Source organism: Ranitomeya variabilis, chromosome 2 (genome assembly GCF_051348905.1).
Source record: "Ranitomeya variabilis isolate aRanVar5 chromosome 2, aRanVar5.hap1, whole genome shotgun sequence".
Taxonomy (NCBI): domain Eukaryota; kingdom Metazoa; phylum Chordata; class Amphibia; order Anura; family Dendrobatidae; genus Ranitomeya; species Ranitomeya variabilis.
The window spans coordinates 546,576,818-546,720,996 of NC_135233.1; positions in this window are offsets into that span (position 1 = coordinate 546,576,818).

A 144,179-nucleotide genomic window follows, 5' to 3' on the forward strand; every position below is an offset into this window, starting at 1 on the left:
TATTAATAAAGCCATGATAGACTACGCTGTACAACGCTACAAGCTAACCAGTCGACACTTCTTTTGCGAGAAAAGCCATCCCAACCCTCCACCAGCATGTAAAAGACCGCATTGTCCATGCACTCTGGCAATCTGTGAGTACAAAGGTGCACCTGACAACAGACGCATGGAACTGTAGGCATGGCCACGGAAGGTTACGTGTCCATTACGGTGCAATGGGTTAATGTGGTGGATGCATGGTCCACAGGGGACAGCCTACTAAGTCTGTCTGCAGTCCCTAATTCAAATTGTCCTCCAATGTCTAAATCTGAGCTTCAACCTTCTGGCTCTCATTAAGTACTGTTTTTTAAAAAATTGGTGGTTACGGCCTACTAACGGTGTCTGCCGCTCCCTGGTGTTGTCCTCTACTGTATAAATCTGAGCTTCAACCTTCTGGCTCTCATTAAGTGCTTTTTTAAAAAAATTTGGTGGTTGGGGCATACTAACGGTGTCTGCCGCTCCCTGGTGTTGTCCTCTACTGTATAAATCTGAGCTTCAACCTTCTGGCTCTCATTAAGTGCTTTTTTTAAAAAATTTGGTGGTTGGGGCATACTAACGGTGTCTGCCGCTCCCTGGTGTTGTCCACTACTGTATAAATCTGAGCTTCAACCTTCTGGCTCTCATTAAGTGCTTTTTAAAAAAAATTTGGTGGTTGGGGCATACTAACGGTGTCTGCCGCTCCCTGGTGTTGTCCTCTACTGTATAAATCTGAGCTTCAACCTTCTGGCTCTCATTAAGTGCTTTTTAAAAAAAATTGGGTGGTTGGGGCATACTAACGGTGTCTGCCGCTCCCTGGTGTTGTCCTCTACTGTATAAATCTGAGCTTCAACCTTCTGGCTCTCATTAAGTGCTTTTTAAAAAAAAATGGTGGTTAGGGCCTACTAACGGTGTCTGCCGCTCCCTGGTGTTTTCCTCCACTGTATAAAGCTGAGCTTCAACCTTCTGGCTCTCATTAAGTGCTTTCTTTAAATAAATTGGTGGTTAGGGCCTACTAACGGTGTCTGCCGCTCCCTGGTGTTGTCCTCCACTGTATAAATCTGAGCTTCAACCTTCTGGCTCTCATTAAGTGCTTTTTAAAAAAAATTTGGTGGTTGGGGCATACTAACGGTGTCTGCCGCTCCCTGGTGTTGTCCTCTACTCTATAAATCTGAGCTTCAACCTTCTGGCTCTCATTAAGTGCTTTTTTAAAAAAATTTGGTGGTTGGGGCATACTAACGGTGTCTGCCGCTCCCTGGTGTTGTCCTCTACTGTATAAATCTGAGCTTCAACCTTCTGGCTCTCATTAAGTGCTGTTTTTTAAAAAATTGGTGGTTAGGGCCTACTAACGGTGTCTGCCGCTCCCTGGTGTTGTCCTCCACTGTCTATATCTGAGCTTCAACCTTCTGGCTCTCATTAAGTGCTTTCTTTAAATAAATTGGTGGTTAGGGCCTACTAACGGTGTCTGCCGCTCCTTGGTGTTGTCCTCCTCCTGAGTGTTCTCCTCCTCCTTGGTGTTCTCCTCCAGGTTGCCTTGTCTGAGCTTCAACCTTCTGGCTCTCATTAAATGCTTTTTAAAAAAAAAATGGTGGTTAGGGCCTACTAACGGTGTCTGCCGCTCCCTGGTGTTGTCCTCCACTGTATAAAGCTGAGCTTCAACCTTCTGGCTCTCATTAAGTGCTTTCTTTAAATAAATTGGTGGTTACGGCCTACTAACGGTGTCTGCCGCTCCCTGGTGTTGTCCTCCACTGTATAAATCAGAGCTTCAACCTTCTGGCTCTCATTAAGTGCAGTTTTTTAAAAAATTGGTGGTTACGGCCTACTAACGGTGTCTGCCGCTCCTGGGTGTTGTCCTCCACTGTATAAATCTGAGCTTCAACCTTCTGGCTCTCATTAAGTGCTTTCTTTAAATAAATTGGTGGTTACGGCCTACTAACGGTGTCTGCCGCTCCCTGGTGTTGTCCTCCACTGTCTAAATCTGAGCTTCAACCTTCTGGCTCTCATTAAGTGCTTTCTTTAAATAAATTGGTGGTTAGGGCCTACTAACGGTGTCTGCCACTCCTGGGTGTTGTCCTCCTCCTGAGTGTTCTCCTCCTCCTTGGTGTTCTCCTCCAGGTTGCCTTGTCTGAGCTTCAACCTTCTGGCTCTCATTAAGTGCTTTTTTAACAAAAAATTGGTGGTTAGGGCCTACTAACGGTGTCTGCCGCTCCCTGGTGTTGTCCTCCACTGTATAAAGCTGAGCTTCAGTCTTTAGACTTTTGGCCTATAGTAGCAGATATTAAACTGCATTTGGCCTACTAGTGTGGTTGGGCCCTTAAAACAGTGTCTGCTGCTCCTGGGTTTGCTACTCCACTGAACAAAGCAAAGCCGCCTGTTTAGTCCTGTTACCAATTTTGAACTGCATTTAGCCTACTTTATTCTTTGGCCCTATATCTGTGTTTCCTCCTCATCCTGCCCATTGCCAAGCCACTGCTAGATGAGTCTGCTGGTACTTTGACCTAGACCACTACATTCCCCTTGCACTCTACACAGCCAGAATCTGACCCTGCTGAAAGAAAGGTTCCCCTTCCCGCATGTTATACCACCTTACACAGGGACAAAGAGGAAGGTGCAGATGAAAGTGCAGGTTCCTTCATCAGGTGGGGCATACTCGTTGGCGACATCACTGGCACAGGGCCCCTCAGAGTGCGCAAAAGTGTCGCTGCTGGTGGGAGGCGCCCCCGCCGTGCAAACACACCGCTGTACTTTGAGGGGCCCTGTGCCAGTGCCAATGCGAACGAGTGGGCCTCCCTGCTTGCTCAGGATCACAGCACTTGCAAAGTTGAAATACTTACCTCTCACTGCTCCACCGCCGTGACGTAGTCCACGTTTCCTGGGCCCACTAAAACCTTGAACCAGCCCTACCCCCCACAACTTTTGCCAAATGACCCCCAATTTCCAATGCCCAACTATTATTATAAAGTTAATTAAGATTGACAAGCTTCAGAAACAAGAATGGATGTTTTTGGCATTAAAATGGGCACTGTAGGTGTTTTCCTGGCCTCCACTCACTGCCGACTATGCTTCCCCATTGACTTGCATTGGGTTTCGTGTTTCGGTCGATCCCCGACTTTTAGTGATAATCGGCCGACTGCACTCGACTCGACTTTGGACAAAGTCGGGTTTCGCAAAACCCGACTCGATCTTAAAAAAATGAAAGTCGCTCAACCCTAGTCAGGACGCAACAACCCTGACATGGTGCTGTGCTGACCAAAGATGTCACACCTGTTCCAAGACCAATGCGGATGATATGGGGATTCCAGATCCAAGGCGAGCCAATGTAAGTCCAGGTCTTTAAAGGTGACACTGCACAGATATTAAAGCTACATTTCATCTATGAACTTTGTTTTTTTATCAACATTTGAATTTATGGACTTTGATTGACACATGACACACAGTCTTTATAAAATCTACATGCTATCATCTATTTCAAAAGAATTATAATAAAGATTGTTTTAAAAGAACCAAGAAGAAGACATCAAGATGAAGACCAGATGACATCAGATGATGATCAGACCTGAGATGCTTCAATTATGTGTAGGGAAGTATATATATATTATATGAATATTAGTCACGGCTTACCATAACATGAATTTACATAACATTATATTATTGAGTACGTATAACAATATTATTATTATCTACATTAAATTATTTTGCCAAAGAAGAAGAAGAAGAGAAGAAAGAAGACCTTATTAATATATTTACTTTGAGGGTTCCAATCAATGTCTGTCACCCTCAAAAGGGGGAATTGTTAAATATTAATTATTAATTGAATTATTCTTATTCAGTACTGAGCACATTGCTTCTTGCTGACATTACAATAAGCTATTTCTGTGTATGTAGCTCAGAGTATAAGTCAACACCATATAAAGGGAACACATGATCTGTAGGACACATATATAAACACAGCTCTTAGGAGGTGGAGGGGCCTTGTCACGTGGGGGCTGTCACCTCCTGCCTTCACCATGATTCTCCATGGACATCAGACAAGTCACACAAGGAAGGAACAGCTGGTAGCCATGATGATTTCAGATTTCATACAGACGGCTTTTACCATTCAGAACTTTGGGAAAGATGAGTAACAAGCGCTGATATTTACACATGGACAATCTGTTCGTAACTATTTTATCTATTTTTATGTTTTGCTGCAATATGTTTTTTCTGTGGACAATTCAATAAGCCACTACACTTGTTATGAGAATATCATGACATTTTTCTTTAAGAATAACGCACCTGGTAAAGTCCTGATTAAATAAATGTGCGAAATAAGCATATTTAACAGAGCCAAAGGAGCAGGCAGACGATGCGCTACCCATTCAATTGCTCTCAAAATCCTAGAGCAACTGTCCGACCCAACCGGGCCGACGGCAAAAAATCGTCTAGATAATGCAAAACAGAATCGCAACCTGAAACATCCCGCACCACTCATTCTAAAAAGGAACTAAAAAGCTTCAAACAAAGCACAGGATAACGAACAGCCCATAGGCAAACATCTATCTACAAAAAAACGATCTTCCCAAAAACAACCTAGAAGTCTAACGCTACTCGGATGAACTGGCAACAAACGAAAAGCAGATTCTATATCCGTTTTAGCTAGGAGGGCCCCTTTACCACATTTTTGCACCCAATTCACAGCCTCATCAAAAGATGCGTACACAACCAAGCAAAGCTCAGGATGAATACCATCGTTCACAGACAAATCGCTAGGGTATGAAAAGTGCTGGATCAGACGAAATTTACCCACCTCTTTTTAAGGCACAACCCCCAATGGGAAAACGACTAAATCATCAAAAGGAGCCCTTTCAAAGGGGCCCGCCGTGCGACCCAATGCCACCTCCTTTTGCAATTTTTCAGAGACCACATCAGCGTGTAACAAAGCCCGATATCTTTTTGGTCCCATCTAATGGCAGGCCGAACAGCTTTTCTCTGCCTAAACTTCTCATGCCTGAGCCAGGCCTGACAGCCATACACCCTGTGTGCCTCACTGATGGATTCCATATAACAGAATAGCCCCGTACAATTCTCGGGGCCGATAACACTGGCCAAAATGGCAAAAGCCTGAAGCCAATTAACAAAAGTCTTAGGAATCAAACACCACCGCCGTTTTTCTTCCTCCTCTTTTTTGCTACCCTCTTTCTTCCCTTTATCCAAATTAAATTTTTCCAAGGGGAGCAAAGAGAAAATCTCCACATATTCGTCATTTGCTATCTTGTCCTTAACCTCCTTTTTAAGATATGCCCCCAACGGACCCTCAAAACACACGTATACCTCCCGTGCGCCCTATCGTCCAAGAAGATCCTGCACTCCTCCTTTTCCGTTTGCACTGAAACAGATACTGTCTCCGCAACCACAGCTGGCGCCACTGCTGCACTAACAGGCCCTGGCTGTGAGCCCAACCACGCTCCCAAATGTCTCTGTGCACCCATCCCATGCTCTAACCTGACCAACAAATCCTGCACATTAACTAAAAGCTCATGGACCCCCACCGCTTCACCACCACCTGCCTGTCATGATATGTACTTTTGCCCTGTCCTGTATTTGAATAATATGCCATTTGATGTATGTAAGGGTACCGTCACACAGTGCAATTTTGATCGCTACGACGGCACGATCCGTGACGTCGCAGCGATCGTATGATTATCGCTCCAGCGTCATAGACTGCGGTCACACGTTGCAATCACGGCGCTGGAGCGATGCCGAAGTCCCCGGGTAACCAGGGTAAACATCGGGTTACTAAGCGCAGGGCTGCGCTTAGTAACCCGATGTTTACCGTGGTTACCAGCGTAAAAGTAAAAAAAAAAAAACCGTACATGCTCACCATCTGATGTCCGTCCGGTCCCTTGCCGTCCGCTTCCTGCTCTGACAGATCCGGCCGTACAGTGAGAGCAGAGTGCAGCGGTGACGTCACCGCTGTGATCTGCTCTCACTTTCCGGCCGGCAGACAGTCAGAGCGGGAAGCAGACGGCAAGGGACCGGACGGACATCAGATGGTGAGCATGTACGTTTTTGTTTTTTTTACTTTTACGCTGGTAACCACGGTAAACATTGGGTTACTAAGCGCGGCCCTGCGCTTAGTTACCCAATGTTTACCCTGGTTACCAGCGAACGCATCGCTGGATCGCTGTCACACACAACGATCCAGCGATGTCAGCGGGTGATCAAGCGACGAAAGAAAGCTCCAAACGATCTGCTACGACGTACGATTCTCAGCAGGATCCCTGATCGCTGCTGCGTGTCAGACACTGCGATATCGTAACGATATCGCTAGAACGTCACGAATCGTACCGTCGTAGCGATCAAAATTGCACTGTGTGACAGTACCCTAACTGTTCTCTGGTTTCTATTAGCTGTAATTTATGTATTTTCTTGTGCTGGGAGTTCACCTGTAACAATATGTCTCCTTCCCCCAATACTTGCAGCCCTAAGCTATAATGTAATTAAGCTTTGTCATCATCACTAGTGAAGGAATAGCCATTCTTCCTCATAGCAGGTGGCTAGTCAAATGTACATACTACATAGACTAAGTGGAGCCGACCATTCTAGAATCTTCTGATGGACCCAACCATTGAATAGAAGGTGTGACCCCTAACCCCCTTCATGGGTGGATCCCAGGAGCTCAGACAATCCATTCTTATTTTGAGATCAGATGTGAGTTGATCCTTGAAGGAGAAGTAGTGGGGATTCTTAGCTGAGGCAAGACCCCACGTCCATCTGTGACTGCGGAAGCGAACGGGGCGAGACTTGAGCTGAGGACATATCTCGTCATTCGCGAGATTGTTTTGGGATCCCTTGGACTCGTGTGGACTATTGCTTTGTTAGCTGGCACAAGGATTATCGGGAGGTGCCCCCGAATCTGTTCCGTTGGACTAATTGTGGACTCTGTAGATCTGCCTGCATGTGTTGTTCCAGCGTTCTTGATAATAAATCTGTTGAATCATCCCTTGGCCTGTTGTCCCTTCTTGCTCTGTTGTACACCCCGTCACAAACTGGTTGGCAGCAGAGGGATCAGAGCAGAAGGAATGGAGGACAAAGGCCCATCAACATCGGGAACCAGCACCGCAGAGTACAAGAACTGGACTGCGATGAACCTACAAACAAAGGCCCGTGAACTGGGAGTCAGCTACAAGGGACTCTCCAAGGAGCAGCTTATTGAGGCTTTGGAAGGAGTTCGCCTGCAAGATGACGCTGGGGAAGGATCCTCACAGCAAATGGAGGAAAGACTGCAGCCGGAGGTAAATACCCAAAAAAGTCAGTGGGCTGTGTGGTACGAGGAGGAGATGGCATTGCTGGGAGAAGAGGCCATCATAGATGATAAGAGGAAGGCCATTCACAGAGCTCAGGAGATGGAGGCCATTCACAGAGCCGAGGAGAGGGAGGCCATTCACAGAGCCAAGGAGAGGGAGAGGGAGGCCATTCACAGAGCTCAGGAGATGGCATTGCTGGAGAGGCAGATCGCTTTGGAAGCAGCTAGAAGCTCCAGACAGACTGTGACCCCAGCACCCACCATGAGGGAACTCCCCAGAGTGTCCCGCAAAGACTTTAAGCCCTTTAATGAGGCTGCAGGCGACATTGAGGGCTTCTTCCAGGACTTTGAGCATCAGTGTCGATTAATGGAAGTCCCGGAAAGGGAGCGAGTCAGACATCTTGTGGGACTCTTAGAGGGTGGAGCTGCCAAAGCCTATAGAGCTATGGACCCTTGGGGAACTGTGAGTATGCGGAGATTAAACAGACTATTCTAGAACATTATACTGTGACGCCAGACACTTACAGTACTCAGTTTCGTACTTTAGCCTGTGATGGGGAAGTGTCTTTTAAGATATATGCTCATAGACTCAAACAAATATGTCATCGCTGGCTGGAGGCAGAGGAGGCCTTAACCTGGGAGACCTTCCTCCAGGTTATCCTAAAAGAGCAGATTTACTTCAAGTGCCCTGCTGAGATCCGAAAATGGGTGCTTGAGAGGAGACCAGCGATAGTGGAAGAAGCTGCATCTCTCGCTGATGAGGCTCTCACTATCAAGCCTCAGTTGAGGGTTCTGTTGGAGGATGGAGAGAGGCCTACCAGCTCCACAACATCGGTGGCCCCCAGTCCTTCTGTCCCCATTGTTCCTCGTTCCTCTAAGCCACCACCTCATGCTGATACCCGTGTAAATGTGCCTCCAGTTGCTTCTACTGCATTTTCTGGAATACGACGAGGAGAGGAAGTAGCAGAGCGCAGGTGTTATGGTTGTGGGCATCCAGGGCATCTGCAGACCTCATGCCCAGCCAGCCCATGGAGGAGTCGTCCTCAAACCCCTACAGCACCTTCAGGTGGGAGCCGGCCTCCAGGTTCCCTTACCCCTTGCCCAAGAGGATGCCTTGGATGGAGTGAGACCCAGCACAGATGCTATCGATGTGGGCAGCCGGGTCATCTGCAAGCCTCCTGCCCAGCTGTTCAAATGAGGATTGATCCTGTACCCAGTCGTATTATTAATTATGTACAGCCAAGTGCCATGGAGGAAGATGTGTCACCACTACGTGAGGACTGGCCTAGTGCCTCACCCACCCATGTTGCACCACTAGGAGTTTATGGTGTGCGACCTGCAGCTATGACGACTTCTGCTCATTGAGGTAAGCACTTGCAGGAGGTCGTGCTGGATGGACAGAGACTTATTGGATTTTGTGACTCAGGGGCTTTCCTCACACTGGCTGATCCCCGAGTGGTTCGGCCGGAGGCAATTCATAGAGGACCTGGGATTGTCATTAAAGTGGCTGGTGGACAATGGAGGACTATTCCCACAGCCACTGTGGATCTGAACTTTGGTTTTGGGGTCAGGCGATGTGTGGTTGGGGTGATGCGTGGTCTGCCTGCAGATGTTCTCCTGGGCAATGATGTGGGAGAGCTATGATGCCAATTTGTGGCTGCATGAAGCCACATGTAAGTTACGCTCTGCCTGTGTGTACTTAACCAGCAACCTGTAGAGGTCCCTAGTACGTACACAAATTGGGAGGGGATGGGATTGTCATGATATGTACTTTTGCCCTGTCCTGTATTTGAATAATATGCCATTTGATGTATGTAACTGTTCTCTGGTTTCCATTAGCTGTAATTTATGTATTTTCTTGTGCTGGGAGTTCACCTGTAACAATATGTCTCCTTCCCCCAATACTTGCAGCCCTAAGCTATAATGTAATTAAGCTTTGTCATCATCACTAGTGAAGGAATAGCCATTCTTCCTCACAGCAGGTGGCTAGTCAAATGTACATACTACATAGACTAAGTGGGGCCGACCAGTCTAGAATCTTCTGATGGACCCAATCATTGAATAGAAGGTGTGACCCCTACCCCCCTTCATGGGCGGATCCCAGGAGCTCAGACAATCCATTCTTATTTTGAGATCAGATGTGAGTTGATCCTTGAAGGAGAAGGAGTGGGGATTCTTAGCTGAGGCAAGACCCCACGTCCATCTGTGACTGCGGAAGCGAACGGGGCGAGACTTGAGCTGAGGACATATCTCGTCGTTCGTGAGATTGTTTTGGGATCCCTTGGACTCGTGTGGACTATTTCTTTGTTAGCTGGCACAAGGATTATCAGGAGATGCCCCCGAATCTGTTCCGTTGGACTAATTGTGGACTCTGTAGATCTGCCTGCATGTGTTGTTCCAGCGTTCTTGATAATAAATCTGTTGAATCATCCCTTGGCCTGTTGTCCCTTCTTGCTCTGTCGTACACCCCGTCACACTGCCTCCCTCACCGTCCCTGGTACACTAAATGTCCCTCGACCACCACTTACTGCAGGTGACAGCACATCTGGGTAACATAAACTTGACACGCACATATAATTACCGGGCTGCAAGGGATCTGTGGTCCCTCCAGCTGGAGTGTTGGCATCCAGACGTCCGCATACAGTGATATCCGCCACCGACCCGTCAGTCCCTTGATGCTGGCACTGGCCCTCAGGCAGAGAGTCCTGCAATGCCGCAGAACCAGGAAACAGGGGATCTTGACTCCAAATCCCAGGGGATGGTGGAGCCTGCGTGGATGAGCCTGCAGCGCACCGGCCCCCGCCGGTCCCAGTGCCAGCCGAAAAAGAAGTCCCTCTAGCTGGAGCAGGGAGATCGCCGGTCAGCGACGCAGAGGCCAGCCCGGCGCGATCAGTCCTGTGGCCGCCCGACCCTCCAGTCACCGCTGCTTCACCAGACGCCGCTGAAGACGCTGAGGCAGGCCGCGCGGTAGGAACATCACCGCCGCGGCCTCCCGTTCTCCCAGGCCCCTGACGCTTCACCAGACCCCGCTGAAGACGCTGAGGCAGGCCGCACGGTAGGAACATCACTGCCGCGGCCTCCCATTCCCCAGGCCCCTGATGCTGCCCCTGATGCTTTGTTAGGTCCTTTGAAGGAATAAGTGGTGTGCAAGTCTTTGTATTGACCACACATGTATTTATACGTATAAACGATATTGCATCTGAGGTTACTTTTTTCTTAGCTAAACTAGCCTAATTTTTCAACCTTCTCATTACAGGAATGAGCTTCCATCCCATGTAATAATTTAGTTGCGCACCAATTAGCCGACTTTAGCTTTCAATTATTCATTTTTACTCGTGTGCATATAGTGCTCCCTTTTCCCCGCTTCTGAAGCTTCCGTACAAGGCTGTGGTGTGGATGAGTATCAAATACCTTCCTCCGGGGTCCTCTTGCACTCAAAGATATAGGATAGGGAATTAAGATTGTGAGCCCCAATGGGGACAGTGATGATGATGTGATTTAATGGGTAAAATAAATAACTATCACATCGGCCAAAAGGTCAAAATTCAGATTTCCACTTACTTAGTAGTTTATTTATTTATTTTTTTTATTAAAATTATTTTTTAAAATCTTTAGTATGAGGCTTGTTTTTCTTAAATAGGCAGACACATACTAGTGATAGGTACTCTATTAGGGCTCACACTCATCTGCGTTTATAAAATCAGTCCGATATTGGTCCTGAAAAAGTAGGACGAGTGTCATGCAAATGTCATGCAAGTACAATGTGATTTTTCTCACTTAGCATCCATATGACTTCTATATAACATGCATATGCAATGAGTTTTAACATCAGCTTTCATAAACAGGAATTATTTGTGTAATTTCAAGCTAGCTTACTAATAAACCAATCTTAGATACAGATAGATAGATAGATAGATAGATAATAGATGGATAGATATGGGATATATATAGATCAGAGAATGTGTAGTTTAGTCTGCATGATTTTAGAAAGAAAAAAATGGTGTGGGGTCCCTCTACTTTTTGGGGGCTGATGTTTATATACAGGGAATGAGGCAATAAACATGGAACTTACCAGGCTATTTATAAGCTCACAGCTGTCTACTTACCTGTCTACTTAGCCTTTGTTGGTTAAAAAATTGGGAGCCCCCCCAAAAAAGTACCATGGGTTCCCCCTTATAATTAATAACCAGCAAAGGCTAGGCAGACAGCTGTGGGCTGATATTAATAAGCTAGGAAGAGGCCATATATTGGCCTCCTCCCAGACTAAAAATATCAGCACTAAGCCATCCTAGAAATGGCGCATCCATAAGAGTCACCAAATCTGGCACTTAGCATCGCTATGCCCATTTGCCCTCGTGTTGTGGCAAGTGGGGTAATAGGGTTAGGGTTGATGTCAGCTGTTTTAAGGCTGCTGACATCATGCCTAGGGGTTAGTAATGGAAAGGCATCTATAAGACACCCCTATTACTAAAACCATAGTCATATTGTAAAAAATACACAACCATAATAAAGTCCTTTAACTGACAGAAAGACACAGACTCCTTTATTTGAAATAAATACTCCTTGTCCCTCTTTTTCTAATTTATTACTGTAAATAAAAAAATAATAAACCATCATATTCTTCACCCATCCACTGAGAATCCCTATGTGATGCTGTCCCACGAAGAAATCCAGCTCTGCTATATCTGTGTTTTTTGTTGAGCGGTGGCTTGATTCAGTGATGTCAGTGAGGTGACTGGGGTCTATGTACTCTGGTGACATTTCTCACATCATAACTACACACTTCAGGAGTATTGTCACTCCCCTGTCTCAATGTATTCTAGCTGGTTTGCTGAGTGGTCGCATTATGCCACCGCTCAGCAAACCATTTGGATGTAGCAGAGCTGGAGTTCTTCCTGGGACAAAAGGATTGTCGTCGGACAGGTGAGGAATATGGTGGTTTATTATTTTAGATTTTACATAAATAAATGGGAAAAAGAGGGTGGAAAGTGTTGATTTCAAATAAGAGTCTGTGACTTTATTTCAATTAAAGGACTATTATTCCAGCTGTGTATTTTTTTTAAATATGACTATGGGGTTAGTAATGGGGTCATCTTTCCATTACCCCTGGGCTTGATGTTAGTGGCCATAAAACAGCTCACATCAACCCCAATCCTATTACCTCACTTGCTACCGCACCAGGGCAAGTGTGATGAGTAAAGTTAAGTGCCAGATTTGGAGCATCTTAGAGATGCGCCATTTCTGGGATGGCTGAGGGCTGATGTTCTTAGTCTGAGAGGGGGCCAATATCCATGGCCTCTTCCTAGCCTATTAATATCAGCCCACAGCCGTCTGCTTAGCATTTGGTGTTATTAATTATAAGGGGACCTCATGTCATTTTTTTTGGGGGGGGCATTTTAATAACCGATAAAAGCTAAGTAGACAGCTGTGAGCTGATATTAATAGCCTGGTAAGCTCCATGTGCATTAGCCCCACCTTAACCTATAAACATCAGACCCCAGCTGTCGGCTTTCCCTCTGCTGGTTAACAAAATTGTGGGGGTCCTAAGCCATTTTTGGGGGGGATATTTTTTAATCATTGTTAAAACATGTTAAACAACTTCAAAATATTTGTCACTGAAATACACATGAAGAGAAAATATAAGGTTCTTATATCTGAAGCAAACTCATCACTCATATAGACCTACTCAGGTATCTTAAGTACCCCTTTCTGTAAATCTGTAAACATAATTTATGTTTAAATGTAGCCATTTTAACTACAGATATGCTGTATGGTAGATTGGCTCACTTGGCTACACATGGAGGTAGACATGGGAACACTGCGACTTGAAGAACGAACTTAGTTTATTAAATACGACATAAACCAAGGGTTAAGCACAAAGTAAACATGGCCCTCTGAGCAAAACAGCAAAGTAAACCAAAATGGTAGTTCTAGGTACAGTCCTTGTAGTAGTGGGGTCAGCCCGTTCAGGGTCAACACGCCCTAAACCACAGCACAAACCACTTCTCTGGAGTGTTCCGCTCCAGACACTCAACACACAGATGGCCTCTGCAGCCCAGCTATTTGATCCCAGACCATGTGACTCCTCACCCATGTGACTGATCATCTGACTGTGACATCACACAGGACCTGTCAGCACACGGCGGTGCGGACTCTGCAGGTGGAGATAAGTGGACACCCTCCCACCCACTCTATGGATGTCCACATAAAACCAGCCCATTTATGCAACTTTATCTTAAGCCTCACAAATCTATAGTGTGCTGGAGGAAAATATTTGGGCTTTATATCACTGACGCCATTAAGCATAGATACACATATCACCCCTCCAGTACTTAAGTCACAGCTGTAACACTACTCAAAATTTTCTGTTTGTGTAAAGAATGAAAGAAAAGAACAATGCTTTTTGTATTTAAAAAAAATATTTTAATAACAATACATAACAAAATTAAAAATAATATAGGCATATTCAGGTATGCCAAACCATCAGTTATATAAAACAAAAAGAAGTATAAAATAAAAAAAAAAACATTATAAATGAGAATAAGAATGTAGAGAACTCAAATCAGGACCAGGACTGGGTGTTTAAAAAAGGTGATGGAGCAGCAACAGGAGTGGAGACACATGAGGTAAGTGAGGGAATGGGACTAGAGGGTGGGAAGAACCCATTGTTTAGAGTGTTGGGTAGGAAAGGGTTTTCTGTCCCAAATATACCACCCACCTCCTGTTTTCAGGTGGCTTCTGTGGCTGTAGTTTCATATCAGCACAGAAATCCTCAGTTGGATATCTCACTCCACCATTGTCCTCTGGGATTTGCCCAACATTCCAACCACACAAAGGTGTTTGTGGCAGGACATGGAGGTGTGGGGGTTGTTGAGTGTCAAGATTATTGGACTGGAGGAGTTTGTGGTGGCTTTTTGGGTGGCTGGGACTGGAGGAAGTTGTGGTGTCTTTCAGGTGACTGGCATTGGGGGAGGTGGTGGTGTCTTTCGGGTGGCTGACATTGGAGGAGGTGGTGGTGTCTTCTGGGTGGCTGGCACTGGAGAAGGTGGTAGTGGCTTCTGGATGGCTGGCATTGAAGGAGGTGGTGTTGGCTGGTGGGACGCTGGTATTAAAGTTGGAGGGTGTTGCGCAGGTGGCTTGGCTGAGTGGCCTTCTTTGGGTCCAATGGCGTGTTTTCCTCTGGAAGCTGCCACCTTTCTAGGAATTAAGAAACTGGCATTGAACAATTTGGAGGTCTAGCAGCCAGGTGGAAGTAGTGGACCAGACTATGACAGAAATCTTCATTCTTATCATCACTCAACTTCCAAGTCACAAATGGCAGTGATGGTGTGTGGGGCTCTCCTTCGCCAGTACCATTGCTGGATGATGGGTGGATGGGGGAAGGTGTCAATGGTCTGCAGTGTGGTGGTGGTGTCCGCTGGCCCATCTTCTTCCTGGCCCTCAGTTCTGGCCTCCAGTTCCGAATCCTCCCCGGCCTCCAGCACTACCGAACTGGAGGTAGTTCCCTGATCTATAAGGTGAGCTATGATGGATAAAAAATTATGTTTTGAATGGAAAATCATAATGAAAATATTCCAAACAAAAAATGAAAAATGTAGCCTCTTATGCCCATAGATCTATCACTGGTGACAAAAATTGTCATAATAAAGATAAGGCCTTTTTTTCAGAGCAACACCACTGCCCTTGCTCCGCTGTTGATTCTCGTGGCGGAACTGGTCCCAGCAACTCCTCCATCGTCTTGTTACTAAACCAACTGGAAAGAAAAGTGGAAGATGTTAAAATAATAAAATAATCTGGGTAAAGGATGCTATATGAAATAACATGTATAGTGTGTGTTCTAAAATCAGTGCTACTTTGGCCGGGGTCACAGTTGCGAGTGTGATGCGACAAACTCGCGCGAGTGTCTCGCATCAATACCTGGCACTGCCACCACCACTCGGACCGGAGTGTGCGGCTGCATGTATCTCTATGCAGCTGCATGCTCCAGTCTGAGTGCTGGCGGCAATGCCGGGTATTGATGCGAGAGACTTGCGCGAGTCTTGCAAGTGTGACCCTGGCTTTATGGTTTTTATTTTTCTTTGTCTATGCAAAAACGTTTTTGAGGGTGGTTTTTTTTGGGAAACAAATTAACACATGTTTTTTTCTTTTAAAACATTTTTCCTCGCCTACAAAATTGCACATATAGTGCCTTGCAAAAGTTTTTGCCCCTCCCTGAAGCTTTTCAAACCTTTTCCCACATATCATGGTTCATGGTTTTTATTGCAAAAAATAGTTTTTGCATCACCACATTTTGAGTTATAATTGTTCATATTTTGGCCCACAGAGTCATGTGAGGTATTGTTTTTTGTGGGACGAGTTGACGTTTTTATTGGTACCATTTTCGGGCGCATTACATTTTTTGATCACTTTTTCTTACAATTTTTGGGAGGCAGAATGAACAAAAAACAGCAATTCATGAATTTGTTTTGGGTGGGGTGTTTATACTGTTCCACGTGTGGTACAATTGATCAGGCAGCTTTATTGTTCGGGTCAGTACAATTACAGCGATACCTCATTTCTATCTTTTTTATGTTTTGACGCTTTTATGCTATAAAAACTATTTTATATAAAAAAATAATTGTTTTTGCATCGCTTTATTCTGAGAGCTATTACTTTTTTATTTTTTGCTGATGACGCTATATGGCAGCTCATTTTTTGGGGGACAAGATGACGTTTTCAGCGGTACCATGTTAATTTATATCTGTCTTTTTGATAGAGTGTTATTCCAATTTTTGTTTGGCGGTATGATGATAAAGCATTATTTTTTGCCTTTTTTTTGTATTATGTTTACTGAAGGGGTTAGGGACAGTTTTATAAGTTGGGTAGTTACGGACACTGCAATACTAAATATGTGTACTTTTATTGTTTTTTTTTATTTACCATAACAAGACTGTTGTGAATTAAAACAATGCAAAGGATTAAACAACTCCATTTGTGCACACAATGCCGTTTGACACCTGTGGAGCTGCTGAGGTCTTCCAAGGCGAAGCCGCTTTAGAAAAAAATCAGTGATGTTTTTTCAAAAACGGTTTTGCTGATGGTGCTGCTTCCATCTATCTTTGGTAGAGGCTTCACCTCTAGCTTCTGTTCCCTTTTCCCTCAATGATTAAGAGCAGGTGGCTTCAGAAGAATGAACACTTTACTACTTTTAACTGCTTCATGGTTTCTGAACCCTGAAATTGTTAAAATCGGTAACAAAAGACTGTACATGTGCACATACAGCTCAGGCCAAAATTAAGAGACCACTGCAACATTTTCAATTTGCCTGAGTTTTCTTTTTATAGGTATATTTTTGAGTAAAATGTAAATTCTTCTTTTATTCTATAAACTACTGACAACATGTCTCCAAAGTTCCAAGCAATATATTTTTTATTTATTTTCTGAAAATGAGAAATGGTCAAAATAACAAAAAAATGCATTGAATGCAGACATCAAATAATCTAAAATAACGAGTTCATAATCATTTAGAAACAACAATACTAATGTTTTACTTCAGGAAGAGTTCAGAAATCAATATTTCGTGGAATAGCGATGATTTTTAGTCACAGCTTTCATGCATCTTAGCATGCTTTACACCAGTCTTTCAGAATGCTTTTGGGTGACCTTATGCCACTCCTGGTACAAACATTTAAGCAGTTCTTATTTGTTTGATGGCTTGTGACTATCCATTTTCCTCTTAATTACATTCCAGAGGTTTTCAATGGGGTTCAGGTCTGGAGATTGGGCTGACCATGACAGTAATTTGATGTGGTGGTCCTTCATCCACATCTTGATTGACCTAGCTGTGTGGCATGGCACACTTTCCTGCTGGAAAAAAACAGTCCTCAGAGCTGGGGAATATTGCCTGAGCAGAAAGAATCAACTGTTTTTCTAGGATAACCTTGTATGCGGCTTGATTCATACATCCTTCGCAAAGAACAACCTGCCCAATTCCAGCCTTGCTGAAGCATCCCCAGATCATCACCGATCCTCCACCAAATTTCATAGTGGGTGCAAGACACTGTGGCTTGTACACCTCTCAAGGTCTCTGTCTAACCATTAGATGACCAGATGTTGGGCAAAGCTGAAAATTAGACTCATCAGAGAAGATTACTTTACTCCAGTCTACTATGGTCCAATCCTTATGGTCTTTGGCAAACTTCAGCCTGGCTCTCCTTTGCTTCTCATTGGTGAAAGGCTTTTTTCTAGCTTTACATGACTTGAGGCCTGCCTCTAGGAGCCTGTTACGAACTGTTCTTGCCATGCACTTCACCCCAGCTGCCAATTGCCATTCCTTTTGTAGTTTACTTGATGCCGTCCTCCGGTTGCCAAGTGACATTTGAATAAGATGACGGTCATCCCGATCAGTGGAGAGTCGTTTTCGCCCTCTGCCGGTCTGAAGCTTTGTTGCCCCATTGTCTGCTGCTTGACATTGTTTTAATGGACTGGCGTCTTAGAAATTTTAAAGATGGAGGCGACATGACTCTCACTGTGTCCCTCTGCTAGTAAAGCCAGAATTGAGTACTTCTTTTCCTCACTCAACACTTTTCTTTTCAACTCAATTGGCATGGTTAAAAGCTATTTTTTCATTCCTATTACTTTTGGGATATTACTAGCACTCGTTTTGCCATCCAGTTTGTCCTATTGCAAGAGGATTGCAAACACCACAGCAGTGTTTTTTTATACTTTCCTTCGTTAAATAAAATTTGGTTCAGGTGATCACCTAATCAAAAGCACATTAAGTAGAATGAGGTGTTCTCTGGTTGGAATTCAACTGACACTGGAATGGAATGGCTGTCAGACATGTAGAGAAGCAAATTTTTATGAAACTGTGCAGCGGTCTCTTAATTTTTGCTGTAAATGTCCAAATCCAACCTAGAGTTTGATAAAAAATATTGGTCATTTCCAGTCATCTAGGTGTGACATGTTGTGCATGAAGGTACAAGGAAAAAACATGGGTAGACCAAGGTAAATATCAAAGTATCAGGGTATACTCAAAACAGTATGCTTATAAAATGTAAAGATGTTACCCAACAGTTGTTACCCAAGAATACAAAAACCTAAGCAGATGTTGAAAAATTTTTTTTAATTAACCCTACTTTTCTCTCATTTCCATGAACAATCCAATGTAGAGGCATTGTGGTCCTCTAGTCATGCTTGTGTCAGGGAGAGACTAGGTGAGCGAGAGCTAATAACCCGGGCCCCTGTAGTTTCCCTCAGACTAGGGAAATCCTGACTGACCCTCTACCTGGAGTTTACACTGAAGGTGTGCATGTCCAGGCCTTGAACCTCACCCTGTCTCCTGAGCTCAGCCCTAGGCTGAAACCTCCGCCCACCACCCAGTGAATATGTTATTCCCCAATACCCACAGTTAGCACAGGCAAAAATAAATGAAAATATACACCACGCCGCAGTCACTCAGGAATAGACTGTAAATGTGCAGGGTAAAATAAATACAAATATAGGAAGGAGTAAATAAGACAAAGTAAAATACACCACCAGCAACGAATCTCCAACCACCAGCTCTCCTCACCAGACCGAGATAACAACGCACAAGACAGAAGCTATAATCGGCGACACCCAAAGATCAGGAGAACTATTTAAAGGCAGTGGGCATGGCCCAGCTTCCAATCCAAGGATTAGGTAAATTATCCCCGGAACAGCTAGATAAAATCTAGCAGACGCCAATGAGCAAATAGTGGTCAAAAGCGGAATTACCGCTGTCCGTCGGACGACCTGGTCTGAACAGCGTCCAACATTACAGTACCCCGCCTTCTACGAGGGACCCCAGGGCCCTCAAGGCTAATAGGACCCGGCTTGTCCGGATGACGGCGGTGAAACAACCTGACCAGCCGGTCAGCATGAACGTCCGAGGCTGGTACCCAGGACCTCTCCTCAGGCCCATAACCATGCCAATGTACCAAGTACTGTAAAGTGCGACGCACTACACGAGAGTCAACCACCTTGGAGACTTCAAACTCCAAATTACCATCCAGCAAGACTGGAGGTGGCATAGGCGCCATGTCCACAGAACCCACCACCTTCTTTAGAAGAGACCTGTGGAACACGCTGTGTATCTTATACACCGTAGGGAGCTCCAGTTGGTACGCTACTGGGTTAATGATGGCGGTGACCCTAAATGGACCAATAAACCGTGGACCCAATTTAAGGGACGGTATTTTGAGTCTTATGTTTTTTGTGGATAACCACACCCAGTCATCCACACTCAGGTCCGGACCTGGCACACCCGTACTGTCAGCCACACATTTGTACCTAGCACCCACACTCAACAGGCGCTGTTTAACTCTCCTCCAGACTGATGACAATTGTGTTCCTAACTGGTCCTCCTCCGGAACGCCGGAAGAGCCCCTCTGACTCAAGGTACAAAATTGAGGATGTAGCCCGTAAACACAAAAAAACGGAGACTCCCCAGATGACTCCTGGCGGTGATTATTGATGGCAAACTCAGCCAAAGGAAGAAAGGTAGACCACTCCTCCTGGTTATCAGAGACAAAGCAGCGTAAGTACTGTTCCAAATTTTGGTTCATACGCTCAGTCTGACCATTTGACTGAGGATGAAACGCCGAAGAATGAGATAACTTGATTCCCAGCCGTGAGCAAAATGCTCTCCAAAATTTTGCCACAAACTGAGGCCCCCTATCAGACACGATGTCAGATGGAACCCCATGAAGTCTGACCACCTCCTGCACAAATACCTGAGCCAGAGTCTTAGCGTTAGGCAACGCAGGCAAAGACACAAAGTGCAACATTTTAGAAAACCGATCAACAATCACCAAGATGACCGTGTTTCCAGCTGATGAGGGCAAATCAGTGATGAAATCCATGGAGATTTCTGTCCATGGCTTACTAGGTACCTCAAGAGGAAGTAGTGTGCCAACAGGATGGGAGCGAGGCGTCTTAGCCCTAGCGCACGTGGTACAAGCTGACACGTATGAGACCACGTCCTGTCGGATCTTGGGCCACCAAAACCGACGTGACACCAACTCCAAGGTACCTCTAACCCCTGTGTGACCAGCCAGGACAGCATCATGATGCTCCGCCAAAACCTTTAGGCGGAGATGAAGCGGTACAAAAGATTTGTTGACGGGAAGCTCAGATGGTACCTCCTCCTGAGCCTCGGCAATCTCAGCCTCAACCTCGGTAGTGGAGGATGGGTACTGGATCTTCCCGAGGTTCTTCCCCCAGAAAACACCTGGACAGAGCATCAGCCTTAGTGTTTTTAGACCCCGGTCTGTAAGTGACCACAAAATTGAACCGCGTGAAAAACAATGCCCAGCGAGCCTGCCTGGGGGACAGACGCTTGGCAGACTCCAAATACAGCAGATTCTTATGATCGGTAATAACAGTTACCTGATGTACCGACCCCTCCAAGAAGTGTCACCATTCCTCAAAGGCCAACTTAATTGCCAACAACTCCCTGTTGCCGATATCGTAGTTACCTTCGGCGGACGACAGTTTCTTGGAGAAATAGGCGCACTGACGTAAACCACTCAAAGATGAGCCTTGAGATAGTAAAGCCCCCACACCTACCTCAGACGCATCGACTTCCACAACAAAAGGTTTTGATACGTCTGGCTGCACAAGAATGGGGGCTGAAACAAAACTGTTCTTAAGAAATTCAAATGCGCGCACAGCAGCCTCAGGCCAAACGGAGAAATTGGTACCCTTTTTAGTCATGTCAGTTAGCGGTTTAGCAATGATGGAAAAATCCTTGATAAATTTCCTATAGTAGTTAGAAAACCCAAGGAACCGCTGAAGTGCTTTCAGGTTATCAGGACGTTCCCAACGCAGCACCGCCTGCACCTTAGCGGCGTCCATTTTAAAACCAGAAGCGGACAAAATATAACCCAAGAAAGGCAATTCTTGAACAGAAAATACACATTTTTCAAGTTTAGCATACAGCTTATTCTCTCTGAGAAGCTGTAACACCTGCCTGACATGATCTAAATGAGTATCACGGTCGTAAGAATATATGATAATGTCATCTAGGTACACGATAACGAATTTCCCCAAAACATGCGAGAACACATCAATGATTAAATGTTGGAACACTGCAGGTGCGTTACTCAACCCAAACGGCATCACCAAATTTTCAAAATGACCCTCAGGGCTATTAAAAGCTGTCTTCCACTCATCACCTTGACGGACTCTTATGAGGTTGTACGCCCCCCTGAGGTCAAGCTTGGTAAACCACTTAGCACCTGCCACCTGGTTGAACAAATCTGGTATCAGAGGCATAGGGTATGGATCACGAACCGTAATCTGGTTCAACTCCCTGAAATCCAAACATGGGCGTAATCCGCCATCTTTCTTCTTCACGAAGAAGAACTCTGCTGCCACCGGCGAGGATGACGGCCTGATGTGCCCTTTGCTCAAGCTTTCAGCAATGTAATCTTTTAACGCTTGTCTCTCCGGACCGGAGATGTTAAACTTCCTTGCTTTAGGCAATCTGGCTCCTGGTTTAAACCTGATAGAACAGTCATAAGGACGATGTGGCGGCAACTCTGAACAACCCTTCTCAGAGAACACATCCACAAAATCCTGAAGTGACTCCGGAATGCTTGAAGTCACTGCAGCAACACATGTGGCCAGGCAATTCTCCTGGCAGAACTCACTCCACCAAATTATGTCCTGAGTTTTCCAGTCAATTACCGGGTTGTGCATAGACAACCAAGGAAAACCCAAAACCACCTGAGCAGGAAGATTCCTGAGCACCTTACATGTAACCCGCTCGGAATGTAGAACTCCAATGTGGAGTTTCACCTCAGCCACAAATTCAGCAATCTCCCCCTGAGAGAGAGGAGCAGCATTGATGGTGACCACACGGATAGGATGAGACAGTTTTTCAATCCTAAAACCTGCTGTGCGCGCAAACTCCTCATCAATGAGATTTGTGGCTGATCCACTATCCACAAAAACAGTAATTGGCAGCTCACTGCCAGCAACAAAAACCTTAGCAGGGATCATGCACTGAGAAACCACCATGGAGGATATACATAAGCTCAGACTGGTCTCCTCCACACCCTCTGAGCTTAGAAGTTTTCCGCCGTTGCGTTTTTCTTAGGCAGCAGAGGACAGATGTTAATAAAATGACCCGTTTTACCACAGTAAAAACAGGCTCCCTGCTTCCTGAGCTCAGGGACTGGACGCTTCACATGTGACACCCCTGCGATTTGCATAGGCTCCATGGGCTCACTTGCAGCAACCTCACGTGAACCTAAACCCTCTCCCATAGGCGGTGTCACATGCTCCCCCTGATGCAAACGGCGATCAATGCGGACAACCAGACTCATGGTGGAATCTAGAGAAGCAGGAGTCTCGTACATCAGAAGGGCTTTTTTAACCCTTCCAGAAATCCCATGTATAAACTGACTCCGCAATGCTGGATCATTCCATTGTGTATCGAACGCCCAGTGATGAAATTCAGAACAGTAATCCTCTGCAACTCGTTCCCCCTGGCGAATAGAGCGTATCTTAGATTATGCTAGAGCCATTTTGTCAGGTTCATCGTAGATTTTCCCAAGACAGGAAAAAAAACTCTCCACAGAGTCAAATGCAGCAGAATCAGATGGCAAAGAAAACGCCCATGCTTGGGGATCCCCACTCAACAATGACAACACCAGGCCCACACGCTGATCCTCATTACCTGAAGATATCGGGCGCATACGGAAATATAGTTTGCAAGCTTCACGAAAAGAAACAAATTTACTGCGTTCCCCAGCAAATTTTTCAGGCAAAGGAAATTTAGAACAGGAAATTTAGGCTCAGCAACTCTTCCTGTTGCTCCAGCTTGCACATTAGACACTGCTAGTCCCTGTTGCTGTACTGCCTCCCTTAACTCCGTGACCTGTAGGGACAGCGCCTCCAACTGGCGGGTTATGGAAGTCATGGGATCCATGACAAAACACAAAAAAAAGAAACCCCTTTTTTTTGTGTGTGTGTTGTTGGGCCGATTATAATGTCAGGGAGAGACTAGGTGAGCGAGAGCTAATAACCCGGGCCCCTGCAGTTTCCCTCAGACTAGGGAAATCCTGACTGACCCTCTACCTGGAGTTTACACTGAAGGTGTGCATGTCCAGGCCTCGAACCTCACCCTGTCTCCTGAGCTCAGCCCTAGGCTGAAACCTCCGCCCACCACCCAGTGAAGACGTTATTCCCCAATACCCACAGTTAGCACAGACAAGGATAAAGGAAAATATACACCACGCCGCAGTCACTCAGGAATGCACTGTAAATGTGCAGGGCAAAATAAATACAAATATAGGAAGGAGTAAATAAGACAAAGTAAAATACACCACCAGCAACGAATCTCCAACCACCAGCTCTCCTCACCAGACCGAGATAACAACGCACAAGACAGAAGCTATAATCGGCGACGCCCAAAGATCAGGAGAACTATTTAAAGGCAGTGGGCATGGCCCAGCTTCCAATCCAAGGATTAGGTAAATTAACCCCGGAACAGCTAGATAAAATCTAGCAGACGCCAATGAGCAAATAGTGGTCAAAAGCGGAATTACCGCTGTCTGTCGGACGACCTGGTCTGAACAGCGTCCGACATGACAGCTTGTCAGTGAGCTCAGTGGTCATGTGCTACTGGCTTCATGGTCCCTATAAGATGAGCGGTGATGCCAGAAATACAGAGCGTGACCACTGATTGGTTGCAGAAATAACTTGTTGTCAGCAATTTATATAAAAACATCAGGAGCATGGCTAGATCGTCTGCGCAGTATCACTCTGGGATAGGAAAGATGAATATTTTGTTATTTCATTACATCTGCTGTGACAATTTTTTCTTTCTCCTTAAAAAAAAGGTTAAACTCAATGACATGGTCTACGAATATTCGAGATGTCAATGCAATTAAAAATTTATGGTGAAACTGAAATAAAAACAAATCAAATGGGCAATGACAAAGCTCTATCCTTCAAAGCTGATCTGACACCCACTCTTCAAGAAAACTGGAACCAGAATAATGTTGGTTACCATTACTACTTACATCAATGACGTCAGTCAGTCATAAATGTTAGAAAAGAAGAAACAACATACTAATTACAATTGTTTTTCATGATTTAATACTTTATTTCCGTCAGCTTTCATTAGATCTATATTCTGTCCTCCACCAATACCAATAATTTGAATAATTTGTTTGAATTAAATTTCATAAACCCGTAATGTCCAGCTTTTTTTTATGTTTTATGTTATATCTGTGATTTGTATATTTGTTACAAAGTAAAAAAGCACAGTGAACATCACCTAATTGTTGCTAATCTGTCATTTTTCGACAGAGTGTTACTTGGTATTAAATTGTGTTTTTTTTAGATTACATATTCTAGATTTTAGTTGCACTTTTGTGAAAGGTTTTGTTTTTAGTACAAGCTCTTGATGTATGATTTTGAGTACTTGGCACCTCTGTTGTGCTTCGGCTAACGACAACAGTCTAATCTTCTAGTTACAACCTCTCCATGAGCTTTATAAGGTCAGAGTGACCTTTAAAATATAGAAGGAACGTTTGAAACAATAAAACAGAAACCTCAGATGTTAGAGAATAATAGGGTTACTTAATAATGCACAGAAGGTGAACTAACTGTAAGTATACATCAATTTCTTAGACAAGGGCAGCACATTTGCAAGTAGCTGCAATATTTATGAATCTGTCCAAGGGATGCCATGACAGGCAGGGGCAAGAAGACTGTGGTGTCTGGTTTTAAACACTCCTGCACTGGTTAGAAGTATTTCATCATCGTATTAAACAGTGCAGATTTTTTCCTTGCTCACAATGCAAGGGTTTAATCCATTCAGGTAAAGCTCCTGGATTGTCACAGATCTTCAGTGTTGACCACTCCTCTCTGTTATAAAGGCTTGATTCTGCACCTAGGGATTGCCAGTGTTAGTTCTTACTGCCTGGTTCTGGAGTTGGAGGTGTAGTTTGTGGTTGGAGTTGACATTTGAAGATTGTTCAAGAGACTGCTGTTTTGAGTTTTCTTTGTGTGCACATCCACATCCTCTCCAATTTTGTTTCTCCTTTCTTAAACTCCCCTGTGTTCCACTCTGTTGTTAGTTGTGTGCATTTTGTATGGCTGGTATTCTCATTTATCCCTGTCCGTATTCCCTTGTTTGTTTGGTTACTGTGTTCCTATAAATTACAGCTTGCACTACCCTGGGTGGGAGAGGTGACAGATGAGGGTTGATATAAGAGTATAGCAAGGCATGTGAACCCGGCGTCTGCACCTTTAGAAGTAATCCAGAAGATGTGGATACACTACGGTGCCTCTAGTTCTAGGGATCTGGTTAGCTCCCATAGACCCAACAACATTGTAAAAGAACCTTTAATACTCTCTTCATTCACTCAGTGGTATAACTGGTTTTGACAGTGTCAGATTTTTACATCATGGCAGTAAAGCTGAATTAACCTGACAAGACACACAAGTCATGAAAATGTGTATACTTTATTTTTTCATACATTTTTGTAGAAACTAAAAAACTAGGCTAATAGCTACAAGATATGCTATACATTTCTGATAGGTGGACTAACACATCCTATGTATGTCAAGAACAAGGTTCGAGAACAGAAGAGCAAATGTGATCAAAGGACTGAATTCAAAGAGCCATTCACATTCACAGTCATCTTTATATTCTTCAATGGGTAGAACACACAGTCATTTATGGCATATCTTGTGGCATATACTGTACATGCAATATATGCTCTGTATGCACAGCATATATTCTATGTCATACACTGCACCTTCAGGTGCTTCTCATTATATAAAAGTTTACCCACATTAAATAGACCAATAAGTAAATATGGTGTACTGCCAAAAGATAATATATACCAAAAGAAAAGGGAAGTACTAACCAAATATAAAATATAAAATATTTTATTGGTGAAGATTAAAAACACCAATAGTAGAGAATATACATAATACACAAAAAATGGGGACAAGGCAGAGTAACCCCAAAGCAATCCAAAAATTGACCAAGAATATATCCCTAAGTAGATCATATACAAAAAATAGAGGACAATAAATATATATATTTCATATACACCAGCAGGTGTCAGTAGAGTTCCCACAAAGATATCTTAATCAATAGTCCTAAAAGTGGACAAACATCAAAAATTTATTAGTAAATAAAGTGTGCCAACACAATTTGGCTACAATAAAAATAGAAGAAAATACATATTCAGTTGTAATAAATATCGATAAAGTGCCAATGCATGTGCAAATGTTGAGTCTACATAGACTAGTATGAGGCAGAAAAGAAAATATATATCGATGAAGTGCATGTATAAATACAAAGTCTGTATAGACTAGTGTGAGGCAGAAACTGAATATACATAAAGTGCCAATGCATGTGCAAAATATGAAGTCTGTATAGACTAATATGGGGCAAATGAAGAGAGCTCTGAATCAATAAATACCTGCTGGTGGAAGGATTGCAATGGAGAGGAGAACCCCGACGCGCGTTTCGCAACGTAGCTTCTTCCTTCGTAGTCTGTTACCCGTCAGACTCCACTGAATACACCATATGGACTGTATCATCTATAATTGTTTCATCGATATTGTCTTTTATTATTGTTTTTCACCTTTTTAGGTGTGGTTGATTATCATCTACCATTCCATATTTTTGTATACACTTGTTTTTTTTTTATGTTTTATTATCACTACCACTTTCTTTCTCATTTTTCTTTTATATTTTTCATTCCATATTTATTTTATTCAATTTTTATTTTTATTTTTAGTTTTATTTCTGTATTTATTTACACTTAATTATTATATTTTTCTCCAACCTGATTCCTATTTTCACTTTATGTATATTTCCCTGTGTTGGGATTAATATTTATTATGTATTGTCACTCTTCACCATTGTTATTTAACACACACTCATCTTCACCTCTCTATGTCTACATTCAGGTTAGATATAGTCCCCTCTTTCTTTCACTCACATTCTTTTGGTGTTGTCACTAAGCCGGCACCACCTTTTTACATGTCATGACCTTACAGTTTCCAATTCATGCTCAGCATACATCTTTGTTACTTTCTTTCACATTATTTATTCAGCCTTTTCTTTTGTGCCTCTTGCTGCAGCGTAGTGCGCTTGCGCCCATCGGCCGCCTCAGGTTGCCGTGGTAACGTGTCCCGCAGCGTCGCCTTGCTCCCCACCTCTCTGACGCGTCGGAGTTGGGCGGGACTTGGTGACGTGGGACGCCGGACCTGCTGCTTCCTGTTTTGAGCTCAATGGACGCCAGCGCCAAGACAACCGCCGCATATATAAGATCTGCACTGTGTCCCCCAAACTAACATAACCCCCAGGAAGAAGCTACGTTGCGAAACGCGCGTCGGGGTTCTCCTCTCCATTGCAATCCTTCCACCAGCAGGTATTTATTGATTCAGAGCTCTCTTCATTTGCCCCATATTAGTCTATACAGACTTCATATTTTGCACATGCATTGGCACTTTATGTATATTCAGTTTCTGCCTCACACTAGTCTATACAGACTTTGTATTTATACATGCACTTTATCGATATATATTTTCTTTTCTGCCTCATACTAGTCTATGTAGACTCAACATTTGCACATGCATTGGCACTTTATCGATATTTATTACAACTGAATATGTATTTTCTTCTATTTTTATTGTAGCCAAATTGTGTTGGCACACTTTATTTACTAATAAATTTTTGATGTTTGTCCACTTTTAGGACTATTGATTAAGATATCTTTGTGGGAACTCTACTGACACCTGCTGGTGTATATGAAATATATATATTTATTGTCCTCTATTTTTTGTATATGATCTACTTAGGGATATATTCTTGGTCAATTTTTGGATTGCTTTGGGGTTACTCTGCCTTGTCCCCATTTTTTGTGTATTATGTATATTCTCTACTATTGGTGTTTTTAATCTTCACCAATAAAATATTTTATATTTTATATTTGGTTAGTACTTCCCTTTTCTTTTGGTATATATTATCTTTTGGCAGTACACCATATTTACTTATTGGTCTATTTAATGTGGGTAAACTGATTGATTTTCTGTGTTTTCACAGCCTCTTTGACCATGGATATTAAAGCTAGAGACCAGTTATGGCTCTCCAACATTGATACAATTTTCAAGGGTGAACATGTGCAGAGTACTGGTAATGAGAATGGGAGCATTGTTGAAATAAAAAACTCATTTAAATTTCTTATTAAAAAAAGAGCCCGCGTCTGGTGGAATAAGGCCTCCCTTGAAAACTATTTAATGAAGAGCCTGATACCCCGGGGTCTGAGAGTAAGGATCTTACCCTCCTTCCCTGTAGAAGATGCTTTCTTCCGCAATCGGTGGGAAGAGGCTTGTACTGTTTGTTCTAGATCTCTTATGGAGATCCTTATTGGCATGAATAAAAAAACTTTAGAAACCTTGGAAGGAGAAATTGAGACCCTTCAAGTAAAATTGACTAGTACTCTACCCCTCACTGAGATGGAGTCATTCAAAAGTGAGATTGATAAACTTCTGACAACATGGGTTAAAGAAATCCAAGATACAAAAACTAAAAAATTTCAGCGTGATCTAAATGACTTCCAGACTAATAATGTCTATAGATGGCAACAACCACATTCACTTCAGAGGGCCACGTCCAATTCGTCATTATCTTCAGTCGAGAGTACACCCGGATCTCACTCCTTCAAAGGGGGCTCTGGTAATAAGAACAAGCGTGGTGGTGGTCATAGATTTAGTCCATACCAACATAGGAGTTTGAGATCATCTAATAAATCCTCTAAATTACAGGTAATAAACCTTTCTGAAATTGAGCTATCCAAGGACCAAATTGATGTTCTCAGTATGGGTTTAACATTCTCTCCTGTGGCGTCTTTCGATTATTTTACAGCCCTAAAGGACCTGCACCTATTTGCTAGGAAGTTGGTCCTTAAAAAACTACATGATAGACCATCCTCCTCTAGTGAGTGGTCTCCTCAGGAACAAGAAACCATTGCTATACTGGAAGAACTGAGTGGTGAAACTCCAACTTCCTCCATTGTGAGTAAATTTTCGGTTTTGAAACCTAAAAAATTTCCATCCATCAGTCTTTACCCTGATATTGATTTGTTTGTACGTTTAGTCTCTGAGGAATTTCGTCGTATCCCTGGTGGTATACAGCATGACAACCTAACCAGGCAACAGAGGAAGGCTCTTAAAGAGCTAAGATCATTTGATAATATAATAATCAAACCCTCTGACAAAGGGGGTAACATTGTCTTGTGGCCTTCCCCAATGTATGAGAAGGAGGCATATAAGCAACTAAATGATCTCAAGTGCTATAAACGTTTGACTTTTAATCCCACCACTATCTACCAGAACCAATTGAGGGACCTGGTTGAACAAGCATTCTATAATGGTACCATATCCAAAGAGATCATGGATGGGTTGGTACCTGAGACACCACGCACACCCTGCTTGTATTTGCTTCCCAAAGTGCACAAGTCCATCACTAACCCCCCTGGACGTCCCATTGTCTCAGGGGGGGGTGGACTGTGTGAACAGGTCAATAAATTTCTTGACTACCACATAAAACCTATGGTGGAAGACCTTCCATCATACATCCAGGATACGGGTGATGTGCTTCGTAAATTGATGGACATCTCACTTGAGGCTGATATGTGGTTGGTGACTCTTGACGTAGAGTCGTTGTACACGTCAATCCGTCACAATGATGGGATTGAAGCAGTTAGAAGCTTTCTTCATATGTCCAGTAATGACAATGACCTGATTGAGTTCCTCCTTACACTTTTGGAGTATGCCCTTACTCACAACTTTTTTATGTTTAAGGAAGTCCTCTACCTCCAATTGCAGGGGACTGCTATGGGGGCTGCATTCGCGCCCTCATATGCAAACTTGTTCATGGGGTCATGGGAGCGTACAATTTTCCTCACTGATGTCATCCCCCTTATTGAGAAAGTGTGCACTTGGGTACGCTTTATAGATGACATTTTTGTCATCTGGCAAGGCTCTGAGGAGGACTTAGTTTCGTTCATTCAATCGTTGAACAACAACACATTAAATATCAAGCTTACTTGTAAATATAGCCAATCAAGCATTGATTTTTTGGACACTAAAATCTTCAAGGGTAAAGATGGATTTTTGCACACTGAAGTATTCAGGAAGGAGACCTCCGTGAACTCGGTGTTACATGCCAACTCATCACATCCTAGACCTTTAAAAGACAGCATTCCGTATGGGCAGTTCCTGAGATGTAGGAGGATTTGCTCCACTGAAACCTCATTCCAAACTCAGTCCTCCGATTTGGCAGAACGTTTCTCACAGAGGGGATACTCTAATCGGACTATTCATAGGGGTTGGTCCAAGGCCAGTAATAAGTCAAGATGTGACTTGTTAAAACAGAAACCAAGAAACTCTTTGAATACACCATCAACAGTGAGATTCATCTCCGATTATAACGAGAAATGGAAATCTATGAGACAGGTGCTCTCTAAATTCTGGCCCATCATTATGAGTGATCCCGTCTTGGCAAAGAGCATTCCTGCCGTACCAACTATAACATACAGGAGATCACGAAATCTGAAGGATATGCTGGTTCATAGCCAGTACAAAGGTATCACTGTACGTAATCCCTTCAATTCCAGAGGACCAAGCTGGGGTTTCTTCCCCTGTAAGAAATGCTTGGCCTGCAAAAATATGGATAGGGCCCAAGAATTCAAGGATACACAGGGTAAGATTTTTCGTATTACCCATAACATCACATGTGCCACGGACTGTGTGGTCTATTATGCTACATGCCCGTGCCACCTTATTTATATTGGCATGACCTCTAGACAACTGAGAATAAGAACCCGTGAACACGTCCGGGACATAACCAGTGCTTGTGGGGTGACTGATTTGACACTATTGAAGCCAATACCACGGCATTTTAAAGCTGCCCACAACTGTGATCCCAGTGCGTTTAGGGTAATCGGCATCGACAGAATACTGAAGGACTCTAGAGGTGGAAATTTCAAAACCAGACTGGCCCAGCTTGAGACCAAGTGGATCTCACGGATAGGCTCACTCCAACCTAGAGGCCTTAATGAAGTTATGAGCTTCGCTCCCTTTCTTTGATCACTATATTTCTCTTTGGAAATTTCATAGTGCTTTTTATTTATTTTTAACTACTTTGTCCTTTATAATGTAATTGTGTGGCTATATGCACACACACTTTTTAATTTGTTGTTTTGTTTTATTTATGTTGCTAATATTGTTTGTTGTCTTCTCTTTTTTAGAGTACCTTATATTCATGACATGTGATTATGATGTTGCCGGATGCTGCCACTCACCCTATTTTCTCCCTCCACGTGTTGTTACCCGTCAGACTCCACTGAATACACCATATGGACTGTATCATCTATAATTGTTTCATCGATATTGTCTTTTATTATTGTTTTTCACCTTTTTAGGTGTGGTTGATTATCATCTACCATTCCATATTTTTGTATACACTTGTTTTTTTTTATGTTTTATTATCACTACCACTTTCTTTCTCATTTTTCTTTTATATTTTTCATTCCATATTTATTTTATTCAATTTTTATTTTTAGTTTTAGTTTTATTTCTGTATTTATTTACACTTAATTATTATATTTTTCTCCAACCTGATTCCTATTTTCACTTTATGTATATTTCCCTGTGTTGGGATTAATATTTATTATGTATTGTCACTCTTCACCATTGTTATTTAACACACACTCATCTTCACCTCTCTATGTCTACATTCAGGTTAGATATAGTCCCCTCTTTCTTTCACTCACATTCTTTTGGTGTTGTCACTAAGCCGGCACCACCTTTTTACATGTCATGACCTTACAGTTTCCAATTCATGCTCAGCATACATCTTTGTTACTTTCTTTCACATTATTTATTCAGCCTTTTCTTTTGTGCCTCTTGCTGCAGCGTAGTGCGCTTGCGCCCATCGGCCGCCTCAGGTTGCCGTGGTAACGTGTCCCGCAGCGTCGCCTTGCTCCCCACCTCTCTGACGCGTCGGAGTTGGGCGGGACTTGGTGACGTGGGACGCCGGACCTGCTGCTTCCTGTTTTGAGCTCAATGGACGCCAGCGCCAAGACAACCGCCGCATATATAAGATCTGCACTGTGTCCCCCAAACTAACATAACCCCCAGGAAGAAGCTACGTTGCGAAACGCGCGTCGGGGTTCTCCTCTCCATTGCAATCCTTCCACCAGCAGGTATTTATTGATTCAGAGCTCTCTTCATTTGCCCCATATTAGTCTATACAGACTTCATATTTTGCACATGCATTGGCACTTTATGTATATTCAGTTTCTGCCTCACACTAGTCTATACAGACTTTGTATTTATACATGCACTTTATCGATATATATTTTCTTTTCTGCCTCATACTAGTCTATGTAGACTCAACATTTGCACATGCATTGGCACTTTATCGATATTTATTACAACTGAATATGTATTTTCTTCTATTTTTATTGTAGCCAAATTGTGTTGGCACACTTTATTTACTAATAAATTTTTGATGTTTGTCCACTTTTAGGACTATTGATTAAGATATCTTTGTGGGAACTCTACTGACACCTGCTGGTGTATATGAAATATATATATTTATTGTCCTCTATTTTTTGTATATGATCTACTTAGGGATATATTCTTGGTCAATTTTTGGATTGCTTTGGGGTTACTCTGCCTTGTCCCCATTTTTTGTGTATTATGTATATTCTCTACTATTGTTGTTTTTAATCTTCACCAATAAAATATTTTATATTTTATATTTGGTTAGTACTTCCCTTTTCTTTTGGTTTATATAAAAGGCGTGTAGACTTTTTACGTCCATTACGTCCATTGTATGTTTTGTTTTATCTCACAGGTTATGAAGCATTGGGCTAAAAGTTTTATACTTTTACATTTTACTTGCACCTGTCAATTAATCTAAAACAAGCCAGGTATTTTTGGTGTATTCTGTTTGTAGTTACATCTGTTAACCATTCTGCCATTATATCAGATACGCATTGTGATAGCAATAGTAATAGCAGTGCCATAGAATTCAAATAAATCACCCCTAGAAAGGCAGAAAAAATATCAATAGAAAACCAGATCAAAGAGGAAAAAACAATTTAAGATTCTTGTAAGAAGTTCGCCTGTCAACCCTACCCATTTACCATCCAATAAGTTCTTATAGAGATAAGTAATGCAGCACATTGAAAACATGCTTCATACATTCTCACATCAATGGTCTCTCCAAGCCTACTCAGATAGTTAATCCTATTCTTTACTGTCCTTTTACCCCTACCAGGGTCAGTTTTAGAATAAGTATGTGCGGCGCGCCCCCACACCGCCGCAGGGCCGAGGGGTACCCGGAGCCGGGCCTCTAGTTCTCAGTCTCGGGGTTGTCACGGTGGCTAGACCCGGTCCGTGGCCCTGTCCGTCAGTGGGGGACGTCCGGTGTAATAGGTGGTAGTAATAGTAGCGATGGAGCGGTGCAGTTGTGGGGTGTAAGTCGCGGTAAATAACGAGGACACCAGGTTGCAGTCTCTTTACCTCTTTACTGGAGATCTCTGAGTCCTCAGTCCAGAACACGGTTCACCAGGCTACGCAAGTCCGGCCGGTCCAATGGCACCTCCAGAGTTCTCCTCTCAGGTGGAAATCTGTGCCTTCCTTCTAGCGCTATGTGTTGTAGTCCTTCCCTGCTGTGCTTACGGAAAGTAACCCCACAACGGTTGTGTCTGTTTCTTAAGTTCCCTCACAACTCGATTTGATGTTCCTCTGTAATCCACCCCTTCCCTGTATTCAGGTTGGAATGGCACCCGTTTGTCAGGTAGGCCTGGAGTTCTTCCGGGACCCTAGAGTCGCCCCTCTCCCGCAATTGCCCCCCAAGACTTCATAGGTGATATGTGGTAGACAGCCCGCCTGAGACTGACTGTCCTGCCGCTGTTTGGAGTATGGCTTGAAGCTGTATTCTAATCCACTCCCTCGGCGTTCCGGCCACCGGTATTGCGCCTCAGCAGGGTGCTGCCTCTTTCAACAAAACCCCTGCTGGTATTCTCCTTCTGCTTGATCTCGTTTCTCACTCAGCACAATCTGTCTCGCTTCTAGTCCTTTCCTTGAGTCCCGCCGCTTCCAGGAGCCTGCGCGGACCCGTTACGTTCTTTCAATGCCAAGCCTCTGCCAGGATCCCACCCCTGGCAGAGACCCTACAGTCTCTCCCTTCACAACACCCCCTGCCACAGGGTGTTGCTCCGTTCAATCCCGTCAGCGTTCTCTCTAACTTTCTGCCTGACCCCCAGTTTACCCACTATGGTGGGGAGTGGCCTAATGAATAGCACCCTTAGCTCCCCCCGGAGGCCCAGCTGTGAAACATATTGGTGTCTGTGATACCTGATTGGAGGAACTCCTTCGGTGCCATCAAACGTACCATGGCTCCCCTTAGCGGCGAAGCCACAGTACTGCAACGACCAGAACTCTGGGGCGCTGCACTCCCCCCTGGTTAAACACAGTACTCCGGGACTGGGAAGAAAAACAACAATACAGATTAGTAAACAGACATACAATTTTGTTGAGTGCAAAACAATAAGTATACTTGAACATGCTTCCCTTTATGGGAGGTGAGGACACTTTTAACGTTACAAACATAGTCAACATTATAAATTACAGGCTATGCATAACTCCTGTTACCCAACCGGGTATTCTACTTAGTGCAAATTCGGGAACAATAAATTAACATTGCCTTTAAGAAACATACACTCTTAGTTTACCAAAGGCCTTCCTATAATCACATTACAGGGTAAGGTAACTTCACATTCTCCTACTTTGAACCTGCAGGACCGCCTGTCCCTATGGCACCAGACCTACTGCCTCTCCTTTCTTTTACAGGACCGCCCTGTTCATCCAGGGCCTACTGCCTTTCTCTACTATACATGGTATAGACATAACATTCCTTTCGTTTAAAGAACTCTGAGCCAGCTCTACTCGGCTCCTTTAAGGACTCACTCTCTAACCCCTACGGGTTCACTCTCTGTCCTTAGTAACAAAGTAACTTTCAATGGGGACGCGGGGTTTACCTTCTATCCTCACCTTCATTATTACTTCGCTTACTTTCAGCTATGCAGATCTCTATCTCTACCCCTACGGGCTCTCTGCATCTTTTCTTTCTGCAAAACATTATTTAGATTTCACATTTCAACAAATTCAACACATATAACTTAGCATGTAAAACAGTTACATTTCTTTTCAAGGCATCATTATGGCATTACTGTTCTGCACCAGTATCTCTCTCAAGTTCAGTTTCTCACATCCCCTTTAAGAGGAGACCAAGTCTTTCTAAGGTAGCTCGTCTTCTCAGCCTACCGGCCCATGCAAAGGTTCCGGCATGGTATCTTCGCAAAGTGTCGTTAACTAGAACCGGTAGGAAAGATATCTTCACAAAGTGTCTTTGGCTCAAACAAATAGGGCAAATATCTTCGCAAAGTGTCTTTGGCTAAAACCAGTAGGGAGCACCTTTAAGAAGGTGCAAACTATTTACAAGGGAAGTTCGAATCATGCACAGTCCATGATTTCTGCAGTTTGTATAACTTTTGTGCAACAACTTCAGAAAAGGAAAACAAACAAAGAGGATCCCGGGTCAACAGAGGGATCCATTAACCCTGGGCGGGTTTAACAGCAACTTAAAGGAATAAAAGACAAACAGTAACTATTTACATTTTCACAAAGTGACTCTTCTTTCAGAAGTTTCCATGAGGCGCCTCCTGGCGGGCGGACCCCTGCAATCCAGGTTTCAGGTCCACTCCCGCTGCCAGATACACCCCATGGGTTCGGGTCTGTTGCACGACCAGGTCGTGCGCGGCGATCAAGGTCTGTGTTCCCACTTCTCTCTGTGCTGGCACATCCGGAACATCGGTCACTCGAAGGGGCACCTCCTTAGGCACGACAGTGGTGGCGGCGATCGGGTGGCAGATCGCAAGTTCTGTGGTCAGGCAGGTGGGGCCGACCAGGGTGGTTACAGATCGGTCACACGGCGGCACTTTGGCCACAGGGGCTGGTTTCTCTTTCTTGTAGACGTTCAGAGCGAACCACCCCTTTTCCCCAAGGTGCCGGGTGTAGGTAACACTGTCTCCCGGATAGAGGTCTCGATCGGGGTGACCCTCTCTAAGGTGTGACTCGACATCCCGTCGGTTAACAAAGACCTCTGCGTATAGCCCCGGTTCTTTGATGAAGCCCCAGCCTCCTTGGAGTTTAAAGACGGTGATGATGCCCTGCCTGCGCGGGGCCTGGTGAGTGGTGGGGTCCTTACGGGCCCGGTCCTTGACCGCCAAATCTTTTTGATGATAGGCCTCCCGTTTAGCCTGATGTGTTTTCTCTTCCTCTCGCCACCGCTGTTCTAGCTGGATCTGGTATTCCTCCCAGCTTAGGGCCTGTACCATTTCTCCCTTCTGGGTCTCCACCCCGGGGAACCCCATGAGATTGGATCCAGGGTTCACCCAGCGGCACACCGTGCGCTCCGCGCTGACCTCACACGGCAAGGGAGTAGGGGTGATTGGGGCTCGCATATGGTGTTCCATGCCCGTGGCTTCCTCCCATGGTAACAGGCGCTGAAGTCTATGGGTCCCCGGGAGAGGTGGTGCTGCTACGGGACCCACTAACACACCCTCTGCTAGTGGGGTAGGGTCGGCGGACTCACCCACTGGTACGATTCCACCTTCCGCGACAGGTCCCGCTGGTTCTTCCGATGTCCGGGAATCCACTGCCGGTCCCACCTGATGCGGGGCCTGGACTCTTACATGCAGTTGGAGGAGCTGGTTATATAAATCCTCCATCTCGGCTCTCAGGAATTTGGTGTTATCCACGGAGGACAAGCTGCTGGGCTCAGCCGGGTAGTCAGGGGAGACTTCCACTTCAACCCCGCTGTCGGGTTCGGAGCTGCTGGCCATAGCGTCCTCCACGTGGGTCGCTTCCTGGTCTTTTTCCCGCTCTCTCCTGCGTGAGCAGTTTCGTTTTCTCTGCCTCCGCCCCCCATTAAGGATTAGGAGGCGGATCTCTGCTGCTGACGGACACGTCCTCACTGCACAGAAATATTTAGACTGGGCGGCCATTACTGTTCGCGCTCTCCAGCTCGGCTACGCCCACTCCACGCCCCTCTTCTCTTCCTGCGCTCTCCTCAGCGCTGCAATGGCGGCGGATTTTGGCGGCAAATGGCACAGCACAGTCTTTTCAATAAAGTACGGTTCAAGTACAGTAAATCACAGTCTCTAGGCACACATGACCTGATTCTTCAGGCTTAAGTAGATCCTGTTCGTGACGCCAAGTCTGCGGCGCGCCCCCACACCGCCGCAGGGCCGAGGGGTACCCGGAGCCGGGCCTCTAGTTCTCAGTCTTGGGGTTGTCACGGTGGCTAGACCCGGTCCGTGGCCCTGTCCATCAGTGGGGGACGTCCGGTGTAATAGGTGGTAGTAATAGTAGCGATGGAGCGGTGCAGTTGTGGGGTGTAAGTGCAGCGCCCCAGAGTCCTGGTCGTTGCAGTATCATGGCTCAGCCACTAAGGGGGGCCATGGTGCGTTCGATGGCACTGAAGGAGTTCTCTGAGCAGGTATCACAGTCACCAATACATTTCACAGCTGGGCCTCCGGGGGGAGCTAAGGGTGCTATTCATTAGGCCACTCCCCACCATAGTGGGTAAACTGGGGGTCAGGCAGGAAGTTAGAGAGAACGCTGACGGGATTGAATGGAGCAACACCCTGTGGCAGGGGGTGTTGTGAAGGGAGAGACTGTAGGGTCTCTGCCAGGGGTGGGATCCTGGCAGAGGCTTGGCATTGAAAGAACGTAACGGGTCCGCGCAGGCTCCTGGAAGCGGCGGGACTCAAGAAAGGACTAGAAGCGAGATAGATTGTGCTGAGTGAGAAACGAAGTCAAGCGAAAGGAGATACCAGTGAGGGTTGTGCTGAAAGAGGCAGCACCTTACTGAGGCGCACTACCGGTGGCCGGAACGCCGAGGAGGTAAAGAGTTTCAAGCCATACCTCAGACCTACAGCAGGGCAGTTAGCTTTAGGCGGACTGTCTCACGCATCACCCAGGAAGGCAAAGGGGGGTACCAACAGGAGAGGGGCGCAGATAGAGTCCCGGAAGATCTCCGAGCCTCCCCGTCATACGGGTGCGTTCCTACCATAGTATCTGGAGGGACGAGGAAGATCATTGCGAATTAAGTTGTTGTGAGGGAACACGAGAAACAGACACAACAGTTGTGGGGTACTTTCCGTAAGCACAGCAGGGAAGGACTGCAACACATAGCGCTAGAAGGAAGGCACCGATTTCCACCTGCAAGGAGAGCTCTGGAAGTGCCATTGGACCGGCCGGACTTGCGCAGCCTGGTGAGCCGTATTCTGGACTGAGGACCCAGAGAGCTTCAGTAAAGAGGTAAAGAGACTGCAACCTGGTGTCCTCGTTATTTACCGCGACCTGCACCCCACAACTACACCACTTATTGCACCGGACGTCCCCCACTGACAGACAGGGCCACGGACCGGGTCTAGCCACCGTGACAACCCCAGGACTGAGACCTAGAGGCCCGGCTCCGGGTACCCCTCGGCCCTGCGGCGGTGTGGGGGCGCTCCAAACTTGGCGTCACGAACAGGATCTACTTAAGCCTGAAGAATCGGGTCATGTGTGCCTAGAGACTGTGATTTGTTGTGCTTGGACTGTACTTTATTGAGAGAACTGTGTGCTACTGCTTGCCGTTGAGAGTTCGCGCCAAAATCCGCCGCCATTGCAGCGCTGAGAAGAGCGCAGGAAGAGAAGAGGGGCGTGGAGTGGGCGTAGACAAGCTGCAGAGCGCGAACAGCAATGGCCGCCCAGTCTAAGTATTTCTGTGTCCTGAGGACGTGCCCGTCAACAGCCGAGGTACGCCTCCTGATCCTGGTTGGAGGGTGGAGACCATGGGGACGGGGCCGCCCACGAAAGAGACCGCGGGAAGAAAACGCGGAAGAGGAAAAAAAGATGGCGACATCCAGAGTGCCACGCGGAGCTGACCCGGCTCGGCCTGAGGATACGCAGCCTGAGGTAGCCTCAGGGACGCCCACACTGCGGGGTTCGGCCTTGGCAGGGCCACCGATGGGACGACCCCCTCCGCCGATGTCCGCGGAGTGTGCGGCTGCAGCCGAGACCCGACAGCTGGCACGCCGCCTAAAGGTTGACACCCGTGTGCTAGCTCGGATGGGGCAGCCAACAGAAATCCGCCTGTCCCCAGTGTCCCTTGCTCCTTCCCACCTGGCCGCATCCGAAGATACACCACCGACGCCGGACTTGAAAATAATCCCGGATGCGGAACACTACCGGCGTCCGATGGCAGCCTGGCGGAGCCGGCCCCAGCCCGCTGAGCAGATTGACCTGGTAAGCCCCCCAGAGATCCCACCGTCGCACTGGGGTGTAGTGGTGGCCTTCAATCCCCAGTCTGGACGGGGAATAATCCAGGAGATCGGGGAGCCACTACAGGTCCGTGTGGATCGGATAGAGGTGGAACCAAGCAGCGGGAGGTTTGATTGCAACTTAGAGCCAGGTGATGCTGTCACCTACACGCGGTGGAGGAGGGCCGCGGGTGAGACGGGCTGGATAGCCCGAGGCGTGCAGCGATGCGTTGCCCTCCAGGCTGCTGCAGGAGCACCGGAAGACGATACTCCGGCGAGGAAAGCTGCAGAGCCCGGTCCCGCGGAACCATCAGAAGCTCGACCTCACCGTGCCCCGGGGGAACGTGTACGGTTACCGACCAAGAGGATCTCCCAGCGGGGGATTCTGGCACTGCTGGGACCGGAACGACGCCCTGGCTCACCAGAACGATCTGTTGGTTTGGTGAGGCCGGAGAGAAGACCCCCCGCCACATCTCAACGGTAAAGTAATACCACTGAAAAATGTACATAGTTACTGTTCTTCCAAGTTGCTGCTAAACCCGTTTAGGGTTAAAGGTGACCCCTTGTTGACCCGGGGCCACTATTGTTGTTCTCAAAGTTTTGCACAAGTTTAAAAAAAACTGCAGAAATCATGAACTGCGCATGATTCAAACTCTCCCTTGTAAAAAGTTGCACCTTCTTAAAGGTGCTCCCTACTGGTTTTAGCCAAAGACACTTTGCGAAGATATTTGCCCTATTGGTTTGAGCCAAAAGACACTTTGCGAAGATTCCTTCTCTACTGGTTTTAGTTAAAGACACTTTGCGAAGAAACCTTTCCTACTAGTCCTAGTTAAAGACACTTTGTAAAGATCCCGGGCTGGAACTTTGCATAAGACTGGTAGGCTGAGAAGACGAGCTACCTCAGAAAGACTTGGTCCCCTCTTAAAGGGGATGTGATGAAGTAAATTTGAAAGAGATACTGTTACCGAACAGTAATGTGATAATGATGCCTTGAAAAAGAAAATGTAACTGTTTTACATGCCGAGTTATATGTGTTGAAGTTGTTGAAATGTGAAATTTGAATAATGTTTTGTAGAAAGGAAAGATGCAGAGAGCCCGTAGGGGTAGATGTAGAAGCCTGCATAGTTGAAAGTAAAAGAAGTAATAATGAAGGTGAGGATAGAAGGTAAACCCCGCGTCCCCATTGAAAAGTTACTTTGTTACTAAGGACAGAGAGTGAACCCGTAGGGGTTAGGGAGTGAGTCCTTAAAGGAGCCGAGTAGAGCGGGCTCAGAGTTCTTTAAATGAAAGGAATGTTATGTCTATACTGTGTATAGTAGCGAAAGGCAGTAGGCCCTGGCTGAACAGGGCGGTCCTGTAAAAGAAAGGAGAGGCAGTAGGTCTGGTGCCGTAGGGACAGGCGGTCCTGCAGGTTCACAAGAAGGAGAATGTAAAGTTGAAATGCCTTATAATGTGATTATAGGAAGGCCTTTGATAGACTAAGAGTGTGAGTTTCTTAAAGGCAATGTTAAGTTATTGTTCCAAAAATTGCACTAAGTAGAATACCCGGTTGGGTAACAGAAGTTATTTATGCTCTGTAATTTATAATGTTGATTATGTTTGTAACGTTAAAAGTGTCCTCACCTCCCATAAAGGGAAGCCTACTTAAGTATACTTACTGTTATTTGCACTCAACAAAATTGTATGTCTTTTTGCTAACCTGTATTGTTGTTTTTCTTCCCAGTCCCGGAGTACTGTGTTTAACCAGGGGGGAGTGCAGCGCCCCAGAGTCCTGGTCGTTGCAGTATCATGGCTCAGCCACTAAGGGGGGCCATGGTGCGTTCGATGGCACTGAAGGAGTTCTCTGAGCAGGTATCACAGTCACCAATACATTTCACAGCTGGGCCTCCGGGGGGAGCTAAGGGTGCTATTCATTAGGCCACTCCCCACCATAGTGGGTAAACTGGGGGTCAGGCAGGAAGTTAGAGAGAACGCTGACGGGATTGAACGGAGCAACACCCTGTGGCAGGGGGTGTTGTGAAGGGAGAGACTGTAGGGTCTCTGCCAGGGGTGGGATCCTGGCAGAGGCTTGGCATTGAAAGAACGTAACGGGTCCGCGCAGGCTCCTGGAAGCGGCGGGACTCAAGAAAGGACTAGAAGCGAGATAGATTGTGCTGAGTGAGAAACGAAGTCAAGCGAAAGGAGATACCAGTGAGGGTTGTGCTGAAAGAGGCAGCACCTTACTGAGGCGCACTACCGGTGGCCGGAACGCCGAGGAGGTAAAGAGTTTCAAGCCATACCTCAGACCTACGGCAGGGCAGTTAGCTTTAGGCGGACTGTCTCACGCATCACCCAGGAAGGCAAAGGGGGGTACCAACAGGAGAGGGGCGCAGATAGAGTCCCGGAAGATCTCCGAGCCTCCCCGTCATACGGGTGCGTTCCTACCATAGTATCTGGAGGGACGAGGAAGATCATTGCGAATTAAGTTGTTGTGAGGGAACACGAGAAACAGACACAACAGTTGTGGGGTACTTTCCGTAAGCACAGCAGGGAAGGACTGCAACACATAGCGCTAGAAGGAAGGCACCGATTTCCACCTGCAAGGAGAGCTCTGGAAGTGCCATTGGACCGGCCGGACTTGCGCAGCCTGGTGAGCCGTATTCTGGACTGAGGACCCAGAGAGCTTCAGTAAAGAGGTAAAGAGACTGCAACCTGGTGTCCTCGTTATTTACCACGACCTGCACCCCACAACTACACCACTTATTGCACCGGACGTCCCCCACTGACAGACAGGGCCACGGACCGGGTCTAGCCACCGTGACAACCCCAGGACTGAGACCTAGAGGCCCGGCTCCGGGTACCCCTCGGCCCTGCGGCGGTGTGGGGGCGCTCCATAAGTCGCGGTAAATAACGAGGACACCAGGTTGCAGTCTCTTTACCTCTTTACTGGAGATCTCTGAGTCCTCAGTCCAGAACACGGTTCACCAGGCTACGCAAGTCCGGCCGGTCCAATGGCACCTCCAGAGTTCTCCTCTCAGGTGGAAATCTGTGCCTTCCTTCTAGCGCTATGTGTTGTAGTCCTTCCCTGCTGTGCTTACGGAAAGTAACCCCACAACGGTTGTGTCTGTTTCTTAAGTTCCCTCACAACTCGATTTGATGTTCCTCTGTAATCCACCCCTTCCCTGTATTCAGGTTGGAATGGCACCCGTTTGTCAGGTAGGCCTGGAGTTCTTCCGGGACCCTAGAGTCGCCCCTCTCCCGCAATTGCCCCCCAAGACTTCATAGGTGATATGTGGTAGACAGCCCGCCTGAGACTGACTGTCCTGCCGCTGTTTGGAGTATGGCTTGAAGCTGTATTCTAATCCACTCCCTCGGCGTTCCGGCCACCGGTATTGCGCCTCAGCAGGGTGCTGCCTCTTTCAACAAAACCCCTGCTGGTATTCTCCTTCTGCTTGATCTCGTTTCTCACTCAGCACAATCTGTCTCGCTTCTAGTCCTTTCCTTGAGTCCCGCCGCTTCCAGGAGCCTGCGCGGACCCGTTACGTTCTTTCAATGCCAAGCCTCTGCCAGGATCCCACCCCTGGCAGAGACCCTACAGTCTCTCCCTTCACAACACCCCCTGCCACAGGGTGTTGCTCCGTTCAATCCCGTCAGCGTTCTCTCTAACTTTCTGCCTGACCCCCAGTTTACCCACTATGGTGGGGAGTGGCCTAATGAATAGCACCCTTAGCTCCCCCCGGAGGCCCAGCTGTGAAACATATTGGTGTCTGTGATACCTGATTGGAGGAACTCCTTCGGTGCCATCGAACGTACCATGGCTCCCCTTAGCGGCGAAGCCACAGTACTGCAACGACCAGAACTCTGGGGCGCTGCATATGAACATGGGCTAAAATGAAAAGTGGGGCACCAAATGCTAACATATTGCACCATGACATAGAAAGGATACCTATATACGAAGTGACTTCAGATCATTAAATGAGCGCCAATTGACAGTATTCAAGTCATTTGGGGCTCGTTTAACGGCCTCTTTAAAGAGGATTATGAATAATGGTAGAGAAGAACGATCACAATAGATCACTCTGTTCCCATACATTTCATATTATCGGCAGCTCCTCAGCTGTGTACACTTGGTGGTTTGCTGCAGAGGACAATGATTTGGTTCCAGCACAAATTAACCAATCAATAATCAATGAAGCAATTATTCTCCTGATGCACAAACAGCCTCCACACATTGAATGTGTGATGTCCATCATGCTTAGATGGATGTCCCCACAGCCCACATATACAGTATCATGTGTCCCTATATACAGTAAGATGGCCCCCTCAGCTCCCAAGTCATAGTATGTTGCTACCTCAGCTCATCTATTCAGAGCATAATAGTTTCTGCAGCCCCTATATACAGTATAATGAGCCTTACAGCGTTCTATATACAGTATGATGTCCCCCACAGCTTTCTATAATCAGTACGATGGCCGCTACAACTCCCTACATACAGTGTGATAGCACTCACAGCTCTTTATATGCAGTAAGAGCTCCCACAACCTGCTACATACAGTATAATGACTATACATCTCCCTATTTTTAGAATGATGTTCCCCAGAGCTCCTTTTACGCTGTATGATGTCCCCTCTGCTCCCTATATTCTCACATCTCTCCTGTATACAGTATGTTAGCCTCACAGTTCTATACATGCAGTATGATGGCTCCCCCTATAATAATAATAATTTATATTGTACCAACATATTCCGCTTCACTTTACAATTCCGTGGCGATATGTGCAAACAAAATAAGACATTACAAGGCGTAATTCAGTAAATACCTAGAGAAGTGAGGGCCATGCTCGCAAGCTTGCAATAAATCTGTAAGGATTTAGAGGTGACACAAAGGAACTAGCAGCCACCACCAACCGTTTATACAAGCTGGTTGGACTGGACAACTGTTACAGAAAGTACTGCTTCAGTGGTGCAGTTTATAGACCAGGAGGAACGGAGTTACTATATTTTATTTACAACCCCTGGCAAAAATTATGGAATCACTGGCCTTGGAGGATGTTCTTTCAGTTGTTTAATTTTGTAGAAAAACAGCAGATCACAGACATGGCACAAAGCTAAAGTCATTTCAAATGGCAACTTTCTGGTTTTAAGAAACAGTAAAAGAAATCAAGAACAAAAAATGTGGTAGTCAGTAATGGTTACTTTTTTAGCCAAGCATAGGGGAAAAAGTATGGAGTTACTCAATTCTGAGGAAAAAAAATTATGGAATCATGAAGACCAAACAAACAAAATAACACTCCAGTCCATCACTAGTATTTTGTTGCAGCACCTCTCTGGCTTTTATAACAGCTTGCAGTCTCTGAGGCATGGACTTAATGAGTGTCAAACAATACTCTCCAATGAAGAGTCTTCATCAATCTGGCTCCAACTTTCTCTGATTGCTGTTGCCAGATCAGCTTTGCAGGTTGGAGCCTTGCCAGAGACCATTTTCTTCAATTTACACAAAGGATTTTCAATTGGATTGAGATCCGGACTATTTGCAGGCCATACGTTTATTTTACACTGGCAAATTGAGCGCCTAGATCATACCGGATTGGTCAGTACTTCAATCTTTTTCGCACATGGTTCATTCACAACCTCTAGGCTACTTGGGTACGATTGCCTTTCCCACTACACCGTCCATGTATCATGCGCACCCATACCGTACCATTTTTTGCCTCCTCAGTCTGGATAAAGAAGCCCTGGGCTATAGCCAACCTACAGCATCCCTGCATGATACCTCTACCCTGAGGACGGATCCCCAGATAGCATCCCTACATACACTGTCTATATATATAAGATTTTGGTTTGCTGTGGTTTATTCTGTATTATCCCTTGCAGGTTCACACAACTACGTCTTCTATCAGACTCCCCAGTCACACAGTATTCTCACTTTAACAACAAATTCTATTTGGGTATGTTCATTCGTCTTATCCGCCTTGATATCATATACTCTGTCTCTTGAAACTACTCTCTCTGACTTTAAGTCTTTCTGAGTTATCTACGCCATATATTAGATGTAATATATTTCTTAATTTTGGGGTATTCCCTACCATGGCTATAATTCATGACATGCATTCATTATTGTAAATATGTATGTGTATGTTTGTCCGATTTTGAAATTTTGTTTGTTCTTTCTGTTTATTACAGCGATATTGTGATCAAGGCCACGGGTTGGCCGAAACGTTACTTTTGCCTATCGCTTCACCACTAAAACTTTAGCTGAATAAATTTCTGATATAAGCAAATCCAAATATACGAGTGCAGTGATTCTTTTACCCTATATTTGCAGGCCATGATATTAACCTTATGTGTCTTTTTTCAAGGAATGTTTTCACAGTTTTTTGCTCTATGGCAGGATGCATTATCATCTTGAACAATGATTTCATCATCCTCAAACATCCTTTCAATTGATGGGATAAGAAAAGTGTCCAAAATGTCAACATAAACTTGTGCATTTATTGAAGATGTAATGACAGCCATCTCCCCAGTGCCTTTTCCTGACATGCAGCCCCATGTCATCAATGACTGTGAAAATTTGCATGTTCTCTTCAGGCAGTCATCTTTATAAATCTCATTGGAGCAATACCAAACAAAAGTTCCAGCATCATCACCTTGCCCAATGCAGATTCATGATTCATCACCGAGTATGACTTTCATCCAGTCATCCACAGTCCACGATTACTTTTCCTTAGCTCATTGTAACCTTGCTTTTTTCTGTTTAGTTGTTAATGATGGCTTTTGTTTAGCTTTTCTGTATGTAAATCTCATTTCCTTTAGGCGGTTTCTTACAGTTTGGTCACAGACATTGACTCCAATTGCCACCCATTTGTTCCTCATTTGTTTTGTTGTGCATTTCCTGTTTTGGAGACATATTGCTTTAAGTTTCTGGTCTTGACGCTTTGATGTCTTCCTTGTCTACCAGTATGTTTGCCTTTAACAACCTTCACATGTTGTTTGTATTTTGTCCAGATTTTAGACACAGCTGACTGTGAACAACCAACATCTCTTGCAACATCGCATGATGATTTACCCTATTTTAAGAGTTTGATAAACCTCTCCTTTGTTTCAATTGACATCTCTCGTGTTGGAGCCATGATTCATGTCAGTCCACTTGGTGCAACAGCTCTCCAAGGTGTGATCACTTCTTTTTAGATGCAGACTAACAAACAGATCTAATTTGATGCAGGTGTTATTTTTGGGTATGAAAACTTACAGGGTGATTCCATAATTTTTTCCTCAGAATTGAGTGATTCCATAATGTTTCCCCTATGCTTGGTTAAAAAAGTAACCATTACTGACTACCACATTGTTTGTTCTTGGTTTCTTTTAGTGTTTCTTAAAGCCAGAAATTTGCCATTTGATATGACTTTAGTTTTGTGCCATGTCTGTGATCTGCTTTTTTTCTACAAAATTAAACAACTAAAACATCCTCCAAGGCCTGTGATTCCATAATTTTTGCCAGGGGTTGTACTTAATCCAAAAATGTTACCGTGTTTATAAAAATATACAGAGATGTTACAAAATGATCAAAACAATACTGTATATTAGTGTTGAGCATTCCGATACCGCAAGTATCGGGTATTGGCCGATACTTGCGGTATCGGAATTCCGATACTGAGATCCGATACTTTTGTGGTATCGGGAATCGGTATCGGATCCATATTACTGTGTAAAATAAAGAATTAAAATAAAAAATATTGATATACTCACCTCTCCGGAGGCCCCTGGACATCACCGCTGGTAACCGGCAGCCTTCTTTGCTTAAAATGAGCGCGTTTAGGGCCTTCCATGATGTCACAGCTTCTGATTGGTCGCGTGCCGCTCATGTGACCGCCACGCGACCAATCACAAGCTGTGACATCATTCGCAGGCCCTAAACTCCTCATTCTAGGAATTTAGGACCTGAGAATGACGTCGCGGCTTGTGATTGGTCTCGTGGCGGTCACATGAGCGGCACGTGACCAATCAGAAGCCGTGACATCATGGAAGGCCCTAAACGTGCTCATTTTAAGCAAAGAAGGCTGCCGGTTACCAGCGGTGATGTCCAGGGGCCTCCGGAGAGGTGAGTATATCAATATTTTTTATTTTAATTCTTTATTTTACACAGTAATATGGATCCCAGGGCCTGAAGGAGAGTTTCCTCTCCTTCAGACCCTGGGAACCATCAGGATACCTTCCGATACTTGGTGTCCCATTGACTTGTATTGGTATCGGGTATCGGTATCGGCGATATCCGAGACTTTTCGGGTATCGGACGATACTATCCGATACCGATACTTTCAAGTATCGGACGGTATCGCTCAACACTACTGTATATACAATTACATAATAATAATAATAATAAAAAAAATAAAAGTATAAACAGAAGAAATGTACTAAACCTGATGTTGCAGGGTTAGCTCTGGCTTTTAAGGTGAGCTTTTTGCTTTTAGAAACGGATAGAACTACAGAACTGAATCTCCCAGGACTGACACTGATCATAGTTCCGTACTTGCTTTTATTAATACAGGTCATGCCCAAGTACCGCCCCTAGCAGGGCTAGTTAGGAATGTAGCTATTCTTTTCAGAAAATTATGCAATCCACAAGTTCTATGACATCTTCCCCCCATGAGGTCCCATGCGGGAGATATTACTGTCATTTTTCCTATCACAATTTTATCTATCCATAGAGAGGAAATATGGCATACATATTGCCCACCCCTTTGCCCAATATTAATTTAGAAGTGTTACTGTAACTGCCCAATGACATAAGGCAATGAATTACGTTTGCCACTTCGTTACGGCTCTGAAAATATGTTTTTCATTATATAATACACATACATTCATCTATAAATACTGATTTATAAAATAAAAATTTAAAACTTGTGTATGTCACGGTCAGCTGCGGCCACCAATGCGGCCCAGCCCATAGACGCCCCCAAGCCGACCAACCTCAGAAGGCGTGGGGCGGGCGTCCCCCAGGGACGCAATACGGACCCTTTAAACCGCAGAGGGGGACCCGGGCCTACCCCAACTAGGGGAGGGCAGAGACCAGGGTTCTGTGGCAGCTGAGCATGTGGACAAAGAAAGAGACACGTAGGACTTGATTACACCGTATAACTTCAGGTATAGAGAAAGTAAAGTTTACTAAAGTAAAGTCACACAGTACATAAACAAAACATGACGATGTCAGGCTCCCAATTCCATACCTCCAGAAGGGTAACACCCAGTGGACCCCAAGGCACCAACGGATCACCGAGGCACACATAGGCGGGACATCAGGACCCAGGCAGGACATCAGGGTACACAAGGACATCAGGGCGAAGGCAAGAGATCAGGATACAGACAGGACATCAGGACATCTGGGCTCAGGAAAGACCTCAGGACATCAGGACACAGGCAGGGCATCAGGACACAGGAATACTGGATAGACATCTGGGACACTGGCGTGGCAGCCCAGGTCATCAGCTGGGACACTGGCGTGGCAGCCCAGGTCATCAGTTAAATCAGGACATCAGACACAGGAAGGACATCAGGATACAGGCAGGGCATCGGGACATCAGGAATATATCAGGATAGACATCTGGGACACTGGCGTGGCAGCCCAGGTCCTCGGCTGGGACACTGGCGTGGCATTCCAGGGCATCAGTTACATCAGGACATAGGACACAGGAAGGACATCAGGGAACATGAGGTCATCAGGATGCAGGTAAGACATCAGGACACACGAGAATGTCAGGACATCAGGGTCCATGAGGTCATCAGGACACAGGCAGGACATCAGGGTACAGACAGGACATCAGGATATCTGGACCCAGGGTCACCGGCAGACATCAGACAGGAGTCGATTGGTTCCGGACATCCGACATGACCTACAGACACCACCAGTCATCAGGCTCAAAGCTCCAGGCAGCGGTCCTCAGGTTCCAGACTGCGGTCGGCAGGCTCCGGGCATCGGACCTAGGAAGGAACTCAAGCGTGATGGTGCAAGCACCGCTGTACTGGACGTGAGCCAGATGGGGTTAACGCCTCATGGTAGTCAGAGCACAGAGTAGTAGATGCTCAGCAGAAACACCGGTTTCAAGAGACTCAAAGTCACAGGGAGTGAGGCTTCAGATGCAGAGGGATTCCAGGAACATAATCACAGCAGACACAGTTCAGACAGGTTCAGGACAGGTACAGGATCAAGGATTTAGGCCTGGATATACCGCCTCCAGGACAGGTGCCAGAACAGGACAAAGGAGGAATCAAGGCAAGGACTTTGGTACCAAAACATAGACAGGAGAGGTGCAGGAACACAAACACACATAGACAAGTTCAAGAGCATTGTGAGTAGCTCAGGCCCTGCCCATATACAGGAGCTGCCCCTCAACAATTGGCTGGGGACAGCATTTTAAGTACACACACTAACCCTGATAAAAGCAGGGGAGGTGTGGCAGTGCACACCCTAAGCACAAACAGAAACCATTACAGCACAATCAGTGCAGGATCTGAGGCTCAGGGCACCTGACTGAGACTGCATGCACTGACCCACGTGGAAAGTCATGCACCAGCTGCAAATGACCTCACTATCCACAGACAGCTTCTACAGAGGAAACCAGGGGCCGCACATGAGGAAGGAAATGCAATAGAAAAGACCAAACCACCATGTACGGCTGCGCAGCAGAGCAGGGAACTGAGAAGACTCCATTCAGGTAATAGCCAACAGTATCCCAGCTCAGATTAGGGGGGAAAAGAGTAAAGGGTTAAAGCAAACATATGCATTGTCATGCCGAAAGCCAGAAACAGACAGAACGGCGTGACATTGTACTCATCAAGCTCTGGAACATAGAAAATCCACAGCGTAGTCAGTGTCCAAGCTTGAGCTGTGTGATGTGGTGACATCATCACGCCACTTACAGCAGAACACTGATATCCTGACTGAGTTCACCCGCTGTTTTATAGGCTGAAAGTTCCTTTAGGCCTGCAAAACAAAGAGCTGTAGAGCTTAACTGTACAGTATTAGAATACAGTGTACACTAATACAGTTAAATTGGCGATCGCTCTGGGTCAGCACCCCTTTTGTGGATGGAGTCCAATTGACCAGTTTGTCCACCTCTAACGCTATCCCTGGACACTACATATACCAAAGGTATTTAGAATTGTAACAATAAAATACAGGGAATTATACAGCTCTTTGTTCTTCACCATAGTGGAGTTTGGAGTGTGACTGTTTGAGGGTGTGCACAGGTGTCTTTTTTACTGACAACAAGTTCAAACAGGTGCCATTACTACAGGTAATGAGTGGAGGACAGAGGAGCCTCTTAAAGAAGAAGTTAGAGGTCTGTGAGAGCCAAAAATCTTGCATGTTTTTAGGTGGCCAAATACTTATTTTCCACCATAATTTGCAAAATAAATCTTGACAAATAAGACGAGGTGATTTTCTGTATTTATTTTCTTATGTTGACTCTCATAGTTGTGGTCTATCTATGATGTCAATTACAGGCTTCTCTCATCTTTTTAAGTGGGGGAGAACTTGCACAATTGGTGTCTGACTAAATACTTTTTTCCCCACTGTATATCCACAAAGTTAGTTACTATAAATGAGCAACTCTGCAAGGTTATAACTGAACCAACTAAACAAGCCTCTGTTAGTTGAAGCACAGGTGTTGAGAGCTGTGTTTCTTCAAATTGCAACCCATCTTGACCTTTCAATTATGTGTCAGGGAGATTTTATTACATTTTTGGAGAATCCATATAAAGATTGACCCTCTTACAACCATGTTATGCATGGCATTACGGTGTCTTGCTGATAGGGTTCACAGTGAAGGAGGATGGCATATGGTAGTGAGAACAGTTGTTCCCATGGATGGGTCTTAAATGGCCCATTTTTGAAAAAATAATTGGTAACAGTATGCTGTGAATATGTTTGATATATACCAGGAGATCTTTTTGATGTAAGGATCGGAGGCATTGTGCACAAAGCCTTTGGGGCCATTGGAAAGCATTGAGACCATAAGATCGGACTACACATGGATTATTTGTTGTCTGCTTCCATAGAAACATATACCCCTAACAATGAGACCTTTTCTAATACTGGTGATTACTAATTGCTTTCATCCAGTACCAACTTACTAGGCTGCAGCATTGCCCGCTATTGACAGCTGCTGACCTGCTTGTTCCAGCCACAACTCTCTTAATAACTATGTTCGGTGCCATACCATCTGATGCACATCCACAATAGCTGAGGAGGAATAATGAAAGAGGACTCTAAGTTATTTGCATTGCCTGATGATTAAACTTTTCTGTGTGGCTATTGCTTCTGACTTCATTTTTTTTACATTTACCATGACTGTGTTTATGTATCCTACATCCGATTCACCTTTTTTGTTGTCTATTACTAGTTGTTCTATTCCTGGTTCTGACCCCTGGAGCATCCACCTAATTTGTTCTCACTTCATCTCCAACATTCTGATCACTCCATTAGTGATGCACGTTAGTTCTGCTTCTAACCAGGACTGTGGAGCAAGAGAGCGAAAAATAGTGTTCTCCCCTAAAAGTGCACACTAGGCGCATGGTCCATAAAATGTACATGTTCTTTCATAGCACTGCATGTTGCCTGATTAATGCTGTTCTAATCAATACTATGGTCGAAAAATTAAAATCAACCTTTCCAAGGTGAACTTCTGCAATGGATCTTATCCTTGGACTTTGAAAAATAACCATGAACTACATTGTTTTCTTTCACATCTATGGGCCAATTTTTTTTTTTTTTACAATGAAAAAGACTGGAAAAGTTGATGTGATCAGTCTGTAAATGTACTATTAGATTAATTCATTAAAAAAAAGATTCAAATTCGTGTTTCAAATACTGTATATTCTGTAATTGAAGATGTTAATGAAAAGAAATTCTAATTTATTAAAGAAACACTAGACAAATACTATCCCAGCTATTCCTGCCATAAATTACTTCTTTGGTTTGACCTCGTTTTGTCTTATATTGCAATCTAAACTGGCAAATATAAAATGTAACCTGTCATGATCTCCATGGCCAGAGAACTAGCATAAGCCTTTATAAGAACAAGCTCTTGGAAGATGTAACTGTACTGACCATGAACTAAAACTACCGCATCATCTAGAAGTAGCCAGGTAGCATGTCCTACTTTTTATCCCTATATGCCCAGCGCCGGCCGGAGAACTAAATAATGCTAGCAGAGGGAAATATAAGACCTGACTCACCTCTAGAGAGATGCCCCAAAAGGAGACAGAAGCCCCCCACATATATTGGCGGTGAAATGAGATGAAACAACAAACGCAGCAGGAAAATAGCTTTAGCAAATTTGAGGTCCGCTTGCTAGATAGCAGAAGACAGAAAGCATACTTTCATGGTCAGTAGAAAACCCTAACAAAACACATCCAGAAATTACTTTAGGACTCTGACATTAACTCATAATACCAGAGTGGCAATTCCTGATCCACAAGAGCTTTCCAGACACAGTAACGAAACTGCAGCTGTGAACTGGAACCAAAATACAAAAACAAAACATGGACGAATGTCCAACTTATCTAGTAGATGTCTGGGAGCAGGAACAAGCACAGAGAGGCTTCTGATAACATTGTTGACCGGCAAGCATCTAACAGAGAAGCCAGGTTATATAGCGACACCCAGATCTAATCAGAACAGGTGAACAGGGAAGATGATGTCACAAGTTCAATTCCACCAGTAGCCACCGGGGGAGCCCAGAATCCAAATTCACAACAGTACCCCCCCCTCAAGGAGGGGGCACCGAACCCTCACCAGAACCACCAGGGCGATCAGGATGGGCCCTATGAAAGGCACGAACCAGATCAGAGGCATGAACATCAGATGCAGTGACCCAAGAATTATCCTCCTGGCCGTATCCCTTCCACTTGACCAGATACTGGAGTCTCCGTCTGGAAACACGGGAGTCTAGGATTTTTTCCACAACGTACTCCAACTCACCCTCAACCAACACCGGAGCAGGAGGCTCAACGGAAGGCACAACCGGTGCCTCATACCTGCGCAATAACGACCGATGAAAAACGTTATGAATAGAAAAGGATGCAGGGAGGTCCAAACGGAAGGAAACAGGGTTAAGAATCTCCAATATTTTATACGGACCGATGAACCGAGGCTTAAACTTAGGAGATGAGACCTTCATAGGGACAAAACGAGAAGACAACCACACCAAATCTCCAACACAAAGCCGAGGACCAACACGACGGTGACGGTTGGCAAAAAGCTGAGTCTTCTCCTGGGACAACTTTAAATTGTCCATCACCTGCCCCCAGATATGATGCAATCTCTCCACCACCGCATCCACTCCAGGACAATCCGAGGATTCCATCTGACCGGAGGAAAATCGAGGGTGGAACCCCGAATTACAGAAAAACGGGGACACCAAAGTGGCAGAGCTGGCCCGATTATTGAGGGCGAACTCCGCCAATGGCAAAAAAGCAACCCAATCATCCTGGTCAGCAGACACAAAACACCTCAGATATGACTCCAGGGTCTGATTAGTCCGCTCGGTCTGGCCATTAGTCTGAGGGTGAAAAGCAGACGAAAAAGACAAATCTATGCCCATCCTAGCACAGAATGCCCGCCAAAATCTAGACACGAATTGGGTTCCTCTGTCAGAAACGATATTCTCAGGAATACCATGCAAACGAACAACATTTTGAAAAAACAGGGGCACCAACTCGGAAGAAGAAGGCAATTTGGGCAGGGGAACCAAATGGACCATCTTAGAAAAACGGTCACACACCACCCAGATGACAGACATCTTCTGAGAAACAGGCAGATCTGAAATAAAATCCATCGAGATGTGTGTCCAAGGCCTCTTAGGAATAGGCAAGGGCAACAATAATCCACTAGCCCGAGAACAACAAGGCTAGGCCCGAGCACAAACGTCACAAGACTGCACAAAGCCTCGCACATCCCGTGACAGGGAAGGCCACCAGAAGGATCTTGCCACCAAATCCCTGGTACCAAAAATTCCAGGATGACCTGCCAATGCAGAAGAATGTACCTCAGAGATGACTCTACTGGTCCAATCATCAGGAACAAACAACCTATCAGGCGGACAACGATCCGGTCTATCCGCCTGAAACTCCTGCAAGGCCCGCCGCAGGTCTGGAGAAACGGCTGACAAGATAACTCCCTCCTTAAGAATACCTGTGGGGTCAGAGTTGCCGGGTGAATCAGGCTCAAAACTCCTAGAAAGGGCATCCGCCTTAACATTCTTAGAACCCGGTAGGTACGATACCACAAAATTAAACCGAGAGAAAAATAATGACCAGCGCGCCTGTCTAGGATTCAGGCGCCTGGCGGTCTCAAGATAGATCAAATTTTTGTGGTCAGTCAATACCACCACCTGATGTCTGGCCCCCTCGAGCCAATGGCGCCACTCCTCAAACGCCCACTTCATGGCCAAAAGCTCCCGATTCCCAACATCATAATTCCGCTCAGCGGGCGAAAATTTACGGGAAAAGAAGGCACAAGGCCTCATCACGGCGCAGTCAGAACTTTTCTGCGACAACACTGCCCCAGCCCCGATCTCAGACGCGTTGACCTCAACCTGAAAAGGAAGAGTCACATCAGGCTGACGCAACACAGGGGCAGAAGAAAAACGGCGCTTAAGCTCCTGAAAGGCCTCCACAGCATCAGGGGACCAATTAGCAACATCAGCACCCTGTCTAGTCAAATCGGTCAATGGCTTAACGACATCCGAAAAACCAGAAATAAATCGACGGTAAAAGTTGGCAAAGCCCAAAAATTTCTGAAGACTTTTAAGAGAAGAGGGCTGCGTCCAATCACAAATAGCTTGAACTTTGACAGGATCCATCTCAATGGAAGAGGGAGAAAAAATATATCCCAAAAAGGAAATTCTCTGAACCCCAAAAACGCACTTAGAACCCTTGACACACAGAGAATTAGACCGCAAAACCTGAAAAACCCTCTTAACTTGCCGGACATGAGAGTCCCAATCATCCGAAAAAATCAGAATATCATCCAGATACACTATCATAAATTTATCCAAAAAATCGCGGAAAATATCATGCATAAAGGACTGGAAGACTGAAGGGGCATTAGAAAGACCAAAAGGCATCACCAAATACTCAAAGTGGCCCTCGGGCGTATTAAATGCGGTTTTCCACTCATCCCCCTGCCTGATCCGCACCAAATTATACGCCCCACGGAGATCAATCTTAGAGAACCACTTGGCCCCCTTTATGCGAGCAAACAAATCAGTCAGCAACGGCAATGGGTATTGATATTTAACCGTGATTTTATTCAAAAGCCGATAATCAATACATGGTCTCAAAGAGCCGTCTTTTTTTGACACAAAGAAAAAACCGGCTCCTAAGGGAGATGACGATGGACGAATATGTCCCTTTTCCAAGGACTCCTTTATATATTCTCGCATAGCAGTATGTTCAGGCACAGACAGATTAAATAAACGACCCTTTGGGTATTTACTACCCGGAATTAAATCTATAGCACAATCGCACTCACGGTGCGGAGGTAGTGAACCCAGCTTGGGTTCTTCAAAGACGTCACGATAATCAGACAGGAACTCAGGGATTTCAGAGGGGATAGATGATGAAATGGACACCAAAGGTACGTCCCCATGAGTCCCCTTACATCCCCAGCTCAACACAGACATAGCTCTCCAGTCAAGGACTGGGTTGTGAGACTGCAGCCATGGCAATCCCAGCACCAAATCATCATGTAGATTATACAACACCAGAAAACGAATAGTCTCCTGGTGATCCGGATTAATACACATAGTCACTTGTGTCCAGTATTGTGGTTTATTATTAGCCAATGGGGTGGAGTCAATCCCCCTCAGAGGAATAAGAATCTCCAAAGGCTCTAAATCATACCCACAACGATTGGCAAAGGACCAATCCATAAGACTCAAAGCGGCGCCAGAGTCGATATAGGCGTCCGTAGTAATAGATGACAAAGAGCAAATCAGGGTCACAGACAAAATAAATTTAGACTGTAAAGTGCCAATGGAAACGGATTTATCAAGCTTTTTAGTACGCTTAGAGCATGCTGATATAACATGAGTAGAATCCCCACAATAAAAACACAACCCATTTTTCCGTCTAAAATTCTGCCGCTCGCTTCTGGACAGAATTCTATCACACTGCATGTTTTCTGGCGTCTTCTCAGTGGACACCGCCAGATGATGCACTGGTTTGCGCTCCCGCAGACGCCTATCGATCTGAATGGCCATTGTCATGGACTCATTCAGACCTGCAGGCACAGGGAACCCCACCATAACATCCTTAATGGCATCAGAAAGACCCTCTCTGAAAGTAGCCGCCAAGGCACACTCATTCCACTGAGTAAGCACAGACCATTTACGGAATTTTTGGCAGTAAATTTCAGCTTCATCTTGCCCCTGCGATAGGGACATCAAAGTTTTTTCTGCCTGAAGTTCCAAATGAGGTTCCTCATAAAGCAAGCCTAAGGCCAGAAAAAACGCATCCACATTGCGCAACGCAGGATCCCCTGGTGCCAATGCAAAAGCCCAGTCTTGAGGGTCGCCGCGGAGCAAGGAAATCACAATCCCAACCTGCTGTGCAGGGTCTCCAGCAGAACGAGATCTCAGGGACAAAAATAGCTTACAATTATTTCTAAAATTCTGAAAGCTAGATCTATTCCCTGAGAAGAATTCCGGCAAAGGAATTCTCGGCTCAGATACCGGAGCATGAATAATAAAATCTTGCAAATTTTGTACTTTCGTGGTGAGATTATTCAAACCAACAGTTACACTCTGAAGATCCATTATTAACAGGTGAACACAAAGCCATTCAAAGATTATAAGGAGAGAGAAAAAAAAGAAAGACTGCAGCATAGACAGACTGGCAAGTGATCCAATTAAGAGCACAGAGAAAAAAAAAAAAAAAAAAAAAAAAAAACTCTCAGCAGACTTCTTATTTCTCTCCTTTCTCAGCCAAGGATTTTAACCCTTTAGGTGGCCGGTCAAACTGTCATGATCTCCATGGCCAGAGAACTAGCATAAGCCTTTATAAGAACAAGCTCTTGGAAGATGTAACTGTACTGACCATGAACTAAAACTACCGCATCATCTAGAAGTAGCCAGGTAGCATGTCCTACTTTTTATCCCTATATGCCCAGCGCCGGCCGGAGAACTAAATAATGCTAGCAGAGGGAAATATAAGACCTGACTCACCTCTAGAGAGATGCCCCAAAAGGAGACAGAAGCCCCCCACATATATTGGCGGTGAAATGAGATGAAACAACAAACGCAGCAGGAAAATAGCTTTAGCAAATTTGAGGTCCGCTTGCTAGATAGCAGAAGACAGAAAGCATACTTTCATGGTCAGTAGAAAACCCTAACAAAACACATCCAGAAATTACTTTAGGACTCTGACATTAACTCATAATACCAGAGTGGCAATTCCTGATCCACAAGAGCTTTCCAGACACAGTAACGAAACTGCAGCTGTGAACTGGAACCAAAATACAAAAACAAAACATGGACGAATGTCCAACTTATCTAGTAGATGTCTGGGAGCAGGAACAAGCACAGAGAGGCTTCTGATAACATTGTTGACCGGCAAGCATCTAACAGAGAAGCCAGGTTATATAGCGACACCCAGATCTAATCAGAACAGGTGAACAGGGAAGATGATGTCACAAGTTCAATTCCACCAGTAGCCACCGGGGGAGCCCAGAATCCAAATTCACAACAGTAACCTTTTCTATGTGTCACCAGGATTTGTCCATTCCCTCCTGAAAATTCATTGTCTGGTTGTAGTCGAATTGGTTGGAGCAGGACTCACCCTCGCTCCTGTCTATAGTACATTTGATGCTGAGTCACTCCTCGCAGACAAGCTGTGAGATAGGAGAGTCAAGAGTACAGATGAGCATAAGCGAACCTTTGAGGTTTGGTTTGGTTTGATTTGCTGAACGTTTAGTCGTTCGCCGAACATGTTCGACAAACATTGCAGAGGTTCCTCATGTGTGCCACAACTTTTGAGCAGTGTGACTGCGATCTCCAGGGCATATTAATTTGAACACTGAATGATTGCAGTGAACCTTGGCTGTGCAGTACGGTAGTTAGGCGGGATTCTATCTGCATTGTTGGAATGCGTGTCTGATTAAGTCTACGTTCACATTTGCGGTCTGCGCCGCAGCGTCGGGCGCCGCAGCATCGCCGCATGCGTCATGCGCCCCTATATTTAACATGGGGGCGCATAGACATGCGTCGCACTTGCGTTTTGCGCCGCATGCGTCCCTGCGGCGCCTGCGTCCGGGCGCAGAGGACGCAGCAAGTTGCATTTTTGCTGCGTCCAAAATCAATCAAAAAAAGGACGAATGCGGCGCAAAACGCAGCGTTGTGCATGCGTTTTGCTGCGTTTTTGTTTGCGTTGTGCGTTGCGGCGCTGACGCTGCGGCGCACAAAGCAAATGTGAACGTAGCCTAAGGGAGAGGTTGAGGGCACAGGTGCAGGCCCTAGAGGAGGTGGAGGAGCCAGAAGCAGCGAAGGAACTATTAGCTACAGAGGATTGTCCCAAAAGCTTTGGGGATTCAAAGACTTGTGGATCAGCACCTTGACCGCCTGCCCCCACAGCCACCAGAGTCACTACGTGCCCAGTCAGTGATATATAATTCCCCTCCCATGTTTGCTTGTCCAGGTGTCAGTGGTGAAATGCACCCTTGAAGACATGGATATTTTCAGGGCATGGATGATGTTGTGTGCAACATGCTGGTATAGTGCATGTACAGTTTTCTTAGAGAAGTAATGATGACTGGGCAACTGGTAATGGGGTACTGCGACTGCCATTAACTTTAGGAAACCATCTGCCAACAGATCGGAGATGGTGGAGTTCAAGCTCATATCTTAGGTATGTGTAAGAGGAAACATACTTTTACATGCATACAACTGTGGGACCGAGGGATGGCTGCTGTGATGAGAAAGGGTGGAGTACAGAAAACAGGACAAACTGCTGGACTGTGAGTGTGGTGCAGGCTGCGATCCTATGGTGGATTGAGAAAGATGTGTTGTGCTAAGTAACACAAAAACAGCAGTCATGTCCACTTCTGTATCATCTGATGGGCTCTCACTCACCCTAACTGTAGGGGGGTAAACAAGTGGAGTTTCTGCAGCCAGAAACCTGTGTGAGAAGACTTGTCATGGTGACGGAGGATGAAGAAGCAGCAGATGTGATTGATGGGATGGCCAGTAGTTGGCGAGGCTCACTAGTCCACATTTTAGTGCAGTAAGATTCCCACACTAAGGCATGTTGATTACGCATGTGCTGGTTCGTGCATATAGTTGTCAAATTACTGCAATTTTAGCATCTACTGAGATTTTTTTTAGGGGGGGGATTTGGCAGATACTGTGAGTTGGGTAATACTTTGCAGTCTCAAAAAAGGCCCAGGCAGCTAGGCAACCCTCGCCTCCCATGCAAACTAGACACTTGTGAGTTTGGTGCTGGCCACAGCCAGAGTTGTGGCTAAGCATATAAGACACAATTCCCTATATATATGGGGGAGAAAAGGCATACAAAAGAAATAAAATTGAAAACATCTTTATTGAAAATACTATAAATGACAATAAAAAGCCATGAAAATACCAAACAAGGGAAATCTCAATTAAAAACAAGGCAGACACTGGGCGATTATGATCTACTAGACACAGTTGAAATGCATTGATATTTGCAATAAATAAATATGCCCTATGTGAGAACTAGGAAGTACAATGTGTAGAATAGAGTATGCAATTTTGTAATAAACTGTAGATATATCACAAAGAGCCACAAAATGCTGAAGTGAATTGTACAATGCAGTATGCAAAAAGGGGCACAATATGTTGAAAATCTACTGTACAAAGCAAAATAAATTATAAAAGGGCTGTATGGGTTTAATACCTCCGTGTTATTACCAATGAAGCGCTACATATGCTGAGATAACTGCTGATAGAACACAGTATGTAGTGCAATTAGTGTCAAAATATATATGCAAATGAAACTATATGTTTAGAAAAGTATTAAACGTCAGACATGTAGAAAAACAGGGATAAGCAGTAAAGTGCAATTAGTGCTATAAGCCTATGGTTATATGAAAACCAAAAATAGGCACAATACTCAACCCATAAAAAAATCTCCTAAACAGGTATAGTTCTAATGAATGCTACCATGTCTATACGCAAATGAAGCATATATATATTAAGCTACAATAGATGTGCACTCAAAAGGTAGTATGCACGTAAGAGAATGTAACTTACATCAATGCCAAAACAAGTGCCTCGTGCCCGTGCTGCAACCCCGACAGCGCCGTTTCGCCTATCAGGCTTCTTCCATATGGGGGCAAAGTGTGTTGTGTGTGTGAAGTGCTCATTTTATATGATGTGAATCAGCCCAAATACTCCCAACAGCTGACAACAACGGCGGCGTTCAGGATACATGATGGCGCATGCGTTGGTTTACAGGCGCTCATGAATAAATAGTGACTTCCGGACCTCCGCTTCTGGAATGCTCGCGTCACCTGGTAAGCGGAAGTCACAGAGCAGCTGGACCCAAGGCATGCATACTAATCCATGGCCGCCGTCCGCATAAGGGAATATCGCTACCATAGTGCAGTGCAGTGGCGTAGGAAGGGGGGTGCGGGGGGGGCGGGCCGCCCCGGGCGGCACAATGCCGGGGGCGGCTCCGACCCAGAGAGGAGGAGGAAGAAAAAAAAAAAGAGACGCGGGCCCTTTAAATCTTCGGGCGGCGCCGACCGCCGCCACGACCAGGCCCCCCCCCTCCCGGTGCCAGCGCTGGCATTGGGCCCCCCTTTAATACTCACCTCTCCTGGTTCCTGCGGCAGCTGCAGCGTCTTCCGCGCTCTCTGACTCTGCGACGTCTCAGGGCAGAGGGTGCGATGACGTCATCACTGCGCGCTCAGCCTCTCTGTCCTGAGCGTTGCAGAGCCGGAGAGACGCTGAGTTCACGGGACCTGCGCTGGGAACGGGAGAGGTGAGGATTTTACTTTTTTTTTTTTTTTTTTCTTTATGTCTGTCTCAGACAGACTGGGGGCAATATGCTGGAGACAGACTGGGGGCAATATGCTGGAGACAGACTGGGGGCAGATTGCTGGACGCACTGGGGGCAGATTGCTGGACGCACTGGGGGCAATGCTGGACGCACTGGGGGCAATGCTGGACGCACTGGGGGCAATGCTGGACACTGGGGTAGATTGCTGGACACACTGGGGGCAATGCTGGACACTGGGGCAGATTGCTGGACACACTGGGGGCAATGCTAGACACTGGGGCAGATTGCTGGACACACTGGGGGCAATGCTGGACACTGGGGCAGATTGCTGGACACACTGGGGGCAATGCTGGACACTGGGGCAGATTGCTGGACACACTGGGGGCAATGCTGGACACTGGGGGATTCTGGACACTGGGGGCAATGCTGGACACTGGGACAGATTGCTGGACACACTGGGGGCAATGCTGGACACTGGGGCAGATTGCTGGACACACTGGGGGCAATGCTGGACATTGGGGCAGATTGCTGGACATACTGGGGGCAATGCTGGACACTGGGGGCAATTCTGGACATGGGGCAATGCTGGACACTGGGGCAGATTGCTGGACACACTGGGGGCAATGCTGGACACTGGGGCAGATTGCTGGACACACTGGGGGCAATGCTGGACATTGGGGCAGATTGCTGGACACACTGGGGGCAATGCTGGACACTGGGGGCAATGCTGGACACTGGGGCAGATTGCTGGACACACTGGGGGCAATGCTGGACACTGGGGCAGATTGCTGGACACACTGGGGGCAATGCTGGACACTGGGGCAGATTGCTGGACACACTGGGGGCAATGCTGGACATTGGGGCAGATTGCTGGACACACTGGGGGCAATGCTGGACACTGGGGGCAATGCTGGACACTGGGGGCAATGCTGGACACTGGGGCAGATTGCTGGACACACTGGGGGCAATGCTGGACACTGGGGCAGATTGCTGGACACACTGGGGGCAATGCTGGACACTGGGGCAGATTGCTGGACACACTGGGGGCAATGCTGGACACTGGGGGCAATGCTGGACACTGGGGCAGATTGCTGGACACACTGGGGGCAATGCTCGACACTGGGGCAGATTGCTGGACACACTGGGGGCAATGCTGGACACTGGGGCAGATTGCTGGACACACTGGGGGCAATGCTGGACACTGGGACAGATTGCTGGACACACTGGGGGCAATGCTGGACACACTGGGGGCAATGCTGGACACTGGGGGCAATTCTGGACACTGGGGGCAATGCTGGACACTGGGGCAGATTGCTGGACACACTGGGGCAATGCTGGACACTGGGGCAGATTGCTGGACACACTGGGGCAATGCTGGACACTGCGCCTGTGCGGCCGCCCTGCTTGTGAATCCCAGCCCCGCACTCTGCATAATAAAACACTGTGGGGCTGGGATTACCAAGGTGGGTGGCCGCACAGGCGCAGTCTGCAAGCCTGGCTGTGACGTCAGACGGCCAGAGCTCTCTGCGCCTGCACCAAACAGCGATACACAGCGCAGGCGCCGGATTTCATGGGTAAACAGTGCTGAGGGGGCGGTGCCCGGCGTTGAGTGACGGCAATGGGGGGGGCGCCAAACTCGGAATCAGCCCCGGGCGGTAAAAGCTCTAGCTACGCCAGTGGTGCAGTGGAGCTAGTAATAAGGGGCGTGGTAACGGCTGACTATACAATAGAATAATGTCCAAAGTGCAGTGGCACAAATTATGATGAATGTGAGAATAATGAATATAAAATGTAAATATTTATATTCATAAAAATTAAAAGATAAATAAATAACTATTTCTTTTGTATGCCTTTTCTCCCCCATATATATGGGGAATTGTGTCTTATATTATTGTTTAAAAGTTTTTCATGATATTTGGGATTTTGTGATACATATTCATGTTGCTGTTTTCTAACAGATTATCCTGGTTATTTAAGATGGACCTTAAAGCTAGGGAAATGTCCTGGCGGTCCAAAGCCACAGACTTATTCAAACAGGGAACCTCTGCTGCTGCACAGGATGGTAATTCAGAAAATCGGGATCTTACGATCCAATATAAAAATGCAATACATAAGAAATTAAAAACTTGGTGGAATAAAACTGCCTTAGAAAATTATGCTGAACAGAATATTATTCCCAGAGGCCTGCGAGTGCAGGTATACCCTTCCTTTGATTTGGAGGATGTAGAATTGGTACAAAGGTGGAAAAAAGCTGCTACTATATGTTCTCTAGAATTCATTAAAATCATAATTGATAAGAATTCAGCATCATTAACCTTAATTGATAAGGAAATTGATGATTTACATAAAAATCTGAAAAAACATTTGACTTCAGAAAGACTGGAAAATTATATGCAAGCTATTGAAAAAGATATAGACAAGTGGGAAAATGACATCAGCCAATTGAAATTAATGAAATACCGTATATACTCGAGTATAAGCTGAGATTTTCAGCCCAAATTTTTGGGCTTAAAGTGCCCCTCTCGGCTTATACTCGAGTCACGGTCGGCGGCAGGTCAGCGGGTGAGGGGGAGAGAGGATTGTCGCATACTCACCTAGTCCCAGTGCTCCTGACGCTGTCCCTGCCTGTCACACTGTCTTCGGGTGCCGCAGCTCTTCCCCTGTTCAGCGGTCATGTGAGACCACTCATTAAAGTTATGAATATGGACTCCACTCCCATAGGGGTGGAGCCGCATATTCATTTCTCTAATGAGCGGTGCCAGTGACCGCTGACAGAGGAAGAGGCTGCGGCACCCGAAGACAGTGTGACAGGCAGGGACAGCGTCAGGAGCGCCGGGACTAGCTGAGTATTTTATATTCACCTGTCCACGTTCCACCCGCCGGGCGCCGCTCTGTCTTCCTGTCCTCTTGCTCTGACTGTTCAGGTCAGAGGGCGCGATGACGTACTAGTGTGCACGCTGCCCTCTGCCTGAGCAGTCAGTGCAGAGAGACGCCAAGACGGGGTGCTGAGGAGCTGCAGGCAGCAAGAGAGGTATGTGTTTTTTTTTTTTTATTGCAGCAGCAGCATAATATATGGAACAGCTTTAAATGGAGCATCTATGGGGCAATAATGAACGCCATAGAGCATATATGGCACAGCTTTATAAGGAGCATCTATGGGGCAATAATGAACGGTGCAGAGCATATATGGCACAGCTTTATAAGGAGCATCTATGGGGCCATAATGAACGGTGCAGAGCATATATGGCACAGCTTTATAAGGAGCATCTATGGGGCCATAATGAACGGTGCAGAGCATATATGGCACAGCTTTATAAGGAGCATCTATGGGGCCATAATGAACGGTGCAGAGCATATATGGCACAGCTTTATAAGGAGCATCTATGGGGCCATAATGAACGCTATAGAGCATATATGGCACAGCTTTAAATGGAGCATCTATGGGGCAATAATGAACGGTGCAGAGCATATATGGCACAGCTTTATAAGGAGCATCTATGGGGCCATAATGAACGCTATAGAGCATATATGGCACAGCTTTATAAGGAGCATCTATGGGGCAATAATGAACGGTGCAGAGCATTCTATATGGCACAGCTTTATGTGGAGCATCTATGGGGCCATAATGAACGGTGCAGAGCATTGTATATGGGGCATCTATGGGGCCATAATGAACGGTGCAGAGCATTGTATATGGGGCATCTATGGGGCCATAATGAACGGTGCAGAGCATTCTATATGGCACAGCTTTATAAGGAGCATCTATGGGGCCATAATGAACGGTGCAGAGCATTCTATATGGCACAGCTATATATGGATCATCTATGGGGCAATAATCAATGGTATGGAGCATTATATATGGCACAGCTTTATATGGAACCTCCTTTGGGGCAATAATGAACGGTATGGAGCATCTATTTTTATTTTTGAAATTCACTGGTAGATGCTGTATTTTCCACCCTAGGCTTATACTCGAGTCAATAAGTTTTCCCAGTTTTTTGTGGCAAAATTAGGGGGGTCGGCTTATACTCGGGTCGGCTTATACTCGAGTATATACGGTACTTGAGGGATTCCAAAGACTACGAAATTGACAAAATCTACAAATGGCAACTTCCTAAAAAGAGATCCAAATTAACATCTCCTAATGGGAAAGTCATACCAAAAGAGACACCATCTGGCTCTGAAAGCAGTGCTTCTTGTAGTGAGTCAGAAAGCACAAATGACTACTTTATGCGGACCAGAGTGGGGAATAATAAGAAATATGCAGATATTTTCTCTAAAAAGAAAGCCAAACGAAATAATGACCGCATGAAGGTAATTAATTTATCAGAACACATATTGTCAGAGACCCAGATTAGATTGTTAGAGAAGGATTTAACTTTTTCCCCTTCTTCTACACTAGACAAATTCACGGTGGCAAAAGATCTACACCTCTTTGCCCGTAAGATTGTCCTACAAAAAATGCACCATAAAGCGGATTTGGATGTCCTTTTCCCTACTGCTATAGAAAGGGAGGCCTTGAGGGATCTCGAGGAATTACTAGAAGAGAATGCCCAAATTGAGGCTGGTAAGTTCCCTATACATCTTATTGCCAAATCCAAAACTTTCCCTAGTCTTAGTACTTGTCCAGCAATTGATGTTTTTACGAAACTAGTTACAAAAGACATTGAGTTACTACCAGTTTGTACCATCATAGACTTTTATTTACTACCACTAATCTTAGCACTTTCTTCATATATCAAGGACACTACATCTGTCCTACGGAGATTAGATTCTATATTCTTAGAGGATGGTGCAATTTTAGTGACAGCGGATGTTGAAGCACTCTATTCATCAATAAGACACAGTGATGGTCTAAATGCTGTTTCTTATTATCTAAATTAAAGTAATTTGGACAAGGCATTAGTTGAACTCATTTTGATTTTGTTAAAGTTCATTTTGGAACATAATGTAATCATTTTTAACAAAACCATTTTCCTCCAAAAGCAGGGAACTGCCATGGGCGCAACTTGCACCCCTACCTATGCAAATTTATTCATGGCCTATTGGGAAAGAGATATTTTTCAAAATGACCAAATGACAGGAATGGAATTTGTACAAGGGTGGAGTCGTTACATTGACGACATTCTGTTTATCTGGGAGGGTAGCAATGATCAACTGACTTCCTTGATGGAAATGTTGAATCAGAACAATTCTAGCATCAAACTCACTTACAAATCTGGTAGGTCTTTACAGTTCTTAGATCTTAAAATGACGGTGGCTGCTAATGGCAAAATAATTACTGATATCTTTAGAAAACCGACTGCCACGAATACTCTGCTCTATGCATCATCGGCCCACTTTATCCCAACAATTGATGGGATTCCAATAGGACAATTTTTGAGGTTCAAAAACATTTGTGCCACAGATAGTAATTTTCAGACTCAGTCAATAGAATTGGCACATCGTTTTCAGGATCATGGGTATAGTAAAAGACAAATAAATTAAAAAAGGATATAATAGAGCATCAAGGATTTCTAGGGAGGAGTTGCCTTATGGTAATAGGACATCTTGTAGAAAAAATAGCAACAATCAGGTGAGATTCATAACGAATTATAACAAACAATGGCCTGAGTTAACAGCAATCCTTCATAAACATTGGAATGTTTTGCTAAGTGATCCTGTACTGAAAAAGATCCTCCCCAATCACCGAGCCATGACACCCAAAAGAGCACCTAATTTGAAAGATATCTTAGTCCAGAGCCACTATTCAGGGATGGAAACAACCTCCATTACTTCAACAGTGAGTAGAAATTGATTTTTTCCATGTAAAACATGTAAAGCTTGTAAAAATCATATCAAAAGTGCTACCTTTGTCAATCATGATGGTTCTAGATCATATCTAATACGGAAGAACTTCACTTGCTCTTCAAAGGGAGTCCTATATCATGCACAATGTCCCTGCAATAAGATATACATTGGTCTCACTACAAGGGAGCTAAAGATACGGACTAGGGAACATGTCCTTGATATCGAGAAAGCTACCGTTGTGGAAGAGATAAACATGCTGAAAACCCTGCCAAAACACTTCAAATTGTACCATAATTCTAATCCAACCGCTCTAAAAATACAGGCTATTGATCAAGTTATACTTAATGATAGAGGAGGTAATCTGGGAAAAATGTTAGCACGTAAAGAGAGTAGATGGATATATCAACTTGGTACCCTTGCTCCTCAAGGGCTCAATGAAACCATGGGGTTTAGTTCTTTTCTCTAAACCCTCTACATTTAATAGCTTATCATCCTTTCTTCCCTTACCCTCCTTTTTGGTTTCTATTCTAAACATTTTCTTCCTTTCCAAGTTTTTTCCCTTTTCCCTGCCTTATTCTAAGATTCTGAGTTACATATCCCTGTGCAGTTTTTAGTGTGTTTGTTTGTCTCTATTCTAAATTGTTTATCATTGATTTTTAAGATCGTATATTATAGTTGGGAATCCATTTTAACCATATGGTTTGGAACTTTGATTACAGCCTGCCGGCATGAATTGCCTGGTCGTTTTGACAATCTACTATCAAAATCTGCATAACTTGTTGTTATTTCTTATGTGTATATATTCATGTTGTAGATTATACTGTCTGTTGTCAATTTCCAGATACTGCATTTTATATTTAATTTTGCTAGTCTTTGTCCATAAATCTCGTTTTAATAATGCTCATCTATATGTTGTGTTTATAATACTCTATATTTAATAAAGTCACAGGTTCACAATATTTAATTTTTCTTTAGGTAATTTATCAGCACTCATTGTATGATTTATATTCATGGGCATTCATAAAGTTGCACACTAATATTATATTTATGCAGTGTATATCACTATATTTAGATATATATTATTTACTATTTATCACTATAAATATTCATTATTTTTGTGCACATTTTCACTTTTTTAGGTATTTATTTATCTTTTAATTTTTATGAATATAAATATTTACATATTTTATATTCATTATTCTCACATTCATCATAATTTGTGCCACTGCACTTTGGACATTATTCTATTGTATAGTCAGCCGTTACCACGCCCCTTACTAGCTCCACTGCACTATGGTAGTGTCAGGACTCTGAGCATTTTTTACCTTTTGTGCATTACTGCCCTTTTCCAAGATGGCGTCTTTGGTCTCATGTGCACTGTGTCTCCTGCTATAAAACTCCACCCCAGCCTTCAGTCTGTGCTAGAGTATTCTGCCTTGCATCCAGCTCCTGACCTCTGATTACTCCCTGGCTATACACCTGCTCCTGTGAACCTGTGTGGTGATCCTGCTACTCTGCTCGGAGTTCCTGCTGCATACACAAGTTTCCAGTAATCCTCCTTCATCTGCTGTTCGTGTTTACTTCCATCTGCATTTGCTGGTCATGTAAGCTGTTGCTGCTTTGCAATAACCTGAGACTATTAACCAAGCCTCCCTGGTTAAGCTAAGATATGATTTGAACTGCCTAATAAGCATATCTATCTGTGCCTGGACTAAGACAAGGATTTATTCGTGTCAAGTATCCTCAAGAATAACTGTGCTTCATAGACTTTCTGCTTGATTGCATTTTCCTCTGAAGTTTCCTATAGACTGCTAAGCTGCGTTTATTATTTGCACCAAGTGTTGTGGACTTGAGTTTCTCTCTGCACCTGTTTGAATCACTGTGTGATAATATAGACTTTACCACTTATAAAACTGTGTCCTGTAGTTGTCTTGTTTCACGCAAAGAGTCTCCTGAGTTATCCCCTATATTTATTACAGGATACTCTAGCCTAAAAAAAAAAGGAGACTGCTGAAACAATGACTGCAGAAAGCAAATTAGAGCAGGTGTTTTCCATAATTAGATCACTGCAGAAAGATGTGGAAAGTCTGCAAAAGAAGTTTGGAAGCTTTGAACACAATCAACAAGTGTTTCGACAAACTTTGCAGGACTTGAGCAACCACATGGCAGCCCAGGAAAACAAACTTGCTGGCATAGAGTCCAATTATGGGCAGGCTTTTCAGGACATAAGCACGCAAATAGCTGCACAAGTGACTTTACCCTCTGGGCAACCGCCACCATCTGGCCCACCTAAGTTGCCCCCATTCAGATTTAATGGTGATCGCGACAAATTTCGTGGCTTTGTGAATCAATGTATGCTATATTTTGATGTGCATGCTGACCGTTTTCCTACTGATAGATCCAAAGTATTGTGTGTAATAATGCTACTGACCTCATGAGCGCTTGCCTGGGCGAATCCGATGATTGAGTCTCGTGACCCACGGTTAAATAACTTGGATGATTTCTTGGCCGCTATGGCATTAATGTTTGATGACCCTAATCGCGGTGCAACCACTGAATCTGCTTTGTTGTCTTTACGCCAGGCTAAACATTCTGTTATTGAGTATGCCACTGAATTCAGGAGATTGGTGGTAGATGCCAATTGGGACAGTTATGCACAATTGCCTATTTTTAAGAGGGGTCTGTCTAGTATTGTGAAAGATGAACTAGCCTGCTCTGAGTCACCACAAGAGCTAGAGACATTTATACAGCATTGTGTGCGCATAGACATTCGCCTTACTGAGCGTAGGCAGGAGAAATTTGCTGCATATAACCGTATTTCTAACTTTTCCCTTCCTAACAAAGAGCCTGCAGGTAAAACATCTCGGGAAGTGGAGGAGGTGCCCATGCAAATTGATTCCGTTCAGAGACGCGAGATCAATGGGCGCCGGGAGCATCGTCTTCGTGAAAGTCTATTTTTCTACTGCGGCCAGTCTGACCACTTCTTGATCAATTGTCCTAAGTGTCCTAGACGGCCTAACAAGGTGCTAGCAGCAATAGGGGTGTATGACAACTGTGATGATGAATCTGACATCTCTGAATGTAGCCCGCCTTTAAACGCTGTATTCCATTCACTTTCTATGACTTCACCCCCGAAGGAGCTGAAGGAAAAGAACTCTCACTGTTCTCTCCCTATTAAGATCCTGTGTTCAGGACAGTGGATTTCCAGTTCCGCTATGATTGACTCTGGTGCAGGTAGCAATTTCATGGATATCGCATTTGCCAAGGAACATGGGATTAAAATTCAGCAAAGAGCCTCTCCAATTACCATGGAAACAGTGGATGGGTCACCTTTAATCTCTGGGCCTGTGGATCAGGAGACCGTACCTCTTGAAATTTTGTTGGAGCCTAATCATCAGGAGCAACTTTCTTTCTTGCTAATTTCTTCTCCTCATTTTCCTGTGATTTAAGGCATTCCTTGGTTGCGTTCTCAGAACCCAATTATCAACTGGGAGACCAAGGAGATTATCTTCCCAACAAGGAGCAACTCAGCGTTAACAGAAGCTGTCCCTGAGTCCACGGCTACGGAACCACATGTACAGGTATTTTCTTTACCTCCAGCTTATAAAGAGTTCTCTGACATCTGTGACAAGAAGAATGCAGATCAGCTTCCTCCACACAGGCATTATGACTGTCCCATTGAGCTGCTTCCTGAGGCAGCCATTCCTTTTGGTAACGTATAACCTTTGGCGGCACCTGAGCTTCAAGCCTTAAAAGAGTATATTGATGAAAATCTGGCCAAAGGCTTCATACGTCCTTCTTCCTCACCAGCAGGGGCACCTATCTTTTTTGTAAAGAAGAAGGATGGGACCCTGAGAGACCCTGTGTTGACTATCGAGAACTCAATAAGGTAACCATACGAAGCCGTTACCCTTTGCCTCTGATTCCCGAATTACTGGAAAGAGTCTGCCATGCTAAGGTGTTCTCTAAACTGGATCTTCGTGGGGCTTATAATTTGGTGCGTATTCGTCCAGGGGATGAGTGGAAGACAGCATTCAGATGCCGGTATGGACACTTTGAATCTCTTGTGATGCCCTTCGGGCTTTGTAATGCCCCTGCAACATTTCAACACCTTGCTAATGACATTTTCAGAGATTTGTTGGACCAGTTTGTAGTGATCTATTTGGACGATTTACTAATCTTTTCTGACTCTATACAGGAACATGAAGAACATGTCAAAACTGTTTTAAGACGTCTGAAAGAGAACCATCTGTATATTAAGCGAAATGCGAGTTCCATCGTTCTGAGATACAGTTCTTAGGTTATATCATCTCTCCCCAGGGGCTGAACATGGAATCTGGTAAGATTCAGGCTATCCTTGACTGGCCGGTACCCAAGAACGTTAAGGAGGTCCAACGTTTTATTGGTTTTGCAAATTTCTACAGACGCTTCATTCAAAATTTTTCTGATATTGTCCGTCCCATTACTTCCTTGACAAAGAAGGAAAAGCCCTTTAAGTGGTCATCACAGGCTCAAGAAGCCTTTGATCGGCTTAAAGTCTGTTTCATATCAGCACCGCTGTTGATACACCCAGATCCAACACTTCCTTCCCGGAGGTCGTCCGTCTGCAGATCCTCAAGTTGGTACATGACTCCAAGTTGGCTGGTCACAGGGGGGTACAGAAGACACAAGAGTTCCTGAGCCGATTCTTCTGGTGGCCAACTTGCCTGAAGGATACCAAGGACTATGTTCTTTCTTGCGAGGTATGTGCCCATTACAAGACTCCTCATGTGGCACCTACGGGTTTTCTACAACCATTACCTGTTCCTTCCCGCCCTTGGGGGTCTATATCAATGGACTTTATTGTGGAGCTGCCTACATCGGGGGGCATGAATACAATCATGGTGGTAGTTGATTGCCTGACTAAAGCTGCTCATTTTGTTCCGTGCACCAGCCTCCCCTCAGCTAAAGATACAGTGAACTTGGTTATACAGAATGTCTTTCGGTTGCACGGGGTTCCGGATGAGATCATCTCTGACCGTGGAGTACAGTTCACTTCAAGATTCTGGAAGGGGTTTTGCTCTGCACTCAATATTAATGTCTGTCTCTCTTCTGCTTACCATCCCCAGACAAATGGTCAGACTGAGCGTACTAACCAGACACTGGAACAATATCTAAGATGTTATGTCAGCCATCTCCAGGATGATTGGTTGGAGTTGTTGCCGTTAGCCGAATTTTCATATAATAATTCTCAGAGCGCCTCCACTAAATTTACACCTTTCTTTGCCAATCTGGGTTATCATCCATGTATTTTACCTATGTCTCCAATTAATTCTCCGGTTCGGACAGTGGAGAAAAGGCTGACTGCAATGAGACAGAATCTGGAGGTTCTGAAGGAATCCCTGACCACAGCTCAAGAACATTATAAGAGATCGGCTGATAGATTCCATAAACCTGCACCCATGTTCAAGGTAGGAGATTCCGTGTGGTTAGCAACTAAGAATCTGAAGTTAAACATTCCTTCACAAAAACTTGGACAGAAATTCATTGGCCCTTTCAAGATCAATGGTTTTGTGAGCTCTGTGGCCTGCCGGCTGAAGCTGCCTAGGACAATGAAGGTACACCCAGTTTTTCATGTATCTTTACTAAAGCCTGTATCTCCTAATACCTTCCAGGGACGTGTTGTACCACCTCCGCAGCCTGTGGTGATTGAGGGGCAAGAACAATTCGTGGTGGAGGAAATTATTGATTCCAGGATTCGCAGAAATCGGCTCCAATATCTGATAAGATGGCAGGGATATCCCCCTGAGAAAGACTCTTGGGAACCTGTGGAAAACATCAATGCCCAACAGAAGATTTCTCGTTTTCATTAGAGATTCCCTGAGAAACCAGGTCCAGGATCATCCTGAGGCCGCTTCTAAGGAGGGAGTAATGTCAGGACTCTGAACATTTTTTACCTTTTGTGCATTACTGCCCTTTTCCAAGATGGCGTCTTTGGTCTCATGTGCACTGTGTCTCCTGCTATAAAACTCCACCCCAGCCTTCAGTCTGTGCTAGAGTATTCTGCCTTGCATCCAGCTCCTGACCTCTGATTACTCCCTGGCTATACACCTGCTCCTGTGAACCTGTGTGGTGATCCTGCTACTCTGCTCTGAGTTCTTGCTGCATACACAAGTTTCCAGTAATCCTCCTTCATCTGCTGTTCGTGTTTACTTCCATCTGCATTTGCTGGTCATGTAAGCTGTTGCTGCTTTGCAATAACCTGAGACTATTAACCAGGCCTCCCTGGTTGAGCTAAGATATGATTTGAACTGCCTAATAAGCATATCTATCTGTGCCTGGACTAAGACAAGGATTTATTCGTGTCAAGTATTTTCAAGAATAACTGTGCTTCATAGACTTTCTGCTTGATTGCATTTTCCTCTGAAGTTTCCTATAGACTGCTAAGCTGCGTTTATTATTTGCACCAAGTGTTGTGGACTTGCGTTTCTCTCTGCACCTGTTTGAATCATCGTGTGATAATATAGACTTTACCACTTATAAAACTGTGTCCTGTAGTTGTCTTGTTCCACGCAAAGAGTCTCCTGAGTTATCCCCTATAATTATTATAGGTAGCGATATTCCCTTATGCGGACAGCGGCCATGGATTAGTACGCATGCCTTGGGTCCAGCTGCTCTGTGACTTCTGGCCCCGCTTACCAGGTGGCTTGCGTTCCAGAAGCGGAGGTCCGGAAGTCACTATTTATTCATGAGCGCCTGTAAACCAACGCATGCGCCATCATGTATCCTGAACGCCGCCGTTGTTGTCAGCTGTTGGGAGTATTTGGGCTGATTCACATCATATAAAATGAGCACTTCACACACACAACACACTTTGCCCCCATATGGAAGAAGCCTGATAGGCGAAACGGCGCTGTCGGGGTTGCAGCACGGGCACGAGGCACTTGTTTTGGCATTGATGTAAGTTACATTCTCTTACGTGCATACTACCTTTTGAGTGCACATCTATTGTAGCTTAATATATATATGCTTCATTTGCATATAGACATGGTAGCATTCATTAGAACTATACCTGTTTAGATTTTTTTATGGGTTGCGTATTGTGCCTATTTTTGGTTTTCATATAACCATAGGCTTATAGCACTAATTGCACTTTACTGCTTATCCCTGTTTTTCTACGTCTGATGTTTAATACTTTTCTAAACATATAGTTTCATATGCATATATATTTTGACACTAATTGCACTACATACTGTGTTCTATCAGCAGTTATCTCAGCATATTTAGCGCTTCATTGGTAATAACACGGAGGTATTAAACCCATACAGCCCTTTGATAATTTACTTTGCTTTGTACAGTAGATTTTCAACATATTCTGCCCCTTTTTGCATACTGCATTGTACAATTCACTTCAGCATTTTGTGGCTCTTTGTGATATATCTACAGTTTATTACAAAATTGCATACTCTATTCTACACATTGTACTTGCTAGTTTTCACATAGGGCATATTTATTTATTGCAAATATCAATGCATTTCAACTCTGTCTAGTAGATCATAATCGCCCAGTGTCTGCCTTGTTTTTATTTGAGATTTCCCTTGTTTGGTATTTTCATGGCTTTTTATTGTCATTTATAGTATTTGAAATAAAGTTGTTTTCAATTATATTTCTTTTGCATGCCTTTTCTCGCCCATATATATGGGGAATTGTTTATAGGTTTTTCATGATATTTGGGATTTTGTGATACATATTGTGGCTAAGCATGCAGTGGTTGCATCACTTTGTGACTGTGAAAAGCTGCAACATAACTTCCTCATCTTCTTCTTCCTCCACCTCCTCTACTGAGCTACTCAGTTGCATACCTCTGGGTTCACACCAGGTGGGATCTACAACCTCATCTTCATCCTCTCTGTCTCACACTCCTTACTCTGAGAGTCACCCTCCTCCTCTTCCAGCCCTGACATCACAGTACAGTCCACCTGTGTCTCTGGTATTTGAGTTTTATTTATCAGGATCACTCTCTTTCCCGGTGGTTAATGTCTGGTGATGAGGGTCTGGATTCTGCTTGCACCCTACTTCATCCGGCCCCGGATACAAATTTTGGGCATTGGGGCAGATGCTTTCCTCCTATGGATTATGTTAATTTTCAGAGCAGACCTCTGATGCCCATGGAATAGATTGTGTTAAAAGCTCTGCACAATTCCCCACAGTCAGTTGGGCTTTTGGAAATTTGTGAAGCGGGGTGAAACAAGGTTGATTTTGGTGCCTCCTCTGAGGATTGTACTGTGTGTGATTTAAAGGTGGAGGAAGAGGAGAGGCCACTTGATGCAGCGCTTGCTAGCTACTGGAACACATGCTCTTTCTGAGCCTCATCTACAAAGCGTAACACTATCAATGAAAGGGAGTCGATTAGCCCATCCAGTAACAGATGTTGTCAATGGTTTTTGGATAGGACATGACGATTTACACTTTGAACACCAGGCCTATTTCTCCTTCCACCACGACTTTGCTTTTTTCCACTCATGTTGTAAGTACTCTGCTGTTTCACAACCTTAGGCCCAAAGCTGTAAGTCACCTGTCACAAAATTAACAATCACTATTAATTTTTTTACATAGTGTGTCTGGACATCACTGTTATGCCTAACGACATTTTAAGTAGAAATCTGGCCTTCTAATTTGCCACTGGAATACAGTTTTAGCACAAACGATTTGGAGTAGCTAATTTTCCCACTCATGTTGAATGTAGCCTTCCCCTCTTGTAACCTGTTATTTCACAACCTTAAGGTACCGTCACACTCAGCGACGCTGCTGCGATATAGACAACGAGCCGATCGCTGCAGCGTCGCTGTTTAGGTTGCTGGGGAGCTGTGACACAGACAGCTCTCTCCAGCGACCAACGATCAGGGGAACGACTTCGGCATCATTGCAACTGTCTTCAACGATGCTGAAGTCCCCCTGCAGCGGTGACGTCACCGCTGTGCTCTGCTTTACGGCCGGCCGGCGCTGACACATTCAGTGCAGGGAAGCCGCCGGCGGGGGACGTGACAGACATCAGAAGGTGAGTATGTAGTGTTTTTTTTTAACTTTTACAATGGTAACCAGGGTAAATATCGGGTTACTAAGCGCGGCCCTGCGCTTAGTAACCCGATATTTACCCTGGTTACAAGTGAACACATCGCTGGATCGGTGTCATACACACCGATCCAGCGATGACAGCGGGTGATCTAGCAACGAAATAAAGTTCTGGACTTCTAGCTCCGAACAGCGATATCACAGCGGGATCTAGATCGCTGCTGCGTATCAAACACAACGAGATCGCTATCCAGGACGCTGCAACGTCACGGATCGTCGTCGTTCTCGCTGCAAAGTCGCTAAGTGTGAAGGTACCATAAGGCCCACAGCTGTCAGCTACCTATCACTAAATTAACAATCACTGTTTATTTTCTTAGATAGTGTGTCTGAACAACACTTTGATACCTAACAATGTTTAAGAGGAAGTTGGTCCTTTGTAATTCCTCAGTGCAACACAGTTTTATTACAAATGATTGGATTAACTAATTGGGCCTCCTGGCTGCACCCCATTTTCAGGCCTAATGATTTTTAGGTGTAAAACTGGACTCCTGATTAGTCACTGAAGCAGATTTTTATCATAAATAGTGATGAGCGAATATACTCGTTGCTCGAGATTTCTCGAGCACGCTCGGGGGTCCTCCGAGTATTTTTTAGTGCTCGGAGTTTTAGTTTTTCTTGCCGCAGCTGAATGATTTACATCTGTTAGCCAGGTTAAGTACATGTGGCGATTTCCTAGCAACCAGGCAACCCCCACATGTACTTATGCTGGCTATCAGATGTAAGTCATTCAGCTGCGGCAAGAAAAACTAAAACTCCGAGCACTAAAAAATACTCGGAGGACCCCCGAGCGTGCTCGAGAAATCTCGAGCAACGAGTATATTCGCTCATCACTATTTATGATAAAAATCTGCTTCAGTGACTAATCAGGTTTCTAGTATCCGTTGTTTCAGATGTTGCACATCTTGTATCTTCACATCATAGACAACTGCCTTCAGATGACCCCAAAGATAAAAGTCTAAGGGATCAGATCGGGAGACCTTGGTGGCCATTCAACTGGCCCATGATGACCAATCCACTTTCCATTGAACTGTTCATGTAGGAATGCTCGGACCTGACACCCAAGATGGAGCACCACCACATTATGACATGCAATCGCTGTTTGCATTGCTATGACCCCAGTGTGACCACTCTAGAAAGAATAATGAAACACTTCTAACAGATGAAATCTTACACAAGTAGAAATAATTTGGAACCTGGAATACCTCTATGTAACCCCACTTCCAACTCCAAGGATAGTATGGAAACCACAATGCCCTGAAGAAGAATGGAGGATGGAGGTTATGGGAGTAGAAGGTGAATCGAGACTATGTGATAATGTGTCAGCCCTCGCATTCTTGGACCCTGGCCTAAACGTGAAAGAAAAATTGAATCTATAAAAAATAAGGACCATCTGGCCTGTCTTGGGGTTAACCGTATAGCTGACTCAATATAAGCTTCATTATTGTGATCCAACACCACAGTGACTTGATAAACTGCTTCCTACAAAAAATAACTTAATGCTTTAAAAGCTAATTAGACAGCGAGAAGTTGGTGATTCCCAACATCATAATTTCTTTCATCAGATGGAAAATTCCTAGAAAAAAAGTGCACATGACCACAAGTTGGTCAGAGTTTTGGAACCTTGAGATAATACGGTCCTTACCCCACCTCCGAAGCATCCACCTCAAGAATGAGCGGTACCTGGAAATCGAGTTGAATTAAAACTGGAGTGGACATGAAACACTCAATTTTTTAAAAGCCCCAACGGCATCCGGCAACCAGACCTTAGGATCTTCCCCCTTAGTGTGAGATCAGTAAGAAGTTTAACATTCTGCGTACAACCCCTAGTACATTATTTATACTACCGTATATTCTTGTGTATAAGCCGAGTTTTTCAGCACATGTTTTTGTACTTTAAATGCCCCTCTCAGCTTATACACGAGTTATTGTCCCAGAAAGATGGCAGAGAGGGGGAGCAGCAGAGCAGTGGGTCACAGAGGCAGGACCTGGAGGCTGCAGCTGTAAATGTGCCCTCTGCTAAAGAGAAATGAATATTCACTGCTCTTATAGCACGAACAGTTACAGCCACAGCTGACAGTTTCCAGCATGCATCCTACTTACCTTCCCTGCACGCCCTCGCTGCATCTCTTTCCGGTGCCAGTCTTCCGGCTGATCGATAAAGTGTCCCTTGCTCATTAAGGTAATGAATATTCACCCCTCTCCACTCCCATAGGTATGGAGTGAATATTAATGAGCGGGGGCTACGTGATCATTCGGCCGAAAGGGCTGCTGGCCCCGGAATGAGATTCAGTGAGGGCACGCAGTAAAGGTAGGTAGGATGTGTTTTTTTTTTTACAGGAACAATGCATACAAGGATAGGGAATAATGAGCCATGCATACAGGGACAGGGAGCCATGCATACAATGACAGGGACGGGGAGCCATACATACAATGACGGGGATGGGGAGCCAAGCACAAGGATGGGGACGGTGAGCCATGGATACAATGATAGAGACTGGGAGCCATGCATACAAGGACAGGGATGGGGAGCTATGCATACCAGGATAGGGATAAGCGGACAATGCATACCCAGCTTATACTTGAGTCAATACGTTTTCCCAGTTTCTCATGGCAAAATTAGGTGCCTCGGCTTATACTCGAGCATATACGGTAATTGACAAATACTAAAAAATATTGCAGTGCTTTAAGGTCACAAGGTTGAATCCAATCAATTATGGCCTGCACCTTTCCATGATCCATCTTAAACACTTCAGATGATACAATGAACGCCAAGAACGATAACTCTTGAACAAAAATAATACATTTCTCCAATTTAGCAAACAAAGAATTCTCTTTCAGCTTATGTAATACAAAGCTGACTTGTTCATAGTGCGAACCCAGATCAGGTGAAAAAATGTTAATTTCTATAAACCTTCCAATGCAATCAGTAAATATATAATTCATGATTTTCAAATTGACGTAAATATATAATTCATGATTTTCAAATTGACGCTGTTTTCCACTCATCACCCTTCCAGATGCATATGAAATTATAAGCTAATAATTATCAAGTTGCATAGTTACATAGTTATTAAGGTTGAAGGAAGACTTTAAGTCCATCTAGTTCAACCCATAGCCTAACCTAACATGCCCTAACATGTTGATCCAGAGGAAGGCAAAAAAAACCCCATGTGGCAAAGCAGGGGTGAATTAAGGGTAGCCAGGGCCCCGGGCTGTTCAGACACTGTGGGCCCCCCGGTCATGTGACGGGGTCGTGACGGGGTCATGCAACGGGGTCATCATATACCTGAACCAGGTTATTCCAGAAAAATAGTTGTGAAACTATAACATGTCAAACATCCATTGATCTAGTCAATTTTCCCTTCAGTTCAGTATACACTCACCGGCCACTTTATTAGGTACACCATGCTAGTAACGGGTTGGACCCTCTTTTGCCTTCAGAACTGCCTCAATTCTTCGTGGCATAGATTCAACAAGGTGCTGGAAGCATTCCTCAGAGATTTTGGTCCATATTGACATGATGGCATCACACAGTTGCCGCAGATTTGTCAGCTGCACATCCCAAAGATGCTCCATACAAGGCAGGATGGATCCATGCTTTCATGTTGTTTACGCCAAATTCTGACCCTACCATCCGAATGTCTCAGCAGAAATCGAGACTCATCAGACCAAGCAACGTTTTTCCAATCTTCTACTGTCCAATTTCGATGAGCTTGTACAAATTGTAGCCTCAGTTTCCTGTTCTTAGCTGAAAGGAGTGGTACCCGGTGTGGTCTTCTGCTGCTGTAGCCCATCTGCCTCAAAGTTCGACGCACTGTGCGTTCAGAGATGCTCTTAGGCCTACCTTGGTTGTAACGGGTGGCGATTTGAGTCACTGTTGCCTTTCTATCAGCTCGAACCAGTCTGCCCATTCTCCTCTGACCTCTGGCATCAACAAGGCATTTCCGCCCACAGAACTGCCGCTCACTGGATTTTTTTTCTTTTTCGGACCATTCTCTGTAAACCCTAGAGATGGTTGTGCGTGAAAATCCCAGTAGATCAGCAGTTTCTGAAATACTCAGACCAGCCCTTCTGGCACCAACAACCATGCCACGTTCAAAGGCACTCAAATCACCTTTCTTCCCCATACTGATGCTCGGTTTGAACTGCAGGAGATTGTCTTGACCATGTCTACATGCCTAAATGCACTGAGTTGCCGCCATGTGATTGGCTGATTAGAAATTAAGTGTTAACAAGAAGTTGGACAGGTGTACCTAATAAAGTGGCCAGTGAGTGTATAGTATACAGTGTATAGTGTCAGTGTACAGGTAACACAGTGACTCACCAGTGACGTCTCTAGGTGAAGTCCTTCATCTTTCATCCAGCACAGACCGCCATCACTTCATCAAGCCAGGACTCGTCTCTGCAGGAAATAACAGTTATCTCGAGCTCCGCTTGCAGAACACATTACTTAATTTTTCCCAACTTCTACATTACACCACATGAAGAAAAAGAGGTGACACAGTGTCACTCTAGAAAGTAACAGGACCGCCCCCCATTTAAAACAGTGTCCTCAAAAAATAAAATAAATACATCACTGCAGTAATAATATCCCTTAATTAGCCCTTATGGTAATAATGATATCCCCCATCCTGGCCCCATGTATCTCATTCCTGGCTCCAGCCATATGATCTCCCCATCCTGCCCCATCAGTCTCCACCGTATCCATCCTGCCCCATGATCCTGCATGATCTGTCTCCAATCCCGCCCCATGTCTTTCATTCTGCCCCATGTCGCCAATCATGCCCCCAGTGTGTCCAGCATCTCTGCCCCCAGTGTCCAGCATCTCTGCCCCCAGTGTGTCCAGCATCCTGCCCCCAGTGTGTCCAGCATCCTGCCCCCAGTGTGTCCGGCATCCTGCCCCCAGTGTGTCCGGCATCCTGCCCCCACTGTGTCCAGCATCCTGCCCCAGTGTGTCCAGCATCCTGCCCCCAGTGTGTCCGGCATCCTGCCCCCAGTGTGTCCGGCATCCTGCCCCCAATGTGTCCAGCATCCTGCCCCCAATGTGTCCAGCATCCTGCCCCCAATGTGTGCAGCATCCTGCCCCCAGTGTGTCCGGCATCCTGCCCCCACTGTGTCCGGCATCCTGCCCCAGTGTGTCCAGCATCCTGCCCCCAGTGTGTCCGGCATCCTGCCCCTAGTGTGTCCGGCATCCTGCCCCCAGTGTGTCCGGCATCCTGCCCCCAGTTTGTCCGGCATCCTGCCCCCAATGTGTCCAGCATCCTGCCCCCAATGTGTCCAGCATCCTGCCCCCAATGTGTCCAGCATCCTGCCCCAATGTGTCCAGCATCCTGCCCCCAATGTGTCCAGCATCCTGCCCCCAATGTGTCCAGCATCCTGCCCCCAATGTATCCAGCATCCTGCCCCCATTGTGTCCAGCATATTACCCCTAGTGTGTCCAGCAATATGCCCCAGTATGTCTAGCATATTGCCCCAGTGTGTCCAGTAATCTGCCCCAGTGTCTGACTCCAGCATCCTGCCCCCAGTGTGTCCAGCAATCTGCCCCAGTGTGTCCAGCAATCTGCCCCCAGTGTCTCCAATATTGCCCCAGTGTGTCCAACAATCTGCCCCAGTGTGTCCAGCATATTACCTCAGTGTGTCCAGCAATCTGCCCCAGTATGTCCAGCATATTGCCCCAGTGTGTCCAGCAATCTGCCCCAGTGTCTGACTCCAGCATATTGCCCCCAGTGTGTCCAGCAATCTGCTCCAGTGTCTGACTCCAGCATATTGCCCCCCAGTGTGTCCAGCAATCTGCCCCAGTGTCTCCAGCATTGCCCCCAGTGTGTCCAGCAATCTGCCCCAGTGTGTCCAGCAATCTGCACCAGTGTCTCCAGCATATTGCCCCCAGACAGTGTCCAGCATTCTGGTCCGGGCTCCCCGGATTGCCGTTCGCAAATAAAACAAAAAAAACGAGTTCTCCTCACCTGTCTATGCTCCAGAGGCGAAGCTCCCTCCAGCAGCGCGCACTCGCAGGCGACTGACAATGACGTCAGACGCCGGCGATGTGTGCGCTGCGCCTACGGCCGACTTCAGCTGCCAGCCTCCAATTGGCTGGCGGCTGTTGTTAACTATTGACATGCGGGCGCGCACCCGCACGTCAATAGGTGAAACTGCCGCAGCGCCGGTAGGGGCCAGGTGAGCAGGAGAAAAATAGGAAAATGTTTTTTTTTCTTAATAAAATAGTGGTACTTCTTATAATCCATGCGTTTTATTGCTTACTGGGGGTAATAGGTGCGGTGAAACGAAGGAGGCAGGAGTGGGGTGATGCTGTAGGCTGCAGGCTGGGATGAGGGGGTGTTCCGATGTGGGCGCGCCACAGCAGGTGTCCAGTGGTGCTGCTGCAGGTGTCCAGCAGTGCTGCTGTGGGTGTCTCCGGTGCTGCAGGTGTCTGGCGCTGCGGGGGTGTCCCGAGGTGCTGCTGCGGGTGATCTCCATCTGTGCATGCGCTGCCCCCAGCACCATTTTCCTGGAACCTACCACAGAGGAAACCATGGAACTGCGGGGGGCTCTGGCCTTTCACAAAATGTCGGCAGAGCCCCATGCAGCATCGGAGACACCCACCGCAGCAATGAGCAGCATCCCCAGACACCCTCACAGCACCGGACACCCTTGTAGCACCGCCGGACACCCCCTCATCCTGGCTAGTGGCAAAGGTACCGGTAAGGTATATACACATTATAAGATGCACACCCATTTTCCCCCCAAATTTGAGGGAAAAAAGTGCATCTTATAATCCGAAAAATAAGGCATATTGCATAGTCTCCTCTCATTATGTATATTGCCGCCCGTTATTACACAGTCCCCTCTCTTGTTATGTGTAACGCTGTCACTTATTACACAGTGCCCTCTCGTTATGTACAGCATTGTTATTTATAGTGCCCAGGTCTTTATTTCACACTGCTCTGTTTTGTTAGTTATACACTGAAATGATAACTGATGGAGCATGATAAAGCTTTTTTTCTGTTGGAGGAGGCTAAGGGTATGTGCAGATAGAATTCTATATACGGTATATATTATGTGAAGGAATACAAATCCTGCATCGGAGGAAGGATGGGGACAGGAGCCACTCTAAGCCTGGAGTTATTGCTGCAGTAATGGCACGAGGTGTCTGGGGTCAGTGATTACAAGCAGTGAATTAGTGCCTGTGATGCAGCTCCCTGCTATCTGATCGGTGCAGGATCAGGTTTCTCAGCCACTCACTGCACCGACCAGGATGCACAGAGCACACAGTCACTAAGTCACTGCTGTCATCATGGACACGGTGTCTCCTGACACTGCTGCTCGGGGCATACTAACCAGCAGCAGTGAGAACTCCCGGCCATCTGTCACCTTGTGCTCTGGAAGAAGAGGCCCTGAGATCTGGAACACAGAGACTGCAGGAGACCTGCGGCAAGCAGACGACCCAGAGGAGGAGCTGCGCAGACCAGGGCAGCGGGGGTGCACTCAGCCACTTACTGAGAGGCTGAAGTTTGCAATCGAAACAAACATTATTTAAAAAGTTTACACTGCCTAGCCATGCCCCTGCATGTGGAACTCGGAAGCGATGCTGTGATTCTCCTGCCTCATAGAGACAGCAGCAGCATCAAGAGGAGAGGAAGGGGGCCCCTTACAGCGTCTCCTGCAGCGTGTAGGGCCCTCTCTGACAGCAAATTACTCAGGTACCCGCCGCCTTCCTCTCCACTTAGTGGAGATGCTGCCACTGGCTCTATGAAAGAACAAAACACTTCAACAGCTGATTGGGCCCCCTCTCCTTCGGGGCCCCTGTCCAGCCGCACCGGCTGAACCGACGGTATGTCCGCCCATGCCCTGATGGCAGCGGGCAATCTGAGCGGTAGCCCAGGGCCCCCCACACACCACTGGGTCCTGGGCTACCGCCCAGATTGACCCTATTATAATCCGCCCCTGTGGCAAAGAGTAAGCTCCACATTGGGGAAAAAAAATCCTTCCTGACTCCACATACGGCAATCAGACTAGTTCCCTGGATCAACGCCCTATCAAGGAATCTAGTGCATATACCCTGTAACATTATACTTTGCAAGAAAGGTATCCAGTCCCCTCTTAAATTTAAGTAATGAATCACTCATTACAACATCATACGGCAGAGAGTTCCATAGTTTCACTGCTCTTACAGTAAAGAATCTGCATCTGTTATTATGCTTAAACCTTCTTTCCTCCAGATGTAGAGGATGCCCCCTTGTCCCTGTCTCAGGTCTATGATTAAAAAGATCATCAGAAAGGTCTTTGTACTGTCCCCTCATATATTTATACATTAAAATAAGATCACCCCTTAGTCTTCATTTTTCCAAACTAAATAGCCCCAAGTGTAATAACCTATCTTGGTATTGCAGACCCCCCAGTCCTCTAATAACCTTGGTCGCTCTTCTCTGCACCCACTCTAGTTGAGCTATGTCTTTCTTATACACCGGAGACCAGAACTGTACACAGTATTCTAAGTGTGGTCAATCTAGTGACTTGTATAGAGGTAAAATTATGTTCTCCTCATGAGCATCTATGCCTCTTTTAATACATCCCATTATTTTATTTGCCTTTGTAGCAGCTGCCTGACACAGGCCACGGAATATGAGTTTGTCATCCACCCATACACCCAGGTCTTTTTCATTGACGGTTTTGCCCAGAGTTTTAGAATTAAGCACATAGTTATACATCTTATTACTTCTACCCAAGTGCATGACCTTACATTTATCCCCATTGAAGCTCATTTGCCATTTATCAGCCCAAGCTTCTAGTTTACATAAATCATCCTGTAATATAAAATTGTCCTCCTCTGTATTGATTACCCTGCAGCGTTCAGTGTCATCTGCATATATTGAAATTCTACTCTGAATGCCCACTACAAGGTCATTAATAAATATGTTAAAAAGCAGAGGGCCCAATACTGACCCCTGTGGTACCCCACTGCTAACCACGACCCAGTCCGAGTGTGCTCCATTAATAAATATGGAGCGCCCATTCACTGTCGCAGGGCCGAGGGGTACCCGGTACCGGGCCTCTCTGTCTCGGTTCTGGGATTGTCACGGTGGCTAGACCCGGTCCGTGGCCCTGCTAAGGGGTGTCCAGTAAAAGTTGAGAATGATGATGTGTGGTGCAGGGTGCGATGAATAACGAGGACACAGGGTTGCAGTCTCTTTACCTCTTTACTGAAGGCTTCAGGATCCTCAATCCAGAGTATGGTTAACAGGGCTGTCTGAGACCGGCCGGTCCGATGGCACCTCCAGAGTTCCCTTTGCAGGTGGAAATCTGTGCCTTCCTTCTAGCGCTTGTGTGTAGTAGTCCTTCCCTGCTGAGCACCACGGGATAGTCCTCACAACTGTTGTGTCTGTTTCTGATGTCCCCTCACAACTGATTCTGATGTTCTTCTCCGTCCCCCAGATGATATGGATAGGATGCACCCGTATGACGGGTAGGCCTGGAGTTCTTCCGGGACCCTAGAGTCGCCCCTCTCCCACTGTTGCCCCATATGTCTGCTTAGGTGATTTAGGTGAGACAGCCCGCCTATAACTGACTGTCCTGCCGTTGGTTTAAAGTAAGGCTTGGAGCCAGTACTTCCTCGTCGTTTCCGGCCACCGGCTACGCGCCTCAGTAGGATGTTGGCTCGATCTTACAGCACGACTCCTACTGGTGTTATCTCCTTGTTGCGTTGATCTCGTTTCTCACTCTTCACAATAAACCTCGCTTCTAGTCCTTTCTTGGGGTACCGCCGCAATGAAGTGCAGGCGCGGTCCCGTAACGTTCTTTCTGTTCGCTAGGCCTCTGTCAGGATCCCACCCCTGACAGGGACCCCCCTGAATCTTCCCCTGCAACACCCTCTGCCACAGGATGTTGCCTGGTTCCAACCCAGTCAGCTTTCTCTCTAACTTCCTATCTAACCCCCAGTTTTACCAGATTGTGAGGAGTGGCCTAATAAATAGCACCCTTAGCTCCCCCTGGAGGCCAGGCTATAAAGTGTATTGGTGTCTGTGATACCTGGTCAGGTGAACTCCTTCAGTGCCATCAGATGTACCAACACTCCCCTTAGCGGCAGAGCATCAGTACTGCAATGATCAGGACTCTGGGGCGCTTGTTATGACCCCAGTGGACAGGGTCTCAGAGATACGTGTAAGTCTGCGAGATACAAAAATCCAGCTCATAGGGCAGTGGTAACTGGGTCGACCAAATATCTACTCCTAACGCCAACACTAGAAGTAGCCGGGGATCATGCCTACGGTGATCGCTAGATGACTCGCGCCAGCCGGAGAATCTAACTACCCCTAGGAGAAGAAAACAAAGACCTCTCTTGCCTCCAGAGAAAGGGACCCCAAAGCAAGATACAAGCCCCCCACAAATAATAACGGTGAGGTAAGAGGAAAAGACAAACACAGAAATGAACCAGGTTCAGCAAAGAGAGGCCAGCTTACTAATAGCAGAAAAAAGCAAGATAACTTATTTGGTCAACAAAAACCCTATAAAAATCCACGCTGGAGATTCAAGAACCCCCGAACCGTCTAACGGTCCGGGGGGAGAACACCAGCCCCCTAGAGCTTCCAGCAAAGGTCAGGATACAGATTGGAACAAGCTGGACAAAAATACAAAACAAAACAAAAGCAAAAAGCAAGGAAGCAGACTTAGCTTTAACAAGCAGGAACCAGGATCAGTAGTCTAGAGCACAACAGATTAGCTCTGATTTCAACGATGCCAGGCATTGAACTGAAGGTCCAGGGAGCTTATATAGCAACGCCCCTGAACTAACGGCCCAGGTGAGCATATAGGAGAAGACAGAAGCTCCAGTGTCAAATCACTAATGACCACTAGAGGGAGCAAAACGCAAATTCACAACAGTACCCCCCCCTTAGTGAGGGGTCACCGAACCCTCACCACGACCACCAGGGCGATCAGGATGAGCGGCGTGAAAGGCACGAACTAAATCGGCCGCATGAACATCAGAGGCGACCACCCAGGAATTATCTTCCTGACCATAGCCCTTCCACTTGACCAGGTACTGAAGCCTCCGCCTGGAGAGACGAGAATCCAAGATCTTCTCCACCACGTACTCCAACTCGCCCTCAACCAGCACCGGAGCAGGAGGCTCAGCAGAAGGAACTACAGGCACAACGTACCGCCGCAACAAGGACCTATGAAACACGTTGTGGATAGCAAACGACACAGGAAGATCCAGACGAAAGGATACAGGATTAAGGATTTCCAATATCTTGTAAGGACCAATAAAACGAGGTTTAAATTTGGGAGAGGAAACCTTCATAGGAACAAAGCGGGAAGAAAGCCACACCAAATCCCCAACACGTAGTCGGGGACCCACACCGCGGCGGCGGTTGGCAAAGCGCTGAGCCCTCTCCTGTGACAACTTCAAGTTGTCCACCACAAGATTCCAGATCCGCTGCAACCTATCCACCACAGAATCCACCCCAGGACAGTCAGAAGGTTCCACATGACCCGAAGAAAAACGAGGGTGGAAACCAGAGTTGCAGAAAAACGGCGAAACCAAAGTGGCGGAACTAGCCCAATTATTAAGGGCAAACTCAGCCAACGGCAAGAAAGTCACCCAATCGTCCTGATCAGCAGAGACAAAACACCTCAAATAAGCCTCCAAAGTCTGATTAGTTCGCTCCGTCTGTCCATTAGTCTGAGGATGGAAAGCAGACGAAAACGACAAATCAATGCCCATCCTACTACAAAAGGATCGCCAGAATCTGGAAACGAACTGGGATCCTCTGTCTGACACAATATTCTCAGGGATGCCGTGCAAACGAACCACGTTCTGAAAAAACACAGGAACCAGATCGGAAGAGGAAGGCAGCTTAGGCAAAGGAACCAAATGGACCATCTTGGAGAAGCGATCACATATCACCCAGATAACAGACATGCCTTGAGACACCGGAAGATCAGAAATGAAATCCATGGAGATATGTGTCCAAGGTCTCTTAGGGACAGGCAAGGGCAAGAGCAACCCGCTGGCACGAGAACAGCAAGGCTTAGCTCGAGCACAAGTCCCACAGGACTGTACAAATGACCGCACATCCCTTGACAAGGAAGGCCACCAAAAGGATCTGGCCACCAGATCTCTGGTGCCAAAAATTCCTGGGTGACCTGCCAACACCGAGGAATGAACCTCGGAAATGACTCTGCTGGTCCACTTATCAGGCACAAACAGTCGGTCAGGTGGACAAGAATCAGGCCTATCAGCCTGAAATCTCTGCAACACACGTCGCAGATCTGGAGAAATAGCTGACAAGATAACTCCATCCTTAAGAATACCAACAGGCTCAGCGACTCCAGGAGCATCAGGCACAGAGCTCCTGGAAAGAGCATCGGCCTTCACATTCTTTGAACCTGGTAAATACGAGACAACGAAGTCAAAACGGGAGAAAAACAATGACCAGCGGGCCTGTCTAGGATTCAGGCGTTTAGCAGACTCGAGATACATCAGATTTTTGTGATCAGTCAAGACCACCACACGATGCTTAGCACCCTCGAGCCAATGACGCCACTCCTCAAATGCCCATTTCATGGCCAACAACTCCCGATTGCCCACATCATAATTTCGCTCAGCAGGCGAAAACTTCCTAGAGAAAAAGGCACAAGGTCTCATAACAGAGCAACCAGGGCCTCTCTGCGACAAAACGGCCCCTGCTCCAATCTCTGAAGCATCCACCTCAACCTGAAAAGGAAGCGAGACATCAGGCTGGCACAAAACAGGCGCCGAAGTAAACCGACGTTTCAACTCCTGGAAAGCCTCCACGGCAGCAGGAGCCCAATTAGCCACATCGGAGCCCTTCTTGGTCATATCCGTCAAAGGTTTCACAATGCTAGAAAAATTAGCGATAAAACGACGGTAGAAGTTAGCGAAACCTAAGAACTTCTGAAGACTCTTAACTGACGAGGGCTGAGTCCAATCAAGAATAGCTCGGACCTTGACTGGGTCCATCTCCACAGCAGAAGGGGAAAAAATGAACCCCAAAAAGGGAACCTTCTGTACACCAAAAAGACACTTTGAGCCCTTGACAAACAAAGAATTTTCACGCAAAATTTTAAAGACCATCCTGACCTGCTCCACATGCGAGTCCCAATTATCAGAAAAAAACAGAATATCATCCAGATAAACGATCAAAAATTTATCCAGATAGTTCCGGAAAATGTCATGCATAAAGGACTGAAAAACTGAAGGGGCATTAGAGAGCCCAAAAGGCATCACCAAGTACTCAAAATGACCTTCGGGCGTATTGAATGCGGTTTTCCATTCATCACCTTGCTTAATGCGCACAAGGTTGTACGCACCACGAAGGTCTATCTTGGTGAACCACTTGGCACCTTTAATCCGGGCAAACAAGTCAGACAACAGCGGCAAAGGATACTGAAATTTGACAGTGATCTTATTTAAAAGCCGATAGTCAATACAAGGCCTCAAAGATCCGTCCTTTTTAGCCACAAAAAAGAATCCCGCACCAAGAGGGGAAGAAGACGGACGGATGTGTCCTTTCTCCAGAGACTCCTTGATATATGAACGCATAGCGGTATGTTCAGGTACCGACAGATTAAACAGTCTTCCCTTAGGAAATTTACTTCCTGGAATCAAATCTATTGCACAGTCACATTCCCTATGAGGAGGCAATGCACTGGACCTGGACTCGCTAAAGACATCCTGATAATCAGACAAATACTCCGGAACTTCCGAAGGTGTAGAAGAAGCAATAGACACAGGCAGGGAATCCTCATGAATAGCACGACAGCCCCAACTAGACACTGACATAGCCTTCCAGTCCAGGACTGGATTATGGGTCTGTAACCATGGCAGCCCTAAAACAACCACATCATGCATTTTATGCAAAACAAGAAAACGTATCACCTCGCGGTGTTCAGGAGTCATGCACATGGTAACCTGTGTCCAATACTGCGGTTTATTTTCTGCTAATGGCGTAGCATCAATACCCCTAAGAGGTATAGGATTTTCTAATGGTTCAAGAATGAAACCACAGCGCTTAGCAAATGAGAGATCCATAAGACTCAGGGCAGCACCTGAATCTACAAACGCCATGACAGGATAAGATGACAGTGAGCAAATCAAAGTTACAGACAGAATAAACTTAGGATGCAAATTACCAACGGTGACAGGACTAACAACCTTAGAAAGACGCTTAGAGCATGCTGAGATAACATGTGCAGAATCACCACAGTAGTAGCACAAGCCATTCTGGCGTCTATGAATTTTCCTCTCATTTCTAGTCAGGATTCTATCACATTGCATCAAATCAGGTGTCCGTTCAGACAACACCATGAGGGAATTTGCGGTTTTGCGCTCCCGCAACCGCCGGTCAATTTGAATAGCCAGGGACATGGTATCATTCAGACCTGTGGGAATGGGAAAACCCACCATAACATTCTTAATGGCTTCAGAAAGGCCATTTCTAAAATTAGCAGCCAGTGCACACTCGTTCCAATGTGTCAGCACGGACCATTTCCGAAATTTTTGGCAATACACTTCAGCCTCGTCCTGGCCCTGAGACATAGCCAGCAAGGCTTTTTCTGCCTGAATCTCAAGATTGGGTTCCTCATAAAGTAAACCGAGCGCCAGAAAAAACGCATCAATATCAGCCAATGCCGGATCTCCTGGCGCCAACGAAAAAGCCCAATCTTGAGGGTCACCCCGTAAGAATGAAATAACAATTTTTACTTGTTGAGCAGAGTCTCCAGACGAACAGGGTCTCAGGGACAAAAACAATTTACAATTATTCCTGAAATTCCTAAACTTAAATCGGTCTCCTGAAAACGGTTCAGGAATCGGTATCTTGGGTTCAGACCTAGGATTTCTGATAACATAATCTTGTATACCCTGCACACGAGCAGCAAGCTGGTCCACACTTGTAATCAAGGTCTGGACATTCATGTCTGCAGCAAGCTTAAGCCACTCTGAGGTAAAGGGGAAAAGAAAAAAAAAAAAAAAAAGAGAGAGGGAAAAAAAAAAACTCAAAATTTTCTTTCTTATAATCCCACTTCTGCAATGCATTAAACATTTAATACTGGCCTGGCATACTGTTATGACCCCAGTGGACAGGGTCTCAGAGATACGTGTAAGTCTGCGAGATACAAAAATCCAGCTCATAGGGCAGTGGTAACTGGGTCGACCAAATATCTACTCCTAACGCCAACACTAGAAGTAGCCGGGGATCATGCCTACGGTGATCGCTAGATGACTCGCGCCAGCCGGAGAATCTAACTACCCCTAGGAGAAGAAAACAAAGACCTCTCTTGCCTCCAGAGAAAGGGACCCCAAAGCAAGATACAAGCCCCCCACAAATAATAACGGTGAGGTAAGAGGAAAAGACAAACACAGAAATGAACCAGGTTCAGCAAAGAGAGGCCAGCTTACTAATAGCAGAAAAAAGCAAGATAACTTATTTGGTCAACAAAAACCCTATAAAAATCCACGCTGGAGATTCAAGAACCCCCGAACCGTCTAACGGTCCGGGGGGAGAACACCAGCCCCCTAGAGCTTCCAGCAAAGGTCAGGATACAGATTGGAACAAGCTGGACAAAAATACAAAACAAAACAAAAGCAAAAAGCAAGGAAGCAGACTTAGCTTTAACAAGCAGGAACCAGGATCAGTAGTCTAGAGCACAACAGATTAGCTCTGATTTCAACGATGCCAGGCATTGAACTGAAGGTCCAGGGAGCTTATATAGCAACGCCCCTGAACTAACGGCCCAGGTGAGCATATAGGAGAAGACAGAAGCTCCAGTGTCAAATCACTAATCACCACTAGAGGGAGCAAAACGCAAATTCACAACAGGCGCTGCACTCCCCCCCCGGTTAAATCCAGTACTCCTGGACTGGGAAGAAAACAACAATACATGTCAGCAAAAAGACATACAATTTTTAGAAATGCAAAAACAAGTACATTTTAACAGAGCTTCCCTTTATGGGAGGTGAGAACACTTGAACGTTACAAACATGGTTAAATATTTTAAATAACATACCATAAATAACTTATATTACCCAGCCGGGTATTCTACTTAGTGCAATTACTGAACAATAATTTAACTTTGCCTCTAAGGACGTATAAGCTGAATCCACTAAAGGCTTACTATAAGACTAACTTTTTCTTTAAGGGCGTATAAGCTAAACCCACTAAAGACTTACTCATAAAACACTACAATGCTAATCAACTTTTCTTCATTTTTCCAACTTTACATTTGCAGGACCGCCTTTCTATCTGCCCCAGGCCTCCTGCCTCTCGCTCTTTTGCAGGACCGCCTAGTTCCTCGTCTGGGCCTACTGCCTTTCTCTTTCTATACACAGTATAGGACTTTTCAACCTTCTCTCAGCACAAGATCACTGAGCCATCTCTGTATGGCTCCTAGGAGGACTCACCAACTAACCCCGTACGGGTTCACTCCCTGTCCTCATTCTCTAACACATTATTAAACATTTCCTACAAGCAACTAACTAACTACATATAACTTTTACATATAAACATTATTACTACTTCTTTAAGGCAACATTATACTTTAAGTGCTATTGGTGAACGTTCCCTTTAAAAGGGAACCAAGTCTCTTGGAGGTAGTGCAACTTCTCAAGCTGCAAGTTCGTGTAAGGCAGGGACTCCTGTACTGTTTCCAAGAACAGTTTCTTCGCAAAGAGTCCGTTTTGTTGTAAAACCAGTAGGGGGCACCTTTAAGAAGGTGCAAACTATTTACAATAAGTTTGTAATCATGCAGTGTTCATGATCCAGCAGTTCTTTCCAACAGTGATAAACAAAAACAAGACAAAAAGGCAAAAAATAGGGATCCCGGGTAAACTAAGGGATCCCTTTAAGAGTTAACCCTAGTCGGGTTATAGCAGCAGAAACACATGGAAAGACAAACAGTTAACTATATACAGTATGTCGAGCTGTAGGGCTTCATAGTAAGTTACAAGACATCAGCCGATAGTGGACGTCTCCTGACCGTGGAGGCTTCAGTCCCTGGCCCCCGGCTGATGCGGTGTCAATGTCAGTGGTTCGTCTCTCAGGTGCAGTCAGGTCACCCGGTGTCTGGATTCAAAGACTAACCCTGGTTGCAAGCTCGGTAGAAGCAACAAGGCGCACGGTGGCGATAGTAGCAAGATCTGTCAAGTCCGGATCGGTCACGTTCGGGGCAACAGGTGACACCTCTACAGGCCCACAACATTGGACGTTCCGAGCGCACCATCCTTGTGCACTCCGGTGGCGAGTGTAGGTCACCTGGTCCCCCCTTTGCAATAATGGGTCACCATATCGGTTGCGGAAGGGAGTCTTCACATTGTAACTGGTAACGAAGATGTCAGTTGGTAGTCCCGGTTCCTGTATGGAGCCCCAACCCCGCTTTGGGTGAAAGGCTAGCACAGTTCCCCGCTTTACCACGTCTTTCCTGCCGTGCGCAGGCTTTGGGTGTTGCACTTTTGGTGGGTCAATTTGTTCTTTCTCTTCTCGGTTTCTCCAGTGTAGGATCAAACATTGTTTATACTGTTCCCAAGTGAGCACAGCAAAGGTGAGGCCCTCCTCCCGGGCTCCATCTAGCCCAATCCGGGGGGTGTCCCACTGGAAGATCACCCCCTCTGAGCTCACATCTAAGGGTTCCCCCATCTTGGTCGGTAGCGGAGGCACCAGCTTCTCCATCGTGTCGGGGGTTAGCACCACCAGCTCCGCTGAGAGGAACCGGTCACTGTCGGGGTGAGGAGCGGTCACGGGAGCGGGATCGGTCGGTGGGGCAGGAACCCTTTCCATACCTGCATCTGATGTGGTTCCACCAATGTCGATCCGTTCCGTTGGCAAGTACACTGGAATCGGCTGCAGCCCGGACCGCGGTTCCTCCAAGGCGGCCTCCTGGCATGGCTCCGCTCCCCATTGCTTCGCATCGGCTGGCTCCGTGGTCGGGATAGGTGGGCTCAGCTCCTCCACCGGCGGCTCCAAGGAGTTCGGGTCCTTCAGCTGCTGTGGGTTCGGACCCGCCTCCAGCTGGTGGGGACAATCCTGGATCGCTACATCGCCGCTCAGGTACTCGCTGGTCACCTTCGCTGTCTCGAGATCAGCAGCCATGCATGCACCTGACTCCGCCATTTCTTCGAGGCCGAGGCCACTCTGGTCTCGGCTCTTGCTGTTGCAAGCCAGGGGGCGATTCCTCTCTGTTTCTGGGCAGGTCGTCATCTCGCAGCAAAAGTCGGAGGGGGTGGTCACCACTTTTGGTGCTGTTTTGATAGTCTCCACCCATGGCACGCCCTTCTTCTTCTTCGGCGCAGCAATGGTGGCGGTTTTGGCGGGAATTTTTGGCGGCAAGTGGCAATACACAGTCTTTGCAATAAGTCACAGTCCAAGCACAATAAATCACAATTCAAAGGCACACATGACCTGATTCTTCAGGCTTAAGTAGATCCTGTTCGTGAGGCCAAGTTGGAGTGCCCCCCCACTGTCGCAGGGCCGAGGGGTACCCGGTACCGGGCCTCTCTGTCTCGGTTCTGAGATTGTCACGGTGGCTAGACCCGGTCCGTGACCCTGCTAAGGGGCGTCCAGTAAAAGTTGAGAATGATGATGTGTGGTGCAGGGTGCGATGAATAACGAGGACACAGGGTTGCAGTCTCTTTACCTCTTTACTGAAGGCTTCAGGATCCTCAATCCAGAGTACGGTTAACAGGGCTGTCTGAGACCGGCCGGTCCGATGGCACCTCCAGAGTTCTCTTTGCAGGTGGAAATCTGTGCCTTCCTTCTGGCGCTTGTGTATTGTAGTCCTTCCCTGCTGAGCACCACGGGATAGTCCTCACAACTGTTGTGTCTGTTTCTGATGTTCCCTCACAACTGATTCTGATGTTCTTCTCCGTCCCCCAAAAGATATGGATAGGACGCACCCGTATGACGGGTAGGCCTGGAGTTCTTCCGGGACCCTAGAGTCGCCCCTCTCCCACTGTTGCCCCCTATGTCTGCTTAGGTGATTTAGGTGAGACAGCCTGCCTATAACTGACTGTCCTGCCGTTGGTTTGAAGTAAGGCTTGGAGCCAGTACTTCCTCGGCGTTTCCGGCCACCGGCTACGCGCCTCAGTAGGATGTTGCCTCGATCTTACAGCACGACTCCTACTGGTGTTTTCTCCTTGTTGCGTTGATCTCGTTTCTCACTCTTCACAATAAACCTCGCTTCTAGTCCTTTCTTGGGGTACCGCCACAATGAAGTGCAGGCGCGGTCCCATAAAGTTCTTTCTGTTCGCTAGGCCTCTGTCAGGATCCCACCCCTGACAGGGACCCCCCTGAATCTTCCCCTGCAACACCCTCTGCCACAGGATGTTGCCTGGTTCCAACCCAGTCAGCTATCTCTCTAACTTCCTATCTAACCCCCAGTTTTACCAGATTGTGAGGAGTGGCCTGATACATAGCACCCTTAGCTCCCCCTGGAGGCCAGACTGTGAAGTGTATTGGTGTCTGTGATACCTGGTCAGGTGAACTCCTTCAGTGCCATCAGACGTACCAACACTCCCCTTAGCGGCAGAGCATCAGTACTGCAACGACCAGGACTCTGGGGCGCTGCAAATACCCTTTGTTTCCTATCCCTGAGCCAGCTCTCAACCCACTTACACATAATTTCCCCTATCCCCATTGTTCTCATTTTATGTATCAACCTTTTGTGTGGCACCGTATCAAAAGCTTTTGAAAAGTCCATATACACTACATCTACTGAGTTCCCTTGGTCCAGCCCGGAACTTATCTCTTCATAGAAGCTGATCAAATTAGTCTGACATGAACGGTCCCTAGTAAACCCGTGCTGATACTGGGTCATGAGGTTATTCCTCTTCAGATACTTCAGCATAGCATCTCTTAGAAAACCCTCCAGGATTTTACCCACAGTAGAGGATAAGCTTACTTGCCTATAATTTCCGAGTTCAGTTTTTGTCCCCTTTTTGAATATTGGCACCACATTTGCTATACGCCAGTCCTGTGGTACAGGCCCTGTTATTATGGACTCTTTAAAGATTAAAAATAATGGTCTATCAATGACTGTACTTAATTCCTGCAGGGGTGTATCCCATCCGGGCCCGGAGATTTGTCAATTTTGGTGATTTTTAGACGCCGTCGTACTTCCTGCTGGGTTAAGCAGGTGACACTTAATGGGGAATTTTTGTTATCACTGATCACATTGTCTGCCATGGGATCTTCTTTTGTAAATACTGAAGAAAAAAAGTAATTTAGCATATTGGCTTTTTCTTCATCCTCATCCACCAATTCACCCAGACTATTTTTAAGGGGGCCAACACTCTCATTTTTTAGTTTCTTACTATTTATGTAGTTAAAGAATATTTTGGGATTATTTTTACTCTCTCTGGCAATGAGTCTCTCTGTCTCAATTTTTGCTGCCTTGATTTGCTTTTTACAGAATTTATTTACTTTTCTGTATTTATTTAATGCCTCATCACTACCTACTTCCTTTAATTCTCTAAATGCTTTCTTTTTGTCACTTATTGCGCCCCTTACAGCTCTATTTAGCCATAGCCATATAGCCATAGCCACATAGCTCTATTTAGCCAAGTTGAACAAACCATTTAGCCTTAAGCTGATAATATAGGTCAGGGATAAGTGGGAGTATTCTTAACCATAATCTTGTTTAATTCATGAAATTTGAGGCAAGGACAGAGACCACCATCTTTCTTTTTAACAAAGAAAAACCCAGCAGTTGCAAGTGAGATGGAAGGACTGATATGACCTTCCTGCAAACTTTTACTCACATAATCTTTCAGGGTGGTAAGTTCAGGCCCCGACAAATAGTACAGGTCAGCTTTACGTAACTTGATATTTGGGACAATAATAATTGAACAATACAGTACTAGGAACATTGGGGAGGTAATATTTCTACCTATGTTACTGAGAACACATCTTCAAAGTCTTTCGGTACCCCAGCAGACCTTCCAGACTAGCTGAGCAAATTTTCACAGTATTAACCCCTTTCTGACATGAGACGTACTATCCCGTCGAGGTGGGGTGGGCCCGTATAACCACCGACGGGATAGTACGTCATATCGCAGCTAACATCCAGCACTATGTGCCAGAGGTGTATCTAGGGTTTCTGGTACCCGGGGCAAGAATTCAGTTTGGCCCCCCCAGAACATATGCGATTTGCACACTTAGTCATGTACCAATGAGCTCCCCTCCCTTTAAGCTCCCAATGTTCAGTGAAAAACTGAGAGAAGCAGAAGAGAAGCTCGTTGTTACAGGACCATGGAGTATGAAAGTCGCATATGAGTGAAGTGTCCATGTGATGACTACTGGAACCTGCAGAGCTGAATCCTGACATTGCAGCTTCTGAATTCTCACAACGCATGCACTGCACACTTTTAGGATTCTCCCTTGCCGGTGGACGGTCATGTCAGCACAAGCATGTGATTTATATACTTCTGACCACATTCCGACTAGACGTGCCTGGCCTCGCTCAGTTCATTATCATTGAGTGAGGCTACACATGTCTAGTCAGCACGTGACCGCATGTATGTAAATCGCCAGCACGAGAGAATCCTGACAGCGTGCAGTGCGCACAGTGAGAACTCAGAAGTCTGCAGTCACAAAGAATGACTGCAGACTCATCACAAACCTGGACATCCCCTTTAATGCTCCTAACATAAATAAAAACATGAGAGTTAGTCAGTATCACAAATAACATTTACATCGAGGTACCTTATAGAAGATGTCGTCTCTGGAGTTGTTCTCCTTCATTTCTTCATCTTGTCCAGATCCCCATGATGAGTTTTCTCATCCACAGCCGTCTCTGCAGACTTCCATCTTCTTCGCTCTTTTGCAGAAAATCTCCACATGACGCCCTTAAAGATACAAGTGTCATTATAATGCTCCTGAATAAAAAAATTGCCCCTCACTATATTGTCTGCATAAAATATGACCCCCACACTGTCCCTCTGATGGTACACGCTCTTTGCACGGACCTCCCCTTTCCATACTGGCCCCCTCTTCATACTGTCCTCTCACACTGTGTCCCTATAGGGCCCAGTATTTATACTGTACCCTCTCATAACACTCCCCCTCCTTTGTATACTATCCCCTCCTGTCTGTGCCCTTACACTGTCCCCCATGCTACGCATGCACACATCCCAACACCCTCACTCCCCGTACTCTGTCCACATACGTTTTTCACATCGCTACTCATACTGTGTCCGCATACATTCCCCCGTTTGACCCCAAACTGTCTGCACCCATCCCCCATACTGTTTCCTCATATATGCCCCCCCATCTCCCCCTTTGCTCTTCATTTTGTGTCCTTAGATCTCCCCCACACATTAAATCCCCCCATCCCCATGACAAATCTCCCCCCACACACATTCAATCCCCCATCTCCACTCACATTAAATCCCTTCCCCACAATAAATCCCCCCATCTCCACTCATATTAAATCCCCCCCCACAATAAATCCCCCCATCTCCACTCATATTAAATATCCCCATCCAATAATATATCCCACCATCCCCACTCACATTAAATCCCCCCACCCCCACTCACATTAAATCCCCCCACAATATATCCCCCATCCCCACTCACAGTAAATCCCCCCACATTATATCCCCCCCATCCCCACTCACATTAAATCCCCCCCACAATATATGCCCCCCATTCCCACTCACAGTAAATCCCCCCCACAATATATGCCCCCATCCCCACTCACATTAAATCCCCCACAATCCCCCCATTCCCACTCACATTAAACCCCCCCACAATATATGCCCCCATCCCCACTCACAGTAAATCCCCCCACAATATATCCCCCCATCCCCACTCACAGTAAATCCCCCCCACAATATATGCCCCCATCCCCACTCACAGTAAATCCCCCCACAATATATGCCCCCCATCCCCACTCACAGTAAATCCCCCCACAATATATGTCCCCATCCCCACTCACAGTAAATCCCCCCACAATATATGCCCCCATCCCCACTCACAGTAAATCCCCCCCACAATATATGCCCCCCATTCCCACTCACAGTAAATCCCCCACAATATATGCCCCCCATTCCCACTCACAGTAAATCCCCCCCACAATATTATATGCCCACCATCCCCACTCACAGTAAATCCCCCCCACAATATATGCCCCCCATTCCCACTCACAGTAAATCCCCCCACAATATTATATGCCCCCCATCCCCACTCACATTAAATCCCCCCACAATATATGCCCCCATCCCCACTCACAGTAAATCCCCCCCCTGCACCTTCGGTGTCTTCAGCTCCACTGGAGCACTTACCACCGCTCTGGGTCTCCTCCTGGTCGATCTGCAGCTCCTGCTCTGCCGCGCAGGTGAGTGACGTTAGCAGCGTGATCACATGACCTGATCACGCTGCTGGCGTCGCTCTGACCCGGCAGTCAGAGCTTCAATTGTACTCGCATCACAGATACGAGTACAATTGAACACTGGGAGACGGTACGCCGCAGCTTCTCTGTGCCGGCTGTCAGCTTGACAGTCGGCACAGAGAACAGCTGACTCCCAGTGCGGGGGGCAGCAGAATGCAGCCGCCGGGGGAGACACTGCGGACTGCCGCTTTAGGTGGCCCGACTGCGCACCCCTGCCGGCTGCGCCCGGGGCAAATGCCCCGGCTGCCCCCCCTAGATACGCCACTGCTATGTGCCAGGAGGAGTCACGGACCGCCCCGGCACAGTAACCCCCGTCACACTGCGATCAAACATGATCGCAGTGTTTCGGCAGTATAGGGAAGCATCGCGCAGGGAGGGGGCTCCCTACGTGCTTCCCTGAGACCCCCGGAACAACGCGATGTGATCGCGTTGCTCCGAGGGTCTCTTACCTCCTCCTCCCTGCAGCAGGCCCTGATCCAAAATGGCCACTGCATCCGGGTCCTGCAGGGAGGTGGCTTCACAGCGCCTGCTCAGAGCAGGAGCCGGGAAGCCTGGAGCTGTGCACGTCAGATCGCCGATCTGACACAGCAAAGTGTCAGATCAGCGATATTACACTATAACATGATGCCCCCCTCCCTGGGGCAATGTTATAGTGTAAAAAAATATATATTCACATGTGTAAAAAAAAATTCAAAAAAAAAAATAATAATAATAATAATATATATATATATATATATATATATATTGTTCCTATAAATACATTTCTTTATCTAAATAAAAAAACAAAACAATAAAAGTACACATGTTTAGTATAGCCGTGTCCGTAACGACCCGACCTGTAAGACTGTCCCTCTAGTTAACCCCTTCAGTGAACACTGTAAAAAATAAATAAATAAAACGAGGCAAAAAACAACGCTTTATTATCATACCGCCAAGCAAAAAGTGGAATGACACGCGATCAAAAAGACGGATATAAATAACCATGGTACCGCTGAAAACGACATCTTTTCCCCCAAAAAAGAGCTGCAATACAGCGTCATCAAAGAAAAAATAAAAAAGTTATAGTCCTCAGAATAAAGCGATGCAAAAATAATAATTTTTTATATAAAATAGTTTTTATCGTATAAAAGCGCCAAAACATAAAAAAATGATATAAATGAGGTATCGCTGTAATCGGACTGACCTGGAGAATGAAACTGCTTTATCCATTTTACCAAACGCAGAACGGTATAAACGCCTCCCCCAAAAGAAATTCATGAATAGCTGGTTTTGGGTGATTCTGCCTCACAAAAATCGGAATAAAAAGCGATCAAAAAATGTGACATGCCCGAAAATGTTACCAATAAAAACGTCAACTTGTCCCGCAAAAAACAAGACCTCACATGACTCTGTGGACCAAAATATGGAAAAATTATAGCTCTCAAAATGAGGTAACGCAAAAAATATTTTTTGCAATAAAAAGCGTCTTTCAGTGTGTGACGGCTGCCAATCATAAAAATCCATTAAAAACCCGCTATAAAAGTAAATCAAACCCCCCTTCATCATCCCCTTAGTTAGGGAAAAATTAAAAAAAATTATTTATTTCCATTTTCCCATTAGGGTTAGGGCTAGGGTTAGGGTTAGGGTTAGGGCTAGGGTTAAGGCTAAGGTTAGGGTTAGGGTTAGGGCTAGGGTTAGGGTTAGGGCTAGGGTTAGGGCTAGGGTTAGGGTTAGGATTGGGGCTAGGGTTAAGGCTAGGGTTAAGACTACAGTAAGGGTTGGGGCTAAAGTTAGAGTTAGGGTTGGGGCTAAAGTTAGGGTTAGGGTTTGGATTACATTTACGGTTGGGAATAGGGTTGGGATTAGGGTTAGGGGTGTGTCAGCATTAGGGGTGTGGTTAGGGTTACCATTGGGATTAGGGTTAGGGATGTGTTTGGATGAGGATTTCAGTTATAATTGGGAGGTTTCCACTGTTTAGGCACATCAGGGGCTCTCCAAATGCGACATGGCGTCCGATCTCAATTCCAGCCAATTCTGCGCTGAAAAAGTAAAACAGTGCTCCTTCCCTTCCGAGCTTTCCCGTGCGCCCAAACAGGGGTTTACCCCAACATATCGGGTATCAGCGTACTCAGAACACATTGGACAACAACTTTTGGGGTCCAATTTCTTCTCTTACCCTTGGAAAAATAAAAAATTGGGGGCGAAAAGATCATTTTTTGTGAAAAAATATGATTTTTTATTTTTACGGCTCTGCATTATAAACTTCTGTGAATAACTTAATGAGTCAAAGTGCTCACCACACATCTAGATAAGTTCCTTAGGGGGTCTACTTTCCAAAATGGTGTCACTTGTGGGGGGGTTTCAATGTTTAGGCACATCAGGGGCTCTCCAAACGCAACATGGCGTCCCATCTCAATTCCAGTCAATTTTGCATTGAAAAGTCAAATGGCGCTCCTTTGATTCCGAGCTCTGCGATGCGCCCAAACAGTGGTTTACCCCCACATATGGGGTATCGGCATACTCAAGACAAATTGTTCAACAACTTTTGGGGTCCATGTTCTCCTGTTACCCTTGGTAAAATAAAGCAAATTGGAGCTGAAGCAAATTTTTTGTGAAAAAAAGTTAAATGTTCATTTTTATTTAAACATTCCAAAAATTCCTGTGAAACACCTGAAGGGTTAATAAACTTCTTGAATGTGGTTTTGAGCACCTTGAGGGGTGCAGTTTTTAGAATGGTATCACACTTGGTTATTTTCTATCATATAGACCCCTCAAAATGACTTCAAATGAGATGTGGTCCCTAAAAAAAATGGTGTTGTAAAAATGAGAAATTGCTGGTCAAATTTTAACCCTTATAACTCCCTAACAAAAAAAATTTGGGTTCCAAAATTGTGCTGATGTAAAGTAGACATGTGGGAAATGTTACTTTTTAAGTATTTTGTGTGACATATCTCTGTGATTTAATTGCCTAAAAATTCAAATTTGGAAAATTGCGAAATGTTCAAAATTTTTGCCAAATTTCCGTTTTTTGTTCACAAATAAATGCAGGTAATATCAAAGAAATTTTACCACTATCATGAAGTACAATATGTCACGAGAAAACAATGTCAGAAGTTCCAGAGTTATAACCTCATGAAGGGACAGTGGTCAGAATTGTAAAAATTGGCCTGGTCATTAACGTGGAAACCACCCTTGGGGTTAAAGGGGTTAAGACATCTGTTATGACATTTGAGGCTCCACTTAACAATCTCCTTCTGACACCACTACTAGGACAACCTCTAATTAACCTAAATGTTTGGCCCCGATAAAAAAAAAAACCTATACTCACCTCCCATGCTGGCTCCATTCCATTGGTCCTGGGGCTGTGATGTGGTTGAATGACACGTGATGCCCGGCGTCCAATCAGCACTGGCATTACTGTTTCCACCTTTGTACGAGCTGAACATGAAGCAGATGTCCGGGCTGCAGCTGATCTTGGACTTCCTCTTTATGTTAATTTCAACAGGAGGTGGGGGGCACTCCTCCACCTCCTCTAGGGCCTGCACCTGTGCCCTCACCCTCTCCCTTAATCAGACACGCATTCCAAGAATGCAGATAGAATCCCCCCTAACCACCGTACTGCACAGCCATGGTTCACTGCAATCATTCAGTGTTCAAATTAATATGCCCTGGAGATCGCAGTCACACTGCTCAAAAATTGTGGCACACATGAGGAACCTCTGCAATGTTTGTCGAACATGTTGCAGCATTCACACAGAGTAGTGTTCTGGCCGAGAGCAGCAGCACTAAACAGACCAGCAAAGAGGGACATACCCCTGGTCGTTAAGGGGTTAAAGGGGTTTTCCACATCAAACAAAGCAGATACCAAATGCATGCTGTTATGTAAAATAACAAAGTTGTACATTATTCACATGAATCTGACACAGAGAGTCTGCACTGCTGAGGAGTATAATACCAAGTTTTGACAATGGTCCACGGAACTTCTGTGGAATGATGCAGCTCTCAGGTACCAGTTCCATACAGACCTTTCTGAAACGCTTAAAGGGGTTGTCCACACTAGGACAATTCCTTATTACACTAAATGTTCACCCCCAATAAATAAAACAAACTGTTCCAGCGCTGTTGCCACTCGTGGTCCTGGGGCTGTGATGCGGTGGAATGATACGTGGTACCTGGCGCTCAATAAGCTGGGGGTTTTGATGAGGGTTCGGTGACCCCTCCTCAAGGGGGGGTACTGTTGTGAACTCTATTTCTGGGCTCCCTCTTGTGGTCACAAGTGGTACTGTGTCAGTGCTGTCTTTCTGCAGGTTTGTGACTGGCATCAGCTGTCTCGTTATCTGTGGGCTAGTTTTCTATTTAAGCTCTCTTGGAATCTCAGTCTATGCCTGCTGTCGCTGTATTCAGTGCTATTCTGTTTGCTCCTGTCTACATCCGTTACCAGTCTCTTCAAGAGAAGCTAAGTTCTGTTTGCTTATTCTTGCTCATCTGTGTTCAATATGTTCCTAGAATATTATGAGTTTTGTCCGGCTTGCTAATATGTGATTTTTCTGCTTGCTGGTAGCTCTGGGGTGCTGAGTTGCTCCCCCCACATCGTTAGTTGGTGTGAGGGTTCTCGCATTCTCTGCATGGATATTTTTGTATAGGGTTTTTTACTGACCGCACAGATCCCTTGCTATTTTCTGCTATCTAGTGTTAGCGGGCCTCATTTGCTTGACCTGTTTCATCTCTGCGTTTGTCTTTTCCTCTTAACTCACCGTTATTGTTTGTGGGGGGCTGTTCTATTTCTTTGGGGTTATTTCTCTGAGGCAAGTGAGGTCTTACTTTATCTCTAGGGGTAGTCAGTTTCTCAGGCCGTGAAGAGATGTCTAGGATTTCAGGAAACGTTCCACGGCTACCTTTAGTGTTATGACCCCAATGGCGAGGGTCTCAGAGGAACGTGGAAGTCTGCAGAATACAAAAATCCAGCTCATAGGGCAGTGGTAACTGGGTTGACCATATATCTACTCCTAACGCCAACACTAGAAGTAGCCGGGGATCATTCCTACGTTGATTCTAGATGACACGCGCCAGCCGGAGAATCTAGCTACCCCTAGTAGAGGAAAACAAAGACCTTTCTTGCCTCCAGAGAAGGGGACCCCAAAGCTGGATAGAAGCCCCCCACAAATAATGACGGTGAGGTAAGAGGAAATGACAAACACAGAAATGAACCAGGTTTAGCACAGAGAGGCCCGCTTACTGATAGCAGAATAAAGAAAGGTAACTTATATGGTCAACAAAAACCCTATCAAAAACCACACTGGAAATTCAAGAACCCCCGAACCGTCTAACGGTCCGGGGGAAGAACACCAGCCCCCCTAGAGCTTCCAGCAAAGGTCAGGATATAGTTTTGGAACAAGCTGGACAAAAATACAAAACCAAAACAAATAGCAAAAAGCAAAAGGCAGACTTAGCTGACATAACTGGAACCAGGATCAGTAGACAAGAGCACAGCAGACTAGCTCTGATAACTACGTTGCCAGGCATTGAACTGAAGGTCCAGGGAGCTTATATAGCAACACCCCTAACTAACGACCCAGGTGCGGATAAAAGGAATGACAGAAAAACCAGAGTCAAAAAACTAGTAACCACTAGAGGGAGCAAAAAGCAAATTCACAACAGTACCCCCCCCTTAGTGAGGGGTCACCGAACCCTCACCACGACCACCAGGGCGATCAGGATGAGCGGCATGAAAGGCACGAACTAAATCGGCCGCATGAACATCAGAGGCGACCACCCAGGAATTATCCTCCTGACCATAGCCCTTCCACTTGACCAGGTACTGAAGCCTCCGCCTGGAGAGGCGAGAATCCAAGATCTTCTCCACCACATACTCCAACTCGCCCTCAACCAACACCGGAGCAGGAGGCTCAGCAGAAGGAACTACAGGCACAATGTACCGCCGCAACAAGGACCTATGAAATACATTGTGAATAGCAAACGACACAGGAAGATCCAGACGAAAAGATACAGGATTAAGGATTTCCAATATCTTGTAAGGCCCAATAAAACGAGGTTTAAATTTGGGAGAGGAGACCTTCATAGGAACAAAGCGGGAAGAAAGCCATACCAAATCCCCAACGCGTAGTCGGGGACCCACACCGCGGCGGCGGTTGGCAAAGCGCTGAGCCTTCTCCTGTGACAACTTCAAGTTGTCCACCACATGATTCCAGATCTGCTGCAACCTATCCACCACAGAATCCACCCCAGGACAGTCAGAAGGCTCCACATGACCCGAAGAAAAGCGAGGATGGAAACCAGAGTTGCAGAAAAAAGGTGAAACCAAGGTGGCGGAACTAGCCCGATTATTAAGGGCAAACTCAGCCAACGGCAAGAATGTCACCCAATCGTCCTGATCAGCAGAGACAAAACACCTCAAATAAGCCTCCAAAGTCTGATTGGTTCGCTCCGTCTGTCCATTAGTCTGAGGATGGAAAGCAGACGAAAACGACAAATCAATGCCCATCCTACTACAAAAGGATCGCCAGAACCTGGAAACGAACTGGGATCCTCTGTCTGACACAATATTCTCAGGGATGCCGTGCAAACGAACCACGTTCTGGAAAAACACAGGAACCAGATCGGAAGAGGAAGGCAGCTTAGGCAAAGGAACCAAATGGACCATCTTGGAGAAGCGATCACATATCACCCAGATAACGGACATGCCCTGAGATAGCAGAAGATCAGAAATGAAATCCATGGAGATATGTGTCCAAGGTCTCTTCGGGACAGGCAAGGGCAAGAGCAAACCGCTGGCACGAGAACAGCAAGGCTTAGCTCGAGCACAAGTCCCACAGGACTGCACAAATGACCGCACATCCTTTGACAAGGAAGGCCACCAAAAGGACCTGGCCACCAGATCTCTGGTGCCAAAAATTCCCGGGTGACCTGCCAACACCGAGGAATGAACCTCGGAAATGACTCTGCTGGTCCACTTATCCGGGACAAACAGTCTGTCAGGTGGACAAGACTCAGGCCTATCAGCCTGAAATCTCTGCAACACACGTCGCAGATCCGGAGAAATAGCTGACAAGATAACTCCATCTTTAAGAATACCAACAGGATCAGCGACTCCAGGAGCATCAGGCACAAAGCTCCTAGAAAGAGCATCGGCCTTCACATTCTTTGAACCAGGTAAATACGAGACAACAAAATCAAAGCGGGAGAAAAACAATGACCAGCGGGCCTGTCTCGGATTAAGGCGTTTAGCAGACTCGAGATACATCAGATTTTTGTGATCAGTCAAGACCACCACACGATGCTTAGCACCCTCGAGCCAATGACGCCACTCCTCAAATGCCCATTTCATGGCCAACAACTCCCGATTGCCCACATCATAATTTCGCTCGGCAGGCGAAAACTTCCTAGAGAAAGAGGCACAAGGTTTCATAACAGAGCAACCAGGGCCTCTCTGCGACAAAACGGCCCCTGCCCCAATCTCCGAAGCATCCACCTCAACCTGAAAGGGAAGTGAGACGTCAGGCTGGCACAAAACAGGCGCCGAAGTAAACCGGCGTTTCAACTCCTGGAAAGCCTCCACGGCAGCAGGAGCCCAGTTAGCTACATCGGAGCCCTTCTTGGTCATATCCGTCAAAGGTTTCACAATGCTAGAAAAATTAGCGATAAAACGACGGTAGAAGTTAGCGAAGCCCAAGAACTTCTGAAGACTCTTAACTGACGAGGGCTGAGTCCAATCAAGAATAGCTCGGACCTTGACTGGGTCCATCTCCACAGCAGAAGGGGAAAAAATGAACCCCAAAAAGGGAACCTTCTGTACACCAAAGAGACACTTTGAGCCCTTGACAAACAAAGAATTTTCACGCAAAATTTTAAAGACCAACCTGACCTGCTCCACATGCGAATCCCAATTATCAGAAAAAACCAAAATATCATCCAGATAAACAATCAAAAATTTATCCAGATACTTCCGGAAAATGTCATGCATAAAGGACTGAAAAACTGAAGGCGCATTGGAGAGCCCAAAAGGCATCACCAAGTACTCAAAATGACCTTCGGGCGTATTGAATGCGGTTTTCCATTCATCACCTTGCTTAATGCGCACAAGGTTGTACGCACCACGAAGGTCTATCTTGGTGAACCACTTGGCACCCTTAATCCGGGCAAACAAGTCAGACAACAGCGGTAAAGGATACTGAAATTTGACAGTGATCTTATTTAAAAGCCGATAATCAATACAAGGTCTCAAAGATCCGTCCTTTTTTGCCACAAAAAAGAATCCCGCACCAAGAGGGGAAGAAGACGGACGAATATGTCCTTTCTCCAGAGACTCCTTGATATATGAACGCATAGCGGTATGTTCAGGTACCGACAGATTAAACAGTCTTCCCTTAGGAAATTTACTGCCTGGGATCAAATCTATAGCACAGTCACAGTCCCTATGAGGAGGCAGTGCACTGGACTCAGACTCACTGAAGACGTCCTGATAATCAGACAAATACTCCGGAACTTCCGAAGGCGTAGAAGAAGCAATAGACACAGGCAGGGAATCCCCATGAATACCACGACAGCCCCAACTTGAGACTGACATAGCCTTCCAGTCCAGGACTGGATTATGGGTCTGTAACCATGGCAGCCCTAAAACAACCAAATCATGCATTTTATGTAAAACCAGGAAACGTATCACCTCGCGGTGTTCAGGAGTCATGCACATGGTAACCTGTGTCCAATACTGCGGTTTATTTGCTGCCAATGGTGTAGCATCAATACCCCTAAGAGGAATAGGATTTTCTAATGGTTCAAGAGTAAAACCACAGCGCTTAGCAAATGAGAGATCCATGAGACTCAGGGCAGCACCTGAATCTACAAACGCCATGACAGGATAAGATGACAGTGAGCAAATCAAAGTTACAGACAGAATAAATTTAGGTTGCAAATTACCAACGGTGACAGGACTAACAACCTTAGCTATACGTTTAGAGCATGCTGAGATAACATGTGTAGAATCACCACAATAGTAGCACAAGCCATTCCGGCGTCTATGAATTTTCCGCTCATTTCTAGTCAGGATTCTATCACATTGCATTAAATCAGGTGTCTGTTCAGACAACACCATGAGGGAATTTGCGGTTTTTCTATCACATTGCACCGAATTAGGTGTCTGTTCAGACAACACCATGAGGGAATTTGCGGTTTTGCGCTCCCGCAACCGCCGGTCAATTTGAATAGCCAGTGCCATAGTATCATTCAGACCTGTGGGAATGGGAAAACCCACCATAACATTCTTAATGGCTTCAGAAAGGCCATTTCTAAAATTAGCGGCCAGTGCACACTCGTTCCAAAGTGTCAGCACGGACCATTTCCGAAATTTTTGGCAATACACTTCAGCCTCGTCCTGCCCCTGAGACATAGCCAGCAAGGCCTTTTCTGCCTGAATCTCAAGATTGGGTTCCTCATAAAGTAAACCGAGCGCCAGAAAAAACGCATCAAGATCAGCCAATGCCGGATCTCCTGGCGCCAGCGAAAAAGCCCAATCCTGAGGGTCGCCCCGTAAGAACGAAATAACAATTTTTACTTGCTGAGCAGAATCTCCAGATGAACAGGGTCTCAGGGACAAAAACAATTTACAATTATTCACGAAATTCCTAAACTTAAACCTGTCTCCGGAAAACAGTTCAGGAATCGGTATTTTAGGTTCTGACCTAGGATTTCTGATAACATAGTCTTGTATGCCCTGCACACGAGTAGCCAGCTGGTCCACACTTGTAATCAAGGTCTGGACATTCATGTCTGCAGCAAGCATAGCCACTCTGAGGTAAAGGGGAAGAAGAAAAAAAAAAAAAAAAAACTCAGAATCTTCTTTCTTATAATCCCTCTTCTGCAATGCATTAAACATTTAATACTGGCCTGGCAAACTGTTATGACCCCAATGGCGAGGGTCTCAGAGGAACGTGGAAGTCTGCAGAATACAAAAATCCAGCTCATAGGGCAGTGGTAACTGGGTTGACCATATATCTACTCCTAACGCCAACACTAGAAGTAGCCGGGGATCATTCCTACGTTGATTCTAGATGACACGCGCCAGCCGGAGAATCTAGCTACCCCTAGTAGAGGAAAACAAAGACCTTTCTTGCCTCCAGAGAAGGGGACCCCAAAGCTGGATAGAAGCCCCCCACAAATAATGACGGTGAGGTAAGAGGAAATGACAAACACAGAAATGAACCAGGTTTAGCACAGAGAGGCCCGCTTACTGATAGCAGAATAAAGAAAGGTAACTTATATGGTCAACAAAAACCCTATCAAAAACCACACTGGAAATTCAAGAACCCCCGAACCATCTAACGGTCCGGGGGAAGAACACCAGCCCCCCTAGAGCTTCCAGCAAAGGTCAGGATATAGTTTTGGAACAAGCTGGACAAAAATACAAAACCAAAACAAATAGCAAAAAGCAAAAGGCAGACTTAGCTGATATAACTGGAACCAGGATCAGTAGACAAGAGCACAGCAGACTAGCTCTGATAACTACGTTGCCAGGCATTGAACTGAAGGTCCAGGGAGCTTATATAGCAACACCCCTAACTAACGACCCAGGTGCGGATAAAAGGAATGACAGAAAAACCAGAGTCAAAAAACTAGTAACCACTAGAGGGAGCAAAAAGCAAATTCACAACACTTTAGTGTGTTTGGTTAGGATCAGCTTTGCGGTCAGTCCAGTTACCACATCCCCAGAGCTCGTCCTATTGTCTCTGACTTAGCTGGTTAGATTTGTGATCCTAAGCCACTGGGATCATAACACTTCTCCACCTCCTCTACTGAGCTACTCAGTTGCATACCTCTGGGTTCACACCAGGTGGGATCTACAACCTCATCTTCATCCTCTCTGTCTCACACTCCTTACTCTGAGAGTCATCCTCCTCCTCTTCCAGCCCTGACATCACAGTACAGTCCACCTGTGCCTCTGGTATCTGAGTTTTATTTATCAGGATCACTCTCTTTCCCGGTGGTTAATGTCTGGTGATGAGGGTATGGATTCTGCTTGCACCCTACCCGGATACAAATTTTGGGCATTGGGGCAGATGCTTTCCTCCTATGTATTATGTTAATTTTCAGAGCAGACCTCTGATGCCCATGGAATAGATTGTGTTAAAAGCGCTGCAGAATTTCCCACAGTCAGTTGGGCTTTTGGAAATTTGTGAAGCGGGGTGAAAGAAGGTTGATTTTGGTGCCACCTCTGAGGATTGTACTGTGTGTGATGTTAAGGTGGAGGAAGAGGAGAGGCCACTTGATGCAGCGCTTGCTAGCTACTGGAACACATGCTCTTTCTGAGCCTCATCTACAAGGCGTAACGCTATCAATGAAAGGGAGTCGATTAGCCCATCCAGTAACAGATGTTGTCATTGGTTTTTTGATCGGACAAGACGATGTACACTTTGAACACCAGGCTTATTTCTCCTTCCACCATGACTTTGCTTTTTTCCACTCATGTTGTAAGTAGCCTTCCCCTCTTGTACTCTGCTGTTTCACAACCTTAGGCCCAAAGCTGTAAGTCACCTGTCACAAAATTAACAATCACTATTAATTTTTTTACATAGTGTCTGGACATCACTGTTATGCCTAACGACATTTTAAGTAGAAATCTGGCCTTCTAATTTGCCACTGAAATACAGTTTTAGTACAAACGATTTGGAGTAGCTAATTGAGCCTTGTGGCTGCACCACTATATTATGCCTAACAATTGTTATGTGGAAATCTGGCCTTCTTATTTCCATTGAAACAAAGTTTTAGCACAAACAATTTGTAGTAGCTAATTTTCCCACTCATGTTGAATGTAGTCTTCCCTTCTTGCAACCTGTTATTTCACAACCTTAGGCCCACAGCTGTCAGCTACCTATCACTAAATTAACAATCACTGTTTATTTTCTTAGATAGTGTGTCTGAACAACACTTTGAGGGTATGTGCACACGTCTGGATTTCTTGCAGAAATTTCCTGAAGAAAACCGGAAATTTTCTGCAAGAAATCCGCATTTTTTTTTGCGTTTTTTTTGCTTTTTTTCTCGTTTTTTTAGCATTCTGCAAGCGTAATTAGCTTGCAGAATGCTAAAGTTTTCCAAGCGATCTGTAGCATCCAAACATACTGTTTGACAAGTGTGACCAACTTTTTACTATAGATGCTGCTTATGCAGCATCTATAGTAATAGATAGAATGTTTAAAAATAATAAAAAAAATAAAAAATGGTTATACTCACCCAGACGATCTCAGCGGCGTCCGTTCCTATAGATGCCGGTGTGGTTCAGGACCTGTGATGACGTCGCGGCTTGTGATTGGTCGCGTGAGTCACATGAGCGGTCACGCGACCAATCACAAGACAGTGACGTCATCACAGGTTCTGAACCACACCATCTATAGGAACCGAAGAGAGAGCATGCACCGGAGAGGCGGGAACACTTCGGGGTCCATCAAAGAGTGAGTATAGGACAATTTTTTATTTTAATTCTTTTTTTTTGACCAATTATATGGTGCCCAGTCCATGGAGGAGAGTCTCCCCTCCTCCACCCTGGGTACCAACCGCACATAATCTGCTTACTTCCCGCATGGTGTGCACAGCCCCGTGCGGGAAGTAAGCAGATCAATGCACTCCTAGGTGTGCGGAATCCCCGCAATTCCGCATTTTTAATGAACATGTTGCTTTTTTTTCCACGATGCGATTTTTTCGCGAAAAAAATCGCAACATTTGCACAAAAAATGCGGAATACCCTGTAAATAATAGGAGGCATATGTAAGCATTTTTTTCGCGTTTTTATCACGTTTTTATAGCGAAAAAACGGCGAAAAATCCTGAACGTGTGCACATGGCCTGATACCTAACAATGTTTAAGAGGAAGTGTGTCCTTTGTAATTCCTCAGTACAACACAGTTTTATTACTAATGATTGGATTAACTAATTGGGCCTCCTGGCTGCACCCCATTATCAGGCCTAATGATTTTTAGGTGTAAAACTGGACTCCTGATTAGTCACTGAAGCAGCGTTTTATCATAAATAGTGATGAGTGAATATACTCGTTGCTCGAGATTTCTCGAGCATGCTCTGGGGCCCTCCAAGTATTTTTTAGTGCTCGGAGTTTTAGTTTTTCTTGCTGCAGTTAAATGATTTACATCTGTTAGCCGGGTTAAGTACATGTGGGATTTCCTAGCAACCAGGCAACCCCCACATGTACTTGCAGTGCCCCCACTGTCGCAGGGCCGAGGGGTACCCGGTACCGGGCCTCTCTGTCTCAGTTCTGGGATTGTCTCGGTGGCTAGACCCGGTCCGTGACCCTGCTAAGGGGCGTCCAATAAAAGTTGAGAATGATGATGTGTGGTGCAGGGTGCGATGAATAACGAGGACACAGAGTTGCAGTCTCTTTACCTCTTTACTGAAGGCTTCAGGATCCTCAATCCAGAGTACGGTTAACAGGGCTGTCTGAGACCGGCTGGTCCGATGGCACCTCCAAAGTTCCCTTTGCAGGTGGAAATCTGTGCCTTCCTTCTAGCGCTTGTGTGTTGTAGTCCTTCCCTGCTGAGCACCACGGAATAGTCCTCACAATTGTTGTCTCTGTTTCTGATGTTCCCTCACAACTGATTCTGATGTTCTTCTCCGTCCCCCAGATGATATGGCTAGGACGCACCCGTATGATGGGTAGGCCTGGAGTTCTTCCGGGACCCTAGAGTCGCCCCTCTCCCACTGTTGCCCCATATGTCTGCTTAGGTGATTTAGGTGAGACAGCCCACCTATAACTGACTGTCCTGCCGTTGGTTTGAAGTAAGGCTTGGAGCCAGTACTTCCTCGGCGTTTCCGGCCACCGGCTACGCGCCTCAGTAGGATGTTGCCTCGATCTTACAGCACGACTCCTACTGGTGTTTTCTCCTTGTTGCGTTGATCTCGTTTCTCACTCTTCACAATAAACCTCGCTTCTTGTCCTTTCTTGGGGTACCGCCGCAATGAAGTGAAGGCGCGGTCCCGTAACGTTCTTTCTGTTCGCTAGGCCTCTGTCAGGATCCCACCCCTGACAGGGACCCCCCTGAATCTTCCCCTGCAACACCCTCTGCCACAGGATGTTGCCTGGTTCCAACCCAGTCAGCTTTCTGTCTAACTTTCTATCTAACCCCCAGTTTTACCAGATTGTGAGGAGTGGCCTAATACATAGCACCCTTAGCTCCCCCTGGAGGCCAGACTGTGAAGTGTATTGGTGTCTGTGATACCTGGTCAGGTGAACTCCTTCAGTGCCATCAGACGTACCAACACTCCCCTTAGCGGCGGAGCATCAGTACTGCAATGACCAGGACTCTGGGGCGCTGCACTCCCCCCCGGTTAAATCCAGTACTCCTGGACTGGGAAGAAAACAACAATACATGTCAGCAAAAAGACATACAATTTTTAGAAATGCAAAAACAAGTAAATTTTAACAGAGCTTCCCTTTATGAGAGGTGAGAACACTTGAACGTTACAAACATGGTTAAATATTTTAAATAACATACCATAAATAACTTCTATTACCCAACTGGGTATTCTACTTAGTGCAATCACTGAACAATAATTTAACTTTGCCTCTAAGGACGTATAAGCTGAATCCACTAAAGGCTTACTCATAAAACACTACAATGCTAATCAACTTTTCTTCATTTTTCCAACTTTACATTCGCAGGACCGCCTGTCTATCTGCCCCAGGCCTACTGCCTCTCGCTCTTTTGCAGGACCGCCTAGTTCCTCGTCTGGGCCTACTGCCTTTCTCTTTCTATACACAGTATAGGACTTATCAACCTTCTCTCAGCACAAGATCACTGAGCCATCTCTGTATGGCACCTAGGAGGACTCACCAACGAACCCCGTACGGGTTCACTCCCTGTCCTCATTCTCTAACACATTATTAAACATTCCCTACAAGCAACTAACTAACTACATATAACTATTACATATAAACATTATTACTACTTCTTTTAAGGCAACATTATACTTTAAGTGCTATTGGTGAACGTTCCCTTTAAGAGGGAACCAAGTCTCTTGGAGGTAGTGCAACTTCTCAAGCTGCAAGTTCGTGTAAGGCAGGGACTCCTGTACTGCTTCCAGGAACAGTTTCTTCGCAAAGAGTCCTTTTTGTTGTAAAACCAGTAGGGGGCACCTTTAAGAAGGTGCAATCTATTTACAATAAGTTTGTAATCATGCAGTGTTCATGATCCAGCAGTTCTTTTCAACAGTGATAAACAGGAAACAAAACAAAAAGGGCAAAACTAGGGATCCCGGGTAAACTAAGGGATCCCTTTAAGAGTTAACCCTAGTCGGGTTGTAGCAGCAGAAAAACACCAAAAGACGAACAGTTAACTATATACATTTTGTAAAGCATTTATGCTTACTCAGGTTCTGGCTGATCCGGAGGTGGCCTCCTTCCGGGCCTCACCCGGCAAATGGCCCGTGACGATATGACGGTATAGAAAGGCCTGATCCTCATCCAGGCAGCGGAAACACTCCTCTCTGGGCCACCTTCCTCGACCGGGAGCGGGTGCGACCCATAGGTGCACTGTGGGCCGGGGATATCCTGGGGTTCAGCGGTGGCGGATTCCGCTGCCTTGTCTGCAGGGGATTCGTCCTCTGATGTTCCGGCAGCAGCCTGGAGAGTGACGCACCGCTGAACGCCCCGAGCCGTCCAGCCGGCGTCCCTCCTCCATCAGGTATAGGTCACTGCGTCTCCGGGCTCTAAATCGCGATCTTTGTCATATCTTCCACCGCAGGGCTCCACTTCCCTCCGGTCAACACGGACCTGCAGCGGCTCTCCAATTTCCTGGATGACTACCCTGCCCTCTCGGGAATTAAAGAATACCACTACACCCCAGTGTGACGGGGGAACCTCCTCAGCACCCGTCAGGTCGATCTGGACCGCAGGTTGGGGTCTATTCCTCCACGCCGTCATCAGGCGCCGCAGATGTTCTGCCTCCGGCAGGATCCTCAGGCCCTGTGCCTGCAGCTCGCACTCTGCCACGGCCGGGATGGAGGAAGCAGGAGACACCGGAGATAGGCGGACCTCCGTCGGCTGGCCCAGCCGAGCGGTCACACGAGCATCGGCCTCCCGGCGGCATGCTATTTGCCGGGCCTCAGCTGCAGCCACACACTCCTCAGACGGCGGCCAGTTGGGTCGGCCCGGCGGTAACTCCGTGAGGGCCAGTCCCTGCAACGATGGCAAGTCTGGGGCTGTGACGGGTAATGAAGCCTCATGCTGGGTCGGGTCGTCCCCATGCGGTTCTTCCGACATCGCCATCTTTGCCTCCTCCCTGGTATCTTCTTCCCGCGCTCTCTTTCATGGGCGGCCCCGTCTCTATGGTCTCCACCCTCCGAAGAGAATAAGGAGGCAGACATCAGCTGCTGACGGACACGTCCTCAGGATACAGAAATACTTAGATTGGGTGGCCATTGTCTTTTGCGCTTTTCAGCTTGTCTACACCCACTCCACGCCCTTCTTCTTCTCCTGCGCTCCCCTTAGCGCTGTAATGGCGGCGGTCTTGGCGGGAGCTTCGGGCGGCAAGTGGCAATACACAGACTTTGCAATAAGTCACAGTCCAAGCACAATAAATCACAGTTCCAAGGCACACTAAATCACAGTTCCAAGGCACACATGACCTGATTCTTCAGGCTTAAGTAGATCCTGTTCGTGACGCCAAGTTGGAGCGCCCCCACTGTCGCAGGGCCGAGGGGTACCCGGTACCGGGCCTCTCTGTCTCGGTTCTGGGATTGTCATGGTGGCTAGACCCGGTCCGTGACCCTGCTAAGGGGCGTCCAATAAAGGTTGAGAATGATGATGTGTGGTGCAGGGTGCGATGAATAACGAGGACACAGAGTTGCAGTCTCTTTACCTCTTTACTGAAGGCTTCAGGATCCTCAATCCAGAGTACGGTTAACAGGGCTGTCTGAGACCGGCCGGTCCGATGGCACCTCCAGAGTTACCTTTGCAGGTGGAAATCTGTGCCTTCCTTCTAGCGCTTGTGTGTTGTAGTCCTTCCCTGCTGAGCACCACGGGATAGTCCTCACAACTGTTGTGTCTGTTTCTGATGTTCCCTCACAACTGATTCTGATGTTCTTCTCCGTCCCCCAGATGATATGGCTAGGATGCACCCGTATGATGGGTAGGCCTGGAGTTCTTCCGGGACCCTAGAGTCGTCCCTCTCCCACTGTTGCCCCCTATGTCTGCTTAGGTGATTTAGGTGAGACAGCCCACCTATAACTGACTGTCCTGCCGCTTGTTTGAAGTAAGGCTTGGAGCCGGTACTTCCTCAGCGTTTCCGGCCACCGGCTACGTGCCTCAGCAGGATGTTGCCTCGATCTTACAGCACGACTCCTACTGGTGTTTTCTCCTTGTTGCATTGATCTCGTTTCTCACTCTTCACAATAAACCTCGCTTCTTGACCTTTCTTGGGGTACCGCCGCAATGAAGTGCAGGCGCGGTCCCGTAACGTTCTTTCTGTTCGCTAGGCCTCTGTCAGGATCCCACCCCTGACAGGGACCCCCCTGAATCTTCCCCTGCAACACCCTCTGCCACAGGATGTTGCCTGGTTCCAACCCAGTCAGCTTTCTGTCTAACTTTCTATCTAACCCCCAGTTTTACCAGATTGTGAGGAGTGGCCTAATACATAGCACCCTTAGCTCCCCCTGGAGGCCAGACTGTGAAGTGTATTGGTGTCTGTGATACCTGGTCAGGTGAACTCCTTCAGTGCCATCAGACGTACCAACACTCCCCTTAGCGGCGGAGCATCAGTACTGCAACGACCAGGACTCTGGGGCGCTGCATACTTATGCTGGCTATCAGATGTAAATCATTCAGCTGCGGCAAGAAAAACTAAATCTCCGAGCACTAAAAAATACTCAGAGGACCCCCGAGCATGCTCGAGAAATCTCAAGTAATGAGTATCTCATCACTAATAATAAACAATTTGGATTAGCAAATGGGGCCTTGTGGCTGCACCCCATTGTTAGGCCTAATGATTTTTAAGTGGAAATCTGGCCTTCTGATTTTTCTCTAAAACACAGTTTTATCAGAAACAATTTGGATTAGCAAATGGGGCCTCATGAGACTGCCACATAGTTTATGCACAATCTAGTTAGATGCTGGAAGATCGATTTCTACAGGACAGTATCCTATCTAGCTAACTGACAAGCTCTTTGCAGCATTAGCAGGAGTGGCTCCTCTGCTCTGTGACACTGAGACATGGTGTTAACAAAACAAATGCCCGCTTTTTATATGACCAGTGACATGTGACTTTGGTAGCCAACCACAGAAGACCTTTTGCTATGATGCCCTGATTGGCTGCCGGAATCAACACACATAAAGCTAAGGGGGGAAAAATGGGTGTGCCGCACCTCTAACTTCTCCACACCTCCCATGGACCCTGCTTATCATACAGCACCACTATCCTAGCCAGGGTAATAACAAAAGCATTAGTGTTAACACCATGATTTACTGAATTTTGCTTTTGATTTTGCTTCTAGTGTCCGTTGTTTCAGATGTTGCACATCTTGTATCTTCCCAGCATAGACAATTGCCTTCAGATGACCCCCAAAGATAAAAGCCTAAGGGGTCAGATCGGGAGACCTTGGTGGCATTCAGTCTGACCCAACTGATAAAGGTGAATTCAGCAAGAGGTAAAAATTAGGACCTATTCTCCTGCTGAGCTACAACAAAACACCTTAAAATATGTTCCAATGATTGATTTGTCTTTTCTGTCTGACCACTGGTTTCAGGGTGGTAGGCAGAGGAAAACACAACTCAATTCCCAATTTCCTACAAAAAGCTTTCCAGAATTTGAAGACAAATTGCACCTCTTATTAGATATATTGTTAAGAGGAATTCTAGGCAATCTCACAACTAGACAGATAAACACCATGGAAAGTGTTCCAGCTTTCGGTAACCCCAATAAAAGGAACAAAGTGAGCCTATTTGCTGAATCGGTCAACAATCTCACAAGTAACAGTTTTCCCACCAGATGAAGGCAAATCCATGATGAAATAAATGGACAAATGAGTCCACGGTCTTTCTGGAATTGGCAATGGAGCCAATTCTCCAGCCAGCCGGTTATGACAGACTTTAATGTGTGCGCAAACTTCACAAGCTGAAACACAATCTCTAATGCCACTGTAAAGATTGGGCCATTTATATGGATGCACCTAAATAAAATCGAAATGGTTGGTGATATCAACTTCCTGTTTGTGGCACATTAGTATATGGAAGGGGGAAAACTTTTCAAGATGGGTCGTGACAATGGTGGCCATTTTGAAGTCGGCCATTTTAGATCCAAATTTATTTTTTTCAATGGGAAGAAGGTCATATGACACCTCAAACTTATCGAGAATTTCACAAGAAAAACAATGGTGTGCTTAGTTTTAATGTAACTTTATTCTTTCATGAGTTATTTACAAGTTTATGACCACTTATAAAATGTGTTCAAAGTGCTTCCCATTGTGTTGGATTGTCAATGCAACCCTCTTCTCCCACTCTTGACACACTGATAGCAGCACCGCAGAAGTAATGCTAGCACAGGCTTCTAGTATCCATTGTTTCAGATGTTGCACATCTTGTATCTTCACATCATAGACAACTGCCTTCAGATGACCCCAAAGATAAAAGTCTAAGGGGTCAAGCCCCAACGGCATCCGGCAACAAGACCTTAGGATCTTCCCCCTTAGTGTGAGATCAGTAACAAGTTTAACATTCTGTATACAACCCCTAGTACATTTTTTATACTACTGTATATTCTTGTGTATAAGCCGAGTTTTCAGCACATGTTTTTGTACTTTAAATGCCACTCTCAGCTTATACACGAGTTATTGTCCAAGAAAGATAGCAGAGAGGGGGAGCGGTAGAGCAGTGGGTCACAGAGGCAGGAGCCGGAGGCTGCAGCTGTAAATGTGCCCGCTGCTAAAGAGAAAAGAATATTCACTGCGCTGGCAGTAAATATTCATTTCTCTTATAGCACGAACAGTTACAGCCACAGCTGACAGTTTCCAGCATACATCCTACTTACCTTCCCTGCATGCCCTCGCTGCATCTCTTTCCGGTGCCAGTCTTCCGGCTGATCGATAAAGTGTCCCTTGCTCATAAAGGTAATGAATATTCACCCCTCTCCACTCCCATAGGCATGGAGTGAATATTAATGAGCGAGGCTACGTGATCACTTGGCCGAAAGGGCTGCTGGCCCCGGAATGAGATGCAGCGAGGGCACGCAGTGAAGGTAGGTAGGATGTGTTTTTTTTTTACAGAAACAATGCATACAAGGATAGGGAATAATGAGCCATGCATACAGGGACAGGGAGCCATGCATACAATGACAGGGACGGGGAGCCATACATACAATGATGGGGATGGGGAGCCAAGCATACAAGGATGGGGACGGTGAGCCATGGATACAATGATAGAGACTGGGAGCTATGCATACCAGGATAGGGATAAGCAGACAATGCATACCCAGCTTATACTTGAGTCAATACGTTTTCCCAGTTTCTCATGGCAAAATTAGGTGCCCCGGCTTATACTCGAGCATATACGGTAATTGACAAATACTAAAAAACATTGCAGCGCTTTAAGGTCACAAGGTTGAATCCAATCAATTATGGCCTGCACCTTTCCATGATCCATCTTAAACACTTCAGATGATGCAATGAACGCCAAGAACGATAATTCTTGAACAAAAATAATACATTTCTCCAATTTAGCAAAGAAAGAATTCTATTTCAGCTTTTGTAATACAAAGCTGACTTGTTCATAGTGCGAACCCAGATCAGGTGAAAAAATGTTATTTTCTATAAACCTTCCAATGCAGTCAGTAAATATTTCATTCATGATTTTCAAATTGATGCTGTTTTCCACTCATCACTAGTGTTGAGCATTCCGATACCACAAGTATCGGGTATCGGCCGATATTTGCTGTATCGGAATTCCGATACCGAGATCCGATACTTTTGTGGTATCGGGTATCGGTATCGAAACAACATTAATGTGTAAAAGAAAGAATTAAAATAAAAAATATTGCTATACTCACCTCTCCGACGCAGCCTGGACCTCACCGAGGGAACCGGCAGCGTTCTTTGCTTAAAATGCGCGCTTTTCCTTCCTTCCGTGACGTCACGGCTTCTGATTGGTCGCGTGCCGCCCATGTGGCCGCGACGCGACCAATCACAGCAAGCCGTGACGTAATTTTCAGGTCCTTCTAGGCATTCAGTATTTTAAAATTACGTTCCGGCTTTGTGATTGGTCGCGTCGCGGTCACATGGGCGACGCGACCAATCACAAGCCGTGACGTCACGGGAGGCAGGAGACGCGCGCATTTTAAAATGCGCGCGTGTCCAGCCTCCCGTGGCGTCACGGCTTGTGATTGGTCGCGTCGCCCATGTGACCGCGACGTGACCAATCACAAGCCAGAACGTAATTTTAAAATCCTGAAGGACCTGAAATGACGTCACGGCTTGCTGTGATTGGTTGCGTCGCGGCCACATGGGCGACGCGACCAATCACAAGCCGTGACGTCACGGGAGGCTGGACACGCGCGCATTTTAAAATGCGCGCGTCTCCTGCCTCCCGTGACGTCACGGCTTGTGATTGGTCGCGTCGCCCATGTGACCGCGACGCGACCAATCACAAAGCCGGAACGTAATTTTAAAATACTGAATGCCTAGAAGGACCTGAAAATTACGTCACGGCTTGCTGTGATTGGTCACGTCGCGGCCACATGCGACCAATCAGAAGCCGTGACGTCACGGAAGGAAGGAAAAGCGCGCATTTTAAGCAAAGAACGCTGCCGGTTCCCTCGGTGAGGTCTAGGCTGCGTCGGAGAGGTGAGTATAGCAATATTTTTTATTTTAATTCTTTATTTTACACATTAATATGGTTCCCAGGGCCTGAAGGAGAGTTTCCTCTCCTTCAGACCCTGGGAACCATCAGGGATACCGTCCGATACTTGAGTCCCATTGACTTGTATTGGTATCGGGTATCGGTATCGGATTAGATCCGATACTTTGCCGGTATCGGCCGATACTTTCCGATACCGATACTTTCAAGTATCGGACGGTATCGCTCAACACTACTCATCACCCTTCCGGATGCATATGAAATTATAAGCTAATAATTATCAAGTTACATAGTTACATAGTTATTAAGGTTGAAGGAAGACTTTAAGTCCATCTAGTTCAACCCATAGCCTAACCTAACATGCCCTAACATGTTGATCCAGAGGAAGGCAAAAAAAACCCCATGTGGCAAAGAGTAAGCTCCACATTGGGGAAAAAAATTCCTTCCTGACTCCACGGCAATCAGACTAGTTTCCTGGATCAACGCCCTATCAAGGAATCTAATGTATATACCCTGTAACATTATACTTTTCCAGAAAGGTATCTAGTCCCCTCTTAAATTTAAGTAATGAATCACTCATTACAACATCATATGCCAGAGAGTTCCATAGTCCCACTGCTCTTACAGTAAAGAATCTGTGTCTGTTATTATGCTTAAAACTTCTTTCCTCCAGACGTAGAGGATGCCCCCTTGTCCCTGTCACCGGTCTATGATTAAAAAGATCAGCAGAAAGGTCTTTGTACTGTCCCCTCATATATTTATACATTAACATAAGATCACCCCTTAGTCTTCGTTTTTCCAAACTAAATAGCCCCAAGTGTAATAACCTATCTTGGTATTGCAGACCCCCCAGTCCTCTAATAACCTTGGTCGTTCTTCTCTGCACCCACTCTAGTTCAGCTATGTCTTTCTTATACACCGGAGACCAGAACTGTGCACAGTATTGCGCATCTATGTGCGCAGTATTGAGCATCTATGCCTCTTTTAATACATCCCATTATTTCATTTGCCTTTGTAGCAGCTGCCTGACACTGGCCACTGAATATGAGTTTGTCATCCACCCATACACCCAGGTCTTTTTCATTGATGGTTTTGCCCAGAATTTTAGAATTAAGCACATAGTTATACATCTTATTACTTCTACCCAAGTGCATGACCTTACATTTATCCCCATTAAAGCTCATTTGCCATTTATCAGCCCAAATTTCTAGTTTACATAAATCATCCTGTAATATAAAATTGTACACCTCTGTATTGATTACCCTGCAGAGTTTAGTGTCATCTGCAAATATTGAAATTCTACTCTGAATGCCCACTACAAGGTCATTAATAAATATGTTAAAAAGAAGACTGACCCCTGTGGTACCCCACTGCTAACCGCGACTCAGTCCGAGTGTGCTCCATTAATAACCACCCTTTGTTTCCTATCCCTGAGCCAGCTCTCAACCCACTTACACATATTTTCCCCTATCCCCATTGTTCTCATTTTATGTATCAACCTTTTGTGTGGCACCGTATCAAAAGCTTTTGAAAAGTCCATATACACTACATCTACTGGGTTCCCTTGGCCAAGTCCGGAACTTATCTCTTCATAGAAGCTGATCAAATTAGTCTGACATGAACGGTCCCTAGTAAACCCGTGCTGATACTGGGTCATGAGGTTATTCCTCTTCAGATACTCCAGTATAGCATCCCTTAGAATGCCCTGCAGGATTTTACCCACAGTAGAGGTTAAGCTTACTGGCCTATAATTACCGAGTTCAGTTTTTGTCCCCTTTTTGAATATTGGCACCACATTTGCTATACGCCAGTCCTGTGGTACAGACGCTGTTATTATGGACTCTTTAAAGATTTAAAATAATGGTCTATCAATGGCTGTACTTAATTCCTGCAGTACTCGGGGGTGTATCCCATCCGGGCCCGGAGATTTGTCAATTTTGGTGATTTTTAGACACCGCCGTACTTCCTGCTGGGTTAAGCAGGTGACACTTAATGGGGAATTTTTGTTATCACTGATCATATTGTCTGCCATGGGATCTTCTTTTGTAAATACTGATGAAAAAAGTCATTTAGCATATTGGCTTTTTCCTCATCCTCATCCACCAATTCACCCAGACTATTTTTACGGGGGCCAACACTCTCATTTTTTAGTTTCTTACTATTTATGTAGTTAACCCCTTTACCCCCAAGGGTGGTTTGCACGTTAATGACCAGGCCAATTTTTACAATTCTGACCACTATCCATTTATGAGGTTATAACTCTAGAAAGCTTCAACGGATCTTGGCGATTCTAACATTGTTTTCTCGTGAGATATTGTACTTCATGTTAGTGGTAAAATTTATTCGATACAACTTGCGTTTATTTCTGAAAAAAACGGAAATTTGGCAAAAATTTTGAAAATTTTGCAATTTTCCAACTTTGAATTTTTATGCCCTTAAATCACAGAGATATGTCACGCAAAATACTTAATAAGTAACATTTCCCACATGTCTACTTTACATCAGCACAATTTTGGAACCAACATTTTTTTTTGTTAGGGAGTTATAAGGGTTTAAATTTGACCAGAAATTTCTCATTTTTACAACACCATTTTTTTTAGGGACCACATCTCATTTGAAGTCATTTTGAGGGGTCTATATGATAGAAAATACCCAAGTGTGACACTATTCTAAAAGCTGCACCCCTCAAGGTGCTCAAAACCACATTCAAGAAGTTTATTAACCCTTCAGGTGTTTCACAGGAATTTTTGGAATGTTTAAATAAAAATGAACATTTAACTTTTTTTCACACAAAATTTATTTCAGCTCCAATTTGTTTTATTTTACCAAGGGTTATAGGAGAAAATGGACCCCAAAACTTGTTGAACAATTTGTCCTGAGTACGCTGATACCCGATATGTGGGGGTAAACCACTGTTTGGGCGCATGGCAGAGCTCGAAAGGAAAGGAGCGCCATTTTACTTTTCAATGCAAAATTTACTGGAATTGAGATGGGACGCCATGCTGCGTTTGGAGAGCCCCTGATGTGCCTAAACATTGAAACCCCCCCACAAGTGACACCATTTTGGAAAGTAGACCCCCTAAGGAACTTATTTAGATGTGTGGTGAGCACTTTGACCCACCAAGTGCTTCACAGAAGTTTATAATGCAGAGCCGTAAAAATACAAAATCATATTTTTTCACAAAAATGATCTTTCCACCCCCAATTTTTTATTTTACCAAGGGTAAGAGAAGAAATTGGACCCCAAATATTGTTGTACAATTTGTCCTGAGTACGCTGATACCCCATATGTGGGTGTAAACCATTGTTTGGGCACATGGCAGAGCTCGGAAGGGAAGGAGCGCCATTTGGAATGCAGACTTGGATGGACTGGTCTGCAGGCGTCACGTTGCATTTGCAGAGCCCCTGATGTACCCAAACAGTACAAACCCCCCACAAGTGACCCCATATTGGAAACTAGACCTCCAAAGGAACTTATCTAGATGTGTTGTGAGAACTTTGAACCCCCAAGTGTTTCACTACAGTTTACAACGCAGAGCCGTGAAAATAAAAAATCCTTTTTTTCCCACAAAAATGATATTTAGCCTCCCAAATTTTTGTTTTCCCAAGGATAATAAGAGAGCTTCGACCCCAAAAGTTGTTGTCCAATTTGTCCCGAGTATGCTGATACCCCATATGTTGGGGTAAACCCCTGTTTGGGCGCACGGGAGAGCTCGGTAGGGAAGGAGCACTGTTTTACTTTTTCAACGCAGAATTGGCTGGAATTGAGATCGGACGCCATGTCGCGTTTGGAGAGCCCCTGATGTGCCTGAACAGTGGAAACTCCCCAATTCTACCTGAAACCCTAATCCAAACACACCCCTAACCCTAATCCCAACGGTAACCCTAACCACACTTTTAACCCTGACACACCCCTAACTCTAATCCCAACCCTAATCCCAACCGTAAATGTAATCCAAACCCTAACTTTAGCCCCAACCCTAACCCTAACTTTAGCCCCAACCCTAACCCTAACTTTAGCCCCAACCCTAACCCTAACTTTAGCTCCAACCCTAGCCCCAACCCTAGCCCTAACCCTAGTCCTAACCCTAACCCTAACCCTAGCCCTAACCTTAGCCCTAACCCTAGCCCTAACCCTAACCCTTGCCCTAACCCTAGCCCTAACCCTAGCCCTAATGGGAAAATGGAAATAAATACATTTTTTTAATTTTATTATTTTTCCCTAACTAAGGGGGTGATGAAGGGGGGTTTGATTTACTTTTATAGCATTTTTTATATCGGATTTTTATGATTGGCAGCTGTCACACTAAAAGACGCTTTTTATAGCAAAAAAGTTTTTGCGTCTCCACATTTTGAGTCCTACAATTTTTCCATATTTTGGTCCACAGAGTCATGTGAGGTCTTGTTTTTTGCGGGACGAGTTGACGTTTTTATTGGTAACATTTTCGGACACGTCAAGTTTTTGATCACTTTTTATTCCGATTTTTGTGAGGCAGAATGACCAAAAACCAGCTATTCATGAATTTCTTTTGGGGGAGGCGTTTATACCATTCCACGTTTGGTAAAATTGATAAAGCAGGTTTATTCTTCGGGTCAGTATGATTACAGCGATATCTCATTTATATCATTTTTTTATGTTTTGGCGCTTTTATACGATAAAAACTATTTTATAGAAAAAATAATTATTTTGGCATCGCTTTATTCTGAGGACTATAACTTTTTTAATTTTTTTCTTATGATGCTGTATGGTGGCTCTTTTTTTGAGGGACTAGATGACGTTTTCAGCGGTACCATGGTTATTTATATCCGTCTTTTTGATTGCGTGTTATTCCACTTTTTGTTCGGCGGTATGATAATAAAGCGTTGTTTTTTTGGCTCGTTTTTTTTTTTCCTACAGTGTTCACTGAAGGGGTTAACTAGTGGGACAGTTTTAGGCCATGTTCACACAGTGCGTTTTTTACCGCGGAACCGCGGCGGTTTTGCCGCTGCGGTTCCGCAGCTGTTTTCCATGCAGGGTACAGTACACTGTACCCTATGGAAAACAGGACACACTGTGCACATGGTCCGGAAATTTAAAAAAAAAGCCGTGCTGAATAGCTCCCGGAAAAAAGAAGGAGCATGTCAATTCTTCTTCCTGAACCGCAGCGGTTCTGCACCCATAGACCTCCATTGTGAGGTCAAAATCGCAGTAAAACACGCAGATCAAAAATATATCTGCGTGTTTTACTGCGGTTTGATGTGCAGAACCGCTGCTGCGGAGCCGGCGGAAGTGCGGGGCGGAGAGACATGGAGGCATAGCGTCGCATGGGGATCGTGTCGGCCGTTTGATTGATTTGGTATGTGTGTGTGTCTGTGTGTGTGTGTGTGTGTGTGTGTGTGTGTGTGTGTCCCCATGCGACGATAGTGCCTCCATTGTGCTAAGTCGCCGTATGGGACTACTACTCCCATCCGGTATTAGGATGGGAGAGTTGTCCCTGTGTCCGGCGACTTAGCACAATAGTAAAGTTTACACCAAACACCTACACACAATACACATACATGACACACAGTACAGTACATACAACACATAACACAGAGTATATACTCACCAACAGCACACTGGTAGGCGAAGCCCTCGATCCTCCAGGAAAAAATCCAAAAATAATAAACCAAATTCATACTCCCTGTCCGCAGAATCCATAAAACGAGTGTCCCACGCCGATCGGCTGCTCTCCGGCGATACACTGCCAGGAGCGAAGCTCCTAGCAGTGTATCGCGTACTGTTCCGGAGCTCAATGGCTCCGGCGTCTCGGTTAACGGCAGTACAGCTGCGTTGAACTTTCCCACGCAGCACTGCCGTTAAGCGAGAGTGCCGGGGTCAATGACCGCCGGTAAACTCGCTCGCGCATGCGCAGTGACACACCGACAGGAACTATGGCTCCTGTCAGTGTGTTGCTGCATCCGTGGAGAGCAGACATATCTCTGGATGTGTCTGTTCTCCATGGAAAATCTTCGTGGGATACGTGGATACTTAAATACGTGACACGTGTCACTTAAATACGTGATACGTGTCACTTAAATACGTGGCACGTGGCACTTAAATACGTGGCACGTGGCACTTAAATACGTGATACGTGGCACTGAAATACGTGGCACGTGGCACTTAAATACGTGGCACGTGGCACTGAAATACGTGGCACTTAAATACGTGGCACGTGGCACTGAAATACGTGGCACGTGGCACTTAAATACGTGATACGTGGCACTGAAATACGTGGCACGTGGCACTTAAATACGTGGCACGTGGCACTTAAATACGTGGCACGTGGCACTTAAATACGTGATACGTGGCACTGAAATACGTGGCACGTGGCACTTAAATACGTGGCACGTGGCACTGAAATACGTGGCACGTGGCACTTAAATACGTGATACGTGGCACTGAAATACGTGGCACGTGGCACTTAAATACGTGGCACGTGGCACTGAAATACGTGGCACGTGGCACTTAAATACGTGATACGTGGCACTGAAATACGTGGCACGTGGCACTTAAATACGTGGCACGTGGCACTGAAATACGTGGCACGTGGCACTTAAATACGTGATACGTGGCACTGAAATACGTGGCACGTGGCACTTAAATATGTGGCACGTGGCACTGAAATACGTGGCACGTGGCACTTAAATACGTGATACGTGGCACTGAAATACGTGGCACGTGGCACTTAAATACGTGGCACGTGGCACTGAAATACGTGGCACGTGGCACTTAAATACGTGATACGTGGCACTGAAATACGTGGCACGTGGCACTTAAATACGTGGCACGTGGCACTGAAATACGTGGCACGTGGCACTGAAATACGTGGCACTTAGGCTATGTTCACATTTGCGTTGTGCGCCGCAGCGTCGGCGCCGCAACACACAACGCAAAGTAAAACGCAGCAAAACGCATGCACAACGCTGTGTTTTGCGCCGCATGCGTCCTTTTTTTGATTGATTTTGGACGCAGCAAAAATGCAACTTGCTGCGTCCTCTGCGCCCGGATGCGTGCGCTGCAGTGACGCATGCGGCGCAAAACGCGGAGCGCTGTCATTCAAAACACGTCCACTCATTTTGGTGTTTAGTCCCAAAATGGAGGATGGAAGAAGAAAAGGGTTGGACAAGGAAATGACATCATTTTTTTTTTTTTCCCCCCCACTGCAGTAAACTTTATTTCTGTCAAACACAGACAATCTGCAGACAAAACTGCATCAAAAAACGCACTAAAAAACGCACTAAAAAACGCACTAAAAACGCACCAAAAACGCACCAAAAAACGCACCTGCGTTTTCTGCAGAGACCTGCAGTTTCAGTCAGGAAAAAAAAAGGATGGAAATCCTGAACGTGTGAACATAGCCTTATAGTTTGGGTCATTACGGATGCGGCGATACTAAATATGTGTACTTTATTGTTTTTTGGTTTTTTTTAGATAAAGAAATGTATTTATGGGAATAATCTAATATATAAAGCTGAATGTGTGTATGTGTGTATGTATGTATGTATGTGTGTGTGTGTGTATGTCCGGGATTGGCATCTGAACCGTCGCAGCTACAGCCACAAAATTCTGCACAGTCACACGTCTGGACCCCGAGAGCGTCATAGGCTATGTTGTGAGGCGAAATTTTAACCCCGCGCGTTCCAATTCACCAAACAATTTTGCCCCTATCTACATAATGGGGAAAAAATGAAAGGAAAAGTGTTGGAGGCAAATTAACAGCTGCCAGATGTGAACAAGGGGGACTTAAAGAATGAGAGCGATGGCGCCAAAGAGTATATACTGTACAGTTGCTAAGGTGGGGCCCCGACATGGGATAATCACCACACCACCACGGGGATATGAACACACACACAAAATGCGCCACACACTACCACGTGCTCGAACACATATATCACCCTCAGCACACATTTCACCACACATACACCAACCTCGCCACATAAAAGTCGAAACACAAAAGTCGCCGCTCAAAACTCGCCACGCGCAAAACTCTCCACATGCAAAACTCGCCACACGTGCAAAACTCACCTCATGGAAAACTCGCCACATGCAAAACTTGCACACGCAGAAAAATTGCCACATGCACAAAAGTTGCAACACATGCAAAAGTTGCCTCACACAAAACTTGCACATACTCAAAAGGCACCACACATAAAACTCGCCACGCGCAAAACTCGCCATGCGCAAAACTTGCTGCACACAACTTGCTACACTAACCTGTCACATGCAACTCGACACACAAAAAGTTGCTACACGCATGTCGCCACACAAAACTCATCTCACAAAAGTCGCTACATGCATGTCGCCACACGCAACTCAACACACACAACTTGACACACGAAACTCGCCCTAAAACACACACAAGTCTGGTATTATCCTTCAAAAATAAAAATCTGATTAATAAGCAGACAAACTACAAGAGCAACAAATGTACCATATAGGAATCCGGCAGCTGTCAGTCACATGACCAGTCTATTATGTGTATGTGTGAGCTAATATATACTGCCAGGGGGTGGGCTTACTGTTGGCTGGGGATTTATCAGGCTGCCAATTTAGCTTACAAATACTGTGGTAAAAATACTGACCAAATAACTTGTGAACGAGGGCTAATACAGGAGGAGATGACATACAGATATATACTATATACAGGAAGAGATGACACACAGGTATATACTATTTACAGGGGAGATGACACACAGGTATATACTATATACAGGAGGAGATGACACACAGATATATACTATATACAGGAGAGATGACACACAGGTATATACTACATAGAGGAGGAGATGACATACAGGTACATACTACATACAGGAGGAGATGACATACAGGTATATACTATATACAGGAGGAGATGACACACAGGTATATACTATATACAGGAGCAGATTACCTACAGGTATATAGTATATACAGGAGGAGATGACATACAGGTATATGCTATGTATAGGAGGAGATGACATACAGGTATATACTATATACAGGAGGAGATGACACACAGATATATACTATATATAGGTGAGATGACACACAGGTATATACTATATACAGGAGATTACATACAGGTATATCTAATATATAAAGCTGAATGTGTGTATGTATGTATGTGTGTATGTCCGGGATTGGCATCTGCACCGTCGCAGCTACAGCCACAAAATTTTGCACAGTCACACGTCTGGACCCCGAGAGCGTCATAGGCTATGTTGTGAGGTGAAATTTTAAACCCGCGCGTTCCAATTCACCAAACAATTTTGCCCCTATCTACATAATGGGGAAAAAGTGAAGGGAAAAGTGTTGGAGGAAAATTGACAGCTGCCAGATGTGAACAATGGGGACTTAAAGAATGAGAGCGATGGCGCCAAAGAGTATATACCGTACAGTTGCTAAGGTGGAGCCCCGACATGGGATACTCACCACACACGGGGATATGAACACAAACACAAAATGCGCCACACACTACCACGTGCTTGAACACATATACGACCCTCAGCACACATTTCACCACACACACACCAACCTCGCCACATAAAAGTCGAAACACAAAAGTCACCACTCAAAACTCGCCACGCGCAAAACTCGCTGCATGCAAAACTCGCCATATGCAAAACTAGGCTCACGCAAAACTCGCCACACGTGCAAAACTCACCTCATGGAAAACTCACCTCATGCAAAACTTGCACACGCAGAAAAATTGCAACATGTACAAAAGTTGCAACACATGCTAAAGTTGCCTCACACAAAACTTGCACATACTCAAAACGCACCACACATAAAACTCGCCACGCGCAAAACTCACCATGCACAAATCTTGCTGCACACAACTTGCTTTACTAACCTGTCACATGCAACTCGACACACAAAATGTTGCTACATGCATGTCACCACACAAAACTCATCTCACAAAAGTCGCTACATGCATGTCGCCACACGCAACTCAACACACACAACTTGACACATGAAACTCGCCCTAAAACACACAGAAGTCTGGTATTATCCTTCAAAAATAAAAATCTGATTAATAAGCAGACAAACTACAAGAGCAACAATTGTACCATATAGGAAATACGGCAGCTGTCAGTCACATGACCTGTCTATTATGTGTATGTGTGAGCTAATATATACTGCCAGGGGGTGGGCTTCCTGTTGGCTGGGGATTTATCAGGCTGCCAATAGCAACCAATCACAGCTCAGCTTCTATTTTGCTACAGTTAATTAATCTGAGCTCTGATTGGTTAATATAGGCAACAAAGGCATTCTCAGTATAACAAAGCTAATATATGTTGTGAAATGCTTCTATTAGCTTAGTTTTTGCCTTTTAATAATTACATTTCTATCTATTTGTTTTGTGGTTTTTGCGTGCAGAATAAATTTTTGTTAACACATTCTATTTTGCTAACAGCAGTCATTAACCCGGGCGAAGCCGGGTAGTACAGCTAGTATATATATTTTTTTTCTTTATTTAGGATTTTTTTTTTTTTTTTACACATGTGGAAATTTTTTTTTTTACTTTTTTACTTTGTCCCGGGGGGGACATCACAGATCGCTGATCTGACAGTTTGCAAAGCACTCTGTCAGATCAGCGATCTGACATACAGCCGTGCAGGCTTACCAGCGCCTGCTGTGGACCCGGAAGTACCCCCTGCAGGACCCGGATGCAGCCCTGTGGCCATTTTGGATCCGGGGACTGCAGGGAGGAGACGCTCGGTACAAGGTGAGTACATCGCCTTGTACCGATCGTCTCAGGGAAGCACGCAGTTTGATCGCAGTGTGCCGGGGGTTAATGTGCCGGGGGCGGTCCGTGACCACTCCTGGCACATAGTGCCGGATGTCAGCTACGATAGTCAGCTGACACCTGGCCACGATCGGCCGCGCTCCCCCCGTGAGCGCGGCCGAACGCATATGACGTACTATCCTGTCGGTGGTCATACGGGCCCACCCCACCTCGACGGGATAGTACGTCAGATGTCAGAAAGGGGTTACATTTTTGCTGCCTTGATTTGCTTTTTACAGAATTTATTTAATTTTCTGTATTTATTTAATGCCTCATCACTACCTACTTCCTTTAATTCTCTAAATGCTTTCTTTTTGTCACTTATTGCGCCCCTTACAGCTCTGTTTAGCCTATTTAGCCAAGTTGAACAAATCATTTAGCCTTAAGCTGATAATATAGGTCAGGGATAAGTGGGAGTATTCTTAACCATAATCTTGTTTAATTCATGAAATTTGAGGCAAGGACAGAGACCGACATCTTTCTTTTTAACAAAGAAAAAACCCAGCAGTTGCAAGTGAGATGGAAGGACTGATATGACCTTCCTGCAAACTTTTACTCACATAATCTTTCAGGGTGGTAAGTTCAGGCCCCGACAAATAGTACAGGTCAGCTTTATGTAACTTGACATTTGGGGCAATAATAATTGATCAATACAGTACTAGGAACATTGGGGAGGTAATATTTCTACCTATGTTACTGAGAACACATCTTCAAAGTCTTTCGGGTACCCCAGCAGACCTTCCAGACTAGCTGAGCAAATTTTCACAGTATTAACCCCTTTCTGACATTAGACGTACTATCCCGTCGAGGTGGGGTGGGCCTGTATGCCCACCGACGGGATAGTACATCATATCGGACGTGCTCACGGGGGGAGGGCGGCCGATCGCGGCCGGGTGTCAGATGACTATCGCAGCTGACATCCGGCACTATGTGCCAGGAGGGGTCACGGACCGCCCCGGCACATTAACCCCAGGCACTCTGCGATCAAACATGATCGCAGTGTTCCGGCAGTATAGGGAAGCATCGCGCAGGGAGCGTGCTTCCCTGAGACCCCCGGAACAAAGCGATGTGATCGCGTTGCTCCGAGGGTCTCTTACCTCCTCCTCCCTGCAGCAGGCCCGGATCAAAAATGGCCGCTGCATCCGGGTCCTGCAGGGAGGTGGCTTCACAGTGATTGCTCAGAGCAGGAGTCGGGAAGCCTGGAGCTGTGCACGTCAGATCGCCAATCTGACACAATGCACAGCAAAGTGTCAGATCAGCGATCTTACTCTATAACATGATGCCCCCCCGGGGCAATGTTATAGTGTAAAAAAATATATTCACATGTGTAAAAAAAAATTACAAAAAGATTACAAATATATATATATATATATATATATATATATATATATATATATATATATATATATATATATATATATATATATATATTGTTCCTATAAATACATTTCTTTATCTAAATAAAAAACAAAACAATAAAAGTACACATATGTAGTATCGCAGTGTCCGTAACGACCCGACCTATAAAACTGTCGCACTGGTTAACCCCTTCAGTGAACACTGTAAATAAAAAAAACGAGGCAAAAAACGCCTTATTATCTTACCGCCAAACAAAAAGTGGAATAACACTCGATTAAAAAGACGGATATAAATAACCATGGTACCGCTAAAAATGTAATCTTTTCCCGCAAGAAAAGAGCTGCAATACAGCATCATCAAAGAAAAAATAAAAACGTTATAGTCCTCAGAATAAAACGATGCAAAAATAATTATTTTTTATATAAAATAGTTTTTATCGTATAAAAGCGCCAAAGCATAAAAAAAATTATATAAATGAGGTATCGCTGTAATCGTATTGACCCGAAGAATAAAACTGCTTTATCCATTTTACCAAATGCAGAATGGTATAAACGAAAAGAAATTCATGAATAGCTGGTTTTTGGTCATTCTGCCTCACAAAAATCTGAATAAAAAGCGATCAAAAACTGTGACATGCCCGAAAATGTTACCAATAAAATCGTCAACTTGTCCCGCAAAAAACAAGACCTCACATGACTCTGTGGACCAAAATATGGAAAAATTATAGCTCTCAAAATGAGGTAACGCAAAAAATATTTTTTGCAATAAAAATTGTCTTTCAGTGTGTGACGGCTGCCATTCATAAAAATCCGCTAAAAAACCCTCTATAATAGTAAATCAAACCCCCCTTCATCACCCCCTTAGTTAGGGAAAAATTAAAAAATTAAAAAAATGTATTTATTTCCATTTTCCCATTAGGGTTAGGCTTAGGGCTAGGGCTAGGGTTAGGGCTAGGGTTAGGGCTAGGTTTAGGGCTAGGGTTAAGGTTAGGGTTAGGGTTAGGGCTAGGGTTAGGGCTAGGGTTAGGGCTAGGGTTAGGGTTAGGGCTAGGGTTAGGGCTAGGGTTAGGGTTAAGGCTACGGTAAAGGCTACAGTAAGGGTTGGGGCTAAAGTTAGGGTTAGGGTTGGGGCTAAAGTTAGGATTAGGGTTTGGATTACATTTACGGTTGGGAATAGGGTTTGAATTAATGTTAGGGGTGTGTCAGGGTTAGGGGTGTGCTTAGGGTTACCGTTGGGATTAGGGTTAGGGATGTGTTTGGATTAGGGTTTAAGTTATATTTGGGGGGTTTCCACTGTTTAGGCACATCAGGGGCTCTCCAAATGGCGTCCGATCTCAATTCCAGCCAATTCTGCGTTGAAAAAGTAAAACAATGCTCCTTCCCTTCCAAGCTCTCCCGTGCGCCCAAACAGGGGTTTACCCAAACATATGGGGTATCAGCGTACTCAGAACACATTGGACAACAACTTTTGTGGTCCAATTTCTTCTCTAACCCTTGGAAAAATAAAAAATTGGGGGCGAAAAATCATTTTTGTGAAAAAATATGATTTTTTTTGTATTTACGGCTCTGCATTATAAACTTCTGCGAAGCACTTGTTGGGTCAAAGTGCTCACCACACATCTAGATAAGTTCCTTAGGGGGTCTACTTTCCAAAATGGTGTCAATTGTGGGGGGTTTCAATGTTTAGTCACATCAGGGGCTCTCCAAACGCAACATGGCGTCCCATCTCAATTCCAGTCAATTTTGCATTGAAAAGTCTAATGGCGCTCCTTTGCTTCCGAGCTCTGCCATGCGCACAAACAGTGGTTTACCCCCACATATGGGGTATCGGCATACTCAGGATAAATTGTTCAACAACTTTTGGGGTCTATGTTCTACTGTTACACTTGGTAAAATAAAGCAAATTGGAGCTGAAGCAAATTTTTTGTGAAAAAAAGTTAAATGTTCATTTTTATTTAAACATTCCAAAAATTCCTGTGAAACACTTGAAGGGTTAATAAATTTCTTGAATGTGGTTTTGAGCACCTTGAGGGGTGCAGTTTTTAGAATGGTGTTACACTTGGTTATTTTCTATCATATAGACCCCTCAAAATGACTTCAAATGAGATGTGGTCCCTAAAAAAATGGTGTTGTAAAAATGAGAAATTGCTGGTCAACTTTTAACCCTTATAACTCCCTAACAAAAAAAAAATTGGGGTTCCAAAATTGTGCTGATGTAAAGTAGACATGTGGGAAATGTTACTTATTAAGTATTTTGTGTGACATATCTCTGTGATTTAATTGCATAAAAATTCAAAGTTGGAAAATTGTGAAATTTTGTAAATTTTCGCCAAATTTCTGTTTTTTTTCACAAACAAATGCAGGTAATATCAAAGAAATTTTACCACTATCATGAAGTACAATATGTCACGAGAAAACAGTGTCAGAATCACCAAGATCCGTTGAAGCGTTCCAGAGTTATAACCTCATAAAGGGACAGTGGTCAGAATTGTAAAAATTGGCCTGGTCATTAACGTGCAAACCCCCCTTGGTATGAATAAATAAGAAGACACTGTGGGTCTGGGATTCACAGGCAGGGCGTCCGCACAGGCACAGTCAGCTGGACTGCAAATGAGGACAGACTGGCAGTGCTCACTGCGCCTGCCCAAGGCAGGAGAAAAGAGCGCAGGCGCCGGATCATTTCAAAACAGCGGTGAGGAGGTGGGGCCCGGCGCCAAGAAGGCGTGGGTGACAGCTGTGTGGCGTCTGCAGCAGGGGGGAAAGGCCTGCCTCCTTGACTGAAGACAAGGTATTTAGGACAAATTACAAAACTGATTATTTCGGCAGTTACAGCACCCAGAACTAAAAGAGCCACCTTGTCAGAATGCAGCATTACTGCTGCACAAGGTGGCTCTTTTAGTTAAAAATGCCTGGGGGGGCTGACAAGTTCCCTTTAACAGCGTTACTCCAACCAGGGAGGTAAAGGGTTAGACAGCATAAAGGGAAAAGGATGTCGGGAGACAAAGGGTTATACAGGGGAGACAAACAGTACATTAAGTCAGAGGATATTCTTGAGGTGAAGAACAACTGTTCAAAATAAAGGCAGTTCGTAACTCTTGTGTCAGGAAGTCCTTAAACTGCAGGTCCTGCTGCGAACTCAATAACGCTGGCAACGGCTGGGGCGGTGTCCTTCCAGGAAAACACTGTGGACCGATGGTCCATCTTCTGGTGACAGTGGTCAGTCTCCAGTACCTTCCAATGCCCTATGTCCATATACAGATGTGGCTATTAAAGGCACAGGCCACATACCTGTACGAGCCCAACGTGGCTCATAAAAACGGTCTTAACTGACGTATTAAGGTCACAAGGGTCAGAACAACTATATTGTGTCCACGTCAGGGTGCAGGTGTCAGTCTTATATGTGGTCTCACTTGGGCAGCGCGTGTGCAGTACTCATGGTCACGTCATGTATGGCACCTGATATTCTTTGGCTGTCACTGGACACACACCACTCGTCCCGCTCTCCCTGGTCCCCGCTGTTGGTGGCGGGTGACGCTGGTCTGTTTAGTGCTGGTGCTCTCGGCCAGAACACTACTCTGTGTGAATGCTGCAACCCCAGGCTTTGCTCCACACGGCTTGGCTCCGCAAGGCTCTGTTTTGCACGGCTTGACTCTGCAAGGCTCTGCTCTGCTGGCAATGGGGGCTACTTTTATATGGCCCGTCGCCAAGCCAGTCCTCTCAGTTGGGGCATGCAGAGTGCGCCGCTCACCACTCTGCGCCATGCTTCATGCGCTGCCCTCTGCACTGCTCTGTGCCGGCCCCAGACTGCCTCTTTTGGCACGCTTTTCCCTTTTATCTGTCAGCTTCTGCATGCGCTCTCTCTTCCTGGCCGGCCGAACAACAGGGTATATTGAGTGTACCCGGTGGTGCAATGTACTCGGTTATTGTATAGCCACACTAACTCTGCTACAAAGCGATTAAGGGGTTAATAAAGACAAGTAATTATTGCTAGCTACCCACTCCAATTTGTCATGCAAAATATTCAAATAATTCAAAGTGTGCTTTGTATACAAGACTACTTTTTGGTCTACAGAGTTATGAAACACAAAACCATAACCATAGGGCAACATTCAGAGGTTGATCGCCGCTTCACTTTGATGTAGACAGTAGAGACTTGTATTGTAAATGTTTACAGGGCAAGTTGTCTATACTTGTAATCAGGAATGTATACTTAGGATTTATGCCATAGGAGTGGGAATACCACGCATTGCATAACGGTGTCAAGTTCAGAGTAAGTGATGACAAACTGGATTATCAATTGTGATGACTATGAAAGAAGCAAGAAAAGTTACATCATAATAACAGAGAAAGGTAAGGTGAGATCGTCATAGACAAGAATCTGTGTCCTAGCTGCTTTGTATCACTCCACTTATGCTGTGACTTGTGCAGTTTCACAAGGCTTATCTTCTACTCAAACATTAATATTACTGTAAATCAATATTATTTATCAATTCTCTGTCAGATCTTTTCTGTGTCCGCACCAGAGAGAGGGGGAGGGGGAGAGAGAGTGTGAAGGGGGAGAAAGGCCCAATACATTTTGTCAGCACTAGACCGTGAGTACGCAAATTGCATAGTGTGTGTTTATATACAGACATACTGTACATACTGTATATATGCAGCCATTTATCTTTTGTATTTATCAATAAATATGTTCTTTTTGCAATATATCTTAGTCTCTGGACTCATTACACTGATTTGTGTTGTGGTGCTTCTCTAGTTAGACGTCAGTGTGTCCTTATACGTCCTGTTATTTGCTATGGGGTGTATACATATATACATCTATAGTACTACATGTTAATACGATGTATTCCCCTGGCTATATGTGTTTTTCTATTTATTATTTTTTGTATATATATATATATACATACAGTTTAAATCAGAAGTATACATCCACTATAAAAAAAAATATATATATACATGTTTTTCTCAATATCTGACATGAAATCAGAATAAACATTTCCCGTTTTAGGTAATTTAGGATTACCATAATTATTAACAGTAATGAGAGAGAATGTTTTAAGGCCTCACCAACACCGGTGCTCCTACAAGCCTCAACCTATTGTCTCCATTCCCACCATCCTGTAGAATGTATATAATGGGTCGTCACCCATCTGTATCAGTCTGTAATTGTTAGTTTGCTTACTGTAAGTGATATCTGTAATTTGTATGTAACCCCTTCTCATGTACAGCACCATGGAATCAATGGTGCTATATAAATAATAATAAAGGCATTTTTGTAAATTTTTTTATTTTTCCATCAATATGGCCATATGAGGGCTTATCTTTTGTGAAACAAGTTGTACTTTTGAATGACATCATTGGTTTTACCATGTCGTGTACTAGAAAACGGGAAAAAAATTCAAAAAAAGGGCAATCCCACACTTGTTTTTTGCTTGGCTTTTTTACAAGGTTCACTAAATGCTAAAACTGACCTGCTACTTTGATTCTCCAGGTCATTACGAGTTCATAGACACCAAACATGTCTAGATTCTCTTTTATCTAAGTGGTGAAAAAAAATTCCAAACTTTGCTAAAAAAAAATAAAAATTGTGCCATTTTCCGATACCCGTAGCGTCTCCATTTTTCGTGATCTGGTGTCGGTTGAGGGCTTAATTTTGCGTGCCGAGCTGGCGTTTTTATTGATATCACTTTTGTGCAGATACGCTCTTTTGATCGCCCGTTATTGCATTTTAATGCAATGTCGCGGCGACCAAAAAAACATAATTCTGGCATTTCAATTTTTTTTTTCTCTACGTTTAGCGATCAGGTTAATCCTTTTTTTTTTATAGATCGGGCGATTCTGAACACCTCAATATCAAATATGTGTAGGTTTGATTTTTTTTTTAAAAAAAAAAGGGGGAAAAAGGGGGGTGATTTAAACTTTTATATTTTTTTTATTTTTTTGACATTTTTTTTAACTTTTTTTTAACTTTTGCCATGCTTCCATAGCCTCCAAGGGAGGCTAAAAGCTGGCACAACTCGATCGGCTCAGCTGCATAGCAGCAATCATGAGATCGCTGCTATGTAGCTGAATTGCAGGCTTGCTATGAGCGCCGACCACAGGGTGGCGCTCACAGCAAACCGGCATCAGTAACTATAGAGGTCTCAAGGACCCCTATGGTTACTATGCAGAAGTATCGCTGACCCCCGATCATGTGATGGGGGTCGGCGATGCGCTCATTTCCGGCCTAATGGCCGGAAGCGCTGGTTAAATGCCGCTGTCAGCGTTTGACAGCGGCATTTAACTAGTTAATAGCGGTGGGTGAATCGCGCTTTCACCCAACGCTATTGCGGGCACATGTCAGCTGTTCAAAACAGCTGACATGTCCCGGGTTTGATGAGGGCTCATCGCCGGAGCCCGCATCAAAGCGTGGGTTCTGACCTCAGACGTACTATCCCGTCCGAGGTCAAAAAGGGGTTAAACAATTCTGAACTGTCCATATGATGATGTAATGTGTTTGGAAGCTTCTGATTGCCAAGATATCAGGAAGAGAAAATTGTAGACTTGCACAAGTCTGGCTCATCCTTGGGCACAATTTCAAGATACCTGAAGGTGCCTCGTTTCTCTGTACAAACAAATATACGGAAGTACAAACAAGATGGGAATGACCAGCCATCATACTGCTCAGGAAGACGGGTTCTGTGTCCCAGAGATGAGCGTGCTTTGGTCAGACATTTGCATATCAACCCAAGGACAAAAGCAAAAGACCTTGTGAAGATGATGGTGGAAGCTGGTAAGATTGTGTCAATATCCACAGTGAAATGAGTACTGTATCAACATGGGCTGAAAGGCCTCTCTGCCAGGAAGAAGCCATTACTCCAAAAGTAATATAAAAAAGCCAGATTAGTGTTTGCAAATGCACAAAGGTACAGAGACCTTAATTTTTGGAAACATGTCTTGTGGTCTGATGAGACTAATATAGAATTTTTTGGGCATAATGACCATCGTTACTTATATGGAGGAAAAAAAGCAGAAACTTGGAAGCCTAAGAACATCATCCCAAATGTGAAACACGGGGGGTGGCGGCATCATGTTGTGGGATTGTTTTGCTGCAGGAGGGACTGGTGCACTTCACAAAATAGATGGTATCATGAGAAAAGAAGATTATGTGGCAATACTGAAGCAACATGTCAAGACATCAGCTAAAAAGTTAAAGCTTGGGCGGAAATGGGTCTTCCAAATGGCCAATGACACAAAACATGCTGCCAAAATGGTAACAAAGTGGCTTAAGGATAACAAAGTCAATGTTCTGGAGTGGCCATTACAAAGCCCTGATCTCAATCCTATTGTGAGCATGGCGACCTCAATCAGATGGTCCAGTTTTGTCTGGAGGAATGGGCCCAAATTCCAACCAACTATTCTGAGAAGCTTGTGGAAAGATATCCCAAATGTTTGACCCAAGTTATTCAGTTTAAGGGCAATGGTACCAAATATGTACCATATATACTCGAGTATAAGCCGAGATTTTCAGCCCAAATTTTTGGGCTGAAAGTGCCCCTCTCGGCTTATACTCGTGTCACGGTCGGCGGCAGGGTCGGCGGGTGAGGGGGAGAGGGCGCTGAGGCATACTTACCTGGTCCCGGCGATCCTGACGCTCCCCCTGCCCGTCACACTGTCTTCGGGTGCCGCAGCTCTTCCCCTGTACAGCGGTCACGTGGGACCGCTCATTAAACTTATGAATATGGACTCCACTCCCATAGGGGTGGAGCCGCATATTCATTTCTCTAATCAGTGGTGCCGGTGACTGCTGATAGAGGAAGAGGCTGCGGCACCCGGAGACCATCTGTCCAGGGGAAGGAGCGGGACGCCGGGAGCAGGTAAGTATCGCATATTTACCTGTCCACGTTCCACACGCCGGGCGCCGCTCCATATTCCTGACGTCTCTCCGCTCTGACTGTGCAGGTCAGAGGGCGCGATGACGCATATAGTGTGCGCGGCGCCCTCTGCCTGATCAGTCAGTATGGAGAGACGCCGGGACGGGACACTGAGGAGCTGCAAGCAAGAAAGGTGAGTAAGAGGGGGGGCTGGAGGAACGGAGTTAAGGAAAGCCCCCCATGACTGCGTTGCCAAGGGAACGCAGGAGAGCAATTTTTAAATGTGAATGCAGGGAGAAGGGATTGGTTCTGGAAATGGGGAGGAGTAGAGGGGTGGTCTAGTGGGGGGGGGTGGGGCATGGAAAAGTGCGGGAAAGGGGGCCATTACTGCTGGAATATCTAACCTGAGAAGACGTGCAGGATGGCCTCCTCCGTAGACGAAATCCTGGGGCAGCTGCGGGAGATGGCGAGGTCGCGGCGGGGAGGCTGGCTGGAGGACCAGCTGGCATCTCTGCTGGGTAGTCCGGGAGCCCAGGGGACCAGATCCAGGAGAACCCGTCCCCCAGAGCGACTGTCGCCGGAGATCGGAAGGCGCAGCAACCGCCGGCCACGGAGCCCCTCTCGGGACCCTGCGGTATGTGCGGGCCGGCGGTCACCTTCTCCCCCCGGCCCGGCTTCCGGCAGGAATCCACAGGCCGGAGTTGCCGGCGCTGGACGGCGGTCGGGCGCAGCGGCGGCGCAGGCACAAAGAGGAACACAGGCCGCACCGGAAGCGCCGGGAGGACTTCCGGTTTGCGGCTCCAATATGGCGGCGCCCAGCAGGAGCGGTACCCGGCGGGCAGCGGCGGTGTCTGCGGCGCCGGCGACGAGGAGCAGCAGGCAGGGAGCGACAGGAGCAGCGACCAGCAGCGGAATGGCGGCGGGTACCACGGGGTTTGGTTCACCCCTGGTGCCTGGCAGAGGCGGCGCGGCAAGAGGCAGAGCGGCGGGCGGGCGTACCTCAACCCCACAGCCTGGCCCAGCACGGCGGGGAAGAGCGGTGGCAACTGCTGGGGCTCGTGGGAGAGCTCAGCAAGAAGACAGGTCCGGAGTCGGGCTGGCGGCTGCCAGGTCCAGGTCACCCAGAAGGTCCAGGGAAAACTCCAGTTCTCCTGCTCCGGTCCCCCCTGGTGACGTGGAGGCCAGGGGCGCGGGCCTGGAGCAACACAGCGGCGCAGAGGATTCCGGTTTCAGGAGCGACCCGCGGGAGCTCGCTGATCGCACGGCTGGCGGGGACACAGCACCCGCGCAGCTTGGTGAGTATGAAAATGATTCTGTTGCGGGGTGGGATAGTGGTGCTCGGGTTGGGGATAGTTGGTATAGGGGGGTCGATTTGGCGGGGAGTGGGGAGCCCAGCACCGTAGGGGTTCCGGGGGTCAGAGAGCTCCTGGCGGGTATGTCCCAGATATTGAGAAGACTGGATGGGGAGGGCCGGGATGGTGTGCGGTCGCCTCCGTTAGGGGCTTGGTTGCCGGTTTCTGGTACGGGTTCGGGGGGGGGAGGCGGACCCGATATGGCGTGCGGGGTGGAACTGGCGTCATCGGCGGGGGTGTCGGTATCGGTGCAGACGGATAAGGATAAAGGGGATAGAATCAAGTTGGATGATCGAGCTAAAGGGGAAGTTTATGTGTGTTTTGAGGGGCCGTTGGGTGCTCATTTAAAGAAAGAGGTTAAGGAGAAAATATGGAAGGACGAATATGTGGAGATTTTTTCCTTGTTGCCTCTGGAGAAGTTTAATCTGGATAAGGGTAAGAAAGAGGATGGCAAGAAGGAAGATGAGGAGAAGAGGCGTTGGCGATTGATACCGCAGACGTTTGTGAACTGGCAACAGGCGTTTTTTATTTTGGCGGGAGTTATAGGTGAGAAGTTCCCGGAGAACTGTACTGGTTTGTTCTGCTATGTTGATGCGATAGGGGAAGCATACAGGGCGTATGGGGGCCAGGCGTGGTTACGTTACGACGAGCAATTTCGGCAGAGGAAGGCCATTAGGCCAGAGATAAAGTGGGAACAAAAAGATATAGGTTTGTGGTTGAAGGTAATGGCCCCGACGAGGTTTGGGCAGTCCTTTCATGGGGGTGGAGGGAGTAGCGGTCAGCAGTCGGGACAAGGAAGTGGGGGTCAGGGGTTACAAGGGGTTAAGGACAAAACAGGGACGTGTTGGCAGTTCAATGACGGCCAATGCAAATATGGCAGCACATGCAAGTTCAAGCATGTTTGTTCCCACTGTGGAGGGGCCTCACATGGAGCGGCCAAGTGTTT